At 42.8% G+C, this 140391-nt stretch overlaps 12 protein-coding genes across 20 annotated transcripts; 6 read left to right on the top strand and 6 right to left on the bottom strand.

Moving 5' to 3' along the window:
- Positions 1-5764: 5764 nt before the first annotated feature.
- On the bottom strand, positions 5765-14285 carry ccdc40 (coiled-coil domain 40 molecular ruler complex subunit). Its single transcript, XM_075464473.1, has 19 exons — positions 14263-14285; positions 13794-13927; positions 13505-13568; positions 13161-13267; positions 12888-12971; positions 12503-12722; positions 11771-11928; positions 11541-11663; positions 10640-10758; positions 10085-10328; positions 9809-9991; positions 9237-9482; positions 8924-9137; positions 8575-8744; positions 8400-8491; positions 8007-8127; positions 6695-6883; positions 6462-6620; positions 5765-6110 (listed from the first exon to the last, which is right to left on the bottom strand). Exons 2-19 carry the CDS (start codon positions 13920-13922, stop codon positions 5859-5861), a joined length of 2874 nt encoding a protein of 957 aa, XP_075320588.1. The 5' UTR covers positions 13923-13927; positions 14263-14285; the 3' UTR covers positions 5765-5858.
- A 13586-nt stretch (positions 14286-27871) lies between these two features.
- p4hb (prolyl 4-hydroxylase, beta polypeptide) lies at positions 27872-38830 on the top strand. Its single transcript, XM_075463471.1, has 11 exons — positions 27872-28216; positions 29927-30133; positions 31184-31317; positions 31473-31610; positions 33433-33537; positions 33630-33755; positions 33936-34136; positions 34239-34359; positions 35107-35288; positions 35999-36115; positions 37228-38830. Exons 1-11 carry the CDS (start codon positions 28078-28080, stop codon positions 37294-37296), a joined length of 1539 nt encoding a protein of 512 aa, XP_075319586.1. The 5' UTR covers positions 27872-28077; the 3' UTR covers positions 37297-38830.
- Positions 38831-41365: 2535 nt separating this feature from the next.
- Positions 41366-42892, top strand: ppp1r27b (protein phosphatase 1, regulatory subunit 27b). Its single transcript, XM_075463457.1, has 3 exons — positions 41366-41747; positions 41848-41998; positions 42347-42892. Exons 1-3 carry the CDS (start codon positions 41519-41521, stop codon positions 42468-42470), a joined length of 504 nt encoding a protein of 167 aa, XP_075319572.1. The 5' UTR covers positions 41366-41518; the 3' UTR covers positions 42471-42892.
- A 580-nt stretch (positions 42893-43472) lies between these two features.
- Positions 43473-45996, bottom strand: anapc11 (APC11 anaphase promoting complex subunit 11 homolog (yeast)). Its single transcript, XM_075463458.1, has 2 exons — positions 45599-45996; positions 43473-43755 (listed from the first exon to the last, which is right to left on the bottom strand). Exons 1-2 carry the CDS (start codon positions 45705-45707, stop codon positions 43610-43612), a joined length of 255 nt encoding a protein of 84 aa, XP_075319573.1. The 5' UTR covers positions 45708-45996; the 3' UTR covers positions 43473-43609.
- Positions 45997-46275: 279 nt separating this feature from the next.
- LOC142378674 (uncharacterized) lies at positions 46276-53559 on the top strand. 2 transcript variants are annotated; one of them, XM_075463459.1, is made up of 5 exons: positions 46276-46495; positions 46629-46770; positions 48800-49451; positions 50560-50667; positions 50893-53559. In XM_075463459.1, exons 3-5 carry the CDS (start codon positions 48822-48824, stop codon positions 52099-52101), a joined length of 1947 nt encoding a protein of 648 aa, XP_075319574.1. In that variant the 5' UTR covers positions 46276-46495; positions 46629-46770; positions 48800-48821; the 3' UTR covers positions 52102-53559. The 2 variants fall into 2 exon arrangements, with proteins under 2 accessions (XP_075319574.1, XP_075319576.1); XM_075463461.1 differs by lacking the exon at positions 46629-46770.
- A 594-nt stretch (positions 53560-54153) lies between these two features.
- LOC142378676 (uncharacterized) lies at positions 54154-62612 on the top strand. Of its 2 annotated transcripts, none has more exons than XM_075463469.1 (7): positions 54154-55047; positions 55131-55277; positions 56245-56373; positions 56628-56741; positions 57224-58648; positions 58986-59082; positions 60195-62612. In XM_075463469.1, the coding sequence occupies exons 1-6, from the start codon at positions 54682-54684 to the stop codon at positions 59079-59081; spliced, it is 2277 nt and encodes a 758-aa protein (XP_075319584.1). In that variant the 5' UTR covers positions 54154-54681; the 3' UTR covers position 59082; positions 60195-62612. The 2 variants fall into 2 exon arrangements, with proteins under 2 accessions (XP_075319584.1, XP_075319583.1); XM_075463468.1 differs by having other exon boundaries at positions 56610-56741; positions 60195-62610.
- LOC142378678 (group XIIB secretory phospholipase A2-like protein) lies at positions 62219-65815 on the bottom strand. The gene is made up of 4 exons (XM_075463470.1): positions 65030-65815; positions 64339-64427; positions 62718-62883; positions 62219-62563 (listed from the first exon to the last, which is right to left on the bottom strand). The coding sequence occupies exons 1-4, from the start codon at positions 65280-65282 to the stop codon at positions 62445-62447; spliced, it is 627 nt and encodes a 208-aa protein (XP_075319585.1). The 5' UTR covers positions 65283-65815; the 3' UTR covers positions 62219-62444.
- A 98-nt stretch (positions 65816-65913) lies between these two features.
- LOC142378675 (testis-expressed protein 2-like) lies at positions 65914-99056 on the bottom strand. Of its 6 annotated transcripts, none has more exons than XM_075463463.1 (13): positions 98982-99056; positions 98269-98378; positions 80772-82333; positions 79460-79660; positions 78957-79287; positions 78639-78877; positions 75991-76155; positions 75555-75654; positions 71112-71238; positions 70332-70445; positions 69946-70161; positions 69451-69571; positions 65914-67488 (listed from the first exon to the last, which is right to left on the bottom strand). In XM_075463463.1, the coding sequence occupies exons 3-13, from the start codon at positions 82308-82310 to the stop codon at positions 67369-67371; spliced, it is 3273 nt and encodes a 1090-aa protein (XP_075319578.1). In that variant the 5' UTR covers positions 82311-82333; positions 98269-98378; positions 98982-99056; the 3' UTR covers positions 65914-67368. The 6 variants fall into 6 exon arrangements, with proteins under 6 accessions (XP_075319578.1, XP_075319582.1, XP_075319580.1 ...); XM_075463467.1 differs by having other exon boundaries at positions 69946-70155; positions 70332-70439; positions 98865-99043; XM_075463465.1 differs by having other exon boundaries at positions 70332-70439; positions 98865-99043.
- A 2911-nt stretch (positions 99057-101967) lies between these two features.
- Positions 101968-102861, bottom strand: LOC142378149 (myeloid-associated differentiation marker-like). Its single transcript, XM_075462378.1, has one exon. The coding sequence runs from the start codon at positions 102859-102861 to the stop codon at positions 101968-101970; it is 894 nt and encodes a 297-aa protein (XP_075318493.1).
- A 7197-nt stretch (positions 102862-110058) lies between these two features.
- LOC142379333 (perforin-1-like) lies at positions 110059-112322 on the top strand. The gene is made up of 3 exons (XM_075464475.1): positions 110059-110079; positions 110261-110796; positions 110979-112322. The coding sequence occupies exons 1-3, from the start codon at positions 110071-110073 to the stop codon at positions 112144-112146; spliced, it is 1713 nt and encodes a 570-aa protein (XP_075320590.1). The 5' UTR covers positions 110059-110070; the 3' UTR covers positions 112147-112322.
- Positions 112323-122807: 10485 nt separating this feature from the next.
- LOC142379335 (perforin-1-like) lies at positions 122808-136506 on the bottom strand. Of its 2 annotated transcripts, none has more exons than XM_075464478.1 (3): positions 136417-136506; positions 124686-125221; positions 122808-124560 (listed from the first exon to the last, which is right to left on the bottom strand). In XM_075464478.1, the coding sequence occupies exons 2-3, from the start codon at positions 125219-125221 to the stop codon at positions 123387-123389; spliced, it is 1710 nt and encodes a 569-aa protein (XP_075320593.1). In that variant the 5' UTR covers positions 136417-136506; the 3' UTR covers positions 122808-123386. The 2 variants fall into 2 exon arrangements, with proteins under 2 accessions (XP_075320593.1, XP_075320592.1); XM_075464477.1 differs by lacking the exon at positions 136417-136506 and adding an exon at positions 125372-125429.
- On the top strand, positions 131972-134092 carry LOC142379334 (perforin-1-like). Its single transcript, XM_075464476.1, has 3 exons — positions 131972-131998; positions 132121-132644; positions 132768-134092. Exons 2-3 carry the CDS (start codon positions 132121-132123, stop codon positions 133939-133941), a joined length of 1698 nt encoding a protein of 565 aa, XP_075320591.1. The 5' UTR covers positions 131972-131998; the 3' UTR covers positions 133942-134092.
- Positions 136507-140391: the final 3885 nt, after the last annotated feature.

Genomic DNA, 140391 nt, shown 5'->3' on the forward strand with positions numbered 1-140391 from the left:
GCCTGATTTATACTCGGAAACCAGGTCGTCTGCGTGTGTGTCGCAGTTAACACAGACATGCCCCCCCCCTACGCAGACACTACGCAGACACTCTGGTGCACCTCCTCAAAATTGTAACTCACCGCAGACATCGCCGCAGGGAGGAGAGAAGGAGGCCTCTGATTGGTCAACTCTACATCCGCTCTACACTATGCGTATTTCCGGGTTGCTAACCGTGACGATTCTTTCCCTCTCTGCCAGCTCCAGTAGTAGCAATATTTCTCTATTTCTAGATCGATCAGCTGCATCTCAATCAAAGTGCGCATTCGTCCAGTCGCATTGTTGTTGAATGACCTCCGTAACCGTAACACCCACAATCCTAGCTTGTTCGTGATTGTCCCTCTTGCGTTGTGGCGTGGGATTAACATAGCGCAGACAGCGCTTCAAGGCAAAAAAAAAAAAAAACTGCGTCGTGTCTGCGACAAGCTCACTGCGACACACTGCTGCGAAGTATACACGAGCCTTTATCCCTTCAGGAGGAGCGTTGTCCTTTTTCCTTCTGTGAGAAGCAGCCTGTAAAAGCTGATTTCAGCTGTGAACTGATAAAAGAGCAATCTGTCCAGTAAGTACTGGTGCAGGATGAACCTCTGAGAAACATGTTGCAGGAAACACTGGAGGCTTCTCTTTCTTCCCTTTAGTTTCTTGCTTGCAAATACTGAGTGTTGCTCTGGGAATTTGTATACGACTTATGCATGTGATGTGCTCGTGTTAGGAAGCACTTGCCTCTTCTCATTTTGTCATTTTGGAGGCTGCCGGTCTTCTTGGAAGTTTGAAATAAATGGCATCCTGTTTCTCTGCTTACTAAAGCCATTGTGATGCCCTGTTGATGCAAGTTGACATGCTACGTGTCATCTTGCCACAGCTAGATTTTCAGTATATTTTTACTTAAACTTGCTATAAGCTGATGTTTCAGCTAGCTGGAGTTTGTGCTGTTGGGAAGGTAGTTTTCAATGGGTCATTGAAAGGTTTTTCCACTTAGAATAGCTGCCTACTGGTATATTTAAAAAAAAAAAAAAAAAAAAAAAAAATTGTGCAGCTGTGCCTCTGTTAAATAAAACAAGAGCCACTGGAGGGCTTAACTTTGCATGAAAGATGCTGATTAAGATCGCAAATAAATTTGGGATGAAGTCAAATCATTAAAACCGCTCCCGGAATTGATGGCACGAACAGCAATGACAGAGGTCATTGTGTCATGCTTTATGGCTTTTTAATTGTGTGGATAGGAAAATATGCAAGCTCACGGTGACTTTAACTTCCTAGGTGGTCAGGTGAAGTGTGTTAAGGCTCTGCTTTGCTTGGATGTTGCTCTGCTTTGCTTGGATGTTGCTCTGCTTTGCTTGGATGTTGCTCTGCTTTGCTTGGATCTCGTTTTGCTGTTCTTGGATCGGATCTTGCTCTGCTTTGCTTGGATGGTGCTTTGCTTGGATCTTGTTCTGCTTGCTTGGCTCTCGTTTTGCTGTTTTGGATCGGATGTTGCTCTGCTTGCTTGGATGTTGCTCTGCTTGCTTGGATCCTGTTCTGCTTGCTTGGATCCTGTTCTGCTTGCTTGGATCTTGCTCTGCTTTGCCCTGCCGCAAAGCGCTGTCGCTGCTGTGGAGACCGAATATATTTTTATGGTGTACCTAAGTGGTTGAGTTCAATGCTTGCCCCAATTAAATACTCGCATCACATTTCAGTCTGTGTTAATGTGAGCCTACGGCAGTTCCACCTTTTTAACGTCAAGCTTAGTCGCGGTTTAATAATTATTTTGTAATATACTACTACTAATCATAATGGTGTCACACGTTGGTAGCTAATAAATCGTTGGGGGGGGGGGTAGGATACCCTGGTTCCAACTTATCAATTGGCTGGCTGCATTCCGGTATGGTCAGTTGGGGGGTTGTAGGACACCCTGGTCCAACAATCCAATTGGCTGGCTGCGTTTCAGTATGGTCTGTTTGGAGGGTTTGTTGCCTTTACAGCAAATGGAAGGCACTCCACCTGAGGATGCTGCTGTTCCCTGTCTTGGCTTCCATGGAGCTCATGGGAAAGTCGGGAACTTCCTCCGAACAGAGCCATACCGCCAAACATAAATTGTATGCATTCAGAATAAGCTTCTGAAATTCATCTCTGTTCTCGTCTCGTTTTGACGAGAGTGGTTCTGACAGAAATGGAGCATCGCGTTAGTTCTGGCAGACCACGTAGTCAACGCGCCCTTTGCCTATTGGCTGACGCCGACCCAACCCTTATGGCCAGCTGCGCTCAATGGGTAATCAACTGATGCTCGCAATTGGATGCTAGCATTTGGGGCACTTCATTTAAACTTGGTTTGCTGTCACTGCTTTTTTTTGCTCTCTGCTTGCACCCACCACCTCCCCTGCTCCACCGACTCTCATTGCCAAACAATGTCATACTGTTGTTCATTGTTGCTTGCTCTGTTCTAGGGGGTTTGTTGCCTTTACAGCAAATGGAAGGCACTCCACCTGAGGATGCTGCTGTTCCCTGTCTTGGCTTCCATGGAGCTCATGGGAAAGTCGGGAACTTCCTCCGAACAGAGCCATACCGCCAAACATAAATTGTATGCATTCAGAATAAGCTTCTGAAATTCATCTCTGTTCTCGTCTCGTTTTGACGAGAGTGGTTCTGACAGAAATGAATAATTGTGTGGAAAACGATACGAGGAAGTGAAATTCTGATTCGTCTGCGCAGCAAACTGCCACAAATACATAGGCCTATTAGAGATTAAAAAAGGAGCACATTACAATATACTTTATCCTATATACTATGCACATTACTACACACGCGTTCATTAATTCATTGGTCTTAAAGTATTGGTGAAATAAAGACAGATAATACCTTATTTAAAGGCTGTATTGTCTCTGGCCTGTTCTCTCCCGTTATATCGAGTGATCTAAATATCTTACCGAAGGACGCCGATTTTCACCAAACTGTTATCGGTGAGTAGATGAACATATTTTAAGCCAGAAATAAGGTCCAGGTTTAAAAAAAAAAAAAAAACGAAGTTCCACTTTAAGAACAAGAGGGTTCCAGGTTCAATCCCCATCCGGGGCCTTTCTGTGTGGAGTTGGAATGTTCTCCCTGTGTAAGCGTGGGTTCTCTCCGGGTACTCCAGTTTCCTCCCACCATCCAAAAACATGCATATTAGGTTAATGGGTGTCTCTAAATTGTCCTTAGGAGTGAGTGTGATGGTTGTTTGTCTCTGTGTGGCCCTGTGATGGACTGGCGACCTGTGCAGGGTGTACCCTGCCTCTCACCCAATGACAGCATGATGTCAGTTATTCTTGTCCCAGTTATCAAAGATAAGGCTGGCAAGGTTGGTAGTATTGATAATTATAGACCTATAGCCCTTGCTAGCATCATCTCAAAAGTTCTTGAAAGTCTAATACTGGACCGTATAAGTGACTGCATAACTACCACTGACAATCAATTTGGTTTTAAAACTATGCATAGCACTGACCAGTGTATCTATGCGCTGAAAGAGATTGTAGAGGCATATAGGAGTCAGGGCTCTACTATAATTTTTGGATTTATTGATGCCTCTAGAGCTTTTGATCGTGTCAATCATTTTAAACTGTTCAATAAACTTAAGCAAAGGGGAGTCCCCAGTAGTCTGGTACGAATCTTAGCCTATTGGTACTCCAACCAAAGTGTGCGGGTGAAATGGGGTAACATCCTGTCTACACCTTTCAATGTCAGCAACGGGGTAAGGCAGGGGGGGATTTTATCTCCTGCCTTATTCAACGCTTATATGGATGACCTGTCAAGACATTTGGGGACATGTCAAACCGGTTGTATGGTTGGTGATATGATGATTAATCATTTCTTATATGCCGATGACCTTACCATTCTATCTCCTAGTAGTAGTGGGTTCCAACAGCTCCTCAATATCTGTTCTGACTATGGGTTAGAGTTTGATATTAAATATAATGCTAAAAAGAGTGTGGTAATGATCTGTAGAACCAAGGATGATCTGAAAATTAAGTTCCCTCCTTTCTATTTATCTGGAGAAGAGCTGGGAGTAGCTAATGTCACAAAATACCTGGGGCACATCCTAACTGATACGCTGGAGGATGACGCTGACATGAGCAGACAGAGGAGAGTGCTATATGTCCAAGCTAACATGCTGGTTAGAAAATTCCATCACTGCACTACAGATGTTAAAGTTAACCTGTTTCGAATTTACTGCTCCCCTCTTTATACAGCTCCACTCTGGGTTAGATACAAGAAGGAGAGTCTGCTGAAACTGAAGGTAGCTTATAATGACTGTCTCAGGATTCTCCTAAAGAAACCAAGGAGTACTAGAGCAAGTGGTTTATTCTGCAATCTAGGTCTTACTACTTTCATGGCACTGCTGAGAAATCTTACTTTTAATTTCATGAGCAGGCTTGACCGTGCAACAAATGAGCTTATTGCACAATTAGTTGATCCGAGTCGTAGCTCTGTAAGGTACATGTCTATGATCTGGGAACACTGGTATGAGTGCCTTCATTAGCTCCCCTTTTTTAGTATATGTATATATGAATGTGTAATGTATTGTATTAATGATGTATGTACTGTAATGTTTCCACTGTGGGCTTTGAGCCTGTAATAAAGTTTATATATAGGCTCCAGCCCCCCCGCAAACCCGACAGATGGATGAAGCGGGTATAGAAAATGGATGGATGGATGGATGGATGATTTAGTACGATAAACGGAAGTTGAGTCTGACTCAATCCTCACATAAAATCTATGACGCACACTTCTGCTCTGGCTTCACAAACTGACTCCTCCACAAAATCATTTATCTGAGAAATCTCTCATTGCATTTATGGTTAGTGTGTAGCCTATCACTGTTTGTCTGACCACAATCGCATGTTTTTAGATAAAAAAATGACTAAATGTATAGGTTTAGATTTAGGTTATAGACTCAATAACATTTGTAAGAAAAATGGGGGAAAAAATGGAAAAAAATAAAAAAAATAGTTTTCTAAATATCTAAATACAGAGTACATGGGAAATCAAGAAAATGTAAGCACTATATTGTATAATATACTGTATAACTGTACAATTGATGTCACACAGAGTTTGTTCAGAATATATTGTACAAGAAGAAAGTGTTCTCATCCAAAATTACTCATTTTACAGCGCACCGTTTTCTGTCTGTCAAACTGTGTTATCTTTTGTGTTTTTCATAGATGCAACTAATGGGAACAAATGATGCGTCATTGTGACAGGCTGCCGGTAACACAGGAAGGAACGAAGAAAACAAATTGTTGTTATGTGTAGACGCAACACTGGTTCATCCCTTTAATTAGGTGTGAACGAGTCATAGGTCAGAGTTAAGTGGCTTAACTGCTGAAAATGTTCAGGAAAATAAGTGAAAAAGCAGTAAATGTCCAAAGAAAAACTTCAGAAAGGCTTGAAAACTATTGATCAAGACATCTCACAGTACTGTGCAACTAAGACCAGTTGGCCTTCCTTCAGAAAAACTCTTCATTTTACCTCACAAGAAAGATAAAATAACTATATTATAAGCATATATGTATTTATATGGCTGAAAACTGCTCCTACACAAAGCACAGATATACCACAGATTGTACTGAGGGTATTTCCTAAAATAATTTAAGGAGAAAATGTCACTAGTAACCTTTTATGTATCGTAAAACATCAGAAGAGAAAATGACAAACACTATAAAAGATTAAATTCTTTGTGTTTTTATCATTAGTCTTTATTTTATCATGTTATTTCAGTCCACATAAATATTTAACATTTAAAGTCAAGTCAGTGCTTGTTTAATCTTTCCCTCTGTGCACCCCATGTCTCTATCTTCCCCTCATTCTCAGGGCGTTTCCTTCTCGGGCGTCTTTGCACGTGCTGCCAGTGCTCGTGACACCCTGGAAAGTGCCGCCTGGTGCTGAGCGAACTCCTCGCACGTTTGGTGCAGGATGGTGCTGATGGCCTGCAGGCGCTCAGTGTGGCACTGCAGAGCGGCACCCAATGTTTCGCTGGTGGACGAGGCTTTGTAGCTGCCCTCACTCACTCCCTGCAGCCTCTTCTTTCGATTCTGCAGAGTGATTAAGCGGGCTAGTTTCTGGAGAGACAAAACGAGATAAAGAACAAGCGCAGATATGTGTTGAGCTTTTAAATGTTCGGGGTTTTGTAATAAGGCTCACAGAGAGCAAAAGACAAGGAGAGGTTATTTCTGCTATTCTTAGTTAGTGGGAGTGGTTTCCATCAGTGGAAACTGTGGAACATGAGTCAGTAAAATCTCTTATGTTGTAAACATTGCCACCGCACCCTCATTGAAACTATGATGTAACACTTTGTGACAAAAGACTTGTGTTATCTATTACTTGAAGACTGCGCTCCATTAAATTTAGAGACAGTGAAGAGTAATGCTCGTACGTAGATAGAGGAGAACAGTTCAGAAACACAGATTCACCCTTTCTTTGGCGTCCTGGAGGTTCGTCATGTCAGAGCCGAGGACGTTGCTGGTGCAGAACAGTTCTGTGAGCTGCTGCTTCTCCTGCACCAGACTGTCTCCGAGACTGAGCTGGCTCTGCTGAAGCTCCCTGAACACATGCTCACACTCTGAAACCTCCTGGCAAAACAAATAAGTTCACATTAAACATGTTCTTGGTGCATCTGCAGATGCTGAAAATGCACTTCTCCAACCTTGCGTGTTAACTTGATCTTGCGCTGAAGGCCCTCGTTGGAGCGCTGAAGTTCTCCCGTTGTTTTCTGTCGGTGCGAGCTGTGGCCCATGGCCTCCTTGCGCAGGATGAGGGTCTCCCTTTTCGCCACGACTGCTTCGCTTTCCCTCATCAGCTGCTCCTGCTGCTTCGTCAGCAGGCTGACTCGCAACTGGACACACGAATAATCATCTTATGATAATAATCATCTAATAATCGCGCTTTATCGATTGGACTTTTTAAGATTTATCGAAGAGATACTGCAGTCAGTTTTTCTGCTTATTCCACCCCGTACGGTTCGGAGGGACACACACCGAAAGGTTAAGAAAAAAGTGGTTAATAATACATTTGTGCTGTACTGTACACGTCTGTGACACTGACGCAGCCACTGCTCACGGCTCCATTACCTCCCCCACAGTCATGGCTCTGTGTGACTTATGAATACATTTCTTTAGAAGTTTGACTCTGCAGTGTTTCTGTAGAACCCTGGTGTCACTTCACTTCCACTTTCTGGGAAATATATTGTACACATTACAATTAGGGCTGGGCAACGATTGAAATGTTTAATCTAATTAATCACATGATTTCCCTGATTAATCACGATTAATCGCATTTGTACGCAAAATCCAAAAATGAATTAAAAAGTAGTGTATAGCCTTCAGCATTTTTTTATTTTAAATGTACTGCCATATGAATGAAAGTGCCATAACATTTGTTGTGCAAACACACTTTTAACATCAGCATTTTTATGTAGTTTTTATGTAGAAGCCTCGCTCCACTGCCTGTTTCCTTGAATAACTTGCTGGTATCAGTTGTGTGTTTTGCCTTTAAGTGATATTTTAGACTGGAACTACTACGGTGAGAAGACAATTCAACTTGGCAGTGTTTACAGATGACTTTGGTTCTGTCGACTCCGCCGTATGGAAGAACTTTAAAATGAAAATGACATGAAAGTAAAAGTTCCGAACCCTTCTCCATGTTTGGTGGATCCGCCGATTACTTTCTTTTCCGGTTCCGCAGCAGACAGCAACAGACTTTTACAAAATAAAAGCCTGTGAGCAACAGACTTTTACAATAATAAAAGAAATTATAAAACCTGCGTTAATGCGCAATAAAATATTTATTTTAGCCCTAGTTACATTTCTATGTTGCTTCACTCTTGCTCGGATTCATCAACCTGCACAAATTCTCTGCACCGCACTTTTGTTCATATAAGGTGAGATCTTTAACTGTGAAAACAGCTGCACAGTGCAGAGATTCCTGTGACAAAGGGCAAACATTCAGACTGCGTTTACCTCCATACGGTGTATTTCAGCTTTCATCTTCTTGATTTCTCCCTCGTGAAGCTCTGAGTCCACAACTGAACGAGTCTCCTTTAAAATCTGGGTCTTCTTCTCCCACAGCATGATCTGCCGCCTGCAGGTCACACACGTGCAAAACCACACACACACACGCAACAAAGAACACGTGTCAAAAAAAAAAAAAGCATCAGATATGTGTATTAGGTATGAATCTTTAACTGAGCTGCTTTCTAAAATACACAACATATCATCACTACTTTAATCTATTTCTCATACATGTATTTATATATTTAGTCATCTGATCAGGGAACATGAGTAAGATAAGAAATGGGCATAGAGATGTGGACTGACTAGACTGAATAAGGACAAAATGATGAAGTGACTGACTCAGCCTCCACCAGGCAGTTGAGCAGTCTTTCTTTTTCCTCCTGCGTCTCGCTGAGTTTCATCTGCATGTTGACAGACTTCCACTCTGCCTCCTAGCAACAACATTTTATCTTTAGCGATTATTTATGTAAAAACGGCAGAAAAGGGGGCTAAATTTGGAGCAGCCCTGCCATGCCTTGATTCTGTGAAGGAAGTCTGTCTCCATCAGCGTGTTCTCCTCATCCAGAGCCTGGCTGAGCTCTTGGTTTTTGCTCAGGAGGGTGTTGAGCTTCACCAAGTCTCTCCTCAGCATCCTCGAGTTGCTCTCCAGTTCTGCCTCCTCTCGTTCTTCAAGTTCAATCTGACCTAGAGGTGTTGAAGTAGGACTCGGTTTAAATATAGTTGCAGATTGTTGTGTTTACTATACGTTAACGGTATCTCAACAAAACCTGTGTTTATTTGACTCTGATGCTTTACAGACAGTTTAATCCATCGTTTATTGCCCTGTTTTTGCAAACATGTGGGTGTTTTCATGTGATGCATACTCTCTAAGCGGATTTTCCTCTGCTGCATTCCAGTGTAATCCATCTGCAGTTTACGCATCTCCCTGCTGTCGGCCTCTATCTCCTGGTTCAGTCCTACTAAAGTTCCCTGCTGCGTCATCCAGAGCTGATGATTATTATTGATTTGCGCTGCCAGCTCCTCAATATGAGCCATTATTTGCTGAACCTTGATGTGCTGAGGACTCAGGTCTTCATTCTGGGAGCAGGAAACACAGTTTTTAACATCTGAGTGCAAAGGTTGTTTATAATGAATTCACAAATTTTGCACTAATCTTTCTCATTGATTTATCCTCACCCCAGTGCTGGCCACGATCTGAGAAATCTTGCTGTTGCAGATGGAGACTGTCGCCTGTTTCTGCTCGATGAGTTGAACAAATGAAGAAAACTTGGCCTGACTTAAGTTCAGCAACTTGTTCAACTTGGCAACCTCCTCGTCTAAGGTTTGCTGGGTGAGTGCAAGCTGGCTCACATGTTGCTCAACCTTTTGTTTCTCCAGTTTCACTGACAATACCTCGTTCTCCAGCTGCTGCAAGTGATGCATCTAAGGGTTCGGGAGAAATTATAAATAACACACAGATTGTTAGATTTGGTTAATGCTATCAGTGGCTCCAAATCTAGCCCTCCAAAAGTTAAAAATGACCCTAATAATGTTGAGCTTATGATTGAAGCCATAAGCTGGTGGAGCGTGGGGGTTTGATTAAAGCTTAAATGTATGGTGGCTCAACAGTAGGTACTTAATCTATGAAATAAACAGTTTGCCACTTTTATGGTAACTAAAAAAAGTTCCTCAGACTAAATCCGGAAAAAGAAACAGATGGAAGCTTAAAACTGCAATGATTTTTCTACATTTATAACATCACCGTGTACCTTCTTGTTCTTGAGAGCGGCCGTTTTGGCAGTGAGCTGCTGGGAGTACTTCGCGGCCTTGTTGTGAGTGAGCTTCTTCTGCATGTAGGTCATGATTTTGTCTTCCAGCTCCAGACGAACGCAGCTCTCTTTCTCCAGCTGCCTCCTCTGAATGTTCAGTTCAGTCTGGTATGTACCAGTTTCCTTGGAAAAGAGCACAGAAGAAAGAAGGATCAAGCATAAATGGGAGTGTGGGGTTGTTACAGAGGAAAAGAGCGCTGGCCTTCTTCTACTAACCTTTGTGAGCGCGGTGAGAGTCCGCTCAGTCTCATGCACGATGCGCAGGCAGGTGCTATAATCGGCCTGCAGCGCCTCTTGCTGAGCCCGTTTCTGACTTATCAGTTTTTCAGAAGTGGCACAATCCATTTCAGACCAGCTGAGCTGCTGAGTCAGCGTCTCATTTTTCTCCTGCTCTGCGATAAAACTTTTCTTGTAGCTTTCGATCTCTCTGTCCAGCAAATTCACCTGATGCTCGACGAAACTGAAGGAAAAACACAGAGCGATTGAAGAATGTTACTGTTTGCTTCTCAGTTCGCTCTGAGGCTGTTGCTTTTTAGACAAATCGATCAAATCAAATGTCATTTTTCCGCAATTTCCATTCATGATCCTGGCGTGAAAAGCAGTGAAAACCAACAGCCTGATACACAGAAACACAATTTCCAAAATACTGCCACTGTTTATGAAGAATGTCACCAACAGGAAGGTTTCAGTGTGCAGTTGAAATACATAAAGCAGCTTTATAGTGGACTAGCTGCTTAATAATATTGAGCCTCCTCTTTCCCTCCATCTTACCGCACGTCCTGCATCGAGTCGGAGGCCTCAACTCGTCTCCTCCTGGCCATCAGGCTCCTGTTCCACTGCTGCACCAGCTGTTTATGCCCCATCAAGTGCAACTCCATCTTCATCTCAGCCTGCACAAAGACACAGCCATGAAGAGTGTGAGCGTAGATGTAGATCATTCGCAAGGGATATGGCAGCACATCTACTGTGGGTAGAACACCAGAGTTCAAAACTGTGACAGTGACTCTGACCGGCTACTTTATTTAGAGTAAATTTAGAGGATATAGGGAGTAACACTGTCAATCACTCTTCAGTTCCCAGAGAGGTTTTCAGAGAGTAAAACCACGAAGTTGGAGAGTTTATTTTATGACACGATCTGTCTGATTATATGTCAAACTAAGACATTCTGCTGATGTGAGATAAAGAAAAGCTGTTAAGGAGTCAGAACTCACTCAAGAGTTGGTGGCACAAGTGATGAGATTGTTGGACTTACACTTGTTATGTGGTAAGAAAAAAATCCAAAAAAATGTGGCTTTCTATCCATTAGATGTGGAATTGTAAGTATTTGCTTACGCTTTAGAAGTAGGAACTTTACCTTCTGGAGTCTGCACTCCCAAATTGTTTTGATTACTCTTATCTACACATGTCGGCATGTTTTCCATGTGGAAGTACACTGTGCTTAAAGGAGAAATTAGTTTTTTTTTTAAAACCTGGACCTTATTTCTGGCATAAAATACGTTTTAAAGTATTGGTGAATGTTTTTGAGGGTTATTTTCACGACTCTTTAATGGCGTTTGTGGAATATTCACTTTGTATGAAAAGTGCAACTGGTTGTGTGGGTTTGTCAAAATGGGGGCCATGCTTAAAAGAGTGGTGGCCATGGCTCTCTCTTGGCTCCGCCCCCAACAGTTACCTCAGAGAGAGCCTCTTTGGCTGCTCGTGTCTCCTCTGCTTGAGCACTGGCCTGGGCCTCATACATGGCGATCTGCTGTGTCAGCCTCTCCATCTCCTTTGTTAGACGCTCCACATACAAGTCCTGGTGACACAGGAGCGTTTTTTTAAAGAAACATCAGTAACTTCGTCAGTGACAACGTCAACTACAATCCAAACTTTTAAAACATCTGGTGGTTTTAATGAGTGCACCTGCTTCAGTTTCCTTTCTTCTGCCTGAGTCTTCTCAGCTGCTGCTTTATGTCTGAAATTATTCACAGTCTTGACTTTAAAGTGCAGATCTTCAATGTGTCCTTGTGTGATAAGGAGGTGTTGCAAGAATCTGTCCAACAACGCATGTAGCTTAGTCACTGAAAAAAATAGAAAACTGTGGTTTAGATGCATGAATTGGCGCTTTAGGCTGAAACATTTCTGCATATCTGATGGAGCAAACAGCAGACCACTACTCATACAAAACCTGCAGAGCAGTAACAAATGTGAGGTTTTCAATCTGTCCAAAAATAGTTTCAGCAACTGAATATCTTGCATTTAAATTTAAAAATTGTTACCTTAAAATCGTGATCTAGAAACATATTCCAGTCTATTGCTATTTAAACTGTGTTAAACTACAAACCTTCAGCAAAAATAATCAATATCCAGAGCTGTGTTACTTTTAAAAGGACTGAGTTATTATTAAAAGTAAAATACGGATACATATATAACAGAATTTAGATAAAAAACTGAGAGGAAGTTAACACTAAGCTTCTAACAACACTGATATCTCATGCTCTTGGAAGTTTGTCTTGTGCTTTTGGAGCTGTGGTTGCTCAGACTGTGGTTTCTAGATTAAAAATCAATCATTTTCTCTTATTTAAAAAAAGTTTAACGTAAAGAGGCAGCAGTTAAGTGGGAAATATGACCCTGAATGGGCACAGTCAGTTCCACCTTCAGCTTGGGCTTGGCTGTTCTGGCTGCTTATGTTGGAATATCTGCTCTTCACCACCTCCAGCTGATCGTGTGCCTGCTGACGCTTGGCTTCAGCGTCTGCCTTTGTCTGATGAATGTCCTCCAGCCTCTTTTGCACTGTGGCCAGATGTTCCTGAACCCTGAACATATCGACTAAGACTTCCTGGTTGCGGTCGTCATCCTCCCTCTCAAATCCAATCTGGGGTCGCAGGAGCAAGAGCACAAGTCAGATGATGTTAGTTTATTAGCCAAACATTCTTCACAGGTGTTTTCACTGCTATGTCGTGCATTAAAACATACGAGGAGCATCGTCTCCTTGACACATTTGCAGGTTTTCTTTTAAACAAACAGAGAAGAAGCCCACCTTTTCATAAAGCTCTGACTTGCCCCTCTCCAGCTGTTTGCGGAACAGATTGCTCAGAGCGCCTTGAAACCTTCTGACCAGCGGCTGCAAACAGGTGACGTGGAACAACAAAACGTTATCTTTTTTAAATGATCAATGTACATGTTTAACATCAGAGACAAAAAGCTCAGAGCCTGATATTTTATCTTTGGAAAGCAGCTGGAAAAAAGAATTAATATGACAACAAATGGCTATTCCATGAACATAGAAGGACTTTAAGACTAAGATACAGACGTGTTCGGGATCAATAATGATAAAATCCTCCTCCTCCTCTTCTTGCTCCTGTGGGGATTCCTCATCCTCCATGTCTTCTGCTGAGTCAGGGCTCAACAGGTGAGGCACTGAAACACACACGATAAAAGGCATTATTCAACAAATAAAGATCATTGTGAATGCTGCTGAGTGAATTAGCCTGTTTTCACCACTTTGTTCTCTTTGTTTCCTGTATTCAGACAAGGTTTTTGTAAAGGTAGTGAGAGTATTTAGACATAAGTTAAACACTTGTGTTAAATTAACCTATTATACTGACAGGTAAGTGTGTGTGTGTGTGTGTGTGTGGGGGGGGTTACGGTACTCACCTGCTACGCTGAGGTCAAAGTCCGGCTGGGGTGAGAGGTCACCAGGCTGAGGTGCAGATGGTTCCTGTGAGTCACCCACAGAGGTAGTTATAAGCTCACATCGTGTGTTGTGAAGCAGATTACATTTTCAGTGTTGAGCTTTATTTGATGAAGACTTCCTACAACTGTTCTAGTCCTAACCTCCACACCACCTGGACAAATATCCAACGCGCCTTCATGAGCAGAAGAAGACACAACAAAGCGGGGAAATGAAAGATACAGGTCTTTCTGAGCTCTCTGGACATCTCACCTCTGGACCAAGTGAGCCCGGCGCTCCACTTCCCTCTGCCACCTCGCCACCTTCATCCTGCAGGTTGGTGTAGCCCTCATTTTGAGTGGCGCTCTCCTTCAATCCCTCCTCTTCCTCAGCGCTCTGCATTGAACCTTAAATGACCAACAAGTGGTTAACAGATGGCACGATTCACACGGAAATGTCATTTTTCTGAGAAACAGACATGCCACGCAACTAGATAAAGTTACTCCTCTTTTTATGTTGTTTTGGTTTTATTTTACTGGCTTTCCGGAAGTGGCTGGTGTTGAAGACGCAAGACCTTCGAATAAAAACCAGGACTGCGTTGCGGTCGATGGAGGTTGCGGGAAACCTTATCTCACAGCGACTGACGGCAACAAACTTTTGATATTTAATAATAAAGGGGGAAAATGCTCCTTATAACCACTACAATGCTATTTAAATTCGGCTTATTTTTTATTCGGCTTACCGCTGCTAAACCGCCACCAGCAGGTCGCCGCAAAAACGTTGCCGGGCAACCGCAAACTTCCGTTAAAGCAGGAAGTGCAGAGCTCAAAGCGATGCTCTGCAGAGTCAGGTGTCTGCGTGGGGGTTGTTTTCCACCGCTTAATGCTGTCATTGATAGGTTTTGGCTGGCAACTCCATTTAAACTGAATTAAACTGCAACATTTTGTTGTTCAAAAGCTTGTACTACTCTGTTCCCTTTATTCTTTCCTATGGTGCATCAGTTCATTGAGGTCTGTGGACACTCTCTTTAGCTGAGCATTTCAGTCAGACTGAGGTCTGGACTTTGACTGGACCATTACAATAGGTTGATTTCTTAATTTTCAGACATTCTTCTGCAGATTTGCCGCTGTGGTTGGGATCATTGTCCTGTTGCATTTCTCAACTCCTGCCAAGCTTTAGCAGCCAGACAGATGGTCTCACATTAGATCATAAAATACTTTGGTATACAGAGGAGTTCATTCCCACCAGACAGGATGCCCATTGATGTCGGTGCTAAATCAGGGCGACGCACAATTGCTCCTATTTCTTTCAAATCAGGGTAAAGTAAAGTTTCAACAACAATGAAAGCTCAAAATTAAAACAATGTATCATGAATGATGAAATACACAATCAAATATACAATAATGTTACTAAAACTAAGAAAATGTTGGATAAGAGTCCTTTAAACCCTCAGCAGTGTAGGCTAGTCAGATTCCACTCGCTTCTGTCGCTGAGTTATGTCTGCCTCTGATGGTATCTGAATTCATATTTTCAGTCCACCTGCAGCAGGTAAAAGCAACAATAAGACTGTCAGTTTTACACTAAAATCCCTGTACAGATTTATATTTCAACCACTCGTACAGAAAACTGAATACTGTCCACAATTTTCATGTATTCTTTGATATGCTACATGTTTTTGACAGAATTTAGGCTTTATATCCATTTTCTTCTTCTATAACTTATTTTCTTAGTTTCTTTTCCATATAATCGTAAACTTTGTTTACAACATTTTAGGTTCTCAGTTATAAATCTAAGCTATATACCATATGAAGCATCATATTAACACATATTCAGTTATTATTATTGTCCTCATTCTGCTGTCCTCTTTAAACTAACCCAAATGTATGATTTCAGTTACAGAAAAAAGAGATTTTTCCACAATATCCTTCCTTTAATTATTTCCATTTGCCCATTTTACAGAGTGTGATAAGTGTAGATCAATACCAGGAAATTAAAATAAGGCAGCATCTTCCTCCATGAGTTCAGACTGACATCAACTGACGAAAGTAAGCTGTTTGCTCTTATATGAAAACACAAAACCCAAATACAAAAACACCAGATTTTCTTCCTCATCATCCATCTGACGGGCAGGTAAAAGCAAAAAAATCCTTTCACAGATCTCAGCACTGATCAGTTCATCTTGCACATCGTGACTAACTATCACATGTTTCATTAATGTTGTTAAAATGGATTTATTCAACATGCTGTAGTGAGCCGACGGGTTCTGCCACAGGATGGACCCAACAGCCAATCAACCAACACCAAGTATGAGAAGAGAAGAGCTGCAGCTGTATGTTCCTGGAGCAGTACCGCTCTCTGGTGGCGAACACTGGAAAAGCCTCCATAGGCATCTGTAATAATCAGCTAACTAGTTTAAAACAAGTACTTGACTTTAGCAGCAAAGGTTTAATGTGAAAAATAAAAAAATGTAACACTTAATTCCTTGGTTTTCATCAGTATCCGATACATGTGGGTAGACAGAATGCTGGCGACAGCTCTGCCATCTATCACCGCATCTTACCAGTCCTCTGATTGTCTGACAGCCATTTTACACAGACTCTTCCTCATTTTTCTCCCGTGTTTCTTGTTTTTTGGTATATAGTTAGTTCTATTTTAGTAAAGCTAATTTACTATTTCTTTGGGGGAGACATTTTGATCTGTCTGAACCAGATGTGATTGTTGAAAACAGAACGTGTGTTTTATCTTCTTTCCTTCCATCTCATCTCCTCTGCATGACTGCTCTGACAAATTAGTTTATCCTGTTCATACACTCAGTGTAAATCTGATGAAAACGAATCAAATACAACAAAGCAGTCAGACACTCTGCATTAAGTGTTCAGTTTGTTCAGTTTTTGTTAATGGCCCCAAAAAGAAGAGTGAGGGCACAGGTAACCCTCCATACAATGAAGTTCAGCACCTCTACAACCTTGTGCAAAGGTTTAAAAAAAGCTATAACGGTGGGATTTGATACCGACTGTTTTATTTAAAGCGAATTGTTAGGTTTCTGTCTTTGTAACATGCCCCTAGTTGCTTCAGCTCTGCCTCCAAAGCCCCTCCCTGCAGAGGTGACTGTCATGTATGTGCAGACCTGTAACCATAGCAACTGCGTAGGTGATTAGGTGCATTCAACTTTTGGTGACGCAGGGAGGCAGTGGCTTGACATCACGCACGATGGTGCTGAAGCAATGCATGCAGATTTAAAAGCTTACCAGCTAAAAATGGTCAAATCTGGTGGGAAAGAGAAGAAATGGAGAAAGAAAATAGGAGAAAGAGGACGGATCTTACCGGGAGGAACTGAATCACTCCACTGAATACAATGTTTGCTAATTAACAAGCTGGTATTCTGCAGCAGTCTGATGCCTGGCTAAATCTGACCCCATTTTTTTTTTTTTACAGTAAACAGCAAACAAAAATCATGTGTTTACTATATAAACTCATGCGTGGCAGATTTTTTTTGTTTTTTAATATTGAAACGCTTTAGAAATGCAATTCATGAACTGATTAATTTGCAGTGGACGGATATGTTTAACGTTCGGCTAGAAATGGACTGAGATGTGGTTCCAGAGGCTGATCCAACAGTTTGAACATAGAAACATTATTCTGAAATTAGAGGCCGGAGTTAACCTCAGAGGAAGCCAGAAAGGAATGTCACACATTTGGGCGTTTTTTGGATGCCAGTGCTACTTTGGCATGACATTGCACTCTAATCTAATATCTGGCTAAAACTTGGGAGCAGATTTGCACACACGCACTCATAACAAAAGAAAAGATAAAGTTAAATAAGGTCAAGGAACCACAATCAGAAACTGTAAGATATAACCTAAGCTTACCGTAACAAAGTTCTTCTGTAATCATGTTTGAACATTGTGACCTTCAAAACTGACAAAAATGTGAGTTTATGTTTCAATAAATTGAACCTTTTTTAAAGAAAGATTAAATTTTTTTTGCAGTCGAGGACATCGAAAGACATGTAAATGTAATAAATGTTCTTGAAAACCCCAAAGCTCTCCTCCTTTTCCCCCTTTTATCTATTCCCTGTAATGCCTGACCTTTTCCTTCTTTCCCGTCTCACTTCTCTGTCTCCTCAGCTGAGGTGTGCATATGGATTACCTGATGAGGCTCAGATAATCTACAATACCACAACACAATGTTGGGGAGTATTTTGGTACCCAACCTTAAATCAGGTGGGTGTAACCAAGTGACTGACGTTCTTCCCATCAGCTCTGGCTGTTTCAGTTTTGGGCCAAATCACTGCACAAGCCTTCTGGTCAAGTTTCCAGAAGTCCAGTTTCAACTTAATGCCCAAGTCCTCGCAGACCTTAAACTTTTCAATGATCTTCAGACCCACTACCTGCAGGGAGCACCATAACGGTCCAGCGTGGACTGGACTGGGCAGCAGCCAAAGGCGAACTGGCTAAACTTTGCTCGTAGAGATGTGAAGCGGGGCTGAGAGAGGCTTGAGTTGGATGAAGTCTGACTCCCTTCAGGAGCAGTGGTTCTGGAGGCATTCTCCCAGAGAAAAGCTGGATGTTTTTCTCCACTCTGGAGTTACTCTGAGGTGAGAGGTGGAAGGCCTCCTGGCCTTCTTGTGGCCTCCTGTTTCAGTACACAAACACAGGAGTTTTTCCCAGTAGATGATAGCATGGGTTCCCTGTGCATCCAGGTCAGGGAACGGGCTCTGATTGCTGCTCAAAGTGCACAATCCCACATGTAGTCTCTGGGTTACGTGCTGGAGAGTGCACCACCTGGAGACCCCACTGTCCTCCTGCGAAACATCACATTCATGTGGGTGACAGCAGTGAAATCTGGAAGGTGATGATTGGGAGTAACGGCCTGCCCGATCCAAACTCAAGTGGTGTTTGTTGTCCGTTGCAGGAAGGTCAGGAACAGAACATCTGGACTGAATACCAGGCTGGTGCTCCCATTTTCAAAAGGGGGGACCACAGGATGTATTCCAGCCTCAGGGGGTCACACAGTACTGCTGCTGCAAAATAATCAATCATGGAGTGTACATTTTAAACACTGTTTGTGGATTTTGAATTCAGTTAATCATATCTTGGTGTAAAAGGTAATTTGTTGTCGTTCGTATGTGGCTCATTTTAGACGTGGTGGACGTGTATTATAGTCACACAGATTATTTTGATTTTTTTCTATTTGGGTCAGACCACATGTGATCTCTCATTTCATGACTGTTGCAGCATTAAAACCACCAGATTGGAAAGCTCTCCTTCTTATCATTTATCTTAAGAAGAGGCCTCATGATGGGGCATTCTGACACTATGAAAAAATCTGCAGCAATAAAAGGTTAAAATAAGGATAACGCTGTCTGTACGGCCCGAGCACGGCTGCAGCTTGTGATGTGATGAAGCCTAAATAAGATATAACCAAGAGTCAAGAACGCGAATAATCTTAATGACATGAAGCTATCAGTGACCTTCCGTTTCTTTATTACCACAACAGGAAAAAAAGAGAAATAGAGTATAGTGATATGCTGTAATGTCCATAAAACTGATATTTTATTCACAATAAAACATAGAAAACATATTAAATGTTGAAAGTGAGACATTTTACTATTTCATTAAATGTTAGTTGATTTCCTGGCAGAAATGTGAGCAAAAGGCTGGAAAAGTGAGATGTAGTGAAATGAAAGAGGTGGAGGAATATGTTGTGGCTAATTGGGTTAACTGGAACAGATGGACAGAGCCATGTGGATGTGGCTGTATGAGTCCAGTGGACACTAAATTAGACCTTACAGTGCACTGTTGAAAAACCGTAAACAGCAAATACAATACAGAACAGCTAATCTCATTGGAAGTGGCAGATGGCTTGATGATTTATCTAAAAGATATATAAATGGCAGACCTGCCTTTTTAATGACATACTGCTGCTTTGGATTTCAGCCATGATATCAGAGCCTGCAGTGTTCATTAAGAACCTACGTCAGATTCAGAGTCCCCACTAACTGAATGTTCTGCTTTAATAAACTCAAGGACTCCGTGGGCTTGCAGTGGTCGTGTTCATTCATCTTTCTTTTTCTACAACTCTGCCTACATCCCTATTAAAGTCCCATTAAGCTTTAATGAACCGACTACGTCCAAATGAACAAAACGTGGGCTCAAAGATAGTGCACTTTGATCAGCATCCCCTCATCTTCCATTCTGTCCTCCTGACCTGCATCCATCGTGCTGATTAGTGAACGTCCTGCTTTCATCATTCATATGAAAATTACATTTCCTCCAATACATCCTTCTGCTGGAAAAAAACATACGGGGTGATTAATACTATTTAATATTCACAGAGCACCTTCACACAACTATTAAACCCCTGATTAGACCACCTTTTGATGAGTGTTAATGCTGCACTGTTTTCTAAATGAAGACTAATGCTACAGCCTCTGCTGGATGAGCTAGTTTACCAGCAGTTTTGCCATATGAGCCAGAATAGTTGTGGTGATGTCAGTGTTTTTCTCTACAGCCTGAAAGATATTAAGCAACAGCAGCCAGAGGAGTCAAATGACTTGTGACGAGGTGTCACTGCACTTGGCTGCGATCTGGTGACAGTTGGAAAATGCAAAAGCATTCAGACTGACAATCCATAATGTAACGTATATATAAAAAGGCCATTTTTGGATAAGACAAACCCTCTGAATGTTAGATTAGTGTCTCCACACACCTTTTAGGTAGACAAAATGATGTTTAAACAAAACTAAACTTCAAGACTTTGCATAACCTGACTGATCATCTAAAAACGATAAAAGAACTCAGTAAATTCAGTCGTTTGTTAAAAGACTTAACAGCTTAATGACATGAAAAGTAGCTACAGCAGCACAATGTGTGAGATGTTGAGATCAAATAATACAAACTACAGTTAGATATAAGTGCAGAGGGGCCACAAAGAACAAAAAAGGGATTTAATTTCTGTTTTATTTCCACTTATGTCATAATGTCGGCGGCTTTTTTATCAAATGTGATCCAGTAAGTCTTAATTTAGGGGGAAGAAAGGTTGATTTATACGAAGTGACAGATTGCAGGATGTGGCCAAACCAAGTGTAAAAGTGACAAACTGTGCCAGCTGGTTGGCTCAGAGCTCAGTGCTTTGCCAAAATTAGGACTGGCACAAGTTCATGGCACCTGATTGTAGTGGACAAGGTCGTGGAGACCTTCTTTCTTTGTCCCTGTTGGAGAGGAAAAATAAAGCAACAGGTGAGTCACTGAGTTTCATAAGCTCTGAGTAACCTGTAAAAGATCCATGTTAAAGTAGAAGAAACACCAGTCTACAACATGCTGCCGTCGGTTTCTGTGTGTTAAAAACTGTGGGAAAACATGGTGTTACATCACTGACTGATCAGTTAGGGCACCCCTATATTAATATTAATAGATAAAGGAAACTATGGATCGTAACTAAAATATTCTAACGTTAATACTTCAGGAAAACAGGCTTGTTACTCGAAAAATAAAACAACCATTGATCCTGAATCCCACATTGTAGCCGGTCTGCGTGATTTATGACCAAAATGTTAATTATTGTTCATTTTAAATGACTTTTATCTGTTAATTTCAGTTCTGATTTAAATTAACATCCAGATACAAATTCTGAAATGGATTCCAGATTAAATTATTTCACATCAATCAAGTCAAATGTAGGTCAAAACAGTTTGTTCTGTGGTTTTTAAATAGTCCATCCATCCATCCATTATCTTCCGCTGGTCCGGGGATCGGGTCGCGGGGGCAGCAGCTTGAGCAAAGAGACCCAGACGTCCCTGTCCCCGGCCACTTCCTCCAGCTCTTCTGGGGGGACCCCGAGGCGTTCCCAGGCCAGCCGAGAGACATAGTCTCTCCAACGTGTCCTGGGTCTTCCCCGGGGCCTCCTCCCAGTGGGACGGGCCCGGAACACCTCACCGGGGAGGCGTCCAGGAGGCATTCTCACCAGATGCCCGAGCCACCTCATCTGACTCCTCTCGATGCGGAGGAGCAGCGGTTCTACTCCGAGCCCCTCCCGGATGACCGAGCTTCTCACCCTATCTCTAAGGGAGAGCCCAGACACCCTGCGGAGGAAACTCATTTCGGCCGCTTGTATTCGCGATCTCGTTCTTTCGGTCACTACCCACAGCTCGTGACCATAGGTGAGGGTAGGAACATAGATTGACCGGTAAATCGAGAGCTTCGCCTTCTGGCTCAGCTCCTTCTTCACCACGACGGGCCGGTGCAGAGCCCGCATCACTGCAGACGCCGCACCAATCCGTCTGTCAATCTCCTGTTCCATTCGTCCCTCACTCGTGAACAAGACCCCGAGATACTTGAACTCCTCCACTTGGGGAAGGATCTCATTCCCGACCCGAAGAGAGCATTCCACCCTTTTCCGGCTGAAGACCATGGTCTCAGATTTGGAGGTGCTGATGGTCATCCCAGCCGCTTCACACTCGGCTGCGAACCGCTCCAGTGAGAGCTGAAGGTCACGGCCTGACGACGCCAACAGAACCAAATCGTCCGCAAAAAGCAGAGACCCGATTCTGAGGTCGCCAAACCGGACCCCCTCAACGCCCTGGCTGCGCCTAGAAATTCTGTCCATAAAAATTATGAACAGAATCGGTGACAAAGGGCAGCCCTGACGGAGTCCAACCCTCACAGGAAACATGTCCGACTTACTGCTGGCAATGCGGACCAAACTCTGACACCGGTCATACAGAGACCGAACAGCCCATATCAAGGAGTCCGGCACTCCATACTCCCGGAGCACCCCCCACAAGAGTCCCCGAGGGACACGGTCGAACGCCTTCTCCAAGTCCACAAAACACATGTAGACCGGTTGGGCGAACTCCCATGCATCCTCCAGGATCCTGCGGAGGGTATAGAGCTGGTCCACTGTTCCACGGCCAGGACGAAAACCACACTGCACCTCCTGAATCCGAGATTCGACTATCCGGCGGATCCTCCTCTCCAGTACCCCCGAAAAGACCTTACCAGGGAGGCTGAGGAGTGTGATCCCCCTATAGTTGGAACACACCCTCCGGTCCCCCTTTTTAAAGAGGGGGACCACCACCCCGATCTGCCAGTCCAGAGGCACTGCCCCCGATGTCCACGCGATGCTGCAGAGGCGTGTCAACCAAGACAGCCCCACAACATCCAGAGCCCTGAGGAACTCAGGACGGACCTCATCCACCCCCGGGGCCTTGCCACCGAGGAGTTCCTTGACCACCTCGGCAACCTCAGCCCCAGAAATGGGAGGTCCCACGTCCGAGCTCCCCAACTCTGCTTCCTCATCGGAAGGCGTGTCGGTAGGATTGAGGAGGCCCTCGAAGTACTCCCCCCACCGACTCACGACGTCCCTAGTTGAAGTCAGCAGAGCCCCGCCCTCACCATACACGGTGTTGACGATGCACCGCTTCCCCCCCCTGAGCCGCCGGATGGTGGACCAGAATCTCCTCGAGGCCGTCCGGAAATCGTTCTCCATGGCCTCCCCGAACTCCTCCCAAGCCCGAGTTTTTGCCTCAGCAACCGCCGAGGCTACGTTCCGCTTGGCCTGTCGGTACCCATCAGCTGCTTCCAGAGTCCCACTGGCCAAAAAGGCCCGATAGGACTCCTTCTTCAGCTTGACGGCCTCCCTCACCACTGGGGTCCACCAGCGGGTTCGGGGATTGCCGCCACGACAGGCACCGACCACCTTGTGGCCACAGCTCCGGTCGGCCGCCTCAACAATGGAGGCACGGAACATGGCCCATTCGGGCTCAATGTCCCCCACCTCCCCCGGGACATGGTTGAAGCTCTGCCGGAGGTGGGAGTTGAAACTCCTCCTTACAGGGGATTCCGCCAGCCGTTCCCAGCAGACCCTCACAATACGTTTGGGCCTGCCAGGTCTGACCGGCTTCCTCCCCCACCAGCGGAGCCAACTCACCACCAGGTGGTGATCAGTTGACAGCTCCGCCCCTCTCTTCACCCGAGTGTCCAGGACATACGGCCGCAAGTCCGATGATACGACTACAAAGTCGATCATCGAGCTGCGGCCTAGGGTGTCCTGGTGCCAAGTGCACATATGGACACCCTTATGCCTGAACATGGTGTTCGTTATGGACAATCCGTAACGAGCACAGAAGTCCAACAACAAAACACCACTCTGATTCAGATCGGGGGGGCCGTTCCTCCCAATCACGCCCCTCCAGGTCTCACTGTCATTGCCCACGTGAGCATTGAAGTCCCCCAGCAGGACGAGGGAGTCTCCCGGAGGAGCACTCTCTAGTGCCTCCTCCAGGGACTCCAAAAAGGGTGGGTACTCTGAACTGCCGTTCGGTGCATAAGCACAAACAACAGTCAGGACCCGTCCCCCCACCCTAAGGCGGAGGGAGGCTACCCTCTCGTCTACCGGGGTAAACCCCAATGTACAGGCGCACAGCTGGGGGGCGATAAGTATGCCCACACCTGCTTTACGCCTCTCACCGCGGGCAACTCCAGAGTGGAAGAGAGTCCAACCCCTCTCGAGGAGGCTGGTTCCGGAGCCCAAGCCATGCGTCGAGGTGAGTCCGACTATATCTAGCCGGAACCGCTCAGCCTCGCGCACCAGCTCAGGCTCCTTCCCCAGCAGAGAGGTGACGTTCCACGTCCCAAGAGCCAGCTTCAGTAGCCGAGGATCAGACCGCCAAGGTCCCTGCTTTCGGCTGCCGCCCAGCTCACATTGCACCCGACCCCCATGGCCCCTCCCACGGGTGGTGAGCCCGTAGGAAGGGGGACCCGTGTCGTTTCTTCGGGCTGTGCCCGACCGAGCCCCACGGGCACAGACCCGGCCACCAGGCGCTCGCCGGCGGGCCCCACCCCTGGGCCTGGCTCCAGGGGGAGGCCCCGGTGACCCGCGTCCGGGCAAGGGAACACGGTGTCCATAAATATTATTCATCATAGGGGTCTTGTGAGCTGTTCTTTGTCTGGTCCCTCATCTAGGATCTGTTTGCCATGGGTGACCCTACCAGGGGCTTAAAGCCCCAGACAACATAGCTCCCAGACTCATTGGGGCACGCAAACCCCCCCACCACGATAAGGTGACAGCTCAAGGGGGAGGGGTTTTTAAATAGTGTTTTTTTTTTTTTTTTTTGCAGGATTTACAGCTACAGATCAGAGCGGAGATGAAGGAAATTATGATATATGTAAGATTAAAAGAGGACTTGGTAGTGAGCTGGAAGAAAACTTGTCAAAGGAGAGAGCTGTTTCAAGAAAAGGATAATGCATTATAAATGCACACTTTACTGTAAGTGCTCAGCAGGGGAGGAGGAGCAGAATCCTGGGGAGGTGCCTCAAATCAAACCAACTGTGATAAATGTAATGGATGCTGTGTTACATTGGCAGTACAAAAGTGTTTTTTATCCTCTCCACAACCAAAGTGACTCATCTTTAAAGTCATTTACCTTTGGAGACTTTAAAGTCTCCACTATCGGTTCCTCATAACTGAAGTTATCATGTTGCATAACAGGGGATGCAGGATCAGATGTTTTGGAGCTGGATCAACATACTGTATAAACAATATTCAGGATATCTCAGCTTCTGTTATTTGTTTTATTCAACCATTATCCGCCTGAAGGTTGAGGACAAGGATGAATGTTATTAAAACACAAGTGTGACATATTTACTGAAGAGGGCGTTTGATGCATCAAGGCCTGAAATACCAGCAGGACTAGTGTGCTACGTACCTTTTGTTGCATCAGTTTTATTGCGGATGCAGAGGGAGAGCTTGTTGCATTGAGGCCGTTCCACCAAGTTAAATACTTTTACGGTTTAGATCAGGCAGAAGTGACAGTTAAGACAGCCATTTAGTTGACTGTTGTGCTGTAAAAAGAATGCATTTTAGATTTTCTTCCAAACGTGACCTGCAAATAAAAGACTTATTCAGTACAAATTAAACTAAAATACTTTATAAAGACACTCATCTGCCAAATAACAAAAATCTATCCCTCCATCCATTTTCTATACCCACTTAATCCAACTGTAGGGTCGCAGGGGGGTAGCTGGAACCTCTCCCAGCTGTCATCGGGTGAGAGGCAGGGTACACCCTGGACAGGTCGCCAGTCCATCACAGGGCCACACAGACAGAAACGAGACACACAACCATCCACGCTCACACTCACTCCTAGGGACAATTTAGAGTCACAAGTTAACCTAACATGCATGTTTTTGGACAGCAAGAGGAAGCCAGTACCCAGAGAGAACCCATGAATACACAGGGACAACATGAAAACTCCACACAGAAAGGCCCCAGCCGGGAATCGAACCTGGAACAATCTTTCTGGGAGGTAACTGTGCTAACCACCTTACCACAGTGCTCCCCAGGATGCAATATAGTTACCCTTAACCAAATCTAAAATCTTACTCAATTTGTCACAAAGGCAAAAACATCCACCACATGATCGCTAAAATAACCAAAATTTAAGCCTACATCTGTTATTACTCCTAAACTTGGCATGCCACACAGGGGGATGGGACCCAGAATGACGTGCACAGGGCAGTGCATCGCCTTTGGATCCCTATTTCAGTTATTAGACTGATTTAAGAGGAGAGATAAACTCCAATCCTCAACCAAATGAAGTTAAGCCCAACCAGGAAGGGACAGAACTATGTTGTAGTTGTTTGTGTTTAAATGAAAACCAGCAAAATGTTGTCCATGAGGGTGATGGTCACCTGGTAATAAGAATGTATTTCAGCCCTAACCACGATCTTTCTTCTGACCCTAATGTAAAAATAATGTCTGATCTGATGTGGAAATGCTCGAGCTGTATTTCCCACCTGCCACTTGTGGGGGTGGTACTTTACATAATTATGGATCATATTTAAGGGCATGAACCATCAACCTATATGATCATTTCAACTGGAGGACTTATTAGAAAGGACTCTGACCTCTTTGGCTGATGAATGATGAGCCTGAGTGTTTTACTGATACACAGTAATAAAGCAATCATCTGAGCCAGAGTCCAGAGTGAGCTTTGAAAGCATATATAAATGTAGTTATCTAAATTCTCATGCACAAGAGCTCACTAACTCACCCATTTCTTCAAATCACATCCCGTTTCCCTTCTCTGAGTTATTAAATATTCCATTTTTTTCCTAAAATTTCTGACCTAATTGGTCTGAATAAAGTGTTAAATGTTGATACCAGGTGAGTTATCATGATAACAAAAGTCTTGAAGACTAACTTTATTTTTCAGGACACCAGGAAAGCACTTCTTCTCTTTAACCTGTGCATGATAATTCAAACAGAACCACCTGTCAGATCATTATTATCATTATTCTTTTCTGACAGCTTCCTTATCCCACAACCGTCAAGTCATTCCTACAATATCTCTCAATCTAATCTCTGACTATCGCTGCTGAACAGCTTCGAAATTTCCTCACTGACCCACATCTGCTCAATGCTGCACACATCCTCAAACCCTGTCGAGCCAAAATCAGACTGCATATATATTTTCCATTAGATTTGTAGAATGGACAAACAGAAGAATAGTTATTTCCTACAACACGTTTGCCAAATACAAATGTTTGAACAAGCTTCTCTTTATCTTTAACACACTTTGTGCTTGCTATGTGCCTTAGAACTTCCTCTTAGCAGCTTTCTGAGTCATTTTTTAAAAACAAAATTCTACTAATTGGCTGTCATTAGGGGCAGGGTTGCATTTGAGAGCCCCACAACACCAGCATAAAGTAAATGTCCTTAATACACCTTTATGTGTTAGTTATATCACATTTGATTTGACATTCATCCAAAGCCAAACGTAAAGAAAACATGTAATATGTATCTAATTATCAGGGGAAATTCCATTTAATTCTGTAAAAAGAAAAAAAGGGTTGTTTTTTCAAAAGATAGTGGGAGAGGGTGTTTAAAGAATAAAGTCACGTTGTAAAGGCGTTACTCATCTACAGACTTTGCTCTTTGGGAACACAAAAGTACCAGATTTCCACACGTCTTTCAGTGTTGTTGCATCAGTTACACTCTTTCAATATATATATATATATATATATATATATATATATATATATATATATATATATATATATATATATATATATATATATATAATACCAAACTATGCCACAATTTACGTTTTTCACTTACAGGATACTTCATTATTGATGCACTACAGTTTGAAAATGGAGTATGTTTCTTTGCTGAAGCGGACTGGGTCGTCAAACATCGTGCTTTTAGCTCACAGTTGAGCTATTTCCACTTAAAGCTGCTGTGTGTCATGATGAGTAGGCGGCAGAGCGCAGGCAGCGCCTCTCTTTCACTTCCAGGTGCAGTCCGCTGCGGTCCAGTCACAATTCAACACGAACTGCTTTCGGCCTGATAAAGGCGCATGCGCACTGCAGCTGACCCCTCCGGTTTCTGCGTGCACTGCCACGTTAGTAGCGGTACACACAAAATACCAGCTACTCTCCCAACCCCAAGGAAGGAAAAGGACCAGAAACCGAGACGAATTTCTGAACCAACTCGTCGCTGACCGTGTCTGCTGCTCCCGCGTCCCTGTGAGGAAGAATAATCGACGGCAACTATGTTTAAGCTTTTGCTCTTGTGTACGCTGGCTGTGGCCAGCAGGGCTGAGATCGCCGAGGAAGAAGATGTCCTGGTGCTGAAGAAAAGTAACTTCGACGAGGCTCTTCAGGCTTACCCGAACATGCTGGTTGAATTCTGTAAGTAAAGCGAGCGACTGAGCGTCTGCGGCTAACGCTAGTTAGCTTCGCCCCGCGGATACGCCGGCTGCAGAGCTAGCTGAGTTAAGCTGGTGGTGATGTTAGCATTAAACTTTGACACTTGTGACAAGTTGCTGCTGGTAGCCGCTAAAGCACTGATGTTAGTTCAGTTCTGCATCCATGCGTGACTCCCTTACCCAGTGACCCAACTGCCGCTGCTAAAACAAACAGCCCGTTTCTTATCGGAGTTGTCTTTGTACAGCTTCTTATCAGAATTGACAAGCTAGCGTCGAGGATGCCTAAATATTGTGATTTTATTTGAATGTGGCACAACTGCGCGACTTGATTTGCTAACCACTTCAAAATGTAGCCTCTACTCCTTATTTACTATTTAAAATCATCTTCTCCACCCCGGTGTGTAAGAACTTGGTTCATGTAACGTTTTAGGACATTAGTCGGCGCGTGCGTTAAACGTTTAGGAACGTTGGTCGTTCTAACTGAAGTCTAAATCTGTGAAGCGCCGTAAGTTTCGATTGCCTGTTGTGGTTTCACACAGTTACTCTCACTTGTCGCTCAACTCTGAGCGCATTTGACTCGGATCTAGTCTTAAATTGAGGCTAGTTATTTTCCAGCAAACCGGGGTTAGTTTTTTGTGTTGGCAAAGATTTAAACAGGCCGCATCTTCGGAGCCCCCCGGGCCCATCGCGCTACACTTTTTGTTGGATCGTTGACCTGAGAGATGTTCGGACCAGTCAGATGTGGCCCAGTGGAACACTGTCCAATGATGTCGGGATGGGAGGGATCGAGGCCCTGTTGGCCCACGTATGTCTCAGCTGGGCGGGATCTAGCGTGAAATGCGGAGCTAGGTTGACGTGTACTTTGCGAAAGTTGATATTGCGTATATGTTGACTGGACTTGGACAAGGAAGTTTAATAGATTAACGACAAGTGCAGGTGATGCAGTGGGAGGATCATTTATTTGACGTGTCACTTCTGCTTGGATTTTGATCTGTTTGAAATGCGTGTTAGACTTGGAAAAAAAAGTTCACTTTGAGGCCTTAACTTACAATTAAGATGCAGATACAGAGCAGAATTAAACTCATCTGGGATTTTTGTGGCTTGATTTAAACTCCTGCACCTTTTTTTTTTTTTTTTTTTTTTTTGTTAAGTTCAAACACTTAACAGAAAAACCTGTTTGCCAGGTTTCTTTTCCTCTTGTTTTGTAGAGTAATCAGCCCTGATCTGGTCTCATAAGATGTGCCCAAAAGTTGAGGCTTTCTACGTTTTATCTCATTAGTTGAATTTTTTTTTTTTTTTTTTTTTTTTTACACACTTGTAAATCACGATAAACTATCGTTGTTTGAAGTCCCCTTTAATTTATTAAATTTGTGCACATATTTAGCTGCAACCCTAACCTCCGTATGTGGTCCACAGATGCACATACAAATTAAGATGCGACGAGTTAAACTCGTCCTGGATTTTTGTGGCTGGACTTGTGCTCCTGCTCCCGTCCTTCATTTAAAGTTGTATTTGACAGAAAAACATGTTTGCCAACTTTGTTTTGTTTAATGATCAGTTTGTGCCCAAATATCAAGACTTTTTCAGATTTATCTTGTTACTTAAATGCCTTTTGGTAACTTTTTTAAAATCATGATGGATTATTCTTGTGTAAAATTTCTCTCCAACCCTAACTTCTGTACGTGATCCACAGATGCACCGTGGTGCGGCCACTGCAAGGCCCTGGCTCCAGAGTTCGCCAAGGCTGCTGGCATGCTGAAGGCCGAGAGTTCAAGCATCCGCCTGGCTAAAGTGGACGCCACAGAGGAGGCCGAGCTGGCCCAAGAGTATGGCGTCCGGGGATACCCCACCATCAAGTTCTTCAAGGGTGGCGATAAAGAGTCTCCCAAAGAGTACTCTGGTGAGTAGTTGCGGGTTTCCAGAGCAGCCTTTGTTTGTTTCCGATGACTTAGCAGTGATGGCTAGCGTTGGAAAGTTAATTCAGAGGCAATTTTTTTGAGGATTTTATTGTTCCAGATATCTAGATAACATTCTGTTTTCTTTTAATTCGGTTTAGGATGTTTTTAAACATGTTCAGTGTCTCTGTCGCCACTCCCAGACTGTATAAACTTCATGAACCTTGACGATTAAACGGTAAAATACTGTTGGCTTGCATATTGGAAGACAAAAAGAACTGGATCAGACAACCTGAGTGAGGCCGACTGACTGAAATATGATCTGCATAGCAGCAATAAACAGTGGGCCAGCCAATCGGCTTTCAGCTACATTCATGAGGCAGAAAGTGGGCCAGGCCTCCTCCACACGTTCCCCCCCATGCCGACGCTGAGCCGGGGCAGACATATGTGCATTTCTTCACGTCGCCTGGGCCTGGCTCTGTTTGGAATGGGAGGGGAGAGGAGGTTTGGAAGTGCTTTTGTGGAAATGACTACTCCTGGGTTAAATCCAGCTTCTAGAAGCACCTTTTTTTTTTCCCCCACTTCCCACGCGCTGCCCGAGAGGTCATAGCTCTGCGGAGACTTTGCGCTGTATCATTTCATCAACATGCATGAAAGCATGGGTGAAATTGCCACCATGTTGCATCACCAGGTTCCTCTTTAAATTCACATTAATAGCAAAAGCCTCACTCTAAAGAAGGGTCAACATGTTTTTATGCTGTTGCATTTGGAGATGAAAGCTAACGAGCATCAGAGGAAGGTGTGAAAGCATTTAGTCAGAAAATACACAAGTGGTCTCTTTTTCTTTCTTTCTTTTTTTTTTTTTTTGCTTTGAGACTGCAGATTTATGAAGGGTGTCTCTGTGCCGTTCGACCACAGAGGCTCTGCACATTCAGTTAAGCATCTGTTACCCTCATTGGTTGTAGAATTTCTAGCTGTGCTCTGCTGCATGTCCGCCTGAGCCAACGCAGACTGACATACTTGTCCTATTGTCTGGTTTTTGGTTGTGGTGGCAGCTGGCAGACAGGCAGATGACATGGTCAACTGGCTGAAGAAGCGTACCGGGCCGGCCGTCACCACCCTCAATGAGGTCACCGAAGCTGAATCTCTGATCGCTGACAATGAAGTGGCAGTCATCGGATTCTTTAAGGTGGGAGTCCGAACACAACATGTTTGCAGCATATTCCAGTTCGTTTATCATTGCCAACATTAAGCTGTGAGGCTGATGTTTGTTGACTTAAGTCATAATAATGTAAGAATCGGTTTCAGTTTTGTATCTAAAGGTCAGTTTTTGTGTGTTTGTAGGATGCAGCATCTGCTGGTGCCAAAGCCTACGAAAAAGCGGCCGACGCCACAGACGATGTCCCCTTCGCCGTGACCTCCAGCGACGCCATTTACTCAAAGTTTGAGGTGTCCAAGGACGGCATAGTCCTCTTCAAGAAGGTGAACCGAAGTTCAAGTCTATTTCCTCCATGTCCTGTCCATGTACTGGTTGTTGGAGCCCCGATGCTTGCTAAGGCTCGATTATATAAAGTGGTTACTTGGTCCGTTGCGTCGTCACAATATTTCATAATTGGGTTATTTGAACACTTGTTTCAGCTTATGAAACAAACATATGTTTAAGCATTCATGACCAAGTTGGCGAAGGACTCCCCACTGACTTTTTGATCTACATTTTTTGGAAATTGGATGCTGCAAACTGCGCAGCATCCACTATCCAGTGCTAATCTTGGCCTGTCTGAGGTCACTTAATATTTTACACATTCATTGACCTTTCAGTCAGTGGCTGGATCTCACTGGTGAATGACCAGCAGCTGTTTCAGGTTACGGCCCTTCTTCCAAGTAGTCCATGTTATCTAACGGCAGAGGCTGAACAAATTGAGCTGAATTTCATCCTTTAAGCCCAAAAAGGCCTTTGTCTTGTTACTTATTGACATTTACTCCAACAGAGGTGCTATTCGGAAGCTTACTGGTCAAGGTTTGCAAGCTAACTTGAGATTTAATCCTGGGTTTGCACGTATAAAAAAAAAAACAATTTACCACGATGATGCACCGCAGAAACTTTCAGTCTTCCCCCACAGCGGGTAATGTTAAAGATGAAGGGTTATCAAAAGACATGACCGAGGGATCAGTCGATACCGAAGATGAGGTTCTATACGACTTAAACTCTTCAGCATCCTCGTGAGAAATGTCTGAGCTGCTTTTCTGAAAGATTTGCAGGTCATTCTGTAACAGTTTCAGGGCTGATGCGTCAATGAGAATAAATGTAATCAGCTCTTTGCTATAGATGGATGTACTCTGGCTTTTAAATTCTGATGTGCTTTATGGTGCCATTTTCACCCCTTTTTTTTTTTTTTTTTTTTTTGGTATTATAATTTTAAAATCATTTAAACATCCGTGTGATTGGTCATCTGGTGCCATGCCTTCACAAGGCATGGCACCAGAGAGTCGGACATCTTGGCTGACACTGAGCTGATGACCACTGCTGTGTGACTGCCTGACAAGGTTACAGTTCCTAGGGTCTGATGATCAAAAGATATTCTTGGTATATTGAACTTGCTCCATAGGAAACGCCCTGTAGTTCATGTATCCTCCTTATCAGCAAAGCAGTATCTCTGTCTACGTGTAGATTTGTCCAACTGGGCCAAAGTCCAAGTGTCTGTCACTAAGATTAAGGCAAAAGCAGCTATAAAGCATGAATGAAAGCGAAATCTTTTCATATTCTGCCATATTCACCGACCAGCTTTACACCTTGTACCATCATGGTTACAGATCATGATCATTTCATGCAGCCTTTGTTGCTTCAGCGTGAAGCGGCTTTAAATATCTCTGCCTTCAGAGTGCTGGATGGTCATCTTTCATGTTGGCACATCATTGGCCTCTGGTGCTCTTACCTCCTGCTGCCTTTGTTTGGCTTCAGGTTCATGCCGGTAACTTTACTCTGATGTGAACACTGTTGACATGTAGGCTGCAGTTAAGCAAACCCTCCCAAAGCAAGCGGCTCAGTTTTAATAAAATGCAGGGGGGGGGTTCGACTTGTTTATTGCAGTTGGGTTTGGAGTTGAGTTTCAGAGCCCATAAGTCTGCCAGTAAGGGCTGCTTGGCAGAACTTTACCAGCTGCTATTCTTGATGCCCAATAAAAGTCAGTTTGGCCTGCTGGGGGCTTTTAAGTTTGTCTGGTAAATCTATGTTTGGTGTTCACAGGCAGATTAGGTGTGACCCCGTTGATTATTTATGTCAAGTGTTTCTATGTTTTCTTTGCAGTTTGATGAGGGACGTAACACCTTTGATGGAGAGCTGACCAAAGAAAAACTTCTGGCTTTTGTCAAGGCTAACCAGCTGCCCCTGGTCATCGAGTTCACTGAACAGGTAATCAGCGGGCGCCACTCGCACCATCTATGTCTGTGTAAATCAAACTGGGGTTAACACATGTGGAACTTGTTGTTTTTTTTTTTATGCAGACTGCCCCAAAAATCTTTGGTGGGGACATCAAGTCCCACATCCTGATGTTTCTGCCCAAAGCTGCTTCAGATTTCCAGGATAAAATGGACCAGTTTAAGAAAGCTGCCGCAGGATTCAAGGGCCAGGTAGGTCAACCATCAGAGCAAAGAAAAAAACCTACTGGATATTACAGATGCAGCTTTCTTAAATTTGTTGTGAGCCCCAATAGGCGAGTCAAGTTGAGGAATTGTGAGAGAGATCTGGGGATATGAGATAAAGGCTCAGAATAAAGTCAAAGAATTGATTTCCTCCATCTCGCCGTCCAGATCCTGTTCATCTTCATCGACAGCGACGTTGACGACAACCAGCGCATCTTGGAGTTCTTCGGCCTGAAGAAAGAGGAGTGCCCCGCCATCCGCCTCATCACCTTGGAGGATGAGATGACCAAGTACAAGCCAGAGAGCAGCGACATCTCTGCAGAAAGCATCACTGAATTCTGCACGCGCTTTGTTGACGGCAAACTAAAGGTGAGGGACTGTAGCTCCATGTCTAACATGCTTTGTTGAGGGTTGTCCTGTTGCTAACATGGAATCAGATGTATACTGATGTAACTGTTTAACTGTCTGCAGCCTCACCTCATGAGCCAGGACATCACTGACGACTGGGACAAAAACCCCGTCAAGGTCTTGGTGGGCAAAAACTTTGAAGAAGTTGCATTTAATCCTACAAAGAACGTCTTTGTGGAATTCTGTAAGTGTCTTGTCGTATAGCTCTGCTTTTTGGCTTATTTTAATTTCTTTAGGAGCTTAATTTTTCCATCAACAGCCTGAAGAAAACATTTCTACGGCCCTTTTTGTACATACAAGTTTAGTTGCTCTGGCTTTGGAGATTTGTCAAAGCGTTTTAATTCCGTCAGAAACTTGAATCTCACTAAGCCCTCTCCAAATATCTACGGGCTCACTCTGAAGGCTCCTCATACACTCTCAGCCCCCCAGTATCTAAATTAATTTGTCACCAGTCACTGGTGCTGAGAAGGTCAAGTTAAATATAACTGCAGGGTTATTTTTATAGCAATCCCGGTCTAAATTGTGCACTATTTTAGGAGGATTTTCCATTTCTGGCAGTTAAATACAGTATATGGGCAGTCATGCACAGTGACAGGGTGGGGGCCCATATTCCCTGACAGGTGATGGAGTTTCCTAGAGAATCAAATTGGATTCAGGCCACAAGGTTTATGCTGCACATAACTGCACCAGGCGGGTGAAAGAGGATGTGTCGGACCATAATTTAACATGCTGGCAGGAAAAAGTTCTGCTACATTATACAAACTCCTGCATCACTGTAGTCTTAATCATCCATAAATACTGCTGTTAAGACATTGTAGTAATGATTAGGAAGTTTGTTCATTATGTGAAGCCGGTGCCTGGATGTCATGTTTTGAAATGGTCACAATTCCAGTTGTTTCCTCATGTTTTTTTTTTTTTTGTGTTATTGTAGATGCACCTTGGTGCGGACACTGCAAACAGCTGGCTCCCATCTGGGAGAAGCTGGGAGAGAAATACAAGGACAGCGCAGACACCATCGTGGCCAAGATGGACTCCACTGTCAACGAGATCGAGACAGTTAAAGTCCACAGTTTCCCTACTCTGAAGTTCTTCCCTGCAGGAGATGAACGCAAGGTGAGCATCCCATCTCTCACATGGCAGCTGAGGCCCTACTTTCTGTAAAATGTATCATCTTCCTTTGGGTTTCCACCCTCTCTGATACAATGGCTCATCAGGGCAAGTTTTCCCCATGTGCCCATTCAGTCCATCCATCAGTTTCCTCCTGATATAAATTACTTTCCTTCAGAGTTGAGAGGTTCGTAGATTAAAAATCATTGTCACGGGGGCTTTCCTGGTGTCCTCGGCGTCTCCTGATTCAGCAACGTTAACCATGTCCAGAGACCTGAGCCTGCAGTACGTTTAGCACCTTTATGTTTGCTTCTTAAAGCTTCCGGCTCTATGATCTCACTCGCTTTGAGACGGCCTGCACATGCCTCACTTCATCGCCTGTTCACCAGCTGTAAATTAGTGGTGTATATATCGGGGTCGCTGCATAGTAAGTCTCTGGATTAGCCCCTGACCCTACTTGGATGAGGCATGTGGTGTCTAAGAAAGAATTGGCCTTGAGCTGCTGTGTGACGGGCCGTCTGGACCGTTATAAATCGGTTCCCTTGCAGTAATTTGTTTTCTAAAACTGGTTTAAATTGAAACTGATATTCATCCCTCTGACCTGGTGCATTTGTCTTCTTCACTGCTGATTATCTGATATTTCATAGATGGATGTTAAACGCGTGCATTCACGCTTGTTTTCGGCACTTTCATCAGAAATCTCTTCTCACCAACAGGTGATCGACTACAATGGGGAGAGAACGCTGGAGGGCTTCACAAAGTTCCTGGAAAGTGGTGGCAAGGAGGGTGGAGCCCCCGCAGCAGACGATGAGGATGAAGAGCTGGACGGAGATGTGAGCTCATCTTAACCACAGCTTTTAGACAAATGTGTAGTTTCAGCCTCAAACGGATTAAGAAATGCCGCGTAAATTTGTTTTCGAGCCAAGACGACCTTACCAAATATCATCTTTGACATGTTATGACGTTAAGCAGGAGGTGCTCTGATTCTGACTGCATCAGGTGTGCATCACATGCACATCATTCAAAGCTTCTCCAGCAACGATGTGCTTCACTATCATCTGTTAAAGTGGGAACATCCGGTGAGAGAGAACTGCAAGTGTAACGTTTGCCACATAAATCTGCTCCGCTGTGGGCAGCCCTTCAGCACAAATACAGCAAACTTTATTTACATTTCAAGTTGCAGGTGGTTTGATAACTTGTATCCTGTCCTGTAGTCTGAAGATGTTGATTTAACCAAATTAGACGCAGCTGGTTCTGGTTTCCAAAAATCCCCCAAAACTCATCAAAGCAGGAATTCTGAACCCTGAGGATTAGATCGAAGTATTTTTACTTTTATCCAAACCTTTCAGAGGCTTAATTTAAAGATCTTCTGCTGGATAGCTGCTGCAGTTCCTCAGTCACACATGCAGAGATGCATTCAAACACCTGCCTTTTGTGTGGGGACTTTTGGTACGGGGGGATCCTCTGTTCCAACACCTTCCCTCTCCACTATGTCCACCCTTCTCAGAAGTCTAATTGCAGCCCAGTCAGCAGCAGGCCTGTGATGCCTGCTGCAGCTGTCGCAGCTGTTTTCTGGGCTTTGCTGGGAGACCTGAGCCTCCCGATAAAAGTGGCACGTGCACTGCAGGCTCACACTGGACTCAAAGGAATATCCCTGTAAGATGAAGATGTCATCGATGCGGCGGGCTGTGGTTGTTATGTTTATTATCACTCGTGTCCTCTCCTCAGTTGCATCTATCTCAGCCTTTTGGTGCTCGGACGTCTTTTTGGTTCCAGCAGAAAATATCTAATTGTTATAAATGCTGACGCAGCTGAAGCCTCGTGGGTCTGAAACCGCTCGCTTTGTATCGCTACATCTCGTGCAGCTTCTGGGTCCAGTTCATGATCACTTTACCACAAGTTCTCCATGTCTTGATCACTGACTTGTCCTCCGTTTGTTGTCCAGGATTTGGAAGATGTGGACGACGATTCTGACGGCGAGGGCGGAGATAGTGACGGACACGACGAGTTGTAAGCGGTCGCAGAGGAGAGAAAAGGAGAGCGGGCGAGAGAGACGAGTCCCACCCCAACCCTTCCAACCTGTCACCATCTTCACTTCCTCGTGGACCTTCCCTGTCCTGTGAACATTTACGATTCCCCTTAAACTGCCTCTCAGCCGGTCGGTAACCCGACTTTACAGCCAGCCCGCCCGCCAGTCAGTCCATCAGTGACCGGCGCGGCAGTTTGTTTTTTGTTTTGTTTTTTCTTCGCCAGCTACATCTTCAGCCGTGCAACTTCTGGCCAGACTGGGCTTGTCCCTCGTGCTGGGGGAGGGGGCGGACTCTATGGAACACCTCTGTGGGAGACCTCAACGCCTTGTCTACGAAGCTCCACATCAGCTGTTTGCCTTGAATATTTTCAACCAAAAGTTAAAGAAATGGCATTGAGATCCAGTTTTTTTTTTTTTTTTTTTTTTTTTTCAGAATGTTAATTTTTCTAGATGAGTTTGCTCCCCTCTTTAAAAAAAAAAAAAAAAAAAAAAAAAAAAAAGCCTTGCCATTGTTCAGTGTGGGTTTGATTCGCCTGTGTTTGTTGGTAAGGGGGGGCTGCCAGTGTTCTCCCTCTGAAAGAAATCCAGAGGACCAGAGGTTTTGTGAGGTGGGTTTGTCAGGACTGATCTCTCAGGGGAAAAGGGGCCATCCTATGTGTTTTTTCTACTTTTATTTCTAAACAACGTCTTTATTTTAGTACACCCCACAGTTTGTCCAGTGTAGCACAAAAAGCCTCCCACCTCCACCTGTAGCCGAGACCGATTATTATCTTTCTTTCAGTGGGAGGGGTTCGTCGACTTTATTTCTACTTCTTCATTCCCGAATACTTTGGTTCTGTCTCCTCATATCCGCACGGCTACTGACTTATTTTTTTTCTACGGTTAACCTTTTGAGGAAAGTCCTATTTTATTTAATTACTGTCACATTGAGGTTTTTTTTTTTTTGTTTTTTAATTTAGGACTTGTTATTTTTAATGTATCATCATGCCCAGCTGTCGCCAGTTGGCCCTGTTGGGGCAGAGTTGGCCCCGGGACACACTCTTCAGACCTGGGGTGGTGGTTGGGGGGGCCGGCTCTGATCGGTCACACTGCATCCATGCCTAATCAGAGATTCACTGTGGTTACTAAAGCGGACGGAGATTGGTGCTGTTTACTGGTCAGTTCGGTCTGAGAGAAGTGTCTGTTTACATCAGAAGTGGGGAGGGAACAGTTGCACAGCCCCAACTCTCCCCCCCCACCCTTACTGTAACCTCTCCATCCCCTTTGGCTCTACTCGGCACCCTTGTTGCCACAGCGGTGTGTGAATGTGCTGTGTGACCTGTGGAGAATGTTTGCTGGAGTGAATGTACGGTGTGTTTGTTTGGCGAGGAGGGGGAGTGTGAGTAGAGCAGGGTGGTGAGTTGATCAGTCGGGCAACAATGAGAGGGGGGGGGGGGTACCTGATAAAGCATTCCATCATATTCAAATTAATGTGGAAAACGTGAAATGGTGGCCAATAAATAAAATACATAAAAATGTGCCTTTTGGTTTTGTTTTTTGTTCACTTTTTCATACATTAATATCACAGCTAATTAGATTATAAAGAAGCATTTCACACAGGCTGCAGCAGATGTTATGAACTGCAGTTAGTGTAATTTAATGTTTTATTTCATCCAGGTTTGTGCTCTTTTATCACGTCTGATATATTAATGTTAAACTCTGTCAGTGGCTGTTTTCAGAGGATAACTCCTGCAGACTTTCTGCCCTCAGTCGGTCATGTGGTGTCTTTTTATTTAGACTTTTCTCCAGCAACATTTACCCATCGTCCTCAGCTGAACTTTCAAGGTTTTTAACCAACATTCAACTGGAAGTTTTAATGAAAGTGTTTTATTTGGGTTTCTTATATTGATGAGCTTTATGTTCTTTTAGTGCTTTTAAAAACTTCCATGCTAAGTATCTTTTCTCTTAATACTCGCCTTTCCCAGCTCAGGAGTGTTATTTTTGTACAGTATAATGTGTTAATGCATATATTGCACATATGTTGAGCTGGTGGAGTTTTTCACCACTGAATCTACAGAATTAAAACATTTAGCATTACCCCAAATTGCAGATGGCTAAAATTCAGCTTCGTCTTTTTTCCCATGTGCCAAGCATCTTTTGAGGGTCCCATTTTTGAGCACTTGTTTCCACCACAGGAATCGGGCTCTGAAATAAACATATACACGTTATTTTCAGATTTCATCACATCCGTTACATTTTAACACCTCAGAGCAACTGGACTTCTTCTCGGTTGTTTAAGACATTTAACCTCTCATTTGGAAAAGTTTCTTCAGGGTCTGACCAAAACCTGCTCATCGTCACAGGTGAGGATGACTTAAACCCCCCCAACATTGGTCAGGTGGCTCAGTGACACACGTGACCTCAATGAAGCCGCTCTGCTCCCTACAAGCGAATAACTCCCCACCAGCTAGTTTGGAGCAGAAAAAGCCTTTCGGGTGAGAGATGAAATGTCTTCAAGAACCAAGAAGAAGCTCTCTGGAGCACCATGACCTGGATGACTGAGAATCGACAGCGTTAACAACCACAGGACAACCACGCTGGAAGTTTCGACCCTGCAGGTTTGTAGCAGCAGTGAGTCACTCGATCACATAAAAAGAGTAGCTACCTTATTTTCTTTTTTTTTGTACAATCAGCTGATCAATCAGAGCTGGTCGAGGCAGACGGCCGCCCTTCCTGGTCCTGGTTCTGGTTCTGATGGAGGTTTCTTCCTGTTAAAAGGGAGTTTTTTTTCTTTCCACCGTCGCCTCGTGCACACTCAGGACCCCCAGTGCTGTTGGATCAAACAGATTTTGGTTACCTCAGCGAGGTAACTTTTTTTTTAAATTGGCTTTATACGGATTGGACTGATTTGGAATTGAATTAAATTGATTTGATTGTGATCGTATTACAATGAATTGCATTGTGGCATTTGTTGTGATTTGGCGCTTCATAAATAAAAACTGAGACCAAAGTTATCTCAGGCCTGGGAATGTGCACAACTAAAGCAAATACTTCAAAATGAGTCCGAAGCACACAGTTATAATGTTCCAATCCCCTCGAGTGTTGCTGTGTTGGGTCTAAAAGTTAACCCAGCTGGAACACAGTTCACTCAAGACAACCCCAGTGATCAACAAAACACACAGTGCACAAGATTGTATTTTTACTTGCAAGGGGAGCCGGACGGAGTGACAGAACTTACTCCTTCACTCGTGCTCAAAACTACTCCATCCGACTTTCCCCGTGTAGTTCTTTTTATCACACAGCTTAGTTACAATCAGCATACATAAAACAATCTTGTGAGCAAGATGCAACAAATGTTTCACTGGGACATCTAGTTCCTCACGTGTTGAGTCGTTGTACATTCTCCTACATGGGAAGACCAGAGCACCCTGTTTCTCACAGTTCCCTTTAATTACTTTGTATCACACTAACCAAAGTTCACACACTGTCTGTCTATAAAATGTTGTTTACTCAAAATGAAAATCGATATACATTTTTCCAACATGCTGTAATACTACGACTGTGTAACTGCATGATGTAGACTCTTTAATCCACCGGGTCATCTGTTCAGCAGTAATAAGAATAAGAAATGACCATCACCCACCTTGTCTCATATTGTGATTTATTACATAAGCATGAAGCAGCAGCCTTTCTTGACTGTTTATGTCAGTGTTGACTGTCAACAACCCACCATGGACTTTCCCCCCCTTCCTGTCCCCGCCGTTGGCAGCCACACACCCCAGCAGTGAACAGCCTCCATCCTGCTTGGTGTTTACCAGAAGCTTGGAGTCTCTTCCCTCCCCTCAGCTGAAGGGATGTCACCGCTATCTTTAAGAGGTCAGCATCTGGGTATGAGGTGGTGACACGGAGCCAGAGGTTACTGGCTGTCATGTCTGGAGATGTGAGCTGTCTTAGAGGCTTGTGACCTATTAGTGGGAGGGCTCCGGGCAGGGTGGCTACTCATCTTCCAAACTTCGCCACTGGATCCGTGAGGTGTCATGACCAAAAATAGCTTGAAGTAGAGTATAAGAGAACCGCCGGGAGGCAGGGCTTTTCAGAGGAGCAGACCCACCGTTGATACAAGCAAGACAGCCACGCTGAGAAGAACTGACCGATCCTTTCATCGGGACTTGAAGGAAGTCTAACCCAGAGAGCTGCTGGATTTGAACATCTACAACTAGACTCCAGGATGAAGTACTATGAATGTCCCGTGTCCCAGACCAGGGGAGTCAAAGTCTACACCCAGAGCTGCGACGTGCCTGTCACCTGCAGGAGCGCTGCGTCTATGAAGCCAATCCGGAGCGTCCACTTCCCCAATGACATCGTTTTCCAGGACTACGTGCGCCACGGCGAGCTGGAGAGGATCGGACGTTTCATCCGAGCCCAAAGAGTCACCCTCGATACCATCTACCACTCTGGTGAGGAGCAGTAGCAGCCCCGGAGCCTCGGTCATGCAGTTTGAAATATTACCTGTCAAACATTAAATACTGACCCGCCTATCTAAACCTCTCTGTGCAGGCATGGCAGCCATCCACGAGGCCGTCCTGTCCGGGAACCTGGAGTGCGTAAAGCTGCTGTTGCACTATGGAGCAGACATCCACCAGAGAGATGAAGAGGGGTGGACCCCCCTGCATATGGCCTGCAGTGACGGCTTCCCTCACATTGCACGGTGAGCATCCAGCTCTTTGCCCTCAGTTTAAAGTGAGAGTGCGTAAAGTTACATATTCCCACCTTAAAGCTTCCATCCGAGGTTAACGAATGTTTACCTGCTGATTACGGTTTAACTAAAATGCAACAAAGTAAAGCAGCAGATGTGGCCCGTTTATGATGTAAGCTCATTCCAGCTGACTGCGGCTCCTTCAGCCCAGACATCAGAGAAGCGGAATGATCTGCTGCATTCTTGCACCTCATTAACCTCCGTGTCACTGGAGCATAGCAGCCGGGCATTCTGCCACCGTGCAGCCAGTCGGCACAAAGTGTGCTCGGACTAAGCAGCGGTGTATTGTGTTTCCTTCAGATACCTCCTCTCGCTGGGAGCCGACCCCGAGCTGGAGAACGACTGCGGGGAGAAGCCGGCCGACCTCATCGAGCCGGAGAACAGGGAGCTGCTGGTGCTCTTCGGGCTGGCAGTCAATGACTGAAAACACCGGACTTCCGGAGCTTCACACAAGTCTGAAAGCTGCTGAAGTCGTCTGACTGCGCCGCAGTCCTGGCCAGGGAAGGACGCATCAGTCCGGCATCCTGAATTTGTGAGCTGCCACAGCTCTGGAGGTGCAGGACTGGATGAGAGGTGCAAGGAGGGCTGCAGAGCCCTCTGAGTGCAGTGAATGTTTGCTGGTTGGAGCCTCCCTCTGATCTCCAGCAGCACTTATCTGCTGGACCCTGCCAAAAGGATCAGATCTTTTGACAATTTATATATATTTTTTTATTCGGCAGGGTATCTGAATGATGAGAAATTAAGCTGTTGTTGCTCAGTTTATTTGTACCTCTGGCAGCGCTTCCACTTTGAGTTGTTTGTATGACTTTTTATACTGCTGTAAATAAAGAAAATAAAGGTCTCTTATTCGGTCCATTTGAACATTTGAATTGCTCCCCTAAGCCCTACACACTCTATGTAAACACACTTCAGAGAAGAAGAAAGGTTAACCAGCTTAAAGAGAAAATCTTTGGGAACATAATCATCCTGAAACCTGCTCAACAGGTGGAAGTTTAGCTTAAAATGTTTTCTGTGGAACACTTGTTATTCAACAATATTACAAAACTTAAAGGTTCTCCAACTGACCGAGATGTTTTGTAGCAGAAATTGTGAAAAATGAGGTAGATTAAATCATATCAAAATTGACTGAAAGGAGTTTCTGTTGTGTGAAATAGCTCCTGTGACCCGTCTTCAGCAGCAGAGGAAGCCATTTTAAATCAAAATCTGGATAAAAAAACTAAATGAGTTCTATGGCCGCCGTGTGTCAGAATACTGGAAAAAAAATGTGTTGGTAGAATCTCACGTTGAAGCTTTCAATCTGACATCAACCACCCATTGACTCCTCAGGGTTGGTCCTGGAGTCATCGTGTTTTCTAAACTCATTCAACAGAATTAAAGACAGAATCCGTGAGCTGAGCACTGAAAAGGAGCAGCCATGAAGAACGCGTGACTCATTTCCATTTAATCACAAATTAAATCAACAGAACAAACTGAAAACTGAGCTCCGCGTCACACAGATAGTACAAAACTCTGCTATTTACAGCCGGTATGAAAACGAGGCCTCTGCGACGGCCAACAGCAGCTTCACTCTTTGAACTTCCACTCCTGGCGGCACATGGGGCACTGCTGCTGGACCTGCTGCGAGTTCAGCCACTTCAGGATGCAGTGCATGTGGAAGCAGTGGGAGCACTGGCCCCAGACCAGCGGGCAGTCGTCTCCAGGAACTTTACCTGCAATACAAGATTTGTATTACAAATTACATTCGAGAGTTTACTGAAATAAGAGAAAACTGTGTTGATGATGATGTGGTTAAAGCTGTTTATTCTGTGTGTAATTACCTGGTTTTACACTTTGCTAAGAGAAGTGCACTTTGTATCAACCATCACTACTTTATTAATAAATAACCGGTTGGCTCAATATATTGTCTTTAACTGTACAAACTCGCTCTGAATGACATGTTTTAACTCACTTTTCTGAAAGTCTTAACACTAAACAGACCAGCAAAGAGCTCCCACTGAGCACGGAGGCCGTAGCTGGTTTAGTCGACCAACAGTTCCTATAATTATTATTATTAAGAGCCATGGGCCGCTTCTCAATTTTAAGGTTTAACAAAAAATAAAATACAGGTAAATACATCCTCAGATGAACAATATCTTGACATATAACACTTCGTCATTATCTTTTGCAGAAAAACTAAGTGAACCCCTGATCCAGCAGCTTGTAGCAGCAGCTTCAGCAGCAGTGAGTTGAAGTAATGGTTTCCTGTGTGATGTTATCAGTCTCTCTCATGGTGGTGGAGGAATCTTGGCCCACTCTTCTTTCCAGCGTTGCTTCAGCTCATTGAGGTTTGCAGCATTGGTTTCTGCACAGCTCTCTGAAGGTCCCACCACAGCATCTCAGTCAGGCTGAGGTCTGGACTTTGACTGGACCATTGCAACACCTTGATTCTTTTCTTCTTCACACATTCTGCTGTAGATCTGCTGCTGTGTTTGGGATCTTTGTCCTGTTGATGAGCCAGTTTCAGCCCAGCTTTAGCTGTCGGACAGATGGCCTCACATCTGACTCTAGAACACTTTGGTATCCAGAGGAGTTCATGGTGGACTCAATGACTGCAAGGTGCCCAGGTCCTGTGGCTGCAGAACAAGCCCAGATCATCAGCCCTCCACCACCGTGCTTGACAGCTGGTATGAGGTGTTTGTGCTGATATGCTGTGTTTGGTTTCCTCCAAACGTGCTGCTGTGCATTATGAGCAAACATCTCCACTTTGGTCTGGTCTGTCCAAAGGACATTGTTCCAGAAGTCTTGTGGTTTGTTCAGATGCAGCTTTGCAAACCTAAGCTGTGCTGCCATGTTCTTTTTAGAGAGAAGAGGCTTTCTCCTGCAGCCCTTCCAAACAAGCCATACTTGTTCAGCCTTTTTCTAACTGTGCTGTCATGAACTTTAACCTTTAACATGCTAACTGAGGCCTGTAGAGTCTGAGATGTAGCTCTTGGGTTTTTGACCTTGGGGTGACCTTGCTGGGACGTCCACTCCTGGGAAGATTGACAGCTGTCCTGAATGTTTTCCACTTGTGAATAATATTTCTCTATGTAGAATGATGGACTCCAAATGGTTTGGAAATTACCTTATAACCCTTCCCAGATTGATGGGCAGCAACAACTGCTTCTCTAAGATCATTGCTGATGTCTTTCCTCCTTGGCATTGTGTTAACACACGCCTGAATGCTGCAGAGCAGCAAACTGACAGATCTTCTGCTTTTATAGAGGTGCTCACACTTACTGATGATCAATTAATCAGTGCATTGATTAGCAGCCCCTGGCTGCTACTTACTTTCTTACTTCTTATGGAAGTAGTGATGACGTTTAAGAGAAATAGGAATTTTCCAGGACACAGGCTTTTTATTTGATTACTGTTTCCTTTGTTTGTATTGTTGTGTGCATCAAGTGTCGTTGTTGGTACTTCTATTTAAATGTGGCACATATATATTAATCTATACGAGCATCAAAAAGTATCAGGCACGATAAACACATGAATGTGAAACAAAAGCCCAAACAGCCCAGCTTCGTTACTCACACTCAGGACAGCAGCCGTTAAACGACATCCTGCATATCCCGCAGCTTTCATCGTTGGCAACCCACAACCAGGAGGCCACTCCATTCCACTGCCTGATCTTCACCTTCATCTTTGGGGTCTGACAGGAGCAGAAAACATTCACCAACACGCCTCTCGAACCTCAGCAGCTAGCATGGAAGCTAATGTTGAGCTGATGCAGGATGTTCACCGCAGTTCACGTAACAACAAAAAAGGCGTATGACGTCTCCTTCAGATATCCAACACCTGACAAGTTAAACAATCTCTCTACAAAGAAACCAAGTCATTTTAGGGCTAGTTTGACGCAGATTAACAACGTCCTATATAGATATCTATGAGCCCGGGTAACAATTTTCTTCTTCTTGTGCTCAAATTCGAGCACGTTCATACGAAACATTGCCCCCTACAGTCACGGGGTGGTAAAATTGGTGAAGCCGTTAGAAAAAAAGCCTAAAAACCTTTAAAGATTAAATAGAATAATAATGTAAAAAAAAAAACATCAGCCACAACAACATATCCTACTAACCATAATATATTCTAAAGTCGTTAAGCCGTATTTGAAAAACTGCCAGACCTGTAGATTTAATAATCACATTGTTCAGTCTCCGTCCAGGAGGTGGCGGTAGTTGAAATTACCTCTTCCTGATGGGTTTAGGTAGGAAGCCAAATCACCCGGGTACAGTCACGGTTTGGCTTCAGATACACGTTAACTGCCGCGGACAGTTTGCCTTTGGAAGTACAAGGATCGTTTGTCACAGTTTGAGCGTTTTGAGTGGTTTGATTACATTGCAGGTGTCCCTCCACTTTAAGAAAGTGGGCCGTCCAGCGGAAAAGGTCATTTAATGGCAGGGTGACCATCGTTCTGTGTCGTTTTGCTAAGTAAGTAGCACATAAACAGCACTTTAGCTAATCTAAATGAGCACTGCGTAATGTGAGGTCGCACAATTAAATCGTTAGTGAATGAAAATAATCTCCCGTCGGTGATATGTAATGATATTTCTTTTATTTGTAGTTCTTGTTAAAGCTAACCAGACGGACATTGCCAGCTACTTTGCAGTTGGCCTGCTAGCAAACAGCTCGTAGAGCAAAGCAGCTAACGGTAGCATCAGCTACGTCAAAGAAGACCAAAGCCATCACCTACTTCTTTGTTAAAGGTCTGTTTAAAACGTCTACAGCGGGTTATTTTACTGCCAAGAAGAGTTTGGTAAAAACTGTTGGTGTTTCTGTATTATGTGAAGACTTAAAACTCGTTTTAAGACACAGTTTGAGGCTCTTGTTATACATACAGGTGACCAATACTGTTGTGTTTTACTCCATATTTGGAGAGAGTGCTTTTAGTGCGTATTTGCTTTTATAATCAATCATTTACTGACTTCTTTCTGTAATCCTCTCTCATGCAAATCCTCTCATCTCTGTTCACTGCACTTTGGTTGAGTCGGAACTTATTTCTAAGGCCAACAAAACATAACTTATGATGTTCTCCAATTAAAAATCATCTGTCCCCATTTCAGGGATCTGATATGTTAATATCTATGATACAAATTCCTAAATTCTACTGATGAACGACTGACATTCAGAGTCAAATCTTGGTTTTAGTCTTTCCATAAAGAGATTTAATTCTGCCACATTTATGTTTAAACTCAGTTGTCATGTGCACGCCTCTTTGCAGTGCCTACACATCCTGGATACAGTCTGTCATGGTGCACTGAGGTTGGTGCAAACAAAGTATATGGACAAATAGCTTAAATGTTGCACTATGTTCCTTCTCCATATCCCTCTTCTGCCTTATGGTAAAGCCAGTAAAGTTCATATATAATCTAAGAAAGGCAGCCACATCTCTAGTGCCATAAGGTGGAATTGAGGAGGACTCATATTTCCAAGTTGTGGCTATACATTTCCTGGTAACACGTGAGGAAATTAGTTGATTTTAGTAAAGTTTCCCACTAAGAAAAGTTCTGGGTTTAAAGGAAATTATAAATATCTAAAGGTGGTCACGTTTGTACTTAACCAGGTACAGTGAATGAAAGAGCCCAGCTCAAGAATGCATTTCCCACAAAGCAGGTTTAGATTTATCTGATATCTGTGGAGTGAGATATAATCGATGGAGGAAATTCTAATGAACTGATCTGTGCACCAACAGTTTGAGATAAACTATGTTTTACATAAGCCTGTTCCTCAAATGTTATGTTGAAATCTGATTTCTATGCCTCTGGATCTTTGGAAATCTTACTTTGGGCAAACGGTTAACAATGCATTTCCTTAAGTTATTGTTCCACTTCAGCTGGTGCAGGTTAGCTCATTCCAGAGTGGATCATAACTGACTATAACAGAAAAGGGTCTCACAGAATGAGTCCTATGTCCTCTTTCTTTGTGTAAAACACATAAAGGGTCCACTTTAGTAACAGTTCTCCCCAAGTTGGTTCCCCTTTCAAGTTATTAGTTCATCTTGTCTCTGAGGAGTTTTTGACCAACTTTTCAACCAAAACTCATTTTTTAACCACATTTTAAAATTAAAAACTTGTTCGATATAGAACTATAATTTTGTTTATACGTGAATCCAGAAGACAGAGAGAAGCATCTAATCCAAAAAAGTCAGATTCAGTGAAATAGGCAGTGAACAAACTCTTACTCACCTCTGTATGTTTACCTCTGGCTTCTGCTACCGTCTTACCGACGGCTTCTAAACTTGTTTGGTCGATGCGTCACTTCGAGTTTTCCAAGGACTTTGAAGAAAATGGATGAGAAAGTACTTCATTGAAGCTAACATCGCAGTGCTTCTTCCTCCCCTCCGAATAGTACAAGCAGCACATCACTTTACGTCCACGGTCACAGGCCAAAGTCTGTAATACTTAGACTTAGACAAATTCAGCCCGAATAAGCAGCAAAGGAGGGGGGCGTGCCACAGCGCCCGTCACTAAATTAGCTGATTTAGAGGGGTTGGGAAGGATTTAGCCCATTTTTACCAGCCGTCCCTGGTTTCAGTTGACGTGTATTTTATTGTAACCGTCACTGATCCGAGCCGCCCCCTTTCTCCTTCTGGACATTCTTCAAACTGAGATGTTAAATCTTATTTCTTTGTTTGAAAAATGTTTAAAACACAGGATTGATTCAATCAATTCTCTTCAGCATGTCTATTGGTCAAGTCTGAAAATAGATTTCACAACTGATTCTCTTCTTTTTCAGCCGTTGGAGTCGCTGTGAGAGGATGTACTCGAAGCAAACCGAGCACAGCCACCGGCGGCAGTACAGTGACAGAAGTTCGAGGCAGTGGGATGAATATGCCAACAGAAGGGAAGAAAGGCAGGACTCCCAGAGAGATAATCAGCGGGAGTCCTATCATACATACAGAGGAGATGGACACAGTAGCACAGAGAGGACGAGCAGAGGTAGAGAGTACAGTGACTCTCCTAAGAGGCAGTACGGTAAAGATGAGTTGAGCAGAGACTGGAGCCGGAAGAGTCCAGCAATGAGGCAGATGTCCTCGCCTGTTTGGGATGATAAAAGGAAAAGGTTTGCAGAGGATGAAGACAGCGATTATAGATACAGACAAGATGAGTCTCAGGAAAAAACATACAAGCTGTCACCAGACGCTTATTCACATGATCACAAAACCAGGGATTTTAAATACACACCACCACAAGAAGATGATTTCAGATACAGGAAAAGTTCTCCAGAGTCCAGACACAGACATCAGCGTAAAGAGTTTGCATACGGGAAGCGACACGATGAGGCAGGCGAGAGAGGCTTTTCTGGTTCTTACAAAGATGGAGACCAACGTAAACAGAGCCAGGATTGTTCCCAGGAGAGGACACGATCACCGTATCACTCTCCAAAGGTGGGTCACCCTCACATTTTCCCCCTAAAAATAAAGTGTAAACATAAATGAGAACTGGGATACCACAGCAGGGATTCTTAATCTGGATTTTTATTTCATGTAGACAGCACTAACCAGAGATATTTCTCGTCTTGTCGGCATTGTTTAATTTTTTTTTTATATCTATCGCATTCAGTTTTTCCCACTTTGTGTTGTTTCCCTCTCACAACACTGGAGACGTTCCAGCATTGATGATGCCAGATGATGAGTTTCAGGTGTTGTTTGGACCCTTTCTTTATGGAAGCAGCTCTTGAAGTGTGCAGCCGTACGGGGTCTTAATCTCAAATTTCGCTTTGAAATTCTCTAAGATTCTCCATTTGGGGCCAGTCAGGACTGCAGGAGCTCCTCGGCCTTTGTAATGTGTGCAGGATTTGGTTTTATGGACGTCCCTGGAACAGATGTGTTCTTGAAGGCAGCATATGTTGCTGTAAAATCTCAGTGAGCTTTTCTGCATTAATGCTGCCATCACAGAAGTGGAAATGAGCTTTGCTCATTCGGGCCCTGATCCAACCCCATACCATCCCAGAGCCTGGCTGCAGGGACCGGTTGCTGACAGCAGTCTGGATGCTCCTTTTGCTCTTTGCTCCATTTCTTCCAACAAAGATCTGGAACACTGATCGCTCTGACCACAGCACACGTTTCCACCGTGTGATGCTCCATCCCAGACGCCTCCGAGCCCAGAGAAGTGGACGCCGCCTCTGGACCAGGTTAACATCAGGCTTCTTCTCTGCACAGTAAAGTCTGTGAATGGAACTCTGGATCGTAGTGCTGGACCAAGGTTTCCCACAGTAATCCCTTGTCCATGTGCTTCTATCAGCTGTTGATGAATGAGGGTTCTTGATGCAGCGCCGTCTGAGGGGTCAGAGATCACGGGGGTCCAGCTTAGGCTTGCTCCCTTGTCCTTTACACTGAAACTCCTCCAGATTCCTGGAGGATGATATGCTGCTCTGCAGAGGGAGAAATATGCAGATCCCTTCCAGTCTTTCTCTGAGGAACGTTGTTTTAAACACATTTGTGGAGAAACTGGAGCTATTTCATGACTAATGAATTATTTCCGCATGTCAAACAGATTTATGAGCAGACTAGAGAGTGGACGGACAGCCCGACCACATCTGTATATCATGAGGAGTTTCATCAGCACAGAGCAAGGTTTCCTGTGAATGGATCCAGTGGGCAGGTGAGAGGCTAAAAGTGTTGATATTTTGGTTGTTAAATGTTGTAAAATCAGCGAACTGATTAGTTAAATTATGTTCAAATTTGTTGTTGGATAGGATAGAAGGCATAGAGGACAATTCAAGGCTGTGGGGAAACTTCTTTTAAAGGCTGAACATGACTCAGTTTTAGACCCTGATCCACACAAAGACTGCTCCGTTGATCTTTGCCCTTCTGTGTTTCCCATCAGGCTTTTGAGAGTGACGCCATCACACAGAGTGCTGCGGCCCCTGAGAAGACCTCATCCAAAGGGTTCCAGCGTTTTCTCGATGTTCTCAACAAGGGAGTGAATGTTGACGTTCTCACAAAGATAGTAACTCAGAGCGCTCCGCGACTCGACCATCAGCAGGTCGCTCCAAGTTTTCAGGAGAACGCCGCAGGTCGTCCGCGGTCTCCCAGTTGTTCTGAGAGGCAGACAGACCAGCAGCAGAACAGCTGCTGGGGCGAGACTGAGGACTCCCACAGACTGGTTCCTCTCCAGTGTCATAACAGGTCCGTCAGTCCAAACAGGCGCCCGACGTCCGATGAAAACTATCCTCAAAGGGTCGATGGCGGGGAAAGCTTGTTCGACAGCGGACCCAAGTCTCCCTTGGTGGAAAAGATCCCGCTGACGCCTGAAGATGAACAACAGCACAAGCAGATGCAGGATGTTTTGCAGGCCATTGGTGTGGATTTGGGATTCGAGGAGCTCGGCCAAATGTCTCATCGAATTCGGGAGCGTCTGTATGGGAAGAGCGACGGCGACTGTGGCCGCAAAGCAAGTGGGGAGAGACACACCAGGCAAGCGTTTAATACCAGGCATCGCAGTAGGTCGTCATCATCCAGCAGATCTAGTTTTAGCCCAGTGGCTGGTGGGTGTTACCTGAAAAAAGACTCCTGCAGTGCTCAGAGGGATGCGCCGGAGGGGGATCAAGCGCAGCCGCCTGCTGAACATGGAAACAGGATGAGCGGACGCTCTTTTCAGGACAGCGAGGAATGTAAAACTCACCCTCAGGAAAGCACTTCTGCCTCAAAAGTGTTTCCTCCTTACTCCTCATACGCTGTAACACAAGCTCCTCCTTCTCCCGTGATGCCGACCTACTCTCCCGCCAACTGTTCGCCGCTGCCGTACCCAGCTCTCTCTCTGGCCCCGCCCCCCATTTTGCCCCGGATCGGACCGGGTCTTTTCTTGCCCCGCCTGCCTCCCCTCCTCCACTTCCCACCCGTGCCACCTCCAAACATGTTTCCTCCCGTGCTCGCTCAAGCGAGGCACTTATTCCCACCTCACCTCAGCGGCCCACATCCGTACCCGCAGCTTTTCAACCTGCCCGGTGGAAACGCCGCTCAAGCTCTGAACAAAAATCAGAAAATAAAAACGCAGCCGAGGCCCCGCTGCCTGCAGGCGATTAAAAAGGTGTGAGCGTTACGATGTGCTGGTCTGGTTCTAACATCTGGAAGAAGATGGTCACTTCAAATGAAGATGAGACTGTCGGTGCTTCAGGGAGTCTCTCTTATTTACAGAGAGAACATCAACCTGACCCACAGCAGCCGTCTGCAGACCTCCGTGGAGGCGACGCCCCAACTGAGATGAAAGATCTCATGGAGGTTCCTTCCACTTTCTGAGGAACTCTCTCTTACACATGCACCCATAGCGTATATAACTCCTGTCATGCTGCAGACACAAACTGTGTGCAGAGTTTTCTTCTTTTAATAAATATTTCTCACTAACTTTATTATTTATACTTTGTTTAAACACTATGATTTTTACAAGAACTGTGATATATTTATTTAGGTTCTTTTCCAAGAGCGCCGTGGCTGCAACTGCAGAACGTGATCGACAAATGAACGTGTGTCAGGCTCACATCTTTCCTGTTTCTGTATACGTGCAGAAAACTGCTGTTTCATCCAGACTGTAAGATATTAAACACAGTGATTCACAGTACAGTGGAGCAGAGCTGATTAATTAAATGTTGTCTTTGCCGAACAGTGGAGCTATGTTCGGGATGCTGTGCTCGGTGCAGAAGAACAGAACTTCTGAGAAGATGTAAATCCCCACTGAAGGGTTTGGAAAGTGGATTTTGATGCCTTTATTTGTATTTCTACACCCAGCAGGGTTATCCCGTTGCTCATATGAACACCTCTCTTTGGTAAGTGGATCTGGGTTTAATTCGCCATCCTCTCAAAGTCTCTATTTGTGGCTAAAATGTCGCTGTGAGCTGTTGCTCCGGACTTCACGTTAGAGCTGACAATTTATAACATTTCAGATTGGTTTCTCCTGGTATCAAAATGGAAAAGTGTTCAGTCCTATAAGCAGACAGAATAATCCCCCATGTAAGCTGCTGTTTAACTGCAGCTCTTTTCCTCTGGAAAACTTGCTCAGTTAGCTAATGATTAAATAGTTTTTTTTTTTTCATTCTGGGGAAAAAAAGGGCTACATCTAAACCCAAAGACTCAAAGAGACGTCCACATCCGGGCCTCGAGGGCCGATGTCCTGCAGGTTTTAGATGCTCCCACCCCTGCTCCAAGTCATTAATATAATCTGTCATCACTTAAATCCAATAAACAGAAACCGTTCTGTAAACATCAAACATTTCGAACGGATGAACAGACTCTAGTAGAAGCAGAAAACATTTATATGTTCCCACTAATGAAGGGAAATCATTAAAAATGAATTATGTCTCATTATTTATGTTGATGTTGGCCCTGATTGACAGTTTAGCTCCAACAGCAGAGGTGCTAACATTGTTTTATAAATCAGGAGATTTGATCAGTTTAAGCACAGTCTAATCAGCCTTATTCATGTTACATGTCACTTATTTTTGAATTAAAACAACTGAGTTGAATGTTTTAAACACACTGAGATTTGTAAGAGAATAAATGAGCCATAATTACTATATATAAAGCTTTAGATTTATACAGGTTTGTTGTGTTTCTGTGTTTTCAGTTATGATCAATCCCAACTTAAAGAAACTTGTTGATGAAAAACTTTTAATTTAGTTTCTTTTTGACTCCAATAAAGCATTCATTTAGTTTGAAAGATTTATTTTAACAGCCCACAGAGGTTTTTATAAGGTTTTATCCAAAGAAAAGTACATTTATGTCGTGGAAATATCAAAAGATTTAACGTATAGTTAAGATTTATATAATTAATGTAAAGAATAAATAGTTTGGGACCAATCACTGATACAGAATCATTCATTTACTCAGTTTTCTAGTTTCCAAAGAGTTTTTTTTAACCAATAATAAACTTAACCTCTTTAGATTAATCCTTCTCTCCGGTTTCAGCTTCACTGTCTCCATCAGAGCAAAGGTAGCCGCTCTATTTTCGTTATTTTATGTTGAATTCCACTAAAGAAATCCAGATTTCTAAAAAAGCACGATCATTCATTTTTATTAATTTATTTGCTAAAGAAGACCAGACCCGTTTATTATTACCATGTCTGTCCTCCGACCAGCAGGGGGCGCCGCCGCTACTTTATAGCACGAAAGCAGCAGCTGCTACAGTCCTTCGTTTGTTCTTCAGTTCGGGCTGTTTTTTTTTTTTTTACTTTAAAGGTTTTTCCTCTGTGCGACTGAAACTAACTTAATCTCTTCTTCGGAGTTTCGTTGCCTTCGAGATTAAAAAACAGATAATTTCGTGATATAATCGTTGACCAGCAGAAGTAGGAAAATATGTTAGCTACTGTGCTAAGCTAATTATAGACATGATTTAGTCGATACTTCTATCCTTTAGCTTGTTAGTTAACCAGTGACTAATACTGTTTATTATGTTAAATCACGGTTTTGTAGTCCTTGTTTTTCCTCGGTGAGCTACGGTGTGTGGTGTGGGGGAGGGGGTGAAGATGATCCCTCCTCAGCAACCTGCACGTATTCTTCCACAACTTCAGAGCCTTTATAAACGGAAAGAGGCTGGACGGTGAATCCACATAATCAGAAATACTCTAATCAAAGACTGCATACACATCTGGACTTAAATCCCCAATGTGCTGCCAATAAAAGCATGGAGAGCACCTCAAAAATTGGCAGGGACTGGGACCCTTACTGTGAATATTCAACATACAGCAGCAGGAGCAGCCCTGGGAGGAGGGAACCCAGCCCCCCCACCCAGAACCGTCAGGACTCAGAAGCTGAGGACCCAGATGGTGAACCACTGGTTATGGATCAGTATGATCAAGAGCTGTCAAGAAAGAGGAAAGAGCTCAAAGAGATAGAGGAGCAGATTATACACAAGAAAGCTGCCATCGCCATAAAAACAGTTGGATTTTTTAAGTCCCCTGGTGTTTCCTCTGATATGTGCAAAGGTGAAACTCTGAGAGACAGGGTGGAGGACATTCTACAGCAGCATCCTTTCAGCCTTTTTTCCAAGGTAAAGAGAGGTAGATCATATGTCAGGGTGCACAACTCTTTGCATACACTGTGTACTGTGATGCACTCTCTTTTTCTCATCAGGTCCAGTCCCCTAAAGAGAGAATCAAACCATCGATCCAGAGCAAAGACCGGTCGATGCAGGACCCCCATCCGCTGAGGCTCAGAGTGACGGCGCTGGTGAAGCAGAGACGTGGTGAAACCCGTGTTTTCCCACCTAACAGAGAGAAGGTTTGTGATGTATTTGTTGAGTGAATCGTGAAAATGTAAAGAAATCCCTGATATCTGGCTGTAGTGCCGTGGCTTTGTGTGTGTGATGCTAATAGCTCATCCTTAGATTCCAGCTTTAAATTCTAATCGAGATGGAAATCTAAAGATTAAAATTGTGGATTAATAGCAGAAGAAGAAAGGACGGACCAGAGAGGCTGGAAAGTGCCTGCTCATGGTTTACTGAGGACTCGTTATACATCCTGAAAAACATGCACGTAAACATCCAGATAGAGTAACGTGTTTTCCTCGTGTCTCTATGAGGATAATTAATTTAATTTAACATTATTTTACACTGATCCACATTTTTGCTTTCCCTTCCTCGAAAATGCACGCACTTACATCCCTTCTTCTGAGGCGAGCGATGCCCTCCTGCGCAAGTGTAAATAGTTTGTCCTGAGCAACCGCTGCAAGTCGCCTTTACAGGAATAAACTTACTTTTAGTTGCAGATTTGAGGTTTTACCATGGTGGTTAGTCCCTGTCTGGATTATATTTCCTTTTTTCAATCACACATTTACGTAGGCGACTTCATCCGTCGTGAGCGTAATTGTTCACGTTGTTTCCTGTTTACGACTCCAACCTGAGTCATTCCAGAGTTTTCCACCAGGGGGACACACCAGGCTGGATAAAAACTTGGTTGCCGTGGCAACGATACATCGTAAAGATTCAAGTAATTGTGGACTTTCTCTCCAACTACTTTGTAACCCTACATCCTGTTAAATCAGGCCCAACATTACCCCGACTGGTGACCTTCATATTGGAGCTTCTGAATGTGTAGTTGTGATTTCTGAGACGTTTCAAACCAACGCAGGATCTTTAAGCCTGTAAAATCCTAGTTTCACAGCAGCTTGCATCAGAAGGAACAAAATCATCTTGATTTTAGTGAGGACATTCCTTTAGTGATGTTTTTCTGTTTCTGCTGTTTCACAGGCCCCGGATGTCCCGCTGTCTCCTCCCAGCCGGAGCTTCACGTCGCCATCGAACCAGGAGAAAAACAAAGGCTTTGAGCGCTTCGTTAGTTTACTCAACAAAGGAGTGGATACCAACTTAAAAGACACGGTGCGTCCTGCACAGCTCTCTGTACACGTTCACCTGTTCCTGAGCAGCTTTTACTGCTTGGAGAAACCAGACTTTTTTTCCTCGTTTGTGATTGCAAATTTTGCCATTTAATGCATCACGGTGACTGTGTGTCAGTCACAAAGCACCGTTATAAAATATCCACAGCTCCCGTTCTCACTGCTGCATGTAAATCTAATGTCTGAAAAAGATGAAAGTAAAAGAAAATGGTTTCACAGGTCCCTGATGTCCCCCAGGTCCCTGGGAACAGCCAGAGCGTTACTTCACCAGCAAAGGAGGATGCCAACAAAGGCTTTGAACGCTTCCTGAAGCTGCTCAACCAAAAGGAGCACGCTAAGCTGAATGACACGGTACACGCGTGTTGTTATGGTTTAAAAAAACCCAGTTTTAGTGTTCATTCCTGGTAAAACATAAGAAGAAAGTACAAGTTACTTTCACTGAATATGTGATGCTGTGATTAACACAGTAAATCGGATAAATCAGACCTGGAAGTTGCCCAGTTGCCAAACTTGTTGTCCAAACTGGTGAAAAAATTGGCTTTTTGGAAAGAAAATAAAAAGAAATGGGCCAGTTTTTTTTATTTTTTATTCTTTAACTTTGTGCTGAAATAAGATAATCGGCATGAATAACTCTAAACATGGCAGCTTGTAAAGTTGCTTTTATCAGTGAAAAACTCAGATCAATTAGTTTTTGGGATAAATTCTATATATACTTTATGTTTTAATTCTAAAAACATGGTCAATTGTGCATTTATACTGTGACAGAAGTATAGAATGAATGAATATTTTTTATTAAGTTAACTTTGTAAGTGACACCTGTGTACGTCTGGCAGGTGTCCTCTCCAAGCCGGAGCGTTACTTCACCAGCAAAGGAGGAGAAAAGTGTCGACAGGGGGTTTGAGCGCTTCCTCAGTGTGCTCAACAAAGGCGTCGACATCAACGTGCTCAGTAGGATTGTCAACGACGACGGAGAGGATCTCCCTCACCCTCACCCCCTCGGTGTGGAGAGCAAGTCAGATCTGCCCCCCAGGAGTGAGAACCAGCGATCAGACGGCAGAGTCTCGCTGCCGGGCTGCAGCAGGACCAGCGGTGCGGAGTCGAAGCCGCTCAGCCGAGAGCGATGCTCAGCTGACGCTAAGGAGAGGACGACTGACCACAGACACGGCAGTGTGGACTCCGGCAGTCAGTCAGAGTTTTCTCTGGGAGAGAAGAAGAAGAAGAAGAAGAAGGAGGAGAAGCAGGAGGAGAAGAAGAAGAAAGAGGAAGAGGAAGAGGAAGAAGAAGAAGACACCCCAAAGCTTGATGAAAAGCAAGAACAACTACAGAACATTCTTAAAACTCTGGGTTTGAGCCTGGAAGTGGAGGAGATGAACAAACTATCCGACCGCATGCAGGAGAGGCTGTACGGGAAGAAGCCTGAAGGCAGACGGAGGCCTGACAGCAGAGAGGAGAAGGAGGAGAGTCGACCCCACAGTAGGTCCTCTTCCTCCTCCTCCTCCTCCTCCTCCTCCTCCTCCTCCTCCTACTCTTCCTGTTCTTCCACCTCTCGGTCAACCTCTCGAAGCCGTAGTCGGAGCCCGTCGCGCCACCGCCGCTCTCACAGCAGAGACTCGGAACACAAGCAGAAGTCTGAACGCAGCCGCTCCCGTGAAGGAGGCAGAGATGGACCGACGCACCGCCACAGGAAGGAGGCCGGCAGCGAAGCAGCGAGGCACAGTTACAGAGACTCTGCTTTTCCAGATTACAGTTTGTACTCCCATCACGCTGCCTCCCACGGCGACAGGGAGGCGGCACACCCCTGCTGGTCATACGCTCAGAGTGGCAGCTCTCTTCCTTCTGCTTCCTCCATCCTGAACTACCCACAGCCAGCCGGCGAGGGCTCTGAATCGGCACACAAACGGAGACCCCCCCATCACATTTTCTCGCTAATAAACCCGGACCTGTCTGTAAGCGAGGGTCAGAGCGGACTGGCGGCCGGTTCGCGCTGCCTGAGGGTCGTCGCTACCGAACAGCAACCCGAGCGCCACCTGAAGCCGCTCACACAGGTGCGCAGGAGCAAGCGCAGGCGCGGACAGAGGCACCTCCAGCAGAAGAGACGGAGAGAAAGGAAAAGGGCCCAACGCTTGGTGCAGAAACAAGTGGAATATGCCGCCAAGAGGGAGAGGATGCTGGCCTCGCAGGACAACAAGGACAGCACGGAGGAGGAGGAGAAGCCGCAGCCAACAGAGGAGGAAGTAAAGGCTAACCTGAGGAAGAAGGTCAGTGAATGGCTGATTGTAGGAGCCACCAGGTGGCGCTGCGGGGTGTCCATCACAGTCAAATAGCTGCCTAAGATTTGACATTTTGATGGATTTATGTGTCATTTAAGAGAAATTATTGTCGGGATATTTCTACAATAGCCCCTGCTTTTAGTTTGAAAGCTTAATGTTCCACACGCCATGTGTTTCATCAACATAAAGACATACACATAGACAACATAAAGATACACAAACATCTGGAACAACAGGGGAAAACCCTCATGATTTCAGCCCTGCCGGGTCATCTTAAATCCCTCCGAATCAAAGTTTTCTCTGTTTCCTTTCTCTTCTTTTCCAGCTTCAAGCATTCAACCAGAAGGCAAAGCACGCTAAGCAGCTCCACAACGCTAACGCCATGCAGCCGGACAACTCTTTGACGCTAGAGCTGAGTTAACGTGAGTAAACCTGAAGAAGAGCGTTCCAGTGTTTCGGAAGCTGAACGAGGATCCAAGACTGATTGATTCAAGTCGACTTTGCTTATTTAATCTCTGAGCGAGTCGCACAAACCAGCCTAAAAACAGTCTGGTGGGAAAGTAAGTACTCCCTCCTTCAGTTTTTGAGGTTTATGTCATCAGGACACGATAGAAACCATCTCACCAGGTCTGAAAATGAAGCGAGTACAACCACAGAGGAACAATAGAGCACATCACGGGGTTGTCGTCGTTGTTTTAGCAAAGACAAAAATGCAGAAACGGTGAGTGAAAAACTAAGTCCACCCCTACTGATTTCATACGAGCGGATTAATGGAGGATGTACTGTCTTTTCGACAGGATGGCGTGGGTATGAGGAGATCCAGAGGTGCAGTTAGCAAAATAATTATTTCAGGTGGAAAGGGTGTTAATGTGGGGAAAACTGCATGGGTATCAGGATGGTGTTCGTGCTCAGGGAGCTGAGCCGGAAGGAGAAGTTTTCCACGAGCTGCTCCACCTCTGCTGCTGCCCTCACCTACGGTCACAGATTTGGGTGGTGACTGTAGATGCAAGCGGCTGAAATGAGTTTGTTTCAGAGGGGGGCGGGGCTCAGATATAAGGGGGAGGAGCTCCACCACCAGGAGGGAGTAGAACCGCAGCTCATCTGGTTAGGATGAGGCCCCGGGGCAGAGCCAGGACTCCCATCCGGCCCGGGGACGCCTCGGGATCCCCCAGGACTCGCTGCAGGGGGAGACAACGCTGTGGTTGTCGTTTTCTTTAACCGCTTCTTTCCCTGAAATGTTGCAGTAAAATGAAAAGCGACTCATCAGATAAAACCGCCTGATTTATCCCCTTAAAGGAGAATATGGAGCATCTTCACTGGAGTTACAAACTTTACAGATGTTTCCGTTTTCTCATCAAATCTTTGTATGATTAACCAGCCCTTGTTTGACTAAATAGATACAATATGTACGGTTTATTATATTTAGTTTGAACGCTCCCTCCCTGCCCAAACTGACCTCTTCTTTACATGAATTTACTTGCAGCATCAGGTGACTCTAAACTCTTTTCCTTTATGTTTTTGCTCCTCCTTGCAGGCGTCTGTGGACCGTAGAGATGGTGATGGGAGCCCCGACACACCACCAACCTCCATCTTTAACATTCATTGCTCACGGATGAGGATCTCAGGACTATTTCGACTCCTATTCACGTTTGAACTGAATCATCTTTGAACTAACACGTAACTGAGAGTATTTTTGTGAACTAAACTGCAGGTTAACATGAAGACAGGTGTCTGTGAATGTCACCATGTAGTATTTGAAAGTTAAAATGCTAACGTGAAATGTTCCCTCTGATTTTTGCTCCTAGTTTTCTCCGGTTTCCTCCATCAAATCAAGCTGCAAACGCAGCACGTGCACACGTTGTATGACATTAATAACCATCCGTGTGTACTGAATCCCGGTGAAGAAGTAAGAAGACAGCGTGTGCTCAGCCCCATTAAGCAAAAATACATCAGTCAGTGGGTCTACATGATGAGATTAATTTGATTATAGCTGTAGTTGGGTTATGCTCCTTATCTGAGCAAGGGTAATTGTCCTTGGATATATGGCGGTGAATAAATGGAATCAGAGGCACAAAGCATGTCATACCCCGGTATGATAGGTGGCACTGTACCCATTTCAACTATTGCTAATAGAGCCACTTCCTGTTGACCTCTTCACCAACAACAACAACAACAAACTCAGGCATTCGAGAAAGATGGAGAACGAAGAGCAAGATGAAGCTACGTCCCTCTACATTTCGTCTGTGATGAGCTGCTTGTTGCACAAACGGGATGCACAACGGCGCATTCTCCATCGGGTTGTTTGTTTCTTTCCGACGACAACAGTAATATCGTCTTCTTTGACTTCCGGGTCACGACCCCGGGAAAAAATCTCGAGCATGCGCAGAACTCAGTCTAATTCACCACGTGCTTCAGCGCCTACAAGCAGGTTTAATGTGACTTTGAAGACCTTCTAAGGGGTAGACATGAACTTAATTACTCTGTTTTATTGTAATTTAGCCCTTAATCCGATTCTTTCAGTGCCATGTAACCCCACTGAGACGTCTGCATTAAAGCCCGACATTCCTCCTTCGGGTTCTACAGACTGTTCTGTTTATCCTGAGCTGGTCACCGTGGAGTTTTCTGGGCCTTTTCACTGAGGACGGCGAGCTGCCACAGAGCAGGTGGTGATGAGCTAAAGGTTTCCATAAAGCTCAGCGGACAGCTGGGTGACGGGTGGGTTGTTTTCAACAAAGCTTTATTTAATGCTTCGTATCCTCTTCAGTGTATATTTTAGTCTGGCACACAGTCGAAGAACTTTATTGTCCGGTCATCCGGAACAGCACACATCCCCTCCGTGTTGCCCATCAGCTTCTGATGTTTGGAGTTCCTGCATTTGGGACAAAAGAAGCCTCACACACTGTTTTACACTGTCTTTGTAACTCAAATGCCTGATACAGGGGGGGCGTGTCCTCCGGAATAATCCACAGTGAGCTGTTTTCACCACCCGGCTCGGCTTGCTTCTGGTGGATAAAAGCAGGCGTCCAAAACATGCAGAAAAGGTGACGGCGGACCTTCAACTCCTTTAGCTTCTTAATTAGAAACTGGCTCATATTTAATCTGAACTGCCCATGAAGCTCAATTTATCATCTATAAATCTTCCCAAACGCTTGAAACACCGACGGTTTCCTCAGTTTGGACACATTAACAAAGTCTTTAAGGTTCAGAGCTTAAACGGAAGGAAACGGAGTTCTTCAAAAGGCACGTTGGACACATTTGTGCTTTTTGTAATATCTGAACTATTCAAGAGTTTTTAAGCCTGAGAGAACTGAAGTCTTGACTCTGAAAAGTCATCGTTTGTTAGATAATGACAGATGTTTGTGGTCCATGTGCATCCACTGCAGCATTAAAACCACAGATCCCAGTTCAGCTCATGATTTGAATGTTTCACTCCTCACCAGCATCCCAGATTTCAGCCTGCACGGATGGGACGGCAACACAAAGAAATGGCAGCTTCCGTGTCTGTGGCGCCGTACGGCTGCTCTGATACGACTTCAAATCATCAATAATAACCACATCAGCAATTAAAACCGTTTTATTAGATCAGATTCATTCATTTACCTTTTCCTGGTGTTCGAAACAAAATGGTGCCGAATTACATCGTGAAGAGTTATTTTCAACAAAACAAAAGAAAGAACTTCCGAATAAATTACTCAAACAGTCTTTGCAGCGCTCCAACGCTGAGCGCCAGCGTCTGAAACGGGACTCCAGCTGATCCTGCTTTCATGAACGGGACGGTTCTTGTCTAAAGTTCATCTTTCTCCTCCCCTTGACAGAAGCAGGCCGCCCTCTGGCTGTTCATGTAGGGTCTGCAGCCCAGCGTCCACACCGTGTTGAACAAGGTGTCCGCCACGGTTTCACACGCTGGGGACGAAACAAGCACAAACACGAAGGTCAGCACAGAGCTGTGTTCTCAGGCCCGTCTCCCCTGGTCAATGATGGCGACCCCCCCCCCCCCGACGGATCCCTTATGTTCAGGTGAAATAGAAACAGATGAACAGGTGAACAGGTTACTCACCTTCGACTTTAGACACAAAGCCCAGGCTCTTCTTCAGGTCTGAGCAGATGCTGTGGAGGCACCAGCGGAACTTGGAGTCGCAGCGGTACTTATTGGATCCGCAGGTGTCGTAGCACATATCCAGCTGATTGCAGCACTTGGTCATGGCGGGGATGCCCACGTCCATCTGACGCAACAGAAGGGATTAATGTGTTTGTGGATCTAACATTAAATAAGGAATCATCCAGCCACTGAGCCCGGAAAGCTGATTGAATACACATCTGGATTCATAAGACATAAAAACTGATTGGGAAAACAGCAGAAACGGATGTTGTGCATCTAACGGGAGGCGAGTGAGCTGAATGTGAATGAATGTGCCGTTTTATTCAGAGACAGGAGTACAGAAATGTGTCTGACGCATGGCTTTGTGGGGAGTAAACCTTTGTAGTCCAGCTGCCTCTGACAGACGCTACCTGCTGAGATGCTGCAACTCTGCTCTGACGTCTTTAATCTCAGATAAGTCTTCTTCGGTGGTTATCTCGACTTTAAAGCAAGGAGTTTTTCTTTGCTTTTCCACTCAGTCCAGTTCCTGTACCCGACCATATTCAGAGGAATGTGTTTTTTAATTTATTTATGAAGCCACTTAACTCTGACCTGTGAATCATTCAGACATTAAAAAGGCTCCTAACTCAAGGGATGAACCAGTGTTGTGTCCACACATAACAGACAACTTAGCAAAGAAGCCATTTTAAATTGGATCTTTAGGCACTTTGTTCCCAGCTGCCTGTCACAGAGACACATCATTTGTTCCCATTTCTTTAGTTGCATCTATGAAAAACAGCAAAGATAACACAGTTTGACAGACAGAAAATAGGATTTCTGCAGCAACAAGGTGATTCCCAAAGAGCTGTTAGCTGAAAACTTGGCATATCTCAGCATGGTGTGCAGTGTGTCCTTAAAACATTTGAGGAAACTGGACAAGTGGAGGACAAAAGAAGAAGTGTCAGGCCTAAAGAACTATCTACAGCAGATGAACAGGATCTGAAAGTGATGTCCTTAAGAAAGAGGAAAAAATCCAGCAAAGACCTGACACAGGAGCTGAGAGATGCATCTGGACCTTCAGCTGATCCATCTGCTGTTGGCCCAAGCCTCATCAGAAATGGGCTCCATGGAAGGGTGGCTGTCAGGAAGCCGTTCTTAAGGAAGGGAAACAGGGAGAAAAGGCTGAGCTGTGCCAAAGGACACAAGAAGTGGACTAAAAATCAGTGGCAGCAGGTCTGATGGAGGGATGAATCCTCCCCAGAGCCCGGAGCTCAACATTACTGAAGCAGTGTGGAATCATGTTGGCAGAGAACGGAACAAAAGGCAGCCGACATCCAAAGAAGAGCTTTGGGATGTCCTTCAAGAAGCCTGGAGAACTATTCCTGAAGACTCCTTAAAGAAAGGACAGAAAGCTCGTCTGAGAGGGTTCAGGCTGTGTTGGAGGATAAAGGAGCTCAGAGCAGATATTCACTTGATTAGTGAGTTAAATTCAAAGGTGGGGTTAACCCACAGCCAATAATAACAATTCTGAAACCTTTCGGAAGGTGGATCCACCTATTATCACCAGTAACAGTTAAATTGCTTGTTTGAGCATGCATACCCCTTCTGGAACAGGAAGACCAAAGAAGTAGGAGGTGCATCCATCAGGCTCAGGCATCGTGTAGCCGGGGCGAGGAACAGGAGCTTTGCCTGAGAGAGGAACAAAGAAAGATCAGATGTTGGCCATGTTTCACAACAGACCGCTCGGACTGTCCTGGACTCTGTCTGTCTCCTCACGATATTCTCCTCTCACCCAGAGGTCACAGTCCGTTTTTCAAGGCTCTCGCCCAGATAACAGCGACGATAAGTGGAACAATTAGCTGAATAAATCCTTTTAATTACGAGAGCTGGAGCAGAACTGACTTCATGATTCATAACAAAGAAACAGAAACAGTAGCTTCTGTGCTGCAATGCTGCATTTACCATCGACTGGCTGGACTCTTTTTAATGATCATTTTATAAGAATTTTATGACCTGATCTGCATCAGTGGTGTTAATTAATTATTAATCAGATAAAATCTGCCTTATTTCTTCATCCTAATCACTTGTTGGTGCTCTGAATGCCGAGATTTACAAAATGACAGCATTGTTTCAATATTTACTCTCCGTGCAAAGAGCTGGCATGCCTGCTTTGCTCAGAGAAACATGGATGCGTTCAGCGGGTCCCACAGTTTGATTTCTCCGTTGGTCTGAAAGGCTTTAAAACACTAACTATACCCAGAATGATCAGTACAAGGGGATCAATATCTTACCATATCTACAGCGGTATTGACACACTCCATCTCGTCCGCCCATGAACTCCAGCACCGAGTCAAAGTAGCCGCCGACGGCCTCAAAGCCGCCCCGGAGGGAGTTCATGGCCCAGTCCTCGCTCTCATCGTCCGTTTCAGATGCTTCGCCCGGTGGAGGAGGAGCAGCTGTGGTGGAGTCCTCCTGACCGGCGGCACTGAGGATGAACAGGCCCAGCAGGAGCAGGAGGGGAGCGAGAGAGGCCCAGCGGGTCATCCTGTGGTTCAGACAGCTCGGAGCGAACAGTTAAAGGTTCAGAGGAAGAGACGGAAACAAAAAGCCACTCAAGAGGCGACACAGAAACCGCCTGCGTGACCTGAACTTTGAGCCCAACGCAGGGTCGGCCTCATATGTGGAGGAACAAAGTCCGACCTCTATCTCACCTTTTTAACAAGCTCCTATCATTCCTGCTGATTGATCACTGCGTTGGTTCACTGTTCAGACACGTCTCTTCTAATTCAATCTCTTGACAAACAGCAACTGCAGGACAGTTTAAACTTAGAGAACATCACCTCCCGACTGCTGAAATCATCGGCAAATGTCTCTGTGTGACAAATTATGAGTAAACAAATGCTGCGTCTGGTACCTGAATGTGAAAGCTACACAAACAACAATATGAGGGAATAACAGTCAATTCTATTCGTTAAGTTTAGCTTTTGTCTGATCACAGAAACCCAAACTGGTTTGGATTATCTGATGCTGTTAATTCATCCAGTTTTGGAGAAATTGTTGATTTTTTTTTTCCCATCATCTTTTGGTGGTTTAATGAGGAATCACTACAGGAAAGGTTGTTTCTGTGGCAAATAAACACACATCAAGAAGGATATGCATGAATTATGCAACAACATTGTCATTACCAGATTTATTTTCCTCTATAAATAAGGCAGATACACATAATCACCAAATTTGGCCTTAGAATTACACGTAATTGTCAAAAAGGCATTAGTAATTCACAGATACAAATCAGGTCATAAACTTCATATATCCTCAAAAAATCTCGTTTTATTCTGCTTTCAGCAAAGAAACCGAACCCACTTTACAAGGTCATTCAAAAATACTTCATCAGGAACCGGGACGATCCGAAAAGAATGATGAACTAAATCCCGTAAACGAGGTCGATGCTCGTGTTTTAGGACATTTGTAAATATGAGCCGACGGAGCTCAGGATGTGTACCTTTAACCACAGAGAGCAGAAAGGGAGAAACCCTGCAGGTAAGGCTATACATTCTTGGCAAAAGATGCTCTTAACGATGCTCTTTGTACCTCAACTTCACCCGAATGTTAACTGCACCGAGGCGTCTGTCTACCAGCAGCCTGGCGGGCAGCTGTTTGTCATTTAAAGTGCGAGTGACGCACGGATAAATACGCCACCCGCTGCTTCGTAATAATAACGGCCAATCGACGGCCTGGTGAGAGATGTGCAAGGCGGGGTAGTGTTCATCATTAAAAAAAAAGGAAAAAGGAATTAAAGAAAAGTGTAATGTGCAATAATTTGCACACCCCAGTCTAAATGTAACCAGGTAAAAACTGTTTGTCACTCATAAATACATTCAGCAGACGCGTTGGCGGCCTCATCAGCAGACGCGCGCGCGCTCACACGTCTCCACACGGGCTCAAACTGAAGGCATGTCAGTCATTGCACTTGCAGTGTTTTTGCACTAATAAGGTATTTACATGGTGAATGACACTTTCACTACATCGTCTGCATCCACACCTTTAAATGTTGGATAACAGGCATCAGTGGCATAGAAACAGCGGTTTGGCAGTTGAACGTCTGGTCACAGCACAAAAGAATACTGTTCACGACATCCGATTAAAAAAAGAGAAAAGAAATAAACACAAATCAAGACCTGCGTGGCACTAAAAGCCTAATTCAACGCATCATTGCACTATTATCCCGTAAGCTGCGCCTCTAAACCAAACAGGCACCCGGTGCTCCCGCTCCATCCGTCACCTGCAGGCTGTAAGGTGTCGAGTGAATGCTTCTTCAACCCGCCCCCGTTAAGGAGCCCAACTCCACCCATCTTCGTTATTAGTTAGCTCTCATCATTAATGTGCTCTATCCAACATAGCAGCAAGCAACCGTTGGTCTTTAGTGTGCTCGGTCGATTCTGCCTTGTTCCTTTTAAAATTCAGAGTTTATTTACAGGCTGGTGAGAGAGCGGCTCACCAGGGGAATGTGTTTGTATGACAGTAGTGTCACACCGAAAGACTTTGGTTGTAAATTCCCATTTTGAGACTTTGTGAGCTTTAGGCAATACTGTAAACAATCTATAAGGCTGACTGGTGCTGACGTCTCCCACTAGGAGGCCTCTGGGTCCACCGGGGGGCCCACGAAGGGTCCGCCAGCCGTGCGCGGGTCCATGGCAGAATGCATGATGGGGAGCCACACGTCGTCCATGTTTGGCATTACAAGGATTTTCTAAACAAGGAGAGAGAATAATGAGCAGTCTGTGAGGTTTTAAATGAAGCACAAATGCAAAGTTTCAGCACATTTTCTACTTCAAAACGCCACATTTCTCCAGGCAAGGGTACAAATACCTAGAGGATTATAAATAAATGGCTTTAAAATATAAATATAAAGACGAGTGTTGCCACGTGAGCAACCTGCAGCAACATCAACATGTCAGCCCAAAGAGGAAAAAAAACAACTTCTTTCTACTACTTTATAGTTCGTTTCCACCACATTTTGTGCATCTTTATTAAATAAAAATAAAAAATAGTTTAGATTTCATGGTGACTTTTCAAACTGTCATGTATATCTGTGGACTCCACAAAAAACCCAGCTTTAAAACTTTGGCCGATCTCCAGCTCACTTCCATCCTCCCCTACGGAGGGGCGGAGCTTCAGCAGCTGTCGGGCTGCAGATAAAAGATGGACGTTGGCTCTGGATCCTAAAAGTGAAGCAAACGCTGGGGACACTTTAACCTGAAGCTCCGGCCAACAGGGTGTGATTCCTCCAATTACCTCTTTTCTTAAAGAGCTGACGGTCTTAATCTCCAGGCTGCCGTCTACTTCACTGAAACACGATGCCAGTTTTGTAAGACTTTGAATGTGCTTGTGGTTCATACAGCACATTTAAACTTTAGAGTGTGCCTCAGGTGGAGATACTCCATTCCATTAGATTGGACCTCTGCGTCTCACACTGTTGAGCACAGGGTCCTTATTTCCCATCTGCAGCACTGGGTGGGCATCACATGTGCAGCCTTAAGACTGGTTTCATTCCTACTGGGCAGACAGAAGCTTCTGTGTTGGTTTAGGTGAGTTTACGTTGTCTTCGGCGCCTCTCTAGGTTCAATTCTTGGGCCCCTTCTTTTCTGTGTTTTTCTGCTTGATTTTGAGGTAACTTGGGGTATCCGTCCACTGCTATGCAGATGACTGTCAGATTTATATACCTTTATTAGCTAAATAGCTCTAACCATAAGATTAAGATTCAATGAAAAGAAAGTTATTTTGTGAGATGCCACTTCTAACCTTGGTTCGACATAAAAAGCACCAGTAAAAACGTATAATTATGGACTGTGATCTGAAATTTAACAAGCGAGCCAGCGCTGTTGTACAGAAAAGTCTCTTCAGTGAGGCGGATAGCAAAGCTCAAGCCTGTTCTGACATGGCAAGACTTTGAAAAGGCGATTCATGCTTTTATCTCTGCTCGTCTGGACTTCTGCTACGCTCTTTATGTTGGAGTTAGCCACACTTCCCTTTCACGTTTTCAGCTTGTCCAGAACGTTGCTGCTCGGCTTTTAACCGGAGCGCACAGACGTTAGAATAATTCACCAGTTCTGTCTGCTCTGCAGTGGCTTCCTGTGCACAAAACATTTGATTTTAAAATTCTCCTTCTGCCATCTAAATGTCTGAATGCCGACCTCTCTTAGTGATATGTTCCCTCTCGGTCCCTAAGATTTACTGATCACATGACCTGGGCTCCTAAACTGTGGAACAAGTCGCCTTTAGATGTTACTCAGGTTCCTTCTCTTCCTGTTTTTAAATCTCTTTTAAAATGTGAGGTTTTGAACTCTTGTTCTAGTTATTCTGCAGGTGATTTTTCCTTTTATGCATGTATGTAAATGTATATTTGACAGCACAGCACTTTGGGACAACTCTGCTGTTTTAGATGTGCTTTATAAATAAACTCAGACTGGAGTGGATAGTCGGTATTAAAGATACTTGATGCTCCGTGTCTCGTCCAAATAAATCTCAACGTATGAAGATGTTGTGGACTGAATTAGAGGACAACCTCCTCCTCCATCTGAGCTATGATGCGTTTCAAATGTAGCTGAACAAAGAGATGACAACTTGTTGGCCACATCCATTCTTTATATGCGAATCTATGTGAAACGTACTCCGATTGTTTAATACATAAGAGTGTGTCCTCAACACATACCTGGAACTCCTGGTACAGTTTTTTCTCTATCCAGTCTGTGACATGAGCCAGGGTAACTTCTCTTTCTCCAAGTTTAGGTCGTGCCTTCAGTTCCAGGTGAGGCGGCGTCCTGAAGCCATACCTGCAACGCAAAACTAACACCATCAAACCAGTCGCTCAAAGACAAATAAACCCCCTCTTCTCAGTACCGCCACCAGGGGGCACCAGAGAGCATCTTTTTGAATCATTCAGTAAAAAATGCTCTTGCATGAGAGCAGCGAGACTCTTACTCATTCTGACTGAAGACATTCTCAATGTGAAAGTTTAAAGTTAATTCTCCTGCATTTGGAGACAAACATTTGGGACTTCTGACTCAGTAACTGTTGACAAACAGGAGGAGACTGGGAGATCTTTGTTTGCAGCTGAGTGTTTTCCTGTCTGTGGGAAAGAGCAGGCTCGGACAAACATGGATGCTGTGCACTGCAATTCCAGAGAGACAATGCTTCCTTCACGTACCATATCCTGTCAGTGGGAGGAGGAGGTATGTTGACGGCCAGCGCTCCTCGGAGTTGCTGGACCTCCACGGTGAGCAGGAGCGGCGTGTTGGACACCTCCTCCATCTTCTTTTTGATGAACTCCGTCTCTGTGGCCTTCTGGAAGTATTTGGACTTGGCGATCTTGTCCACAAAGCGCATGATCTTGCTGGGTTTATGACCTCCAACGAAACTGTATCTGGACAGCAATTCTGAGTCAGCGTTTTTATTTTCACGGTCTGCTCAGGCGATCTAAGCCAATATTTCCATTAAATTACAAAAGCAGGTTCATCTAATGTCTCGTCGTGTTTCTATATCCTATAATCTTCGACTATGAAAGCAAAAGAAAGTGCTCAAACTCGTTCTCACCCCTCAGCTCCAGCGTAGTCACTTGAGAGCTCTGAGGAGTCTTCCTCATCCGAGGAACCTGCGCTGGATGACTCTTCATCACTGTCAGCCAGGCAGTACGTCCGTGGCCTGTGTCTGGAAGCACAGTCACACACAGGTGGATCAGAGGGGGGGATCATCTAACCGTGTGGGTGAGAATCAGTGTTTTAAAAATAAGTTAGCCCTAAGAAACCATGGGTGACTACAAAGGTTTTAGTGTTTTAACTTCATGCAAAGCTGAATCTGCACTCGTTTCCCTAAAAACAGGCTCATTTCCTCTTTACTGGAAACCTGTGTAACCCTGGCAGGATCTGTAGGTGCACCGATCCGGCATGCAGGGCTGGTATCAGCACTGATAACCTCAGTTAGGTTTCTCATGGTCATCATGTTACAGTACCACTCCATATCCTACAGAAAACCTGAGATGAAATATCAAATTGAAAGGGTAGGAAGTGCTGAAATACACTGATGAAAGGACTGAGCATGGTGAGAAATGAATGATTGATGAGATGAAGCATTAGATGGCATTAGGAAATGAAACTGTGCTGGAAGTCGGGCACCACTCACCACAGGAAGAAACATCCGCATTAAAGTAGAGTCCAAAGAGAAGGAGCAGCGGGGACAAGAAAGGAGGGGACACGTGAAAAAGACAGAAAAGATGCAGAACAGCAGACAAAGACGAGCCCAGCCTTCCTACATTAAGTCAGAAATGATTGTAAATTCAAACAAGGCCGGTTTAAAATGCGATCCCGGTGATCTTACCCATCTTTGCCAAATTCCCCGAAGCGAAGGCCGTCTCCCTCCTTTCCGAGGCGATTGAGGATCATCTTGGTTTCCAGGGTCATCAGGAAAGAGCCGCTGTAGGAAATCTCCAAGTCAAACCACAGACCTGATGAGGGCACAGCGATGATTAGAAATTATTCAGAAGACTTGTGGAGAATGAGATAAATACACAGTGAAGCTTCGGTACGCTATCGTGTTTTAAGTAGGAAGAACTGGTTGACAATGACCAGCTGTATTCTCCAGCATCTATTCATTTCAGACACAACAAACAAGCAACAGCTGCATCTCTTGTGGCTCTTTCTGCCTCCTTATAAAATTCTGTGCCACCTCTCTGCCCCCCTGAGCATCACTGAAGCAGGGATCACTACTGATTTCATTTCCTTGACTTTTCTGCTTAGCAGAGAAAGATGAGGCAACTCAACCGGGGAGAGAGATAAAAGAACGAGGGAGAAATTCCTGAGTGGAGCTCTGGATATTCTCTTTTCCTCTCTTCAGGACACAGAATCACGTACTTTTGTGTACAAAGAGCCACAATCTTTGCATATACTTTTTGGTGTAGCATTGCTTTACGCCACTAGAGGGCAGCAATGTTTTCTAAAGTAGATTTAAGTGGGTGAGAATGTCAAGTGGGAGTGGAAATAACTGTAATAAATTAAGCAAAACGTGTGTGTACACATTCACTGTGACACTGCTGCTCAGTTAACAGAAGCCCGATTAATCTGATTCATATAGCTTTGCTGCCTAGCAACAGTATGTATGCATGTATTGGTATTTTACGATCATGTTTTAAAGAAAATAAACCCTTTTTATATTGACCAACGCCTTACCGGTTCGACCTCAGTTAGCATGTTAAAGGTTTAAGTTCATGACAGCACAGTTAGAAAAAGGCTGAACAAGTATGGCTTGTTTGGAAGGGCTGCAGGAGAAAGCCTCTTCTCTCTAAAAAGAACATGGCAGCACAGCTTAGGTTTGCAAAGCTGCATCTGAACAAACCACAAGACTTCTGGAACAATGTCCTTTGGACAGACCAGACCAAAGTGGAGATGTTTGCTCAGAATGCACAGCAGATTAATTGCATCATGCTCTGATATGGAAAACATTATCATTGAACTCGGTTGTATTTTACTGGGAATTCAGTTCAGTCATGTGTCATCTGTGACAAAATCTGTGCAGCAAAAGTAATAAAATACTTTTCTATGAAGAGACAAAGAGCACCGAGAAAGTCGAACCTCTCATCTGCCTGGCTGCAGGAACACCTGGTCCGTGGCAACCAGCCATTACGTCCCTTGTGCTAAATGACGTCATCCTGCATTAAGTGCGGTGCGCCAGAGGAAATCGGAGAGATTCAGTGAGTGGAAGATAAACTGAGAGCTGAGAGGACATTAAAGCACGAGGAAAGGTTTTTAGAACAATAGAAAGAGCGGAAGGTTTCTGGTAATGAAGAGACAGCCTGGCAGAGTGAGGATGGTTCAGCTGAGCCCGAGAGGGCAGAAAGTGTGAGCTGTCGGGGGTTAGAAAGGGCACCGAGTGCAAAGTGCTGAATCAGGGAAGGTTTCCTTCACTGGGCTGAAGCCAAATGTCAAAATTACTCCACAACTGTACATGAACACAGAGGCCAAAGAGGCCTGTGAAGATGTGCACACATCTGAGGAGGTTCATTGATCCACTCCACTCAGCTCATTTGTTCCAGGAAGCAGAGGAGCTAGACAAGGTGAAGGCAGGACTTAAGATGCAGCCAGTGGAAAATCCAACAGGAAAACTAAGCCCACCATTTCAATAAGAGGGTTTGGAGCAGAATGCAGCCAGAAACCTCTAAATAGAAGCATAAACAGGACCTCGAAGAGTTAAACACCTTCAAGAATCTAAGGCCGAATGCATAAGAACTATTTTGTGATACATCTCATGCTCATAAGCAACAAAGATCTAAAAATAAGACTGACTGTGCACGATCAGGGTCACTTCGTTTCTACTCTGTTAAAAATAAATCAAAACGTTTGAAACCTATCGCCGTCTGTGATGAAGCTGCGTTCGCTGCACACCGACTGTGTGTGAAGTGGCATTTCAGGTGCGATTTACCTTGAACTGTTCCAAGAAAAGCTATTTCAGCTGGAGATTAAATCAATTCCTGCTCTCATTATGAGGTTATGTGAGAGTAGCAGTGATAAAAATGAGCCAATGACTAACAGCACAGAGCGGAGGAGAGACACCCAGACGGAAAAAAAGTGAGTGAGGGTACAAAGAGGAAGATGAAATGAAAGCGAATGTAAAGGGAAGAGAAAAGCAGGAAGTGGACATCTGACAGAATGTAAAGGGTAAGCACACAAAGTTTTAAATTAGATTAAAGCAATAAGACCCGAGCTGTGCAGACATGTTCGTTTGCTGGATCAGGTTCAAACCGGTTTAAAAGGACATGCATAGTTTGTACATAACACAAAGGAAATTAAACCATTTCAGAGCTAAAACTTTCTGTTTCTTTCTTAGGAAAAAAACAGTCGTGCTTCGGGGTGTGAAAGCACAGGTCAGAATGGGTTAAACCCTCCAAGACCTCACATATATAAGCTGGTAAACAATGTTCTTCATGCCTGTGAAATTCTGGTAGATTTAACGAGATTTCTCTCATCATTACCGGTCTAAAGATGAACTCGTATGAGGTGAAACCAGATGGTCATGTTAAAGATTTAACTCTACTGTTATGTGAACCCCTGGGACAAATATAAAGCCATAAAACCGAACCATTTCTACATTTAGAATCTGGTTGACTGAGATTTTTGACTACGGGTCTGTCGGCCCAGCGGTCGGTGCCTCGCTGAGATGTGAAAATAACACAGAACTGTTGATGCTGAGGAGGTGAACACCCAGACATCATCTGAGCGTGAGGCTCAGCTCTGAGCATTAATACTGCTGACGGGAAATATGTTTGTACTTTGTTTAAATGGTGAGCACGTCTCTCTAACCCCATCACCCACAGTAACCCTGATATCTACCTGCTATTTAATGAGAAAAATGGTTTTCATTGTCTTAGGCTCAAACTATTTTCCACATTTATGGGGTTTAAACGGTGCGTCTGTGTCACCTTCATCTTTGTATTCTAAATTCTGTGTATCGTGAGGTCTAAAATCCTTTTACCACAAACACAATGTGGTTTTTATGTGTTACTTGTGTTGGTGAGAGCTGCTAGCAGCGCCTACGTTGGCACTGTGAGCGTTATTAGAAAGTCAGCCTGGATGGTGTTGCTGCCAGTGGAGAGTTAGGATAGCAGTCATGGGTGCTGCTGTTTGGTGAATACAACCTCAGTACTGCGGCTGGTCACAATGAGAGGACAAGAGAAAGAATGAGAGAAATGATCAGTCATGAGACCAAATGTCCCTTTTGTTCGTTGGTGTCGTTTACAACAACGTGTGCCAAGTTTAAATGTGAACTATTGTCACTGATGTGATGGTTAACAGTTGTAGAGCAGCTGATAATCATCATTTTCACATAAGTTTAGGAGAACTCACTCCTCAACTGAGCTGAGAAGACCTTTCACCACCGATGCAAAAAAGAGATGACCTTAAAACAAATTCCAACCACCCTGAGGCTCAATGAACCACAGAAGAAGTGAGCTGTTGGTTGGTCTTAGCCACCTGAGAAAAAGAGCCACAAAGAGCTGTGACTGAAAGGCGGGGGGGTTGTTTTGTGTGAATCATTAAGGAAAAAGTGAGAGGAGGTTCATCTGAAAATAGTTTTACGTTGAGAAAACGTTCTGTGTAAGCGACAGCACATACAGTAAACGACGGGTCCGGTTCATTCATAGTTTATGTCATAATGGAAAGACAATACAAGCTTGTTTATACGATAGGCTAATGATAATATAATATATTGAAACCCTTTATCGTGTGGAGACACTGTGACACAAGGTGAGGGAGTGAAATCAGGCACTTTTTGGAACTTTTTATGCCTCCACAGCTGGAGAATCTGGAAAAGGCAACGAGGAACAGCTTAAGTTGTCAAACAGGGACGTGGGTCGAGTGTTTCATCTGTGCTGAAGATGCGTTCACAAACTTTGCAGAACGACTGATCTTTCAGGGTGTTTTGAGTTCGCTGCTCATGCAGTGTATATCATTTGGGATGCGTTCATGCAGCTTAGCTGTAAATGTGGCTTTTAGAATCAATTTCCAGGGGAAATCTGATATTGCGCATGCTGCGTTGGTCTCTGCAGTTCTTCGATGCAGCGTCCCTCTTTAAAGACTTATACGAGCCACCCTGCAGGATAACTGGTTCGCTGATGTGCTCCTGGAGTCGGGGCGAAAAACATCCTAAACATCAGCTCCAACAGCTCAAGCTGGTCCAAAATGCCTGTTTGTCCTCATGAAGAAGTATATGTATAGGTGTGTGTGTGTGTGTGTGTGTGTGTGTGTGGTTTGAAATTGATTTCTTTCTTGCCTCGATAGTCAACGTAGGGCGCGGAAGCCCCAAGGATTCTGGGAGTGGCTGCGCCCATGTCCAGCTCTGTGAGAGTCAGCTCATTCATGAAGTAAGGCAACTGAAAGGCACAGAAGCAAACAACCGGTCAATTACAGTTACAGTCACACACAGACACACCCTGTCATGAGACATGTGAAGTGTCTCTGCGTCAGTCCCTGGAGGACCGACCAGGTCTGTTTGCACAGGTCACAGATCAAAACACACGTGACAAATAACTCAGGTTTGCCAGGCGTGTTCGAGAGAGTTAGCAGGATTTGTAAACTTTCACCTTTATATTTTATGCCACACTGACATTTGAAAAGCCATCTGTATGTGTGTCAGCAGGAGGGTGACCAACTTGTTTCAGTTCAACCCAGTTTCTGTTTTAAAAGGATAAACTTGTTCTCCCGCTCACCCGTATCTTGCTGAGCTTCATCTGAATCTTTTTGGAGACCAGTTCAGCCCAGTAGGGCTCCATCAGGAAGTCCCAGAAGGCTCGGCCGAGAGCTGCGTTTACCCAGGCAACAAAATCCTCCTCCTCTCCCCTGGGCTGCACTGGAGCCGAGGCGCTGCTCTGAAGCTACAGACGGGGGACAGTTAGCACGGAAACGCCAACAGAAAAGAACACCAATCCTGCAGGATTGTAAAAATAATCAATACATCTGCATGGATGATTTACAGCGCAATAGCAGAGCAGTTATTGTAGCACAGGAAGGTTAAACATTGGACATCATGTGTTAAATATGTTAATAGTGTAAAAGAAACTAGAAAATTCCTGAAGAAATTTTGATGGGTGCCAATCTACTGCCCGCCCAATCGATAAACCCTTCAGTTCAGTTAAAGTCGAGAGTCTCCTGTCACATATAAACTTTGAATGAGGTCTCTGTGATGTCGTATGACAGAGTTATGAGGCCTCCAAAACAGGGCATTTTTTGGCATTTTTGGCTCGTTAAGTGCCTTTCAATCGATTTTTCTGCGAGGCCCAAAATTCCAAAGACAGGTCTGTTGTAGACAGCCATGTCATTTGTATCAAGGTCCAGTTTTAAAAAACAGGTTTTTTAGCATTTTTAAATGCATTTTGGGGCTCGTTAAGTGCTTTTCAATCGATTTCAATCAATTTTCCCATTGAATTTTGGGTCTCTGTGAGAGGTCTGATGAAGACAGTTTTGTCATTTTTTAAATCAAGGTCCTGGTTAAAATACAGCTTTAATGGCATTTTCAAAATGGCCTCATTTTATGCTTTTCAATCGATTTTCCAATTCAATTTTGCGCTTCTGCCAGCCCCTAAATGGGGGAGACATTTATGTAATTTTTATCAAGGTCCGGTGTAAAAAACAGTTTTTATGCCATTTTAAATAAGCTTAAGTGCTTAGTGTTAAATGCTTTTCAATGCATTTTCCCAATGCATTGTGGGTACTTGGATAAGGCATCTGGAAGGCACAATATGGCTCCTGAAGGGCTCCATCTTGGCTTTTTCCTCCTAAGCAGTCTCTGGCTGTGTTCGAAACCGCCTACTACATACTTGAAAACGGCATACTCATCGATCAGACAGCATGCAGAGCGTTTACACACAGTGCACTTCACTCCTGCCCGAGCCGAAATCAGCCGGCCTGAAAAGCTGATTTCCCTTAAGCTATAAACTCTGTAAATATATAACTTTAGTAACATTTGAAACATTTTCAGGCGAGAAAGTAGTCATTTAGACCCCCAAGGTGTTGAAAATGTGACAAAATACCGGCTATTTACAAGTTTTTTCCCACGAATTCGGCGCCACTAAAGCTAGCCGCAGTGAGCAACGCACTTCCGGTTATGCCGTTTTGACTGCTCTCGTCCCGTTAACGGAATTTGACCGTTCAAATGGCGATGGGCAACGTCACGTTACGTTGCATCTTGGGTAGTTTGAGTGTAACAAGTAACCTCATGATGAATACTCAACATTTCGGCAAATCTAGTATGCATCTACTGTACATCCGGGAACTTAAAAAAGTATGACTAGTAGGAATAGTAGGAGAAGTAGGCGGTTTCGAACACAGCCTCTGTGTCAGCCCTGAGCAGGCTCTTAAGCTTGTTGCTAGGAGACAGCTCGTTAACACGTGTGCTGCTCAAACTGACAGGTGCTGCAAATGACACACACTTGTCCCTGTTAAAAATGGAGCATTTCTGATTTCCGCCTACTTTCTCGAACAAACGGTCACAGCTCGAAAAGTAAATCTCGTATCCGAATCATTTTTGTACCGTGAGCACCACAAGGGACGGCCGAATCCAGCGGTGTAATTTTCATTCGGCTACCCCCTCGGGCTCGTTTTAAATGGCAGTTTTAAAATCATATTTAAAGACTGATTTTAGCCATTTATAAATCGACGGAACATCAGTTGGAGGGACACCACTCTTCGCTCAGAGGCAATTTGTGATAAATCTGTGTGGCAGAGGTCAATGAGTGGGACATTGTGTGAAAGAGGACAAAAATACCTACGTTTTGTGAAAAAATTTGTCCAGATCGGCCAGATATTTCAGACATGAGAGAGTTTTGTTTGACGAATCTGTGATTAATGATTTTTAGAGTGAGAGCTTGAGTGCGTGAGACGCACGACCTGACATTTTGGCACCCTCAAACGTAAACTGCCGTCGTGTCAAAGCCGTATTAAATATATTCAAACCCTTCGATTCAGTTATAGCCGAGAGTCTCGTGTCACTTACAAACTTTGAATGAGATCTGTGCCATGCTGTATGGCTGAGTTATAAAGCCTCTGAAAATGCCTTTTTCAAGCTCGTTAAGGGTCCAAATCGCCATTTTTTGACTTTTTGATGAGGATTCCCTGTTTAAATTTTCCGACATTTTCCCATTTTGCCGGAATTCCTTTTGACTAATGAGAGAGAAAAGTCTTTGCACACTATTCCCAATCAATGCGCACCTAACGGTGCGCTTTTTATGTCGGTCGGACCATCGCTGCCAGACTAGTTAAGCGCCGAACTTTAGGGCGGAAACGGGAGAATAATAATCTGGCACAGGAGTAAGATGTGTGTCTAATGCCTTCGGCATTGGCACCCATAAATATGTGCTACCTTCTTATCAGCCCCCGGACTGCTGTGTAGACTCTGCAGGGCAGGGCTGCCAGCTGTGGGGCTGACTGGCAGCTGTTTTGGCAGCAAAGAGCCCATGTAGACAGTGTAGTCTAGCAGAGGCTTTGTTTTGGCACTGCCCGCTGTCGTTAAGGAGGCTGTTGAGTCTTTTGACCTGGGCAGAGATGCCAGCACCTCATCCAGACTGCTGCGGCTGCCGTTGCGGCTGTTCGAGCTCAAGGCTGTGGAACGGAGGGGATTCAAATATTCCTATTAGATTATGCTCTTACGAGGGACAAAATGAGTTCAGCGATTACTCACCTTTCTTACTGCCACCAACAGAAGAAGATTTCGTCAGTTCCACTTTGAGATTAGAGGCTGACAGAAACCTCTGGAACCATTCTTCCTTCTCTCTCCCAGTCCTTCCAAACAGGTAGAGGGTCAGATCTTTACTGGAAGAAGATGATGGCCTTCGCTCCTGAGCTCCTCTGGTCCCCTCTCCATTATCCTTCGTGCTCAACGCTTCACCAGCATCCGAACAGTCCCCCTCTGCCTTTGACATGAAGTGATCTTGTCTCCCAAGGTCAATGCAGATGGGGTATTTTTTGTTCCATATTCGCTTCCTGGCCAGACTCTGAGGTACCAAACATACCTAAAGGGACATTCGGAGTAATAAACCAGGGGCCGAAAAGGTTTGTTAATGCGTAAACTTTACCAACTAAATAAAAGTTAAAGAACAACCTTCAATAAAACCTTTAAAGCTCTAAGGATGTGCACAGCCCTGTTTTACGTGTGCTAAAAAAAAAAAAAGTGTAAAAGCATACTTTGCAGTTAGTGAGGTCATAGATCTTCTGACTGATGTAGGTGACATCGGGTTTTGGTTCATTGTGCGCAGCACGGCGGGCGATGTTGCGGTTGGGTTTCGACAGACGAATGATGGAACCCTCCAAGCGGACGTACACAGACTGCGTCAGCGTGGCGTGGTACGTTTCTGGGTCATAGTTGGATATCTCATTCATCCAGCCCTGAGAGAAGACAAACCCATCAGCATCAATGAGATTTACACCAACACGGGAAAAAAAAGCATTAATTTTCTCTTTGTTATCAAAGATTTGCATAATCAAAATGCTTCTGAACAACCACAAACGAGATAAAAGTCCAACACTTCTTCGTACGTCTGCTGTTTGTCTACAGCAACTTAATCAATCAACCAGTGATCAATAACAGCCGTGCCGGCACCATCTACACGTAAAGCTGTACTTTAAAAAAGGAAAAATAAGCTGAAGGTAAATAAATTACTCGTGAACTGTATTAACTATGTTAAACTGAGGTTTGTGGTGATCTGTGTGATCCCCTCCCTCTCTGCTGTGCTTCAGCTCCGCCTCCACAGCCCCTCCCACCAGAAGAAGCAGGGTCGTGTAGGCCGGAGCAACTCTACATGCATCAGTGACTGACAATGGCTAGAAATGCCACCCGGCTCTGACTGTTGTTTCACTCAGGAAATCCCACTGCACTGATTTTCAACCAGGTTCTGGTGTTAGGACCAGTTCAGAACTGGTTGAACTTTTAAAAGCTTTATCAGAACTGGATTAATTTGTTCCACAGCAATCCAGCCTCTGCTTAGTAACACCACTGCTTCGCTTTAAATGTATCTCGTACTGTTTGAGCCTTCTTCTACAGCACTTCTTTAGGAAATCACAGCTGATTTTCAGACATCACAGAGTTTGTTTCGTGTTAATAACACCACATCAGTTTGTAATCCCTGCTGTTAGCGTCATCCTGTTTGTGAAAGCTCTTTGCAACGAAGAAACCTGTTTTAAAATGCTGACGTTACTGCACATGAGTTTCAAACATAGTTTCAATTACAACTCGTGCTTAGTTGCAAACACGGTTCACAAATGGAGTTAAATACTGTGTGTGAGTAATGCCTATGATGCATATATTTCAAAATACACTAGTCTTAATTAGTGTGTGTAAAGGTGTGATCTGATAATCTAATCCATTAAATCTAAGTCCAATCTAAACATGTTTCTTGCTTCTACACGTCAGACGTTTTAGATTTAGTAATATCAGGTAATCTTGTCGATAAAGCTCCTAAATCTATAAATCAAGAGAATGAAAAGAACCTTCACTCACCTTATAAATGTCTGGTTCTTTAATATCCAACTTGGTCTTATTCCACAGCTTTTCACGGTTCCTTGAATGTCGAACACCGACTCCAGAACGTTTTGGTCCCGTCAGCCACACAACACCGATGGCTAAAAGGAATCCCAGCCCAATCCCGAGCAGCATTCCTCCAATGTAAGTTGGCAGAGGTAATACAAAACACCCATAGACCAGAACGGTAAGGATAGAGAGAGTGTAGTGTGGAATACTAGGCGGCGGCTCAATGCCTTCACATTCATCGTCACTGTTTGGGTCAGAACTACCACTTAGTGGCCCTTGGCTACCAGATCTGGTACTGTCAGTTTTATCTGCACTTAGACCTTCTGTGTCAGTCCCAAAGTCCTCGCTGTCCAGGATGCAGAAGTCGTCCTCATCCTGTTTTGCGAGAGCAGACATGGAGCACTTGTCCAAAGACGTGGTGGCTAAAGATGATTTGTTGGGGCTCTTAGTGTCAGCGGAAGGATCACCAGGTGACTCGGCTGTAATAGAAGTCCAGCTGTTGGGGCTTTCAGCCTCCAGCTCACCCCCTTCTTCCTCCTTGATGCAGTAATTGTTGTTGCTCTCCAGGTGACCGTTGTATGAGCTGATGTTCGAGAGCTCTGTGGCGCTGGCTGAGAGCACCTTAGGTCGGTAAATGCTACTGCCAACCAAGCTGCCGCCCTTTTCATCCATGATCTTACTCAGCAACTGGAGCGGTTCGGAAATAGCTTCAGAGAGACGCCGCTTGGTGTCTTCGATTCGTGCCTCGACCTCTGAGACATTGAAGAAGCTTCTGTTATCTGGCGAGGTTAACGGCGAGCAGGGGGCAGTTTTAGAATCACTAGCTGATGTCATGGCAGCAGAAGGCATCCGGGACTGTGCAAACTGCTTAAAGAGCTGCAGGTTAAGGCGAGATTCTGGAAGACGGTAGGATGAGGAGGAGGAGGAGGAGGAGTCCTGGGATGTATCCGAGGATAAAGATTTGACGAGACTCTTCATGAGATGCCTGTGTCTTATCGAGGAAGCTGGAACAGAAGAGACTCTGTCGCGAGACTCAACGTCAGAGGAGAGAGACTTCACCATACTTAGAAAAGGTTTATCGGTGGAGGGAAAGCTCAAAGATTTCGTGGGAGAAGAATTGGTGGTTGATGATTTTTGCTCAGAAACATGTGAAGGCGTGGTTTTTGAGGGAGAACGGTCAGTGTGACCTGTAGAATTTGAAGAACGCCTGGATGAATCAGGAATGACAACATCTCCAGCTGCAGGGCACAGGTTCAACCCCTCGAACATTTCCTCGCTCGCCTCTAAAGCCGTCACAACATTCGAGTCAACCAGAGCAGCTGAAGTAGAGGGGACAGATGTTATATACAGCTCCTCTTCCTCCTCCTCTTCCTCCTTCCCAAGGGCTGAGAAGCGGATGGTGATGGACTCCTTGGACAGTGATCGCTGGACATGAAGCTTGGAGGCCACAGGTGGCAGTTTATCTGTGGGGGGAGAGCCGTCTGCATGGTGCGGATGCTGGCTGGTCATTTCAGTACTCCCACTGAGTCAGTCTGCAAAGAGGGAACAGAGATCACAACACATTAGGGAGGAGATGATGAGTCTGTTAATCAGTTAGACGACAAACAGAAGAACAATCATCTGGTTTGATAAACGTATAAAAGTGCTTCAGTTATTCAAAAATATATTAAATAACCACAAAAGCCCAAACCAGAGAAACAAAAAGGTTGAAGAATATCAAATATGAAGAATGACTGTTGCTAATTACTTATTCTCCAACACAGCCTGAACCCTCTCAGACGAGCTTTCTGTCCTTTCTTTAAGGAGTCTTCAGGAATAGTTCTCCAGGCTTCTTGAAGGACATCCCAAAGCTCTTCTTTGGATGTCGGCTGCCTTTTGTTCCGTTCTCTGCCAACATGATCCCACACTGCTTCAGTAAGGTTGAGCTCCGGGCTCTGGGGAGGATTCATCCCTCCATCAGACCTGTTGCCACTGATTTTCAGTCCACTTCTTGTGTCCTTTGGCACAGCTCAGCCTTTTCTCCCTGTTTCCCTTCCTTAAGAACGGCTTCTTGACAGCCACCCTTCCATGGAGCCCATTTCTGATGAGGCTTGGGCCAACAGCAGATGGATCCGCTGAAGGTCCAGATGCATCTCTCAGCTCCTGTGTCAGGTCTTTGCTGGATTTTTTCCTCTTTCTTAAGGACATCACTTTCAGATCCTGTTCATCTGCTGTAGATAGTTCTTTAGGCCTGACACTTCTTCTTTTGTCCTCCACTTGTCCAGTTTCCTCAAATGTTTTAAGGACACACTGCACACCATGCTGAGATATGCCAAGTTTTCAGCTAACAGCTCTTTGGGAATCACCTTGTTGCTGCAGAAATCCTATTTTCTGTCTGTCAAACTGTGTTATCTGAATAAATAAAGCTTTTTAGCCAATTAGAAATGTGTCAACACCATGTGTGTAAGATGAAGAAAGTCACTGTCCGTACTATTCCCCAAAAGGACATCCAGCCATTCCTGCTGAAGGGAAAATTAAATTTAGAAAATAACAACGAGGATATGATATATAATCTCCTCACTTACTGCATAGCTCAACCGGATTAGTTGTACGAGACTTAATTTCAGAGTAATCAAGCATCTTAACGCACAAAAATCTCGTCTACCTGCCAAAAACCTTAACAAGGCCTTTAACAAACCACAATCAAATAATCAGCTAAATCAAAGTGGCTAATCAGGAGCAATCAAGACCAAAGACGGCAGAGCTCAAATGAGAATCACGGCAGTCAGAGCACATGATTGCTTTAGCAGCTTTGAACAAAAACAAAACACTTTACCTGATCCACATTTTACTGATGGAAATCACCTTATTGGACTTCTCCCAAGAGCACGTTTTGCATGTTATGTTGCCCAATGAAACAGATCTGTGACTCTGACACCATCGGGTGCGAGAATTCAACAATTTCCATCAAACTGACAAGATCTAAATCTTCATCATTTTAAAAACCTTTGGGGCACATGTCAGCAGCCACCAGCCACACTGTGAACTGAAATGGGACAATGCAACAACTGTTGCCGCTAACATCAAATGATCTAAAGGACTTTGTCTTGCTCGCAGTGAGTTCTGACTATGCATTGGACAAAGATCCACCTTTATGTCCAACTATGCGAGAAAGACGTCTACGACTCCGAGTCTGTGCAACATCCTCTGGTGGTAACAATAGAATTGAGGTAATGTCTTGCTGACATCTGGCACTGGTGTCCTCGTGCTGTGTCCGGGCAGCAGAGGTGGCATCATATCAAGTTGGCTCACTTATTTACAGACTCAGCCACTCACCGTCACATGGGTCGTGAGCAAGCTCATTACCCAGTCGGGCAGTCTGCCATCCACCTCCGTTCCCAGCTAACCAACCTTTGGTCAGAGGCAACACAATGAGGCCCTTGTTGTGGATAGTCAGTTGCAAATGAATTTCATGTTAATATAGAAGACTCAGAGGTCGTAACAGTTTTGCAAAATAGCAAATTTGAATGAGGTAAGACAGAGTTTTTTTTTGTTTTATTTTTTTTGTTTGACCGTTGGTTTCATTTCCCAATCAGAGCGAAACTTTGTAATGTTGAGAAGAAAATTCAATCAAGACATTATGTGGATTCCTTAAATATAAGACACCCTGTCATACATTTCTTCTCCTCGGATCAGATGTGGGATTCATATTCTAAAAACCTGTGGGTGAAGCCTTAACCCTGTTAGATATCTGAGCCACTGCCTGCACAATGAGATGATATTCAGTCCCACCAGACCTCAGTTCAACTCAGCAGACCGTCAGTCTTAAAGACCAACATCTGGAGCCATTTTAGATTTTAAAATCGGAGAGAAATTTAAGCAACCAGATACATGCTGAAACCACAGATCCCAAACAAAAAGTTATCATGCAACGCTTCATTTTCTAACACTGTTCAGCCCATAGGAGGCCAAATATGACAGATTATCACGGCCTTCCTTTACGCTACTTTAATACCTCCTTAAGTGAGCAGAAATAGTCCACCCAGCTACATATCATCACACACTATTCAGGTCTCCATTTCCATTTCCAAGATATAAATATGTAAAGGTAAATGGAACCAGAGGCGATGTTCGTTTCCAGTTAGGACGATTCTTCTTCTACTGGGTTACAACCATGAGCAGCCAAGTTTCTTCCCCTCAAACCCGTTAATGGAAAACTTGTGCTCAACACTTCTTTATTCCACCTTTTCATAAGATCTCATCACGTGTGCTTCATTAGTGAAAGGAAAGCTGACAACTAATGGTGAAAAATTCTGTTTTGTCCCCACCTCAAGACATTTATGGCTCTAGCATGGTTGCCGCGTCTGCTAGCGCGAGCGGTGTTGATGACGTCACGAGTTCGTGCCCGCCATAGGACCCTATATAGTGGCGCAAGTCGTTGCGCGCCAGTAGTTGCAATTTTCTCCGTCACAGAGGTGGCGCTGCTACGTGAAGGTTACCTCTACTCTACAACCACGAAAGTGGAGAAGAAAACAATGCCGCTGTCAAGAGCAAGAATACTGTAATTAATGATACTGCTGCTTTTCGGATCATTTTAATTTTTTAATTCAGTTAAAAGAGGTGAAGGTTTGAAGCCCCCAGCATCAACAGAGTCTCTGCCCTCTTCTTTTCCTTCACGTATCTGTCCCGTAGCTTCTTCCACACATTCTTACAGAACTCTCCCTCTTTCCCCAAAGTTCTGCCAATCTCTGCGAACCAGTTTGGGGAGTTTACGTGCTCCCTGTGCTGTTTCACTGCAGTTTCGTACAGCTGCCTGTACAAACGCACCTCCTGACTGAGCCTGGTCTCACATTGGTCCATCCGGTTCGTTGTGCTCGGCGCCGCCAAGTTACAAAAATCGACTGGTGCACGACAACGCGCTGCGCCGTCTTTTCAAGGGAAGCGCCATGCCTGCAACGTCATTTTGACGTCACGGTGCGACACCGCCGTGACAGACGCGGCAACCATGCTACCGCCTTTAGAAGACGCTGTGCAGTGAAGTTTCACCACTGATCCTGATGAAGCTGGTTCCAGAAGCAAACTGGCTTTAACAGTCATGTTTACAGACATTATGGAAAAGCTCACACCTTGCTTTTTTAATGAAGCAACATGTATCTAGAATGAGAAGTAACCAACAGAACCATGAATTGAAGGAAGTGTCTATAAGTGGGTTTGAATATTGTGGAATAGGAGGTGGAGACCGATTAAAAAGAACAAGGCATTTATCATCAAGGCCAGGATTTAACCCAGCGGTCCCGGTCGGCTTCACACTTTCATCAGCTGTGTGATAAACCTGCAGAGATACTTCGCCTGTTTAAGGACATACCCAAGAAAGCTGCTCAGCAATTACAACATTGTGCAAACGTTATTTTCTGTTAGCCCAAGATAACTTCCTCCTCTCCTCGCTGCTCTTTCCAACAGTCATCATAGAGTTCAACACAAGTTCACGACCCGATTCAATTCAAAATTGACATAATAAGAAATGCAGTCAGATAAGGAAAGTGGGACTTATACCATCATTAGCTGGTAGACAGTGTATGTGCGGGATGTACGTGCATGTATCAAATCAAATTTATTTATATAGCACATTTCATGTACATAACAATTCAAAGTGCTTCACATAAAATAAAAGCATTGCAGCAGGGAGTGTAAGAAGCATTAAAAATACATAAAAGAATATAAAGAGAAACAAATAAAATCATTTAAATGAATTTAAAAACAAGCAACAGTCAAGATAAATTAAAAGATAGCGTGCAGATTTCATGCATAGACACATGAGAAAAGAAATGTTTTTAACCTGGATTTAAAAATGTCTACATTTGGTGAAAGTTTAATCTCCACTGGCAGTTTGTTCCACTTGTTTGCAGCATAACAGCTAAATGCTGCTTCTCCATGTTTAGTCTGGACTCTGGACTGGACCAGCTGACCTGAGTCCTTGGATCTAAGAGCTCTGCTGGGTTTATATTCTCTGAACATATCACAGATGTATTTTGGCCCTAAACCGTTCTGGGATTTGTAAACCATCAGCAGACTTTTAAAATCTATTCTGTGACTGACTGGAAGCCAGAGTAAAGATTTTAAAACTGCTGTGATGTGTTCAGATCTCTTGTATGATCCCATGTTAGAGAACCTTTAGCCCCAGTTTTTACAGAAGTATGACTCACTGTCCCACTATGACCTCACCAAAGCTGCACATCACGCTTTGTCAGGCTTACTGGAGCCACTGCAGTGGCAGACAGAAGGAGAGAAACGCTCCCTGGTGCCGCGTGTCATCCAGTCACCCCACCCGTCTCTTGCAACATACAGTCGAAGCAATGACAGCAGTCCTGAGAGACATGAACCCGTTGTACACTGGGCTCAGTTTACCAAGAGACACCGCTGGAGTGCAGGAATTGTGAAATGACAGAGAGAAAACACTTGAAAAAAAAATAAACTTACAAGCTTGGGGACATACCTGCTCGTACTTGTGGTGTCACCTGGATTAGTAGTTGGATATATAGTGGCAAAACCCAACTGTTTTTAGGGTGTAATTTGCAAAAGAGTTGCAGACCTGTGTCCTCTCTGGCATCTTTGATAGGACACTGCAATGTCTCCAAATAAATAAATTCTTTGCTGTTGTTTTAACATCTTAGGGTAAGAAATGAAGACCAATAGAAGCTGATTTTGTGCCATTAGAGGCATAAACAGAACATGTCAGACCTGACATTTTCATTAAAGTAAAATATACCTCTGATCTTCTTCTCCGTGTTTTCAAACATCACAGAGTATGCTCAGTAGCTAGCTTGTCGTCTTATTAGTTACTCACAGTGGATGCAATTTAGCTGTAAAGAGCCACCAGTAAATGGTCAAGATTGGCTCCTTCAATCTTCTACTTGCCTTTTTGAGACTGTAGGAAGAACTCTGCACATTAAAAGCAGAAATAAGTGCTCTAGCGTCTTTTATAACTGTTATAATAAAAAAAAAAAAAGCCTCTTCTGGACCTGTTAACAAGGAGAACAACTTGATTTTTTATCAGTGGGAGACTTTAAGTATTACTAAAGTATACAATTGATGCCACACCAAGCAATGATGGATCCAAACATGAGGTCTGTATTTTGCCTCAACCCTTTAGTCTGAACACCTAAAGAAACTGAAGAAGAAGAGCCAGTCGGCGCTGTGGGTGGGGCTAACGCTGCCGTGCGGTGTTGTCAAGTTGCGCACGATAACTGGAAAGTTTTAAGGAGGCCGAACTGGCATTTCTTCGGCATTCCCATGATGACAACAAAGGGCAGAACATGCTGAACTGGTTGCTCTACAAAGCAGGTATATTAGCATCTGCGTCGACGTTGGTCTCCAGAAGAAAAATAAAAGCACTTAGAAATAGTGTAACGTCGACATCTGGTCAAACTAACGCTGGAGACAGGAAGTAACAGGTTAGTAACCTCTGTTGTGTGATTATTCCACATGGAGAACAATAATAAAAGAGGCCATTAAGGGATGAGGCCTCTGAAGGTACTCAATCCCTTTTTAAAAAGTTTATGGTAAGCACATAGAAGGAAACACCACTGACTTCACACATCAGCGTTTACAGGTCTTAGGGTGCGCTTTAGTGAGAGAACGTATCAGGAACACCGTCTAAAACAAAAAAAAAGCAAGAAGTATCTCTACTCGACACAGTAAATGGTCAAGTGCAGTAAGATGAGAAGCTGTGTAAGTTATAAACTCCTCCCTTTAATTTCCTTATCATTATCTTACCATCAAAAGCAACACGCAGGATGGGTCACCATCACAATCCAGCTGGAGAGAGGCTGCTTCGTTATGTGTGTGTTCATGTGACGCTTTGTTCAACAACTTCTGATAAAACCCATTTTTCCGTCTCCCCGAATCAAGTCTGAACGATGAGTTTTGTTTGTCCGAGAGCCTTTGGGCAAACATCAGTCAACAACAGAGAGCAGCCAACTTAGGACCGAAACATAAACCAATAAGCGTAAGACTAAGAAGAGCTAAGAACCTGCAGCTACAGGAGAAGACAAGCCATATGTGGAGTTTCTGTAGCTTTACTACAAAAGCAGGATATGATCATTAATACTGTGACATGTGTGGTATTGTTCTTTAAATTCTAGGAGTGGTTTACATTAGACAAATTGAACAATGACTTTACAAGTACATCTCCCCAAATCATAGCCATTAAACCCTAAATTCCTGTGATGTAATGACAGTGATTGCAGCGCATGCAGCTCAGTCACCTCACAATGAGGATATTTTTGCAAGTCACCCAGCCTGTTGCTCTCTGCCAAGACAACACCACATGCCATCCCCCTCAGAGAATCTCAAATGTCATACACAACAGTTTCAGATTATATCTGCGACATTAAGAGGATGTTTGGCAACACTGTTGCAGTACCAAAGATGTCTCGCTGTGCTGCACTAACATGGCACATATTTCGGTGGCTCGTATTCAAAAGTAAATGCAGATGGACTCATTTATGAAGAATCTACTCAGTATTTGTTTGAGCACTCTCTAGTATTGTAACTTTGTAAGTCTGTAAGCTCATATTTCAGGGGAAAACCCTTAACCACTACACTGAAGGGATCTGGTGGAGCCATTTTGATGGGTAGGGGCTTAAAGGCCAACTTGTGCCTTTAGAGCAGGGATGTCCAAAGTCGGTCCTCCAGGCCCAGATGTGGACATCCCTGCCTTAGAGGGAAGGATCAGAGCAAGAGCAATACAAAGTTTTTCTGAGTGGTCCCTTATCACACGATGAAGCATTTTGTAACTTGATGGGAGTGGTCTCTTCAATGGTCCTATCCTACAGGCATCACCAGTATCAAGATGTTACCCAAGTTACAGTCCGAGGGGAGATTTTGGACTGAAATGTAACAACTCTCTTCCACTATCACCAGAGTAGCTTGTGTGTTCCTCTATTAGAGGTCAAGAGACTTGTAGAAGATATTCTGGCACCGCAAGCTAGACGAGAAACCGTGTGTTGGTTTTTCCTTTAATTTGTCATCCATTTGTGAGCTATGGAATGATAGGAGTGCCAAAAGAAAGAAAGAAATAAGTAAATAAGGAAACTGAATGAGGAAATATTAAGAAGAATTTAAAGCAATACTATGTAACATTTCTGCCTTAAAATAACAGCTTGAAAAAAATTGTGCGGCTAGAATGAGTTTTAATATTACGATTGGCCTGTCTCCTATGCCCTTCGGGGGTCTGAGTTGGAAAAACTGCGCTATGTAACTTTGCTGGATTGGCCCGGGAGCTGAGCGGAAGTACTTCGACTTGCTTTCTGGCACACCTACCGCAAAAACAAATAGACCCCTCTCACGCTCCCAGGTACATTTGATTACTCTTACCTTCTCGGTCGACATAGCTTGCACCTTCTGACTCCTCGCCGGTTCGTCAACAAACGTGAAAAGTGAAAGTGAAAGGGTGTTGTATTTACGACAGTGTAACCGTACATTACCTCCAAGCCTGTAGGGGGAGCTCCACAATGGGCTTTTTGAGAAGTTACATTGTATTGCTTTAAAGAATTGGGTGAAAAAGATATTTTTCATATACTTTTACATTTCCGTCTTCGTTTTCCACATTGTTTGCCTTGTTTCACCATTTCATTTCCTTCCGACTTCTGCTACTCTTTCCATTAGCCCTTTTTCACATATCGGTCATAGCTTAACAGCCCAAAAAAGATGCCCTCGTAAACCTGTTGCTGTTCCTCTTGGTAATTCAGATATGCCACAGAAGCGGCTCAATCCCGCATCAGTGTGCGCTCACATATATCGAGCTTAGTATCATGAAATTGGCTAAGTGGTGACAACATCCTAGCTTAGAGTGGCGTGTTCCACAATATCAGTTTGCACTTACAAACCGGGTTATCAGTGGTGGATTTATTTCGACTGCCATGCTGCCTCTGAACTTCCAACATGCGTCTTTGTTGTGCATCAGGCCTGGCCCGAAAGGCACGTGTGAAAAGGCCTCTTGAAATGCAGCTGCTTTTATATCAGGCAGTTTTAAGCTGTTTTAGACAATGAAAATGAGCCTTTCTGTTGCCCCTCATAAGAGCAGCAATTAGTTTAGCTCAGTTCAGTAAAGAATCTTTTCTGATTCTCAACACCTGAGCTGTGCTACAAGACACTAAATACTCCTTCTGGTTTCAATGGTTTAATGGTGTGCCAAGTTTAGTTGCTACGATCTTGTTAAGCTTTTGTTTTCTCCAAATTTCTCTCAGCAGCTACAGACATAAACTGTGTAGAACTGTAAGAAAGCAACGCTGCGTTTGATGCATCTTTGTGCATTAAGAGTCAAATGAGTTCAAAAGTGTGTTCATGAGCAAGTGGGAGACGAAACAAAAGCCAGCTCAACACAACTGAACCAGTTTTCAAGAATGCTGACAAGCTGGTGACATGGGTGGGGAATGAAATGTTAGGCGGTGAGATCATTACGAGAATCAGCTGCCTGCCAGCATTCCTCTACCAACTACTGTGACGAAAACAACCACCAGAACGATGCACTGAAAACTTACGATTGTGCTGTCCAGATGTGAACAGAAACCTGATTTAGACCAATTAAAACAAAGAACGAATGTGTGTAATTTGTAAAAATGTGGCGTACATTAAAAAAAATAAAAAATAAGATAAATCCAGCACTTCATCTTGGAACCAAAGATACAGCCACTGTTTACTATTATCCACTTCAGTGTAAATTAATTCTATTCTCACTCTGAAAAGCATTTGTTGTCAATCTAATGTGTTGTTGGTTTTAATAAAATATGTATTCAAATGTCTGTGTTGAAGGCAGAATGAACAGGAGACGCATCACATTGTACGACAGGTACAATTTAAGTAAACCGTACACTTTACAGCTTTAACCCCTTAAAATTCCCGCAATTTTCGCCTTAAAAAGCCAACCCAAAGTAAATTTAAAGTTGTTCTCGAACCAGTTGGAGTAGAAGTCTGATGTGAAACCTTTGAGGGTTTGCATGTGTCCTTATGGACGTGACACTTGTTGTGGACCAACTCATTAAGTGGACCCATGCCAACGTAACAGGACCATTTTTTCTTGGAGTTGTATCTGTTCTTAGAATACCGTGAGGTATCACAGGTGAGCTGCATTTGCGACTGGCTTGTGTTTACTGTGTCTACAGTTATGATCGTGTCAAAGGGGGGCTGAGTTTTGTTGTGAAACATCGGATCGTTAAGGGTTTTTTTTTCCATGTAAAATCTGTCAGTTGAAGCTTTGGAGGCTTGAGCTGACGGATCTGATTCTTTCCATAATGTGACAGGAAGAATTCAATCATAGAAAAGCACAGCTGTTTAGATTTTAAAAGATAATTGAGAGTTTAACCGACCTTTAAAATTGCTTTTAAAAGAAATCATTTAACGTCTTCCCCTCTGTTTTGCTATCGTTAAAGCATTCTTGAGACAAAGCTTTTTTGTCACTTTTTGAAGACTTATCACCTGTGAAGATAGCTGTATTGCTCAATTGTTACTGGCAACGGCTCAGCTGTTGTGGATTACAACAGCGAGGGCACAGTGGCTCATGAGGAGCATGTGATAGAGCGTCTACAGAGACTATGAAGTAAAAACAATCCTGATTTAAGGAACAGAGTGAGGGGGAGAAAGGCTGAGAAAGAGCAGTAACTCTGATCCTGGCTTTACACAGCCACAACTACCCAGAGGAAACACTATGACTTGCTGTTATTCACATAGAAAATAAGCCACTGGGAATGCAATTAATACCCTGTTTGGTTCCATGTCAGGCTCGGTTAGTTCATTGACCCAGACTTTGTCCGCGTTAAATAATGCACTCCTCGCCTAACTGCTTAAACACATCAACAAGCTCTCATTATTTTTGAATGAACACCTTGGCTGCAGCAGTGACACAACTGTGACACAGATTAGAGATCTACCTTCCTGCTGCAGAAACAGAGTATCAGCCTGACCAAAAGGGTAAACATCTGTCCATCACAGCTCAGCTCTTCTCTCAATGAAGACATACTTTTCAGCTTTGATATAACTAAAGCTCAAGTCCTGTGCAAAGGTCTTGAGCCCACTCTCACTTCTGCGTTATCTTTCCTGTTTTTCATAGATGCAACTAAAGAAATGGGAACAAATGATGTGTCCCTGTGACAGGCTGCTGGGAACAAAGTGCCTAAAGATCCAATTTAAAATGGTTCTTTGCTAAGTTGTCTGTTGTTTTCAGCAAATAGCTCTTTGGGAATCACCTTGTTACTGCAATAATCCTATCTTATTTCTGTGAAACTGGCTTATGCATCTGTCATAGATTCATCTAACGAACTGGGAACTAATCTTTGTCACTGGTTGATCACTAAAGCTGACTCTTGCATGACTGAATGATTCATAGGTTACTCATAGACTACCAGATCATTTTCATCACTACAAGAACTGGACTGGAAATCAATGAAAAAGCAGCCAATAACCAACTAAAATCTTTGAAAGACCTTCAGAAAGCCTGAAGAACTATTCCTCAAGACCTCTTTAAAAAAAAAGATAAGAAGAAAATCTGGCTGCTTGGAAGAAAAAGATAAGGAAATGAGAAACAGCTCAAGACTTTTGAACAGCATTGTATGTCAACCTCCTTACAAATGATGTGTGTAGCTGTCAGTGAAGGATTCTGATAGGTCCATAACAAACACAATGCTCTCATAATGATAAAATGGATCACAAGAAGATTAATATTAGAGTTATTTATTAGTTTCTTCATTACTGTTGACTGAAAGCCTGATTTAAGCTACAGAGAAAAGACCCTGTAAGCACAAGATGACTGTTGCTGGAGAGGTCAACCATGAAATAACGTTTTACACACAAGCTATTAAGGAAAAGTAGAGCTCTTTTCATAAGACTTTGACCAAATGCACAAGTTAGTTATGGTTCATGATTCTGAGAAAATATATGGAGTCAGTCTTCTCAAGAATTTGAACAAGAAGAAACGTCAAAAGACCAAACAAAAAGATGTGTCTTGTAGCTTATCTCTGCTGGAGAGATCATCCTAAAACAAGTCACAGTCAGACTAAATGTCCTGTAGACAAAGTGTGGCTATGAAGTCATCTGCCCATTAAACCACATCTGGTCAAACCCTGGAGAGCACAGGACCAACATCCTGCTTTTCTTCCACAAAGACGCTTCTGTTTCCCCAAATAGTTCCCAGGCCGCGCCAGACATCAACATACTACAGTCAACAGTTTCCCCAAATGTATACAATTAAAGAAAACCATGAGAAGATTGTCTGAGAGCACAAAAAATCTGATGCATTTTCCATTCCCCACACCTGCAAATCTGTGTGGAGTAATTAAATGTGGTGCCACTCAATTCAGTTCCACAACAGCGAGCTTCTGAAGCCCACACGAGACTTCACACAGTAATGAGAAGAAACTTCACGAGAACAAAAAAAAGAGGAATTTCAGACTGCAGGGCTGCACATTCAAGATGCATTCAAAAGAAACTGTGAACAAAAAGCTGTTGCACAACAACAGGAAACCAACTACAATCCTGGAATTATATAATCATTTGTTGTCATCAGCGCTGCACAAAGTGAAAGGGATTGGCCGAAGCATTTCTCTGAGAGAGTAAAGACAAAAGACCACATTGTGGAGTGTGAGAGCAGCTCATTGGACCCTAAAATGGTGAATGAAAGCATGAAATTCTTATGAAAGGCAGTTGCATTATTCCTCAGGGCTCAAAACAAGAAAATGAGTGACGGCAACACATTTATGCCGGAGAATGCACTGAAGTTTTGTGGATTACGTCTCAGAATCAAGTGTGAAACTCTGAAGATTTATTTATAGACAGGCTATATTTATACGTCTCCCCACCTCCTACCTTGCATCTGTCTCTTCCTGTTGGTAACAAGTGATCATTATGATGATGGGAGCAAGGAAGGAAGGGTGGGGTGGGGTGGGGGTGGCACCTGGAAAAGCTCTGAAAATCACTACAAGCTATCAGTGTGACACACTTTCCTGATCTCTCAGTGATGGCCATCATTTCAGATTTCAGTGACTGGAAAAGTTGGATAGCAGAGCCCGTCTGGAACAACGTTTCTGGCACCTGACTAATTAGGTTCACCACACACTTACAGGTTCCCTCAGCAATATCATTGGTAACAGTTGACATGGTATTGTTAATATAGATATGTGTTTGTGTAGGCTCTAATGAGAGCCTATGAATAGACAAACGTCTGTGTGCAGTTATGGAAACACTGAGAGTCCAACACAGCCCAGAATAAATAGCACAAAGTTACTGGCACTTATGCTACAAGGCAGTGATTTGTAACCATATTTTACTTGAAGCCCCCGAGTTCTACCAACCGGAAACCTTCACTCCTTCCTACCACAAAGCCTCCATGTGTGCACACATGCATGTTCCTGGTCTTGGTGCAATCATAAATGACTTTCAAAGGGGAACTGATATGCATTCATTGTGCATCAGTGTCATGTACATGCCTCCGAGTTGCAGGGGAGGACCAGCTGGCATCAGGGAACTTCAGGTCAATCATTTAGGTAGAAACCTTCCTAAAAAAAAAAAAAGGTTTTGTTTGCGTTCTCCTGGAAATATTTATTTGACACGAAGTCAACTTGAAGGTAAGCAAGCTCATAATTACAGCTGAGGTATTCAACTTCCTTAAGGGCTGGAAATGCAGAGGTCCGACACCCTTGATTACGTTGATAAGAAGCCTGCTGAGAACATCTGCAAAATGAGACTCAATTTCCTCCCAAAGCTCGTTCTCATCCTGAAAACTGTGATGCGATTTCATAAAATGCTCGATGCGTTTTATATCCGATTAACTTCATCCTCACAGACTTTGGATAATCCTGGAAATGTGCAATGGTTTGCAAATGCAAATCTAATTTTGATAATCTCTGCACCTCCTGTGATCTCTGGCACACCCAGGCCTGTAACCACAGAACATAACTGGAGCTGACCCTCCCCTGAAGTCAGTCACTAACTAGCTCTTACAAAACAAAACCAAAAAAAGATGTTAGAAACTGAAGCTTTGGTTTTTAATGCTCATAATCAAAATGAGCCACGAGTCAGGTGCCTGAAAACCATGACAAGCTCAAGGGCCAAATGCCAAACAGAGTTAGCACATGACAAGAGGCCAAAGTTTCCCATCTTTCATCTATCACCCAACACTTACTTTCTGTTAGTTCTCAGCTGGTCTCAGCACTGAAGGAGCCATAAGGCTCAGACCTGGGGGGGGGGGGCATGGAGGGCCTCAAAGTCGAAGCAATGAACAGGTGTACAGCCAACAGGCATCTAAGCCAATACACCGAATGTTAAACAGCAAATACTCCCTGCATCACAGTAAAGATGAACACAACAGCGCTGGGGATCAGATGACTGCCATTACCTGTTCAGCTGCATTGCAAGAAGTGAGGGCAAAAATGTCCAGCTTTAAAGAAAACATCCAAAACTAGTTAGGGTGTTACAGGTGAGTGTGGTTTAAGCATTTAAACCACCACAAAAGTTGACACCCACTCAGACTCTGATGATGTTCTCGTTTATTTTTAACACAGAACTTAAAATCCTTTCCCAAATCATTTAGTTATGCTGCCGACTGACACATTAAACTGTGAGATCTTCTTTCACTGCACCTGCAGCTCTAACCGTAAACCAGCATCCGTCTCTCGCCACCTACAAATCTTTCTCTTCATTTATCAGACCCTTCACTTATTACAACAAAAACCCATTCATCAATCTACAGGCGTTGCCTAGGTAGCCAGAACGTGACTTAATATACTTGGAAAGGAATTACATGGCTATTTATGAAACTGTGGGAACAAAAACCCATAAAAAACAATAAGGCTTTGAATCTAATGACAATTTAGTCTGCAAATGAGTCTGGAGTTTGTTCATTACATGGGTTTATTGATAGTTAAACATAAAAGACTCATGTTTAATCTCTTAATCTCCACTCGGCCTGTTCCAAGCATTACATTGAAATACAATAATGGAACTATTTCGACAACTGTCCATATTTTAAAGTTTTGAAATCTTCTTTAGGATTGAAAAGCTCATTGTTCCAAACTTTTTAATCCCAAATACTTCTTGGACAATGAATCATCCAAATAAATGCCGTTATCATGGCAGCCTATGCCTTGGTATTCTGTGAAACTATATATATTAAATATTAGATTTCTATCCTTTAAGCCACATATATATTTGATACAGAGCTAAATAAAACAGAAAGCACATTTCAGACTACTAATTTGGATTGTGTTACAGCTCATTCTTCATCCTTTGTGCGTTTCGTGAGACCAAACCTTTAATACTGAACATGCTACACAAACATCTGGAAATCTGCGTTTAACCCTGCTTCACGTCAAGCGTGAGATCAGCTATTCGGACAGAAAAGTGCAGCACGATACCTTAATATAAACTATCATAACATATATCGTGAGTGTAAACAACTCAGTCCAAACTGTTGTTTACTTCAGTTCCAAAGATCTATATGTTCAAGTTAGATTCTCATTTCTGGTGAATTTTGTTCACCAACACAGCAACTGCTGAGGTAAAAAACAAATGTAAGGTTGATAATAGGACACAGAAAGACAATAAGTCAGCAGTCAATAAGGACTCTGCAACGTTTGAGAGTGCAAGAATCAAGAAAACGATTATCTGATGACTTGTTTAATAAACTAAGTACCAAAAAGCAATGTTGTCTGTTGTCAATGCCTGGGGGGTGAAACTGTACTTAAGCCTTCCCAGAGCAACAGGTTTCATCAGCATTAAATCATCATTACATGATTAAGGCCTCCAGACATAAAAGCATCAACAGAACTCTAAGACAATGGGTTCAAAGTGGGCATCTTTAGTGGCTGTAGCTGCAGCCTTACCCTCTGCAACAACACTCCATAATGGTGTTTTTCTAATGAACAGAAACCACTTTTTGAGGAAAACGGATTAAGCACTAATGGGGAGCAGTTCGTTAAACATTTCAATATATCTTGAGGGTCATGTCTGCAAAGAAACCTGTAAAAAATACCTTGCTGCAAACAACTTGAACCATCAGCCCTTTGGGGCCCTGAAGTGTAAATGTTGGCCCAAACTTCACAAACAATAAGCTTGGGGATGAATTTGGAATATTTGTATTGCCTTTTGCTCAGTGCTTCAGGGACTGCGGCAGCTCTTGTATGCTTAGTCATCCAAAAGCTATTTTAAATGAGAGAATATATTTCATACATCTTTATCAAAGGTGATTGACAAGGATGGTAAACGTGTTATTGAAGTTCTCACACTGGCAGATGCCTCAAAAATCTCATTGTTTTAAAAATCCACGTAAGAAACACAACAAGATGCTGCATCATTTCTCCGCTTTTCATTATTCAGAGCTTCACTTCTCCCTCCACTCCTCCCCTCTGTGTTCTCACTGTAGACTTTGCCCCCACTCAGGTCATTTGTAGCTCAGGAAACGGATCAATAATGAGTTCAAATTTACTGGCTAAGTGCTTACCTTGTATCCTCAGTGCCATTCAATCCAGCCTGGGACTTGCATCTGCCTAATGCAGACTCAAGTTTCACATGTCGATGGTGCTCAGTGGGCTCTTGAGAAAAACCTGTCAGCTACAAAAAAGAAGAGACAAAAAAACAAGTCAAATATAGTAAAAACATGACTCTTAACAAGGAAATAGTAATGGTGTGCGTGGGTCTTGCTTTGTGACAACGTTTGAGGACCTTGCGCCATATGGCAAACTAAAAAGCTCTGCATTTAGTTGACATCTTCTGAATAAAGTTGGAGGGAATTATAAGAGGCACTAACGTGGTCTAAAAATATATTTCTTGAGCTTTAATTATGAACGACTGAAAAAAACAGCTTGTCTCGTGAAGCAGACATGACAGCAAGCTAACGACCTAAACTGATCCACTTTTTAAACGTTACTAGCTTAAATATGACCTGAAATCATGTCAAACAGGAGCTCTGATGAGAAAGAGAAACGTTCCCGATTAAAACTGAACCGCAAATTTGTTTTAAAGTCCATGACTGACCGAAGTACTCTCACTTAACTCTTAAGACTGCCTTATAAAACGGACAAGTCAAAGATAGCTCACCGTGTGTGAGGGGCTTCATTTTGGTCTAGATACGCCGAACAAAACCGAACTTCCGAAAACGAGTCCGAAGATTTGGGCGCCGTAAGTGTTAGCGTTTGTGTTATCAAGTCCACGTACCAAGTTGTCTCAGTGTGTCGCTTTCTCGCTCAGCCTGTTGACAACCGTCTAACTGCAGTCAGTTCCTTAAAGGAAAAAAGAAAAAGAAACTCTGGACTTTTTGAAGGCCAGACTAATCGAACCCAACAGCCGGGAAATAGCTCTCTAACGCGGTCTCAGGGGAACGATCGATTTTTCGACCAATCTACTCATTCGGCCTGGAGCAGACGAGGCAGATGTGAGATTGTGAACAGTGTAAAATGTAAATAGGTTTGTAATCCGTGGTGTTTTCTGGTTTAATAATTCTACACAGAATAATATTAGAACATGTTTGGTTGAATTTAAAAAGTTGGAAGGATTTAAAAGCTACTTTATTTATAGCTACTTTATAAATGACTTTAACAGCCAAACTAGATCTTTTGTTAGATTTATAAAGTTATGTGGCTACATTCACAACATGAAGGCAAATCCTCATACATCTGTGAGACTGAACTGTAAACCCTTTTTCGCTAAAAAAAAATATAATGTAATATTTAGTATTTTTACGATAAAACAAAACGTCACAGATGTTTATTTGTTTATTTAAAAGGATCCCCATTAGCTGACGCCAAAACGACAGCTAGTCTTCCTGGGGTCCAGACAAAACATACAAAGCACAAAAACAGCAATACCGAAAGTATACATTAAAATACAAACAATAAAATAATGAAAAACAACATGCGCTTCATTTATGCCCTAACATAACCTTGCTATATTACATCATCAAGATGAGGACAAATATATTTTTAGTCTCTTTTTAAAGACAATTTTCCCTTTGATTTCACGAACCACCACTGGAAGATTATTCCATAGCACAGCTGACCGATAGAAAACAGTCCTCTTCATGGATTCAGACTTAGGCAGTTGTAAAGTGATCTGTCCACTACTTGCCCCTCTAGTATAATGTGAGTGTGTATTTGAGCAATAAATTATGTTATCATGAAGAAATTTAGGAGTGTGAGTATTTATAATTCTATGAAAGTATATTAATATATTAGCCGATAGTCTATGCTTGACCATCTGCCAAGCAAGACGTTCATGCATCACTGCAACATTCTTGATGAACAACCAAGAACCAGTCTTGCAGCCTTGTTTTGAGCCACCTGTAGTTTACTAAGAAGACAATTTGATGCAGCAGACCATACAACTGAACAGTAATCTAAATGACATAAAACCAATGTACGAACAACACGACTAAACAACTGTGAATTGACGAATGGAGCACATTTACGCGTTATGGCAACAGCTCTGCCCATTTTGGCAACCACTTTATTGATGTGATCAGACCATGACAATGTGCAATCAAGCCAAAGTCCGAGAAGCTTCACCCTTTTTACTTGCTGTATAGTCTTACCATTTACTTGTATATTCAATTTAGGATTATGTGATAATCTATACTTGGAACCAAATATTATACTCGTTGTTTTTGATATATTTAAAATAAGTTTATTAGTTTTGATCCAGTTATATAATTTGCTGATCTCACAAGATGTTTGTGATGCATATTTCATGTTCACATTCGGTCCTGTGGTTGAAGTATGGAGACATCCTCATGTGGTGTTGCCACCTAGTGTTCACTGAAATGCTACACTGAAATAAATTACCTAAAAAGAAACTTTACACTTGTAGTTTTCTGCATCTTGGTAACTGCATCTTTTAAGAGAAACATTCATTTAAATGACTGTAAATAGAGCCAAGAGCTGGGCATGGACACCATGAATAATAAGTTCATGTCAGTATATCACCATCAGTATTAGATAAATAACAAATACAAACATAGAAATGTCCATCCATCCATCCATTATCTATATCGCTGAATCCGTCGCCTCGGGTCGCGGGGGGGGGGGCTGGAGCCTATCCCAGCAGTCAATGGGCGAGAACATAGAAATCTATAGAATTAAAATAGAATACATCACTGATATAGAAATACATTTTTTCTTACATTTTCTCTTTTATTTCAGAATACTTTCATATCGTTGCAGTTGTTTATTTCTTTTACAGATTTTACAGCTTTTCATTTATAATATTGTACGTCATTCATTCATTCATTACATTCAAATGAGGCGGCATGGTGGGACATCAATGTCAGGGAATAAATTAAACTACTTGAATGGGTGAAGGTGTCGTGCTGATGACACATCAAGACACCTTCACACTGTGGTCATGTCACGACCTTTGTCTAAACAACGATCACACACACTCACGTAGTGTTCAGGTGGAAGGAGTGTAGGTAATATATCTTTCTCACGAACACTCATGCTGCTGCTTCTGATATATTATGTACTTTGACAGTAAAAATCTCATGATATTTGTCAGCAGTTCAGAAATCTGAACATTAGAAACTGGTCTTGATTGATTAAGGGTGTCACACTGTAAACATGGTGTACTTCTGCAGGCAGTCATGCCTGCGAATGTCAATAAAAGTGTCCAACGCATTGTGTTCAGTTTCTGTGAACACCTCAGTGGAAAGTCTCAACCTGGCCAGCTCTATAAAAAAGTCTCGACTTCTCCCCCTGACTCTGAACCTTTTAGCATCTCCTTTCTCTGTAGGAACAATCGGACATATCCGTGGTAAAAAAGACTGGATTTGACACTTTATCGGTGATGACGACAGATACGCAACCACTGGAGGACATACAAGATGTTATTGTATCATTAGAACAAGCCGTGTGCTTAAGTGCACCTGTCACATAACTGTTTTACATTAATAAAACCATTCCTATTTATGGCACTTAGTGGAACACTACAAAGAGCGCTTCATGGACAGTTTATACACTTCTTTTATTTAAAGTTTGAAATGTTGACAACATGTTGAGGTTCTTTGAGAATAGAAAGAGAGTTTGATTCTACAGCAATGATTGAGAGCAAAAATGTTTAGTTTGACTGTTACATACGTGCAGGAGGCATGATTTTCTCCCCTATAAACTTTTACAGGCATTAGAAAGTATGATGAACTTCACAAGGAGTTTCACACGTGATTCCTGTCACACAACAGTTTGATGGAGAAAGCAAGGTCCACTGTGTAAGCCAACAGAGTAATACTGGAGACCACCGTTTCCATGATGATCAACTCTGTGCTTTTGTGTAGGAGATTCGACTGGTTACTCTGCTGCAGTATTTTGGTTAAACAAATCACTGTGGCCAACATGTAGAGCAGGACCCCGATCAGACTGAAGCCAGCCAGAAATCTGTCAAAAGGTAGGAGGCATCGCCCAGCAAAGTCACCTAAAATCACCGCCAGTGTGACGAGTGACATGAGGATACAGATGCCGTATGAGACACCAGATGTCCATAGCTGCCAGTATTGTATTCCATTGATTTTGTCATAGACCAACACCACAACCAGGGGTATCATCTGACAGCCTCCCCACAGCTGGAGTATCTTGAGGAGACCAGGCATGCTGCCCATGTAGCCTCTTTGCTCCTGGGCCTGGGTGCAGAGCACGTAGGACTCTGAGAAATAGGCCAGGACGATGAGACAGGAGGCCACTGCAGCCGCCACAGGACGCGGTGACAGATTATCATGACGCATGACCGTCCAAGAGAACAGCACAGAGCTACTGAGGCTCATCAGGGCTCCCAACACCGCCACTGTCATTGTCAGGTTCTTCCAGGAAATCGGAAGGAGGCTGTGAAATTGGATGGTGCTGAGAATGTGGATGAGGAGGGTAAACGCGAAGAAGAAACACCAGGTAAACATACAGAAGATCCTGAATGTGTTGACGTAAGAATGATCGTTTAGCTCTTCGTGCCCCAGTGAGGCTACGAGACTGAAGGCCGTACAACTGGAAAGGATTTCCAGTGTTCGCACCAGAAAAAGCGGGCTGGTGAAGTCCCGGGCCTCCAGTACAATCACAGGCATCGTCCCAAGGTCAAATCTCAGCTATCCAGCATGCAGGAGACACAACTTCTTTTGGTATGTCGAAAAATACCTCAGTTTCACTTCCTCTGGATTTATTTTTAAAAGTCTAAGGGTTCAAAATTCATAAATCCTCAAAAACCCACCAAATCTTGGGTCGTGAAAAATAGTCCAATAGAGTCGATGGACGGAGCCGGGCCAAAAAAAAGTCTAAAAAACCCAAAAATCATTTGAGGGTTCGAATCCTTTTTCAGTCTTGCGTTACACAGTGCGTCATCATCTCGCATACAGTGTAAGTCTTCAAAATACAATCTCTTGGAATATGTTTCTGAAGCACTGCTGCTGTGAAAATAGACCTCGCCTACTTCCCTTTTGAGGTTGCAGCAGTGCACTTTCAGTCTCACTAGAGGTAGGTGCAAGTAACCACAATAAAAAAGCAAATGCAAACAGTTATCTTCCTCCTGTTTTAAATTCTCATGAAATGTTGTTCCTTTTTTTTCCGAGGAACCAGTTGTAAATTAGAGGGAGCACTACATATACTGCATGTGGTTCCTTTGTTAAAAGCTGTGGATCATCTGAGTGCTGCTCAGCAGATCTGTTTGTGGGTGTGAGCCTACTCTACCCCCCAGGGAGAAGAAGGTGATTTTCTGAAGAGCATCTGGTTTCCCTTTTCAAACTGACACTTGGAAAAATGTTTGAGCTGTGTAAAAGGAAATGAACGTGGGTGCCGGCGGCTTATTTAATCAAACAATATACAAGTTGTGAATCATCCGTCGCCTGATCCTACACATGCATTCACTGTAGAACTGTATGGGAAGTAAACGTGAGTGCATTCTCTCACAAAAAGGGATGGAAATGTGGTGGTTAAGTGAATAAACGTGCACACGTAGATAAAGTACACCAGCACAAAGTGTCTTGTAAAGATCTGGACTGATCACTTTACCTGTGTGTGTCAGCACACCTGTTCTCTGTGCCATAAATAGATGGTGAATACATCAATTCCCTCGTGTCATAAAACTCAAGTTCATAAACTCCTGATGGAACAAATAAGGCACACTTCACAAACACAGGCATGGCTGATAAACTGCACTGGTATTGGCTGCGGTGTGTGCGTCAAGGCTGCGTATTTATCTGTAACTTGATCAGTTCACTCAAACTAGTTTTCTTCATCCTAACCAATTCTTCCAAATTATTTGTACAAAATTAAACACGGAGGGTTTCTGGATCATAACTGACAGAAATACTGATTAAGTGTATGTGTACGACAGATATTATGATTATCTCATAGGATGTGTGCGCCCTCATGTGGCAACAATAGGACACACAACTTCTCAGAGGACTCGAGGCCGATGGTCTTGTCTTCAGCACTCTTTTCTGACTTTGTTGGAAAAGGTTCTGAGGTCAGTGAAGGATGGTGCGAGAAATCTGCAAGGACAAGAAAATACGACTCCACAGCAGTGAAAATCTGACCACTACTCTCCAGTAGTGAATATACAGGATGAATATATATATCACATATCAGGATGAACATCAAATCACATTCTTGTTCATAGCGCCGTCGCCTCACTGCGAGAGGGTTCCCGGTTCGATCCCCCACTGGGGCCTTTCCGTGTGGAGTTTGCATGTTCTCCCCGTGTATGCGTGGGTTCTCTCCGGGTACTCCGGCTTTCTCCCACCATCCAAAAACATGCATGTTAGGTTGATTTGTGTCTCTAAAATTATCCCTAGGAGTGAGTGTGAGTGTGTGTGTGGTTGTTTGTCTCGTTTGTCTCTGAGTGGCTCTGTGTTGTTTGTCCCTGTGATGGACTGGCGTCCTCTCAAGGTTGTACCCTCTCGCTTGATGACAGCTGGGATAGGCTCCAGCACCCCCACGACCCGACAGTTGATTAAGCGGGTATGGAAAATGGATGGAAGGATGGATGGATGGATTTTTGTTCATACAGGATTTTGTCATGATAATCATCAACAAAAGGCATTTAGTAACCTTTTTTCTCTCTTGAGCAGCAAAATAGCAGAAGGAATTCAAAACAACAGACGCTGGTCTAACTGGGATGTTTTTGTAATTTCAGCCGTCATGTGATGTTTGCCAACTATCAAATTGCCAGCATAGTGTTATTACTGAAAAAGAGAAACAATAAACACCAACTGAGGTAATCTTTATTGCCTTTTTAAAAAAAAAATCAATCATTTATTGCATTACATGCATTTGATAGATACCTGTAAAGCAACAAAGTACAAATAATCATATAGTAAAATAACTTAAATAATCTTTTAATAAAACTAATTGGTGTAATGCCGAAACAACACGGAAATGCAATAGTATGGAGCTAATATTCACACATGTAGTACTCTGTTGTGCTTTCTCAAGCATCACTTAAAACATCTAATCGTTGTGTTACTTTTTTGATAAGCAATGATTTTGATTCAGGATTGCCTTAAATGGTGTTCTAAGAACACCACTGAGAAGTTAAAAATAAATAAATATGAGCTTCCTCATTCCAAGAAGAGCAATAAAAAAAACGTGTGATATATGAAACATGTCAGATGAGCAGAGCTGCCAAAAAAACCAAATGTGTGAGTTTGTGGTTCATCTGTTGCTGAGCCAACGTTTGTTGAGTTTGCTGTTTTCTGGCAACGTTGTGATAGTATTTTAGAGTTCTGCTGCAGCAACATGGTCCAACATGAATCATATTTCTATTAAAATGCTATGCATGATCGTGTAAAAACATCCATCTGAAGATCTGAGTGTCTCTAAAGGGGTGGGATGCTTCTGCAAACTTGCAGCACCGACAGAAAACGCGACACAGGAAGTTTCACATGCTTGAGATGACTGTTGCAACCATTTGTGATCTTTACCTTAAATTCTATCATGATGAGCCATCTTACTGTCAGTCAAAACGGATGAAACTTGAACTCAATGATCAGTAGAAAATAATACAAATCTTACTGTTATTAAAAAAGATATACACAGCATTAGTGCCTCAGGTTATCATGTGTGTCGTAAGCCACCGAAAGCTTTTCTGGCTTTTTTTAGGCAACACGAGGAGGTGGTTCAGTTGCTTTTGATGCTGGCTCAGAAGTCCATGATTGTGTCCTGGGTCAGAGATGACCCTTCTTCTATTTCCACATGGAAATATCTGATCTCTGAGGTTGCAACATTGGAAAAAAATCCACAGACAAATCAGTGAAAGGGGAACAATGAATATGACTAAGATCCATGTAGACCAGGGATGTCCAAAGTCTGTCCTCGAGGGCCGCTGTCCTGCAGGTTTTAGGTGTTTCCCCTGCTTCAACACACCTGATTCAGATGAAATGGAGCTCTTCAAAAGATTATTAAGTCCTGCACAAGCCTGCTAATGATGCATTGATCTGAATCAGTTGTGTTGAAGCAGGGAAACATCTAAAACCTGCAGGACAGCAGAAGACTTTGGACATCCCTCATGTACACAATATTCATTGTTTACAATCTTAGGTTCTGTGCCTTTTATTCAGTATTTTTATTTATGGAGGTTCGCCGTACTGTTGTGTCTCATGTGCAAGTTCATGTGAAATTTCATTAAAAGGAAAAACAGAAATAAAATAAGACACACTGAATGCACATTCATCCCATTACAATATCACATGTAAACGTGTTTTTTAAGGTTACTTGGTAACTTAAGTCACCTGCAATTAATCAAGATAAAAACAAATAGTGATGTAAAAGTAAGTAAAATAATAACATCTGCATTTGGATGGATTATATAACTATAAAATTGTGATTAAGAATGAGCCTCAGGTCATCTTAAAAATGTGTGTTGCTTCACTGCCAGGAACCTGAATTATAGATTGCCATCATAATTTATGTCTCAGACAGTCAGAACACACAAAAATGGTTTTATGATTGACGTTGAGAAAGCTATCAGATAATCATAGTAGATAATCTGCTGCAAAATTAAACTTCCTCATTCTTGTAAACAAGTTCGACCACAAAGCGCCCCACAGTGAGATATGTGTGATGTGGTCTGTGAAGAAGGAACAGCTGCAAAGACTGTCTTCTTCTTCTCCTTAAATGCTGCAGCTAAATTCAAGTTTCCACACGGAATTGTGATTATAAGGAACTCCTTTTTGTTACGCTACCTTGGTAGATGATCTTTTCATTGTTGTTTATTTGTGTATAAATGTGAGACATTCAAACTTAGAGCGCCACGCTACCATGTGACAGGAAGTTTACGTGCATTATGAGATAACCCCTGACATGTATTTACAGTCGCCATTCCTCCCTCGGTTCCTCTCTCCTGTGCCAGGAAGTGTTGAGTCATGAGAATGGCATCAAGGCGAAAAAATAACCACTTTAGGGGCTCTGAGATTGAAGTTCTGCTTTCAGAGACCCAGAAAGGAAAATCTGTCATTTTTAGCAGTGTCAGCAGTGGAATTTCGGGACCTGCTAAAGCTAAGAAATGGGAAGCAATTACGAGTGCTGTTAATTCCGTGTCACCTGTGGTTCGTAATGTCACTGAAATAAAGAAGAAATAGTTTGATATAAAAATGGCTTAAATATGCACTCGATGACTGCAACGAAAGCCGTGCAATCAGTTGTTACCTCATCATGATGGCACTTCGATGGGGCGGTTAATTCAATTCAATTCAATAAATTTTTATTTATATAGCGCCAAATACAACAAATGGCATCTCAAGGCACTTAAATAATAAAGTCCAATTCAAGCCAATTGGAATTCAATTCATTAATGAGGGGAGTCCTCTGGCACCACACCTTCTGGTCTGCCTGGGCTGGTTCACGTAGTAAGAGAACGTCGTTCATGGCAATATTGTGCAAAATGCAGCATGCCAGATTCTCTGGGCTATAGAGCAGTTTGCCCCCCGCTGTATCGAGACACACCCACCTGGCCTTCAGCTCAGTGTGCTCCACAATAGCACGGGTGTTTTGATGCGTATATGTGTGCATTGCTCCGATTATATTTGGCAGTCCAACCACGGCATGAAAGTCTGTCTTAATTTGTAATTGTTGGACAGCGGTGTAATCAAATCAAATCAAATCAAATGTATTTATATAGCACATTTCATGTACAAACAATTCAAAGTGCTTTACATAAAATAAAAGCATTGCAGCAGGGAGTGGAAGAAGCATTAAAAATACATAAAAGAATATAAAGAGAAACAAATAAAATCATTTAAATGAATTTAAAAACAAGCAACAGTCTAGATAAGTTAAAAGATATCGTGCAGATTTCATGCATAGACACATGAGAAAAGAAATGTTTTTAACCTGGATTTAAAAATGTCTACATTTGGTGAAAGTTTAATCTCCACTGGCAGTTTGTTCCACTTGTTTGCAGCATAACAGCTAAATGCTGCTTCTCCATGTTTAGTCTGGACTCTGGACTGGACCAGCTGACCTGAGTCCTTGGATCTAAGAGCTCTGTTGGGTTTATATTCTCTGAACATATCACAGATGTATTTTGGGCCTAAACCGTTCTGGGATTTGTAAACCATCAGCAGGCTTTTAAAATCTGTTCTGTGACTGACTGGAAGCCAGTGTAAAGATTTTAAAACTGGTGTAATGTGTTCAGATCTCTTAGTCCGGGTTAAAACTCGAGCAGCAGCGTTCTGGATGAGCTGCAGATGTTTAATGCTCTTTTTGGGAAGTCCAGTTAAAAGAGCATTACAGTAATCGAGTCTACTGGAGATGAATGCATGGATGAGTTTCTCCTGGTCTTTTTGGGAGAGGAAACCTTTAATTCTGTTGATGTTTCTGAGATGGTAAAAAGCTGCCTTGGTGACAGCTTTGATGTGGCTGCTGAAAGTCGGATCTGAGTCTATCAACACTCCGAGGTTACCAACTTGGTCAGTGATTGTAAGGGCCCGAATCTCAAGATATTTACCAACGCTGCCCCTCTTCTCTTTGCTACCAAACAGAATGATCTCAGTTTTGTCTTCATTTAAAGGGGAACTCCGGTATTTTCAACATTAAGCCTCTTTTCTGAGTCGTCTGCAATGTTTTAGAACCCCCCTCACCGCTTTTTTGATGTTTACTGCTGTCTCTGGTATTTGCCTAATTTTGATTCTTCTCAACCTGCTTCAGAACGGCAAGTCATGTGCATGTCTTAAAAGGTCCGTAAAAGCACAATAAACGTCCGTTTTCAAAATAATCAACTCACCGGAGTGGTTACTGGTGTGCACTGGTAATCCATATCAAATTTCGTAGCGAAAAGTTACTTCTGTCGTGTTTTCTTTGACATTTTGTAAATCCCATTGAGTTCTGTTGAAGACTGGACGTTCGTCAATAGCGGACATTTTTGTAGTTCTCTCGCACTGGAAATGCAATACACCTAGCAGCATTTCCGGTGCAGAAAAAGAAAATCTAAATTGTGTGAAATTATGAAGTCATTAACTAACAGTGACTTATTGGACAGAGATCTAATATTAAGTAAGGCTAGCTTTGTGGAGTTTACACCGTTCTCTGTTGTATTCTGAGTTGTACGTGGTTCCGTTAACAGATTAGATAGATTCACCCAGCAGGTTGACTGTTTTCGATTCCTTCTTTTACTAACTAATACAGGAATCCTATTGGGTCCCAGCTTGTTCTCAGAACAGCTGTCAGTAGTCGAATGACTATAGCAGGGACCCTGAACACATCATGGAAGATCGGCACCAGCTTCGGCTCCCATGTCGCTGAACGTCTCTCTGTCAGACTTACCTACCGCCCATTATTTTTTCCCTCCTTCTGTGCCCCCTTCTCCCACCCAGTTTAGGGATGTCTGGGGGGGTCTGTCACAATCTGCATGTTAGGTTTTTTTTCTTGCCATTTCCTCACTTTTCTCAGTCTCTCTTCTGTCCACCTGTTTCTTCCCTCAGCTGCATTCACTCACAGTTTAGGGCCTAAATACCTACAGTTCGTGTGAAAAACTGAATTTTAATCTTTTTATTTCTAAGAAATCAACAAGGCCATAAACATATTAAGTCAGTGTAGATATTTGTGATATTTCCATCTGCTTAATGTGTGAAAACTGCACCACTAAATAACAGCTTTAAGAAAGCCACATACTAACGTGTGAAACAAGTAAATGACTGTGTTGACTTTCTGTGGTTCAATGGGGCTAACAATAAAAAATGTGAGAGGTGCATCGACAGTGCAATCGTCAAGAGACTCCACCTCTACATTGATACTATAAGATAGACCAGACATTTGAAACAGTTGAGCAGAGTTTGACATCCATGGTCAAGGTAAGACACCAAAGATCTCTTCTGACAGAAAATTTACATTTTAGTAACATTCTGTCTTAAATGTTTCTACACGCTGAATTATTATACAGTATAGGGGAATTATATCTGAAAATAGTCATTGTGAAATTTCCATTTGCCCATTCTGTTTTATCCCCTCTCCCCAATCCCCTTTTTCATACAGATGGCGAGGTTCTGGCAAGTCCTGCTCCTGTGCTGGACGCGGAGTCCTCTGTGTCTTTCATCCAGTGTGAGCTTCATCGGTTCGCCACAAGACTGCGAGAAAGCTCACTTCGTCCCAGGTTACAACCTGGGAGGAGAGGGCTTCGACATCGTCACAATGAAAGGGAAAGGTGCCTACATCATCGACACTGAAACATGGAAGATGGCAAACGGCACCTGCAGAATGTACAGAAACAGCTACATGAACGGAGAGATCCAGAAGGTTCCAGTTTCTGTGCTGGACTGGAGAACCCTCCCCAAATGCAGCATGAAGGTTTCCAGCACAGTTTACAACTCGGTCGAAACTCTCGTCAATGGTTCCACATCATCTGTGTCCAACGACTGGAAATTTGGTCTTAAGCTCCATGTAGACCCCACAGTCACCTTTGGGGTTGGCTTAGGAGGTTCACACTCCCGAGCATCCGAATTTGGCATGAAGAAATCCAAACAAGACCGCTACACCTTTACTCGCCATTCTGTTAGTTGTACCTTCTATGGGTGAGTGTGCGGACAGATCTCACTGTCATTAACTTCTGAGTCTATCTGTTCAGTTAGATGAGACATTCCTTTTATAAAGTGTTTTGATATCTGACCATAATGGCATCAGTTTCCCCTAAAAAGCATCGAGAGTTGGACTTTGATGAAATGTGACATTTTTTTATGCTTTCTTTATTCCACAGGTACAGAGTGACAGCAATACCTCCGCTGAGTCATGACTTTGTATCGGCCGTGGACTCGCTCCCTCCTTACTCCTCTGCAAACAGGTCACCATATCGCAATGTGATTGACACTTATGGTACGCATTACATCACACAGGTGTCTCTAGGGGGGGAAATAAAAGCAGTGACTTCTATCAAGACCTGCCAAGCAGCAATGAGTGGACTGACAGCAACAGATGTTAGTGATTGTTTGTCAGTTGAGGCTTCTGCTAACTTTGCAGGCGTTGCCAGTGTTGAGGCCATGACTAAACACTGTCAGGCTAAGACAAAGAAACTGGAATATGGACAAAGTTTCAGCAGTGCATTTAATGAGCGTGAAACAGAAGTAATTGGTGGGATGATTGATGGAGACTCGCTCTTTCTTAGCCAATCAGATAGTTACACCACATGGCTCATCTCACTGCAAAGCATACCTGCTGTGATTCAGTACAACTTAAGGCCCCTGCACATCATTCTTCCTGATAATCATCGTGCCAGAGCAGGACTGAAGGAAGAGATAGAGCAGTACATCTTGAAAAATGCAGTGTTGAAAAAATGCTCAGAATCCTGTCAGGTTGGCCACAGATCGAACAAAAGAGATCCTTGTGCTTGCGTCTGCAACAGTAACCAGAATCTAAAGTCAAACTGCTGCCCTGCTGGGAAAGGTCTGGCTACATTGAAGGTGTTTGGGCTGCGTGCAGAGGGCCTGTATGGTGACAGGTGGACTAAAACTGATGGTTCAGTGGAGGTTAAATATGGTGACCAGATAAAGCGCACAATTATAGTCAGTGACAACGACAACCCTAAGTGGCCAGAAACATTTGAATTTGGACCTATAGTCATCAACATGAAAAACAAACTCACATTTACCGTTTATGATGAGGATACCTACTGGAACAGTGATCTGCTTGGTCAATGTGAGTTTGATCTACATAGTGGGAAAGTGAGAGACAGCTGCATGTTTACTTATGGCACCTTCTTCTTTTCCTATGAAGTGAATTGTGCACCAAGTCTGGGAGGTGTTCAGTGTCAGGACTACATTCCCTCCCCCATGAGTCCCTCTTTGGCCAAAGTTTTCTACACCAGAAATGGTGTCTTGGCCAGGGAGTCGATTAAGACAGCCGGTGATTCACGTTCAGGCCTGTTGTGAGATGATTTGTTGAATGATTTTCATGGTAGCTTATAGCATTCTTTTATCAAGACTTTTGTGTTCAGAAGTAATATTGTCTTTATTTCTTCTTAAATTTAATCTTAACGTGTTTCTGATAACCCACTTTCCATGTTTCTTTCCATTTATGTGCAAAATTTCGCAATAAAGCATCAGCAAAGACAACAGGTGTTTGATTCTTTGTGTCAAAAGCAAGATATACATGTCTTACTTTATTCCATATTTATTATAAGATACAGTAAGAATTTAAATACATTGTATATGGATATTTAACACAGCCAGATCACAAAAAATAACTAATATATACACTTAAAGTTATGCAGTATCATTTTAAAATAAGATACAATAGATTCACCAGAAGATAATTGAGAAATAGTGAAGCATCAGCTGTCATATACATAGTATAATCATAACAGCATAAACGTTTCTTCAAACCTTTAAGGGGAGAGCACACCATTCTTTCAGGTATCAAACTAGTTAAAACAATTTCTATGAAAAGAAACATTTATCCCCTTTAATGACCACCCTCAGAGATTTATTCTATCTAAATGCTCACTGAGGGCATGGATGTATTATATTATCTGGATACAGGGCTGCAAAATGGCCGCCGTTGATTTCAATGGAGTTGCTCGCCTGGCTTTTTTCATTTTTTATTTAAACAAACTTTATTAGAACTCTTGAATTGAATTGAATTTATTGAATTTATTTGACTATTATTTTGTAAAACATGGTACAGCAACTGAACCATACATTAAAAGAAATAAATAGTCAGGGATAACACAAAAAAGCCCTAAGGCTTATTTCCATTTCCAATAGTATACAAAAACAAGTCAGGGAAGTAATCTTGACAGTGTTACAAAAACACTGAAGGTGAAGTGAAAAAGAAAGTTAAAAAAAGTACAATAAGAACAAACGTGGCTGAGCATCATATCTAAAACAGCAAGGATTTAGCAATGCTTTGATAGATCACAGTTGTTTTCTTGCTTGGATTAGAGGCATATTTAAGTGATTTAAAATATTGAACAAAGTAGTTTAGAAAGACAGTAAACAGCGGAACAGTAGCTTTCCATTTACGTGTATGAATAAAATATTTACTCAAAATGATCACAAGATTAATGACATCAGAGATATCAGAGTCCAGATTGTCCATGAAATAAAGAATGTCCTTAGATGTGAAAAAAGGTATATTAGAAATTTCAAGTGAGACCCAACTATGAATATCAGACCAGAAAACATTAACATGTTGACAGCTGTAAAAAAGATGATCCGTAGTTTCTATTTCAGAGGAGCAGAAGACACATGGATCAGAATCGAACTTAAATCTTCTATGTAGAAAATCTCCAACGGGGTATATATCAGATATAATTTGGAAGTGGGTTTATTTTACCTTAGGAGGAATTGGATATTTCATATAAAGAGAAAATGTCTTCTTTTTAAAGGCATCATCTAGGTCTCGACTTTTATTGTTGACATTAAAATTACAAAATATTTTTTTGTTTAAATGCTAGGGAGTTGCTCGCCTGGCGCATACGCCGAAAAAGTCTCTGACTTCCGACATATCATCCCATATCCCCACAATTACCCCATCTGTCTATTAATGGAATATCATTCACTGACCCAAAATTCAATAATCACACAATTAGAAGCTGTCTAAACGAAACTTTATTCCCTGGGAAAATAAATAAAAATAACATTCTTTGCAAATTTGGGAAAAAATCTATTGAAAGGTTAAGAACTCTTTATTTAAAACTCCCCATACAACCCAAAGCTAAAGAAACACACTTTAAAATTTTAAATGCAATTTATCCCTCAAAAGAACTACTAAGAAATCGCTTTAATATTGATGACAATAAATGCTCATTCTGTGAGAGTGATGTAGAAACGATAGACGATATCTTTTATGAATGCAACCAAACCAAAACATTTTGGAATTGCTTAGAAAAATAGATCAAATCAAAAATTACACTTCCTGAATCTATTTCTAGAGATATGGTAACTTTTGGAGTGTTATTGGAAAACAAAACTATAGAACTCTGTTGTAACCTAATTTTTTGTTTGGCAAAATTTTTTATTCATAAACAAAGAGTGCTAAGATCATCCCCAGTCTTTAACATCTTTTTATCTGAATTTCAATTATATTTAAAATCTCTGAAATGTATTGAATCATACAAAGTCCTGACGGAATTTTTTATTGAATTGCCCACCAATGTATGTCAATCCTAATATACGAATCCCCTTGCTGTAAATTTTATTTCTTTATTTATTTTTCTTATCAACAATACCTTAATCCCTCTTCGAAATACTATGCCTCTACTATGTTATCTACAAGTTATATTGTTGTAATTGCCTTACTTGTTTGTATTTTCTTGTTTGTGTTTACCTTGTTTAAATAAAGTTTAAAAAAAAAAAGTCTCTGACTTCCGGGTTTACTTCCGCATTATGCGGCCCATAGAGCATGCGCAGTAGTCACCCCGAGCCCGGCCCTGGCCCGAGGGGGTGGAGCCCCAGCCCGGCCCGGTCCGACAGGTTTTCAGAATTCTCAGGCCCGAACCCGACCCGACTTTTTTTTATTTTTTTTTTTAACCTCCCATAACAATGTTTTAACGATAGAACGCTATATTCATTGAGTGCGTTCGTAAATTCAATCTGCCGCTCTGAAAATGGGATAGCGCTGTGCAGTTAGAAAAAAACAGCATTCTATTTTTCTGTGAATAAGCAAACGGTTTCTGACAGATCAAAATGGACATAAAAGAGCAGGTTAAAATAGGGGTTCATGTTTCGATCAGCAGCTTGAGAACTCGTAGACACAGACCATCTGGGGAGACATCACGCAATCGTGCGCTCTCACCACGGCTCGGAGTAGATTCACCCTAGGGTCATTTGAACCGTGACATCCAGCCAAGTAGCCCACCCGAAGTTTTTCCGATATTGGCTGAACATCAGCTGAGTTACTGAGTTATCCCGAATAGCTTAATACAAGCGCTAATGGAACCTGGCAGTATCTCCAAAATTACCACACTAAAATCACATGCCATGACACCAAACTTCTACAGTAGTACAAATATGGTCTGTACTCACAAAACGATGCATTTGGAAGTTTGTACATAGTCCAGGAGTTTATTATTATCAACACAAGCCTAATAGCTTCTCTGCTGCTAAAGCTGCGTCAACGTCACTTCCTTGATCTGGGAGCTTCAAAGTAAGATGAGGGTTGATCTACTACTGTAGACAACAAAGTATGTGCTATATTCTACATGAATTTTTATGTTGTAGAGTTGTGAATTTATTTTATCAATGGAGAAATTGAGCAGCCTTGCTTTGTTGTTGCTACTGGGACTACTTCAGCCAGCTCATCTGTGTTTAAGGCATGTCGGAGGACTGTGTGAGTCCGTGCATAAGGGAGGTGCTGGCGCGGGGCACAGCAGCTGCTGCTGCGTTCAATTGTTTTCATTTAAACACAACACAGTTCTTTAATTAGCAGTTTTTTTTTTTTTTTTTAATAATTCAATTGAATTTTTATTTTTATTTTTTATTTTTTATAATTAAATTGAAAAATAAAAGTGCCCGAGCCCGGCCAGTAACTGAGGTAATTATACGGTCGTCGGCCCGAAGCCCGGCCCTCGGGCTGTCGGGCCCCTCGGGCCTAGGGCTCCAGTGCAGGACTCTAACCACGATTGGGAAAAATCGGCTCCTGACTGCAAACCGCAGATCGGGGCGGAGCTCAACGTTGACTCCTTTGCAGGCGCCATCTGGTGGCGGAGACCATGCAGCACATTCACAAACAGCAAGCAGCACCGAGTTGCCCAAAATAAGGAAACAATTATAACTATATATATGAAACAATTATAATAATATATATTAGATAGATAATCATATATATATATATATATATATATATATATATATAAAACAATTGTAATTATTTGATAGATAATTATATATTAAACTATTATAATTATATATATTATACCAATCAACTATCTGCAGACTGAGATCAGCTGATAATCTGAGTCAAGTCTGGTGTACTGTTGCTTGTTTGGGACGAAAACCTGCAGCTAGTGATGGCAAAATGAGGCTTTTTGAAGCATTGAATTTTTTTGAACCATTGTGTCATAAAGTGGTTCACTACCCGAAGCTTCATTCAATTCCCTTGGGTTACATCTACTAGCAGTAGCGATTGTTGCACCATATGAAGCGAATGTGATGCATCTCTTCTGTATATAATAACACTATAATAACACTTATGTAAATGTGTTGTACATATGTGTGTTTAGTACCTCATTAAAGATTCTGAGTAATTTACCCATGAAACAATAATAATTTAAAAACAATGTGAAAATTTTTGGTTTTTCATTCATATTTTCTTTGGGAGTGTGCTTGGTGTAATAAAGAGGGTGCTTAAGTTACTTCAGGTGTTTTTATTCAAGAAAAGTAGTTTTTGCACAGTAGAAGGGCTCAAAAGGTTTCTTTTTTTTTCTAGACAATTTCTCCAGTGAGGTTGCAGCATGCTTCGAAGCTTCGGTGTTGGAGGTAACATCACTACCTGCAGCCACATGGTCCTTTGTGGAATAGTTTGGACATGCCTGCTTTCTCTGGAGAAGACAAACTGGCACAAAAAAAAGGGGAATGCAGAATGCATATATGCGTTTAAGGAGGTGGGGAACAGGTGGAAACAATCAGGGCAGGGAAGACAATTAGACCAGCAGGGGAACACAAGAGGAAGGGGCAAGTCACCTGAAACAAGAGGAGAGATACATTTAAAAATAAAATAGGAATCCACAAGAAAACATACACAAAACAAAAACTTAACATGACTGGATTCCCTGGACATGACAGTAATAAAAGGAAAAAGATTCATACCTATGAAAAAAATACTGATAACTAAAATGTGTAATATGTGTGATGCACCTCTGCATTTCACTGAGGAATGGTGTTTTATGTGGTTGTCCATTGTTGGTTTTGCAGCCTTGTATCTGCAGAAGGGACAGTGAAATAGTCCACTGTTGGTGCTTTTTGTCACCGTTGGTTTGTCACCATCTAACAGAATACTAATGTGTCTCTACACATCAGAGGGGGAAAGAATACACATAAAAGTAATAATTAGAAATCCACAAGACCACAAATATTAAATAATTTTTCAAAAACAAATTTTGATTCATGTCATGTCACGGATGCTGAAGAGCATGGATGAAGAACAGGTAACTGTTTGCTAACATGAGGAGGACTGTCAAAATTTGATTTATGCTCATTTTTACCCAATAGGTGGAAGCTATTGTGCTAAAATGCTAATATTTATATATAAAAAAAAAAAAAACGAGTGTAGGAGCATAGTACTAAACTTGTTTTATGAGACACACATCTCTCTTTTTTTTTAAATAAAAAATTGACAGCTTTCGTTTATTTTGAAAACCGGAAGTTACCACATGCTGTTGAAAGTTAGCGCTGAGTTTCTCAGTCTTCTCCGTGGTGTAAGCTATTAAATAAGAACACAGTGTATCATCACAGAGAGCATAGCATATTTTAAAATGAAAAAAATGTTACTTCCTTCCTTGTCTGTCACAAATATTGCAAAGTAGCACATTAATCCCATTTTGCACATTCCATTTTGCAAACTGCAATACTCTTCACCAATCTACTTCTTCTCCTCCACACATTCTTCTTCTGCGGTTCAATGTGTTGTTCAGCTCCGCCCATTCAACGTTGAGCTCCGCCCCGATCTGCGGTCTGCAGTCAGGGGCTACTCGCCGGCTGAGAGGCGGCGCCGTATTCAATTCAATTCATTTTCAATTCATTTTTATTTATATAGCGCCAAATACAACAAATGTCATCTCAAGGCACTTAGATAGTAAGTCCAATTCAAGCCAATTGGAATTCAATTAATTAATAATAATCATAATTCATAAAATAATCCAATTCGTTCATATAGAGCCAATTCAAAAACAATTTCCTAGCTAAGAAAACCAACAGATTGCACTGAAAACTTTTTGTTTTTCGGTCCAATCTCCCGGCCTGAGCGTGCCTGAGGCGACTGTGGAGAGAAACGACTCCCTTTTAACAGGAAGAAACCTCTGGCAGAACCAGACTCAGGAAGGGTGGCCATCCGCCTCCACCAGCTGGGGTTTGAGAAGACAGAAAGGGGGGGGGGAGGGGGCCGCGGCGGCGGCGGCACTGTAACACCATTCAAAGGATATCTGTTGGAACAGGGAAACACGAGTTAATGACCACAATAATATCACATATACATAAAGAGAGTAAAGTGAGGAAAGGTGTGACAGATGAGGCCCCCCAGCAGTCTAGGCCTATAGCAGCTTAACTATGGGGGATGTTTCAGGATTACCTGAGCCATCCCTATTCAAGGTAAACACAAGAAACTTGTGCTAACGAAAAAATAAATAAATAAATAAAGGACCAGACTCAGTGAGTAATTCCCTATACTCCCTATATAGATCTGCTCCTCACACCACAACAACCATCTTTTTACAGCCACAAGCTACCTCAACCTCTCACCAACTGCACACCAGTCACAGCGGGCCGTATCCACTTATGATACATCCATGACTGAGGCCTGTAGAGTCTGAGATGTAGCTCTAGGGTTTTTCGCAGTTTCTCTGACCTTGAAGTGAACTCTCTGTGACATTCATTCCTGGAAAGATTGGCAACTGTCTTGAATGTTTTTCACTTGTAAAATAATCTTTCATAATATTTCAGAATGACTTGGCCACCTAAAATAGCTGTAGGAATAATGTTGTCACACAGTGCTCCTGCAGTTTTACTAAGCTTTTATAAATGAATAATTATACAGTGTCATCAGCTACATTGCAGCTGTTCATCAAATGTTGTATTTACCGAGTTTTAAAGACCTGATAAGGGCCAGATGAGTTTTATTATGTCCTGAATGATGTTACCAAATGATACTGTACTTACATATAGGATGTTTACAGAGTACACTTCAAATAAAAAAAAATCTTGTACAAGTCAATAGCTCCATCCTGTGGACATCCAGCGCAGTGAGAAAATTATTCCAGCTGGATGTGTTTGTCACTAAAGTATTTCTAAATGTAAGGGGTAAAACTGACAACAGTTCAGTTTTGTTTGCCATATGTTAGTGATGAGTTCAGGGAATATTTCTCCTTTAATACTGACTTTTGCTATTGTTAATGAGGTAGTGGCAACCATGATGTGCACCGTAATAGCAGCCAGGTTGCCAGGTTTGGCTGAGAGGAGATGGTATTTACCTATAAGAGCAAGGTGTTGCAATAGTCTGCATGTTTTAAGTACAAAGAGACGCACTAACAGTGTTTCCATTTGTGTTAAAAAGAAGATGGTGATTTCAGATTACTTCATTTTACAAACTTGAAATCTGTGGGATGGACTAATGCCACCTTTACGATCTTCAGTTATTAATTTACTGTTGACGAGTCAGTATTCACAATTGATTTGATTTGATGCTACTTAGTGGTTTCTTGTGTGTTATTCCCATAACGTCATTACAGACATGATGTATATACATAAACAGGCTCAAATCCCCACAGAATAAAAACACATCCTTTATGTGACAAACTGCTTTGAATATTTTTGCTTAACTTTTGGAAGTTTGGAATATGTTTTAATTAACTGTCAACTTTCTACTAAAGTGTCTGGCTCGGTCTGAGATTCCTTAATTCAGTGAGAAAAACTCAGCCAGTGAAATGTTTTACTGTTGTTTTGAACTGTTGTTTTTCTCTCTCTTATGCTTTACTTCATATTTTCATTTTATTTCACTGACAAACATAAGGCAGCATAAGCAAATTAAGGTGCAGGTAGTAAGATAGTTACTTTGAAAGTCCTTTGAAAGTCACTAATGATAAAATGTTTGCCACAATGAAAGTAATGCATGTAAAGGTGGATTAATACCAAACAAGCACAAACCCAATGATACCCTGCAACATTAGGGATGCACCAATCCGCTTTTTTCACCTCCAATACTGATATTTTAGGTTTAGTATCGGCCGATACAAATCCCATACCGATACAGAAAAACAGTGCAGAATTATAGTAACAAACAGTAAGTTTCATTGTGTGGAAAAGACTAGGATCATTCTTTTGTGCAAGGCAACATCAGACTTTCTTTCCTATTTAAAAAAAAACAAATAAACAGATATGTAGCATACCCTTCGAAAGATGGTGGACCCAAACTGATGGTTTTCACAATGTTTTATTTCTCATGCAAGCTCCGTAATTAACTTCATGAAATCCTTGTATCAATGCGAGACCAACGTGAGAACTGTACAGAAAATGAAGAAAACATAAACATAAATGTTTTTAAGATTTAACTCATATAACCAACATAAGCTGCCCTCTAGTGGACGAAATGAGTAACAGCATTTCACAAAACCAAAAGGTGGTCTGCTACAGATATAAATGTACTGAATTACTTATTTATTTAATAATTGTGCACCAGTAAAACAACCTGAACCATAAAAATATAACAAGTGTAACTGGTTCAGTCTAAGTGTAAATAGGGATTCAAAATCCAATGTAAAACAAAATAAATATTAAATAATAAAGGAGCTGAAATTGAGAAAAAAACAAAAGCTTCATTAGCTTGGTTGGTAGACTTTCAAAATAAAGGCCTGTCAACTCTTTATAAAGTTTAATGCAAATGGGAATTAAACATCCATTACAAAAGCATCTGAACAAAACAATAGCTACTCTAGCTTGGTAAAAACTAAAAAAAAAACTAAAAATAAATCAGAGGTAGTCCCAACCTGTCAAGTTTTTTTTACCACTAGAGGGGGCAGAAGGCCGTTGGATGAATGCCAATCCAGTAAGAGAATATTTAAAGATTTTGCTGTGTTGAGGCTTAAGTCACAAACATACTGACACTCAGTGTCAGTGACCTGCTCAAGCAGATTTCTCAAGCTTCTAAAGCTTAAGAAACCCCTTGGCAAAGCAAATGTCTTTGGCATAAACGGTATTCAGATTACAATTCTGCTACCATAATGCTGGACAGGTTATGGGAAAAAAAAAAGTTCAGCCGATATGGATTGGCCCATTGTCACCGATACCCAATCTAGAATTTTCTTCAATATCGGTACCGATACAAATATCGGATCGGTGCATCCCTATGCAACATAATGAAGTTTTGCTCAAATTTGTCAACCTATTAGCAGAGTTAGAACTGATGGGAAACATCCTGCTGAAGATCTGGATTAAAAACAACACATTTCCCCATATTAGTGTGTTTCGAGCAATTAAAAAAAAAAAAAAGATTTAGATAGAGTCAGAGTAAGTGTGAGACTCTGCACAAACACTTCAGCAGCAAGACAAATATGTGATGCTCCACTCAAACACTGCACAGCTTAACGTGTTCGGAAGAAGTGAAAATCTGCTTCTAATGGTGGAACTTATACATGTCACCATATTCCAAAAAGTCCCCACTTTTCCTTGAAACAACCACCCGTAGTTGTGTGATAACACTGACAAGATAGTGTAGATAGTCACATGGGTCGTTTCCAGAGTTTCCAGAGTTTCCAGAGTTTCCAGAGTTTCCAGGTCCACCTGACCTACATACTGCTATTAGTTTTGGCATCAAAACAGTAAAACAAACACTGATTGTGCATCAGTGTGTGTGTATTTTCTTATGAGACCGAGTGCTATTACACCTGAAAACCCCAGAATAAACAGGAACAAGAGACCAATACACACGAAATGCCTTAAAAGGTTAAATTGGTTGTGTGAATACTGGTTATCACAAAGAGGAGGGGAACAATGTTTCCAATTAAATATGCTTAGCAGACCAACGAAGACATGGAGTACACAAAAGCAAACAAAGGGAGACTATCTGGCAATGAGAAATGAATAACAGACTAAACTAGCACCACATGAAAATCAAGAAAGCAAAGAAAACACCATAAATAATGGAAATTCACAACAGGTCCTGTTGACTGAATAATGTTAGCGACATACTGTATGAATAATTTCCATCTGATATTAACATTTAGTTGAGGAGGACTGCAGGAGTGAGACAGGCTCAGAGGCAGGCTCCCGCATACCTGTAGCTCCCCTTTTCATCGAGGCAGAGAAAAGTAAAATAAGACGAAAATAGATAAAATGTTGGTGCACACTTGAAATTAAAGTGTTACTGCAACCAAAGTCATTTGTACTATATAAGTGGATGAGAATCGATAAGAGAATCGAATCGATAAGCGATATCCATAATGGAATCGGAATTGCTAAATTCTTAACAATTCCCATCCCTAGTTTTTGGTTCATACTATTTTGTTTACTTGTTGTTTATTCTTATCAAAATAAGCTTAATATATGAATTTAAGGATGAAGAGAACCTTTTTTTAAACTTTCCGGCCTGAAATAAAACCTGAAACTTCACACTTCACTAATCTATAGTTGCTTTTTCTCTGAAGTTTAAAGTTCAATGAGAGGCAGTTTTATTTACATTCCAGGAAAAAAATAATCTCTAGACAACAACAACAACAACAAGTTATTTTAGGTAAATGACTTTGACCCCTGGAATGTAAATAAACATTAGAGGATAGAGTTGAGGGTATAGTTTATTCGATCAGCTGACACACGATGTTCTCTGTACAGCAAGAGAAGAGCTGAGGAAAGTCATGTGACTTCTCTCACATGTGAATACGTCTTCCTAAAATGTTTGGGTGACCTGTTCTGTACGTGCATATGAAATACAAGTATTACTAATTAAAAAACACTTTATAATGAAGCTAAAAATTATATTAGCAAGTTTTGTTCTTGGTCAAATGCATAAATATGAATCTATGTGGCCATCTTGATTGTAAATGTAATTATGTATGAATTTACCTTTACTTTTACCTGATTGTCTGTCAAATAAGTGCAAAATAATCACCACTAATTCTTTGTAATAGTAATCAACAAGACCTCATATACACCCTGCATTAATTCATATATCAAATCATTCTTGAGCTTTAGCTAAAACATTTTGTTAAACACTTATATGTTCATAAATAACAAATAGACAGACACGGATTTGGTAGCTGTTGATGCTTTACTGACAGACACTGGATCATACAAGTTTTACAAACATTATTGTAATCAAATTTGAGAAACTAAGACACAAAGAAATAAATGTTGCATGTGATTAACTGTGAAATAAAAATGAAAAACATCTTGAAATTAAAGAAACCTGAATCAGTGTTTCACATCTTCCAGTTCAGTTACATCAGTTTTACTTATGTGGCACCAAATCACAACAAACTGACTGGTTCAGTATGTTGCTCACCAGTGTCTCCAACCAGGACGCCATTTCTGGTGTAGAAAACCTTGGCCAGAGAGGAACTCATGGGGGAGGGAATGTACTCCTGACACCGGTCACCTCCCAGACTTGGTGCGCATTTCACTTCATAGGAAAAGAAGAAGGTGCCATAATCAAACGTGCAGGTCACGCTCCATCTTCCTTTATGCGGAACAACATAGCACTTGCCAAGCAGATCACTGTTCCAATAATTGTCCTGATCATAAACAGTAATCGTGAGTCTGTCTCTCATGTTTAAATTGATTGGTCCAAATTCAAATGTTTCCCACCATCTAGGGTTGTCGTTGTTCGGTATAATGGCAGTGCGCCTTATCTGGTCACCATATTTAACCTCCACTGAACCATCAGTTTGAGTACACCTGTCACCATACAGGCCCTTTGCACGCAGCCCAAACACCTTCAATGTAGCCAGACCTTTCCCAGCAGGGCAGCAGTTTGACTTGAGATTCTGGTTACTGTTGCAGACACAAGCACAAGGATCTCTTTTGTTCGATCTGTGGCCAACCTGACAGGATTCTGAGCATTTTTTCAACACTGCATTGTTGACGATGTACTGCTCTATCTCTTTCTTCAGTCCTGCTCTGGCACGATGATTAACAGGAAGAATGGTATGCAGGGGCTTTAAGTTGTATCGGACCACACCAGGTATAGTTTGCAGAGACTTCAACCAGTTTCTATAGACTGAGGGGTCCGATTGCCCTCGAAAGAGGATATCAACTTCGTTCATTTTTCCACCAATGACCTCTGTTCTGCGCTCATTAAATGCACTGCTGAAACTCTGACCAAAGGTCAACCTTCTACTTTTTTCCTTACAGCGTTGATACATGGCCTTGATGCTGGCTGTCTTTGCAAAGCTTGCTGAGGCCTCAACAGAAAGACAATCTCTGACTTCTGTCGCAGACAGTCCACTCATGGTCGCCATGCAGGTCTTGATCGAAGTGACAGCCATCATTTCACCCCCTAGGAACACTTGTGTGATGTAATGTGTACCGTATGAGCCAATCATACTGCGATACTCATGCTTGGTATTGTATGAATAAGAAGGAAGAGAGTTCACAGCTGATTCAAACTCTTGACTCAGTCGAGGTTTTGCAATCAGTCTGTAGCTGCGGGAACACATGAAGTAATATCAGTCGGTGTTATTTCATTAAGACGTTACAGGACTGCTGAGCAGTTTAAAACAATTAGAACTGGATTTTAAAAGAGGACAAATGTTTGTCCACATACTCACCTATAGTAGGTGCATTGTACAGAATGATGAGTAAAGGTGTAGCGGTCTTGTTTGGACATTTGCATTCCAAATTGAGCCATTTTGGAGTGAGAACCTCCAAAACCAACCCCAACGGTGACTGAAGGGTTTACAGGGAAGTCAAGACCAATTTTCCAGTCGTTGGACACAGATGATGTGGAACCATTGACGAGAGTTTCGGCAGAGTCATAGAGTGTACTGGAGAGGATTAAACTGCACTGGGGGAGGATTCTCCAGTCCACCACGGCAGCTGGGACCTTCTGCTTTTCACTTCCCATGTAGCTATTTCTGTACATTCTGCAGGTGCCATTTCCAAGCTTCCATGTTTCGGTGTCGATGATATAGGCACCTTTCCTCTCCATTGTGACGATGTCAAAGCCCTCTCCTCCCAGGTTGTAACCGGGAACAAAGCGAGCCTGCTTGCACTCTTGTGGCGTACCGATGAAGCTCACACTGGATGAAAGACACACAGGACTCCACGCCCAGCACAGGAGCAGGAGTTGCCAGAACCTCGCCATCTGTAGGAAACAAAGCCAACATGACAGAAGAAAAATGGCACATAAATCATGAGTAAAAATTCAAAATTCAGTACAAGTTTATAGGCCTGAAACAGCTAAAAGCTGCATTAGAACACGAGAGATTGCTCATCAGTTTCACGGCATCATTACCTTGAATGTCAACAGCAAACTCTAATCAGTGGTTCACAAAGTCCAGCCTGAAATACTGATGTCCAGGAGGAGGAGTTTTGATTGCTCATCTCATATTTTAGATTCTCACAAGTTTTTTTTTAAGCTTTACTCGTGTTTTTTAAACACTCCACACCCTGCATGTGCTACAACACTAAAGTTGTGTCGCTTATGGACACACAGGGTGTTGACAGTAACTTGTGAAGATGAAGAATAAAAACAGGAAGCAACACTCAGTAACACATGATGGATGTTAAATGTTTATGTGCTTTTACAAAATTATGATGAATGCTCTTTATATTTCTTTAACTACAAAAACTACTGCGCAAAATTATTGATCCGGCCCTTATTTCTGTATATTTCCTGGAAAACAGGAATTGGGTTATTTGATGTAATGAAACGTGCAAATATGAATGGAAATACAGTTTATTACGCAACAAATAACAAAGTTCAAGTCAACACCTTTATCCTCCAACACAGCCTGAACCCTCTCAGACGAGCTTTCTGTCCTTTCTTTAAGGAGTCTTCAGGAATAGTTCTCCAGGCTTCTTGAAGGACATCCCAAAGCTCGTCTTTGGATGTGGGCTGCCTTTTGTTCCGTTCTCTGCCAAGATGATCCCACACTGCTTCAATAATGTTGAGCTCCGGGCTCTGGGGAGGATTCATCCCTCCATCAGACCTGCTGCCACTGATTTTCAGCCCACTTCTTGTGTCCTTTGGCACAGCTCAGCCTTTTCTCCCTGTTTCCCTTCCTTAAGAACGGCTTCCTGACAGCCACCCTTCCATGGAGCCCATTTCTGATGAGGCTTGGGCCAACAGCAGATGGATCAGCTGAAGGTCCAGATGCATCTCTCAGCTCCTGTGTCAGGTCTTTGCTGGATTTTTTCCTCTTTCTTAAGGACATCACTTTCAGATCCTGTTCATCTGCTGTAGATAGAGCAGAAGCATCCATTCTTTCTTGATATGCACTTTTAGCCTGTACCGTGGTACATCCTATACAGGTTGGTAGTTAATCATAGGTTTAGCATAGAGAGACAACTTAAAATGGTCGATTAAACTAACATACATGCCTTTTCAGACACAGAGAAAGTCTGCACAGGCTCTGGGATAACAGTCAAACTCCACACACAGCTGGAGTATTCCTGCTGTAAGACCACAGTGTTAACCACTGCATCACTTTGCCACAGGACACCATCTTAAACAATTAGCGCTCGGGGCCGTGAACCACAAACAGAGAGAGCGGTTCCAACAGATCTCGGGAACAGCCAAAATACTGCAAAGAACCCTCAAGCTCCCAGGCCTCTGGTAGAGGACCCGAGCTGGAAAAGAGGGGATACAGCCCCCAAAGAAGGGCGAGTGTGGAGGTTTTTTTGTCCTGCCAGAGCTGAGTAGATAATGGGTTGATTTTGAGAACTTGGATCTGCTTGAATATTCAAAAGAATACTTCATATTGTCCTTTTCAGGATGAAAATAACCGAGTAACATAATTTTGAAAGTTGCAGCCACAAGGAACTGTGGGATAGAGGTATTTCCTTTCTTACATAAAAGATGCACCAAGCTAAAAGAGATTATGAAGGAAGCATTGAAGCTGCTTTCCTTAGTATTTAGAATTCTAGCTGCTCTTATCGTGGCCGCTCTTTAGATACTCAGGGTCATTTCATTCATTCAACTGGACCCTTCTAATTTAGATTTTTAACTTTCAGTTTTAACCCTTTAATGTCATGCACATCTCCATTCATTTGTGTTTGGACCCTACAGCATCTGGTAATAATTCACAGAGTATTAATAATCATTTGTGAGAAGCGTAGCTCTGTTAATCTGGGAGTTTTGGAAACAGGAGTTGCCTGAATGGACAGGAGGGTTTGCACATCTGTGCAGGTGCCGGCTTCAAGCTTCGGATGCGTAACTGCCCGAACTTTTAAGCAGTCGAGCACATAAATATCTGGCCACACATGTAGGTGCCTACACTCACCAAAGGTTTAATTACTACATGTCAGTCCGTGCGTATTTGTGTGCATTCATGTTTTTCTAAGACAGAAAGATACTATATGTTCCATGAGCGTGTACGTATTTACACAGGCACAAACAGTCCTCTGAGGCTCCCGACCAATCACTTTGCCTCTCCGTAACAGCACACCTGCTGTCTGCGTTATAAATAGGTGACGGATAGCTACATCAATTCCCTCGTGTCAATCCGCTCAACTTCAAAAACTTCAGCTGACAGATGAGAAAAGACACACTGCACAAAAACAAACAATGGCTGCATTGTTTGTTTCTATTTTTTAGGAGCTTCATAAAAGCTTAAATGCAACCTAGTAAGTTTCATGGGTAAAATTCAGTTTTTCTTTACGAGATGGTGACGCAATATAATCAACCGTGGCGACGAGAGAGCAGAAAACAAGGTGAGGGACTGAGGACTTAAACAGAACAGGAAACACTTTAAATGAAGTCAAATCCAAAGGCAATGACATAAAACATTATTTAGAGTTTAGTGCTTTTTGAAACTTTAGACCTTTTTACAATTTATGACTTTCAATCTGAGGATAGTACAGAGGCCGATTAGGGGGGGTCGAAGCTGCTCACATGCCTCTGAAAAGGGAAGCAACAGAGGCAAAACAGCAGCGTGGATAAGGAAGAGCCAGCATCACATATAGTTCCACCGTAACCAGTGAAATTGCGGTCACAAAGCTGACATTGCAACACTGGCTTGATGTGTGAAAGCACACACTGATGCTGGACTTAATCGCCTCCGATTGGGGTGTGTGAACGACCAAAGAGGAACAGCAGTGGGGTCACGAGGACACAAAACTGGTTGTTGACGCAGAACTTAATAGCCGAAAAAGAGAACACCTATTTATACGTATGATATTCGTGTTTTTCTTCTCACATTATGCAACAAGTTTATGGAGCATCCGCATCACATCTCTATTAATTCATCAACAGTGTCACACCCTGTGCTCATTAACCAGAGTTTCAGGGAACTCGTGAGGGCGAAGCGAGAAACTCTGGTGTGACATCTCACTTTTTCCAAGTTTAAACACAGACATTTTTTATTTTCTGGTGGGGTGCTAGATGCTGCAGCATCTGCAGCTTGTATAGAGCTGTAATTTTGGGTGGTACACCTTGATACCTCTGAAAGGTCACCGGTACAACCCATGCAGTAAGCATGCAGTAAGCTTCCACAGAACCTGATGAAGACCCTTTTATTCTCAGTCATCCCACACTGATTTTGGGCCAGCAAACTGATGACAGGTTATGCTTATATGTTGAAATGCTGTTACCAAAGTAAATCCAATCTAATATAGAGGAAGTTTTACAGTAAGCCGTGCATTTTTGGATGGTAAATACAAATTTTTTCTCACAAAATCAGGTACCAAATATAAGTAAAAGGTGTTTATTCACAATGGAAAGTTTCAGATATTCTCACTTTAGGCTCCAAAATAAGAATATGATCAAAAAAATAAATAAAAAGCTCAAAGAAACCTCATAAAGCCATCAGATGGATTTGTAATACGTTATCTGGATTGTATACCACCATCTACTAGTTAGTAAATTCCATCTTCTAGAGTTTGTAACACAGACTTCCTGTCAGCTGAATTAAATATTTGCCATACTAGTTGCTCTGTGAGGCTGACTGTAGATATCAACATGTAGTTAAAGGGATTTATATATATCTACTGTTTTTTGTTTTTTTGGGGGACTTTTTATGCCTTTATTGTATAGGACAGTGGAGAGAGACAGGAAGCAGGGGGCAGAGAGAGGGGGAATAACACGCAGCAAAGGGCCGTCCGATGTGGGATTCAAAGCCTCTGTACATGGGGCGTCTGCTGTATCCACTATGCCACTGACCACCCCATATCTACTGTTTTTAAATGGGGTTTAGTTGAATACTTATGAGTAGTTAATATTCTGGTTTAGAGAATCAAGGAAGGAATTCTGGCACTGGAGCCGGAAAACAACTTCAAACGTCAAGTGGTTTGAGCAATGCTGCGCTGCTAATTCTTATAGTGCACCAGACAGTTTCTCAACCCGTGACTCCGTGCATTGGGCCAGACCGTGGACTGTGTTGCACTGTCGTGACAAAGTAAACAACTGTCGGGAGCAAGAAGTGGAGGTACGCACAGAATGTTATCAGGAAGGATAAGAGGATCTCACAAGCCATCGTTGTCGGGAATTCTTTGTATGCTGGCTGTAAATATAGCATGTTTCTATGTTGTTCCTGTTTATAAATTCCGCACACCAATCTCCCGTTTCTCAATTTAATGTGACGTTTCGGGCAGCCTGCCCTTCCTCAGACATTACAAACACATAAAAAACCACTGTTTAAATACCCATGATCCCATAGGTGGTTCAACCCCCACCCAGGTGATCCCCATTGATGTTAATCACCTGGGAAAAGTGACGTGTGCAACATAAAACCACATAGTGAATGTCCTCTTTTGCTAAAAAGAGAGGCGTACTGGATCTATACGTTGGACACGCTGTCCCCAAAGGGACTGAACGAAGAATTTGACTTGAGACCTTTTTTGTAATGTTTTTTGTTTTTTGTCATGTTGTAATGTGGGATGCTCTGTATTTTTATCTGTATATTTATTCAATGTCTCCTAGAACTGGGACTTTGCTATTGTCTATTCCCATCATTTGGGCAATGTTAATGATTAGACACGATCTGGAGCTCTTCTCTGATGGTCATACTTCCTTGTACTTTTTCTCTGACCAGTTTTCATTTTTCATATTTCATTGTACATATTGCATATATTGTAAATATTGGACATTCACTATGTGGTTTTATGTTGCACACGTCACTTTTCCCAGGTGATTAACATCAATGGGGATCACCTGGGTGGGGGTTGAACCACCTATGGGATCATGGGTATTTAAACAGTGGTTTTTTATGTGTTTGTAATGTCTGAGGAAGGGCAGGCTGCCCGAAACGTCACATTAAATTGAGAAACGGGAGATTGGTGTGCGGACTTTATTTTCAGTTTTCATGTTACTTTGCTAGTCCTGCACCCATAACTTTTTTTGAGACGGATGTGCGTGTTTTTTTCTTTGCTCAACCTGTTTATAAATTCCCCATAAGAGGCTGAAAAGGTGAGTCTGACTACTCTTTTCTCTATAACAACCCCTGGGGCGGCTGTGGCTCAGTGGCGGTTCGTTTTCCACTCTCACCAAAAAGATTGGTGAACTGACAGCTGGCAAGGGGTGGCAGCGGCCGAGGTGCCCTTGAGCAAGGCACCATACCCCATGCTCCCCGGGCCCTGTGAATGGCTGCCTACCGCTCCAGTGTATGGCATCCGTCTCCATCACCCTGTGCATGTGCATGTTCAACAGGTGCCAACCTGGATGGGTTCAATGCGGAGGAGTAATTTTGTGTGTTTGCATGTATCTACATGACATTAAAAGCCTCTTAATCTTAATAATTCTTCTGAGCAGTGGTTAGCTTCGCTCACCGGACAGAAATCACAGACAGGCTCCTCGTTGTATGCTGTAGATGAGACTCCAATCACGTAATTATTTTCGTTTAATAAAAGAAGAAAAACAACTTTAAAGAGGTTCGCTTCAGTCATCATGTTATAATTAGCATTGTTGTGATGGTAACCTTATTAGTCACAAAGGGTTAAAATCTTTACAGAGTTTAATATTAGAGCCCTGATGCTGCCAGAGGGGATCAAAATGATCATGTCTGGATTAGGATCACCTCAGTGAGATCATCTTAATTTGTTAAAATAATCCCTCCAAAGTCTAAGAAGCCAAAACACAAAGAATCCCGAGAATCTCCATCAACACGTGACACAAAGACAGAGCAAGAACCCACTGAACGAAAAGGCACTGATAGATACGGCTTCAACTTGATGTCTATGCTTTAGATCTTGTTTTAGACCAGGACTTTGTGGTTTTTGGACCTAAAAGCAGTTACATGTCTTAAAAATGCACATTTCACACAAGCAGTGGACACCCCTGTTTTTACTGATAAAACTCGTAGAAGTTACAAAGATGTGAAGAAGGCGAAATTTTGCTTTTTAAAACTTAAATAGCCTTCAGTGTCATGTCAAACATGATGGTAATTATATGACCATTAATGTATTTTTTTTTTATATCAAATTGTTTAATTTGTGCTACTTTTATGTATACAGTCTTTAAAACAGATTTTATTCCTAGTTTCTGTTGACCTTCAAGACTGCTTTATATCCTTATAGGCAATGAGATACTTTATTTAAAATAATATTATTATAGACATGAGCAGGTTTTTTACTTGACTGGATATAACTTAAACCTTCAATGTCCCACTCTTCTGTTTGGTAGAGACATTATGGGTTAAAGGTGCAGAAATTGGGGCTTTTATGGAGTAAACGTGCATCAGTTTTGATTCTAAAGAAAATCCCCCTGTGGTGGAAGGTAATAGCTTCTTAATATTCTTTAAATGTTGTTTTTTTTCTGCCTAAAAACAACTGGAACATGTCACAGAAAACACCCTGATGGTGGGAGGTCAGCAAAAATGTGTGAAATGCAAGTGAAGGCTCCTCCTCCAGGGCCATAATATTACAATATAAGTCAGGTTTACTGACTTAGTGAGTGAGCTCGGTCCTTACTGAACCAACATTGAAGGTAAAGTAGTGCTGGTTTGTATTTGATTATCTCCTCTATGGTGATCCAACGCTACATTTATGTTCTGCATTGTTTGATGTCAGGTTTTATGACCTCCTGTCACATCATATTTTCCCATACAGATGGCAAAGCTCTGGCAACTTCTGCTCCTGTGCTGGGCGTGGAGTCCTCCGTGTCTTCCATCCAGTGTGAGCTTCATCGGTACACCAAAAGAGTGCAAGAAGGCTCACTTTGTCCCGGGTTACAACCTGGGAGGAGAGGGCTTTGACATCGTCACGATGGAGAGGAAAGGCGCCGCTGTCATCGACACCGAATCGTGGAAGCTTGGAGATGGAACTTGTCGGCTGTACGTCAACAACTACGCGAAAGGAAAAAAGCAGAAAGTCCCAGCTGCCGTGGTGGACTGGAGAATCCTCCCCCAGTGCAGTTTAAAGGTCGACAGTGTAGTCTATCATTCTGCTGAAAGTTTGGCCAATGAGTCCACATCAGCTGTGTCCAGTGACTGGAAAACTGGCCTCAATTTATCCGTAGACCCCAGTGTCATTTATGGAGGTTCCGAATCCAAAGAATGGGCCTTTGTCAGGAAAAAGGCCGAGAAAGACCGCTACACCTTCTTCCGCCATTCTGTGTCCTGTAACCTCTACCGGTGAGTATTTGGACACATATTTTAGCTAAAAATGGGTAAATGCTGACTCTTCTTAATTATATTTCAACTAAATTATTGTTGTAGCCACACCAACTTAAGTATGTGTTCTTTGTTTTTCCACAGCTACAGACTGACAGCAAAACCTCCGCTGAGTCGTGAATTTCAATCAGCGGTGAATTCCCTTCCTTCCTACTCAAATGAAACACAGGTATCATATCGCACTTTGGTTGACACGTATGGTACACATTATACCAAACAAGTGATTCTGGGAGGGGTGACGAAGGCCATCACTGCTGTCAAGACCTGCGAGGCGACCATGAACGGCCTGTCGGCGACGGACATCAACGACTGTTTGACGGTCGAAGCCTCAGCTCGCTTTGCACATCCTGATAGCATCAAGGCACTGATGCAATACTGTAAGGAGAAGGCAACAAATCTCTCCATCCCAAGTTTCAACAGCATGTTCAATGAGCGCAACACAGTGGTCATTGGTGGAAACGTCAATGGAGCTGACATCCTCTTTCAGGGCCAATCTGACCCCTCACTGTATAAAACCTGGCTGCAGTCTCTGAGGACCACTCCCGATGTGGTCCAGTACAGCCTGAAGGCCCTGCACACCATCCTGCCGACCGGTCACCGTGCCAGAGCAGGACTGAAACTAGAGGTGGAGAAATATATCGAGAGAAAAGCGTTGCGGAAAATTTGCACAGAGACCTGTCAGGTTGGCCACCGGTCGAACAAAAGAGATCCTTGTGCTTGCGTCTGTAACGGTAACCAGAATCTCAAGTCAAACTGCTGCCCTGCTGGGAAAGGTCTGGCTACATTGAAGGTGTTTGGGCTGCGTGCAGAGGGCCTGTATGGTGACAGGTGGACAAAAACTGATGGTTCAGTGGAGGTTAAATATGGTGACCAGATAAGGCGCACTGCCATTATACCGAACAACGACAACCCTAAGTGGTCAGAGACATTCGAGTTTGGACCCATAGATTTGAGCAGTAAGACCAAGCTTACTTTCTCTGTTTATGATGAGGACACCTACTGGAACAGTGACCTGCTTGGCCGGTGTTCATTTGTTCCTCATAGTGGAAATGTGACAGACAGCTGCATGTTCGCTCATGGCACCTTCTTCTTTTCCTATGAGGTGATGTGTGCTCCGAGCCTCGGTGGGCAGCGGTGTCAAGATTACGTACCCACCCCTCCGAGTTCCACTCTGACCGCGGTCCTCCGAGACAAAAACTGGGTTCTCGTGGAAAGTCAGCGAGCAAGAAAGCTAAAATACCATGAAATGTTTCTGTGATTAAATGCTTAGTTGCTTTTGCTTTGCCTTAAAGTTGCATCGCATCTATGAAACTGCTGAAATTCATTGGCAAATAATTTCAAGAAAAACACTTTTGTGCTTCTGTCTTTAAATCTTGTTTGCTTGAAACTCTAATGATAAAGAACCAGCAAAGGCACACTTGTCTCTGTGTGATTTATTTTCAACACGTAAAATGTGATTCAAGTCTTAATTAAGCACATGATTGCAAAAGGATGCATACACTCACTGCCCCGCTATTACCACCAGTAATGTATCTCATGATAAGAACTGACTTAGCCACTGATAACTGGCCTTGAATGATTTTATACAGAATCAATTTCCCCAAAAAAGTGATTATCTTGGTGTCATCTGCATGACAAATCTGAGAAACTAGTATGTTTTAAGGAGATTTAAAAAAAAAAAGGTAAAAACATACCAAATATGATGACAAACACATATTAATTATTATTAATTATTAGTAGAAACAATATTAATGTGTTTCTTCAAATGCTTCTCTTAGAAAGAATAAATAAATGGCCTTTTCAGAGCTTTCTTCTCCTTTTTTGTTGCCTATTTCAAAAATCGACTCATTTGAATGATCTTCAGGGTGGAGTAACCAAAAATGTGTGAATGCATTTAGTTAAATATAAAACATGTTAGAATATAAGAGACTATGATGACAAACAGGACGCCAGCAGCCACGGCCTGTTCACTTCAAGCACTTATTACCAGTTCAGTAAGCAGTTCTCATTTTAGTCCACAATCCAAAACATTCGTAGTTGGACATTTGCTGAGCTTATACAAATGTTTTCAAATGATTTACTCACCCACAGCACTCACAGAGTTATCTGTGCAATGAGGCGATTAACAGGTGCATTTTAGTTTGTGTCTATTACATTTCTAAATAAAGACAGAGATTGTTTGCACCTGGTTCTGAGACGTGTCTCCACATGCGCAGAGAGCATCTGCTTGCGATCAGATGTATGCAGACATGGTTTATTACATATGCGCCATGTACACAGATCAGACGTGCACCAATCACGATGTAAACACATGCTGGTAAACACAGCATGCACACAGAGCCATGAGAGGAAATGCATGAGATGGGATCAAGTTACTGACCGGAATATGTGCAGCGCCACAATGCTGCGGACTGTTTGAGAAAACATTCAAGACATTCTGCAGCTTCTGACTTTCTCTTTGGGAGTCTGAAGATGCTTTACGTTTACGGGCTGATTTTCAGTTATAACCACTGACCTGTTTAGTCATCCGACAAAAGAAATCAAAGAAAACATGTGAATGAGAGCAGCTTTATTGGAAATTCAGCTGTATAATTATACTCTCAGACTTTAGTGTTCATGCAAAAAGGTGGAACTTTGGAGCACGTTTAGAGCATCAAGGCCCAGTTGAGTTTAGTTGAGCATTTGATCCCCAACCACCTTATCTGGTTGTGTTTGTCCGGCTTTGAGTGGTTTGAACTGAATTTGGTACAATTTCGGTTTTTTTTTGTTAGTTTGTTTGTTATTATTTTTTGGGCTTTTTATGCCTTTATTGGATAGGACAGTTGGACAAAGAGAACGACATGCAGCAAAGGCCGCCCGATGCGACACTCAAACCGGGGCCGACTGCAGTGAGGACTGTAGCCTCTGTACATGGGGTGCCTGCACAACCCACTACGCCACCAAACCAACATCTTTACATGCATTTCAAAAGTCCAGTTTTGACTGAACGAACACGATTTATTACTTTTTTACTTGCCTCTTAATTGTTTCCCTTTTTCAGTGTTTCTGAATGCGGAGCAAGATCTAGCTCACCATTTCAGAATGATACACTCTTCACTGTCAGGTTTACAGTGTTAATGATTATTGAAAAATATTCAAATATTGTTCCTTAAATTAAAGAAGTTATAGGAACAATAAGTGGAAATGGGGCTTCAAGGACACATGCACACGTTTAGTTATATTTCATTCAGTTTGAGCAAAAAAGGATGGATTTCTAAAACTTTACATCTTTTAAATCATCGCTTCATCGCGTTTCTGGGAAAGTTTCTTTTTCTTTTGCCTGGACCAATAGTACTTTAATCTGTATAAACTTTAAAATAATAGCTTGGAAAATTTAGGGGAAACTACCAGTTAATCAACTGGTATTAGAAATATAGAAATGACTATAAATAGATGGTGATGATTACAGCTTAATGCTGTGAGTGCTTGCTGGTTCTTACTGCGACACAGTGATGCTTCCAAATGTGTCCTCATATGAAAATAATGGCTGCTGCAGAGGATACGAGTCTGTGTCTAAGGCTGTAAATAGACACAAAGATTTTTATACTGTACACTGCATACACTGTGTGATGTATAATGGAAGAAAACAGATGGACCCACATCAAAGAATAGAGATCCATGCCTTTATCCGCACTTTTCTCAAGCCTGCTATCAAACAATGACCCCTTCATGAGCGGGCATTATTCAGACTCACCCTTACTTCTAAACCAGGTCATCTTAGTCCTTCAAGTTGACAGTCTCCTGCTGGTCTGGCTTATCCACACCCCATTCCTTTCTCCTTCCCTTGCTCTTAAAAGAAAAGAGACAGAATTGAGGGATTTGCCTCACGGTAGGTAGCTGTTTTATGTGTAGCATATGAAAAAAAGAGGTTTTTTTTCTCTTTTTGTTTTTTATGGTGGGACTTGGCAAAGAGAGCCAGGAGCCCACTTGAGGAGCAGTGGGTCTTAGAACTGGATGATTTGTTTGGAGAAGCCCTCTCCAACCAAAAGGAGGATTAGCTGCACACAGGTTCCCATGGAACCAAGACGAAGTGGAAAGGCCTTTTAGAGGTTGCTACACCCCTGCATGACTACATAAGCATGCAAGTACACACACATGCACAAAAAACACAAACATGAACAACATACAAGAATTTGCACCTGTCCTCCAAGAGAATTCCCATGGGCACACCAACAATAGGGGTACAGTGATCGGGCCAAGTATTGGCTGGTTTGCTCAGTTCTACCCGCAGAGCTTCCCACCGTCTGCAAACAGAACAACTTATGGTAAAAACAATGTGGAACACATGAAATAAACCACTGTTTCCAATGGATTTGTATGATGCTTATTTGCACTGATTACAGCGTTAGCTTAACTTGGTTAAGCTAACAAACACATTTAGAGCTAAATAGGGACATTAATTTTCATCGTTCTTCTTGGCTGCATCCACCTTCGTTAACAAACAGTTTTTAGAGCACAAGGAAGTATCTGAGATGTAAACAAATAGAAGGGTTAACACCACATAGAGGATGCCCTCTTTATACCGCCTTCACACACCTTTACTCTTTCAGACAGAAGCCAGTGGAACCAGTGTAATGTGTAACATGACAATGTCGCTGTCTTGTGTGGGAACTAAATAAAGGCCTAAAAGCTCACTCTGGGAATGTAGAATCATGTGATGTTCTGAATATGTGCTGGTTTATTAAGATATCTTTGGAGGAGGGCCAACAAAGTTTTAAAGACATCACCATGAGATCCTTGAAAACAACCAATGAAATATATAATTGTTTGTTGTATTGTTTTGTCAAATAACACACATACAAACAGTATAAACTGCATAAACTTTGCATAAACTAATGAGGATCCTCTTTTGTCTAATATAACACATGCACGTCCTTCTAAACTGTTCACAGTGGAAGGATAAGACGGCAGAGGCTTCATAAGCTGCAGCTGCTGCCATCTGCTGGCCCTCATGAGGGATTTCTGCAGTTACGTCTTTCACTGTGACATGAACTTTGTCCTTCTCATTTTGTAAACCACAAACTTCTAATGGAAGGAGAAATACTGGGCAAAGCTCCATCTGGGAATCACTTCCATCTGAATCCTAATCAGAAAACATGGTGTCCAACCTAATCGACTTAATACACAGATGAATCAATGAGTTCAACACCTGTTCTAGTATAAAACGACTTTATACTGGAATGCAAAAAACCATAAACCCCAAAAACAAATGATGAAGTCAAATATAGCAACCAAAACTATTTTATTCTCAGTTGTGATGCCATCTTAGACAGGAAGACAATTTTGAGCCAGTGGGAGGAAGACATGTCACCAGGGTTGATGGTGATGCTTTGAAATGAAGCAACAATATAAGAAAAACTCATGTGTTGTGCAAGTAAGTATATAGACTTAGTGCACAAAAAGTGTGCAACATTTTATAAGATAAGGTTTTAATGTCCACTGAAGGGTTTGGTACAAGTAGATCATTCTTCTTGGAAAAAAAAACCAAACTAATTTGTATAAATCTCTAATGCTACATTAGTTTAACTTGATCTATTAAAGTTTGTTACAACAGTATGTTACCTTTAATCATGAATATTCATCTCGTGGCATTTGATTCTAATGAATTAATGCGAATGTATGACAGTCATTGTTATTTTAATTGCTTGGTTACCATTCGACGAGTCCACAACTGCTGTAGGAGACATTATGTGGTAAATTTCATGGTGAGGCAGCCCAGTTGTGTTTATGTGGTTCTGAGAATAACCTCATGATCCTGTTGAATGTTGTAATGTAACATTTTGGTATAACTACTGGTACCAAAATGTGAAGCTTTGTTGGGCTAAATGGTGGATTTATCTGGGTTTGACCACATATGGAGCCATTTGGGATGATGTAGGTACGGTTAATAAAACCTCCTGAAGCTGCTTTTTCCCATTATATGTTAAACTCGCAGAAGTAACAGTCGCATTTTTCCTTAAAAATAAGGCTTTACTAGAACTTGTTTTGTGTGAGTCTTTGTAAACCGCAGCATTGCTGTTGTAGAAGCATTTTTTTGTTGTACATGGAGCTTACACATTAAGACATAATCTGTCACTTGCTACACAAACCTTTTCATCTTCGTGACAGCTAATGTGTGACGGGAACTTTCTTTAAGTGCTCTTATGACAAGAATGAGACTTATGTTACACACAAACCCTCATTTTCGGATGCTCAGTATATGTGGGTATATGACTGAATTAATGTTTGCATGCTTAATGCTGGGGGACCCCCATGGTGATATCACAGTAAAAGCAGCTGCCACGACTGCTGCCCCTCCCAATATCAGCTCAGGCAGTTGCTGTGGTTGTCCGCTGCGACCTGGGAAATCTCTGGTCCCTTTCATCTCCCAGTGCAGACCCAGTATGCAGGATTGAACAACTGGTAGCACTGCTGTCAACACCTCTCAGTGCATGCCACAGACCTCTTAGACCTGTTGCAAACATAGCAGACATTAGCATGCCAGCAGTTCTCTTCTTGAAGATCTCTGACAGCATTAGCACATGCTAAGTCAAGGGCATATGGGAGAGCCATCTGTCAAGAGGAGGGAATTCCTGGTGCTTCTCTCAAGGTCGCTCCCACCATTCAAAGCAACAGTGCTCTGTCATGACTCCCCCGGAAGGTGCTAACTTGGTAACGCTGACAGTTTAGCTTGGACGTCCCGGCATGTTTGAAAGAGAGTTAAATGCTGCTTTACAGTCCCACAGCTGGGCATCTGTGTAACACGGCACGACTAACAAATCACATGGGAATCACTGCAACTATTCACAGAAAAATAGGGGAAAAAAGGCTTAAAAACAGATAATTTTAAAAGTAATGGTGGCATTATACAAGATACAACAAAGGAAAATATGTTGGGTATGCTGTCATCAAGGGAATATATTTTATATTCTGATATTTATGTCTGCAGCTTAAAGTGTTTCTTTACAAGAGTAAAACACTTAAAAAAAACAGCTGTTTAGAGTTTTTAAAGACATTTGGAACTGAAATACACATAAAGACATGCTGTTTCAGAGCAGTTATAGACCTTCAGAGGTATCTGCTGTTTATTCAACACAGCTGGATGGACGTGCAGTCCTCTAAAAAGCTAACAATGCATAGGTTCCAGAGAGGATGCTACGACTGAATGCTGTTTTGTTGAAAGGTAGTTCAAGCCGGCACGAGCTGGGAGGGGCCAACAACAACTGATTGCACAGCAAACAGGATGAAGAGCTAAAACACGTAAATACCAAAGAAGCACAGGTGAAAAGCTCTGACAGCAGCTGCACTGGACAGTATTTATTATCTAAACACTTAGTTTCACTCCATCACAAAGCAGATTGTTCACTTTGAGGTCTGTCTTTTCCACAGCAGAGCAAAAGCTAAAAAGACCAACAACATCACCGACACAACTAAGAGCGGCCCAAGTATTAGCTGAACGCTGTAACATGTAGACATGAGTTTACAAGGCACCACTGAAGAGCATGCAGAGACCTATGCTCAGCCCTTAAGGCATCTTAAAGGGATAGTTTGCCTCTTTTGACATGAAGCTGTATGACATCCCATATTAGCAATATCATTTATGAACATTTTCTTACCCCCTGCTGCGTCCTGTGAGCCGAGTTCCAGCTGAGTTTTGGTGTTGATGAAGGTAGTCCGGCTAGTTTGCTAG

The sequence above is a fragment of the Odontesthes bonariensis genome, chromosome 4 (genome assembly GCF_027942865.1).
Source record: "Odontesthes bonariensis isolate fOdoBon6 chromosome 4, fOdoBon6.hap1, whole genome shotgun sequence".
NCBI lineage: Eukaryota > Metazoa > Chordata > Actinopteri > Atheriniformes > Atherinopsidae > Odontesthes > Odontesthes bonariensis.

Bases quoted from the DNA above. Each gene is read 5' to 3' on its own strand.
- anapc11 (XM_075463458.1), bottom strand. From the start codon at position 45,707: ATGAAGGTGAAGATCAGGCAGTGGAATGGAGTGGCCTCCTGGTTGTGG. The intron at 43,756-45,598 runs GTGAGTAACGAA...CTTGTATTGCAG, and splicing joins TAACGGCTGCTGTCCTGAGT to GTAAAGTTCCTGGAGACGAC.
- LOC142379335 (XM_075464478.1), bottom strand. From the start codon at position 125,221: ATGGCGAGGTTCTGGCAACTCCTGCTCCTGTGCTGGGCGTGGAGTCCT. The intron at 124,561-124,685 runs GTGAGTATGTGG...GTGTTCCCGCAG, and splicing joins GTACAATGCACCTACTATAG to CTACAGACTGATTGCAAAAC.
- LOC142378678 (XM_075463470.1), bottom strand. From the start codon at position 65,282: ATGACCCGCTGGGCCTCTCTCGCTCCCCTCCTGCTCCTGCTGGGCCTG. The intron at 64,428-65,029 runs GTAAGATATTGA...TTCCTCTCTCAG, and splicing joins TCAATACCGCTGTAGATATG to GCAAAGCTCCTGTTCCTCGC. The intron at 62,884-64,338 runs GTATGCATGCTC...CTGTTGCGTCAG, and splicing joins GTCTTCCTGTTCCAGAAGGG to ATGGACGTGGGCATCCCCGC.
- LOC142378675 (XM_075463463.1), bottom strand. From the start codon at position 82,310: ATGACCAGCCAGCATCCGCACCATGCAGACGGCTCTCCCCCCACAGAT. The intron at 79,661-80,771 runs GTGAGTGAAGGT...GTCTTCTCTCAG, and splicing joins AAGAACCAGACATTTATAAG to GGCTGGATGAATGAGATATC. The intron at 79,288-79,459 runs GTATGCTTTTAC...ATGTCCCTTTAG, and splicing joins ATGACCTCACTAACTGCAAA to GTATGTTTGGTACCTCAGAG.
- p4hb (XM_075463471.1), top strand. From the start codon at position 28,078: ATGTTTAAGCTTTTGCTCTTGTGTACGCTGGCTGTGGCCAGCAGGGCT. The intron at 33,538-33,629 runs GTAATCAGCGGG...TTTTTTATGCAG, and splicing joins TCATCGAGTTCACTGAACAG to ACTGCCCCAAAAATCTTTGG. The intron at 36,116-37,227 runs GTGAGCTCATCT...TTTGTTGTCCAG, and splicing joins ATGAAGAGCTGGACGGAGAT to GATTTGGAAGATGTGGACGA.
- ccdc40 (XM_075464473.1), bottom strand. From the start codon at position 13,922: ATGCAGAGCGCTGAGGAAGAGGAGGGATTGAAGGAGAGCGCCACTCAA. The intron at 11,664-11,770 runs GTGCACTCATTA...CTGTGTCACCAG, and splicing joins AAGAAAGGAAACTGAAGCAG to GACTTGTATGTGGAGCGTCT. The intron at 6,111-6,461 runs GTGAATCTGTGT...TTGTCTCTCCAG, and splicing joins TCCAGGACGCCAAAGAAAGG to AAACTAGCCCGCTTAATCAC.
- ppp1r27b (XM_075463457.1), top strand. From the start codon at position 41,519: ATGAAGTACTATGAATGTCCCGTGTCCCAGACCAGGGGAGTCAAAGTC. The intron at 41,748-41,847 runs GTGAGGAGCAGT...CTCTCTGTGCAG, and splicing joins CGATACCATCTACCACTCTG to GCATGGCAGCCATCCACGAG. The intron at 41,999-42,346 runs GTGAGCATCCAG...TGTTTCCTTCAG, and splicing joins GGCTTCCCTCACATTGCACG to ATACCTCCTCTCGCTGGGAG.
- LOC142378674 (XM_075463459.1), top strand. From the start codon at position 48,822: ATGTACTCGAAGCAAACCGAGCACAGCCACCGGCGGCAGTACAGTGAC. The intron at 49,452-50,559 runs GTGGGTCACCCT...CATGTCAAACAG, and splicing joins CACCGTATCACTCTCCAAAG to ATTTATGAGCAGACTAGAGA. The intron at 50,668-50,892 runs GTGAGAGGCTAA...GTTTCCCATCAG, and splicing joins TGAATGGATCCAGTGGGCAG to GCTTTTGAGAGTGACGCCAT.
- LOC142378676 (XM_075463468.1), top strand. From the start codon at position 54,682: ATGGAGAGCACCTCAAAAATTGGCAGGGACTGGGACCCTTACTGTGAA. The intron at 56,742-57,223 runs GTACACGCGTGT...TACGTCTGGCAG, and splicing joins ACGCTAAGCTGAATGACACG to GTGTCCTCTCCAAGCCGGAG. The intron at 58,649-58,985 runs GTCAGTGAATGG...CTTCTTTTCCAG, and splicing joins AGGCTAACCTGAGGAAGAAG to CTTCAAGCATTCAACCAGAA.
- LOC142378149 (XM_075462378.1), bottom strand. From the start codon at position 102,861: ATGCCTGTGATTGTACTGGAGGCCCGGGACTTCACCAGCCCGCTTTTT.
- LOC142379334 (XM_075464476.1), top strand. From the start codon at position 132,121: ATGGCAAAGCTCTGGCAACTTCTGCTCCTGTGCTGGGCGTGGAGTCCT. The intron at 132,645-132,767 runs GTGAGTATTTGG...GTTTTTCCACAG, and splicing joins GTGTCCTGTAACCTCTACCG to CTACAGACTGACAGCAAAAC.
- LOC142379333 (XM_075464475.1), top strand. The intron at 110,797-110,978 runs GTGAGTGTGCGG...TTTATTCCACAG, and splicing joins GTTAGTTGTACCTTCTATGG to GTACAGAGTGACAGCAATAC.